The sequence below is a fragment of the Lontra canadensis genome, unplaced genomic scaffold (assembly GCF_010015895.1).
Source record: "Lontra canadensis isolate GAN:19392208 unplaced genomic scaffold, GSC_riverotter_1.0 scaffold17, whole genome shotgun sequence".
NCBI lineage: Eukaryota > Metazoa > Chordata > Mammalia > Carnivora > Mustelidae > Lontra > Lontra canadensis.
This window is the reverse complement of record NW_022631011.1, coordinates 24,268,251-24,412,429: the sequence shown is the minus strand read 5'-3', so window position 1 is coordinate 24,412,429 and position 144,179 is coordinate 24,268,251. Positions and strand designations below refer to the sequence as shown.

Here is a 144,179-nt window from a genome sequence, read left to right as displayed (position 1 = left end):
ACACAGTCTTTTTCATCTGGCTTCTTTTATCCATCATAATGTTTTTGATGTTCATCCATGTTATGACATGGGGCAATAGGGTTTTTTTTTCCTTTTTATGGCCGAGTAGTATTCCATTGTATGCACAGATCACTTTTGTTTATCCACTCACCAGCTGATGGATATCTGGATAATTTTCAGTTTGGGGACTTTACAAATAATGCTGCAATGAACATTCATATACAAGTCCCTGTGTGAATATATATTTTCTCTTGGGTGGATACCTAGGTGAGGAATTGCTGGATCACATAGTGAATGCACATTTAACTGTATTGTATTATCTCCCACATTCTACATTTGACTTTGTTTCTTTACGATTTGTTTAGTGTAACTTATTTCTCTATTCTATTTCTAGGAACTGGAAGACTTAAAGACTTGATTACATTCAGGCTAACATTTTTGTCAAGTGTTAATATGTACATCATATTGGTTGTATCAGGAGGTACATAATGCCTGATTGTGCTGCTATTAGTAATTATAAAATTGATCACTGTGTTGGAGTGGTAAAGGCCAGAAATCATGATTTTTAAGGATTTTTGCCCTTGATCGTTGCCCTTGATATTTGGTTATGCTGAGGTAATTCTATGCCTATTGCACACACACACACACACACACACACTAAGTGGGAGTGAGTGTTTTAGGGAATTTACAAAATATTATAATACAGAGTGATGATTAAAATTAAAAACGTAATATTTTAAGGAATAATATGTATACTTAGCATCTGGAAAGAATTAAGCAATGTAGTTGAGTCTGTATTTGGCCATGAGTTTTCTGGTAACCAAAACAATAAAGCAAAGTTATTTAGTGTGAGGTCTCACTTTCAAATAGAATAAGGCACATAAATTCTTTCATAAAGATGAACTGGACTCTGGCAAGAATTTCTCACAGGGATGCTTATAGAAACACATTGAATAATGTAGTGGATAATTATTCTAATAAGTATGAGACCCTGCACATTTGTATACTTTGAAGAACCAGGCTTCCATATCTGAAAAGAAAGTCTTCTTCCATCAAACATCAACTTTTATAGATACACTCTAAACAGTGAGAAAAGGAACACCTGTAATTCCTGCCAGATCAATTAAAGCACCCTTAGAAATTAGTAAAAAAAAGACAGATTTGCCTAACAGTTTTGTTTGATTACTCTTATAAAGATATTTCTAGGGGAACTATGATTACACACACACACACACACACACTGCTAAGAATGTTATTTTCTGATCATCTCCTATAATACCGTCAAACAACTTAGAGACCCTGGAAAAGCAGATAAACAATTTCCACAAATCTTTTTTCACATGGTTCCTTTCTCCATCTCTCTCTCTCTCTCTCTCTCTCTCTCTCTCTTTGTCTCTATCTCATCAGATGTCACAAGCAAACTTCTGGCAAGTGCTATATTTGCAATAAATTCATAGTGACAAATGACTAGAATGCCAGTCTTATGTGTTGTTGAGTGGAGGAAAATACATATGTTTCAGATCCTAGACATGCAGATGGCATGGTTTAAAGTGTTGGAGAAATGTAGGAACCTGATTTATATTCTTGCCAGAGACAGAGCATCCTACTTTCTCAGAGAAGCTTCCAGGACCACAATATTTTTTCTCAATTAAAAAAAAAAAAAAAAAAAACAGCTTCAGATCTATTTACAAATTCAAAAAAAAGTGTATTGTTGATAAATCTATCATAAAACATGGAAGAAATTGCTTTGTCTTTTAAAGTGCTTTAAGTATGGTCTCCAGAGTCCAGACGATATTTTAATTACAACTCTAATACTTGCTAATTAAGTACCCCTGAGCAAGTAACTACAGCTTCCAAGTCTCTGCTTCCATTTTAGGGATAATACCTATTTCTCAAAGTAGTTTTGTTTTGTTTTGTTTTGTTTTGTTGTTTGTTTGTTTGTTTGTTTGTTTTAAATGATTGTATTTATTTATTTGACAGAGAGAGCATAAGCAGAGGGAGCAGCAGGCAGAGGGAGAGGGAGAAGCAGGCTCCACACGGAGGAAGGAGCTTAATGCGGGGCTCAATACCAGGACCCTGGGAACATGACCTGAGCCAAGGCAGAGGCTTAACCCACTGATCCACCCAGGCACTCCTCAGAGTGTTTTGAGTAAAGAAAATACTGTAAATAAAGTGCTCAGCACTCTGTAAAGATTTCATAGATGGCAGCTGCCTGCTCAAGGTTCAACTCCCTCCCTCCAGCCCCTCCTCCCTCTGGAGCCCCACTCTCCGACCTCCTCCCTCCAGGCTCCTCTGTCTAGCCTCCCTCCAGCTCCCCTTCTCTCCAGACCTCCGAGCTCCAGACACCCCTCCCTCCGGATCCCTTCCCTCCAGCCCCCTTCTCTCCAGCCCCTCCTCCCTCCAGAGCTTCACTCTCCAATCCCCTCCCTCCAGGCTCCTCTGTCTAGCCTCCCACAGCTCCCCCTCTCTCCAGACCTTCCTCTCTCCAGACCCCCTTGGGCCCCCTTCCTGCAGCCTCCCTCCAGCTCCATCCTGCAGGCTGAAGGAGCCAGCACTAGGGGATCGAACACGAAATAAAGACAATGATTCTTTGTTAATAGCTGAGTTTCACAGGAATTCTGCTCGGGACTGGATAAAGGCTCAGGCCTGAGGGTAGAGCCGAGCTTCTGACTGCTTCCCTTCCTTCCTCACTTGTTTCATCTGCAAATCCAAGGGCAGGTGGAACTACTGCCACACCGTCAATGGCCAGACCAAAGCGCATTCCCAGTACCCAGCACACGACAAAACAGTGAGCAAGAGTCTGTGACTTCCAGCTGGCCTAGATCCGCTGCCCCGGGATTCCTGACCTTTTTGCCTGTGGTTAGGGTAGGAACTCCTTCAGCAGGAAGTGAAGAAGGAAGAGTGAGTTTAAGTGTGGTAACCCGTGCACTGGTAAAACCTGCCTCACAACTGAACTAGCCACTCCTCTTCCCAAAGAACACTGGCCGGGAGGAAGAATGTTCCCTACCTGTGAGCGTTCCCTACCTGTGAGCTGCCGTGGAATCCTAGATATGGGAGAAGGGCTCTGTCCTTCTGACCTTTAAGGATCTCTCCTTGCCTCAAAGCCCCTGGGTTTTCAGTACAGCTGTGTCCTAGAAGGTTTATCCAGTGAGTTAGTAGCTGGATGTGTTAACTCTTTGAGATGGGGGTGATTAGTATTGTTCTCCTCAGAGATGGAATTTGTTTTATAAATACCTTGTGACAAAGTTCTTCATTCCTCCGGGAGAGTGCCAGTGCCATTTGGGGACAGACAATATTTGGTTATGCTGAGATCCCATACTTCGCAGAACATTTAGCATCCCTTGTTCCATCACATTAAATATCAGTGGTACCTCCCACTCAGTGTGACAAAAAAGGGGCCCCTGCATAGTTCCAAATGTCCCTTGGAAGGTGCCCCACACCTGACTGAAATCACTGGCTGATGAGCAGATGGTCTTGCGACAATAGTTAATCAACAGTTCTCATTCCTTCTTTTAAGCCATTAGAACCTGTTAAACAGGCCAAATGCTTTCATGATATTTGTCTTTTTACTTGTTATGGTCAGAGAATAAACTCCATTAACGTAATGATTTTACATATTTAAAGCAAAGCACTTAGTACAGTGCCTAGGAAATTGTGAGCACTCAAGAAATAGCTATTTTTTCTTTGTTAGTACCATTATCGCTTTATTTGATTATTAGATATTTGTAAAAAGGAAAGTCAAAAACAGCAATACTTTATACTATTGTGAACTTAAATTTCACCAGAGAGAAATTATTACTCTTTTCCAATTCCTACATTAAGTGCTCCAGTCTCCCCAAAATTCAATTTCTTTACCTCTAAAGAGCGGGTGATGGTATTGACAGTACGGGGTTTTTATGAGGCTTACACGAGACTGTGTCTGTGAAGCATTGGTGAGTGGCAGAAGCTAAACAGATGTTTTTCCTAGGTTATTTTAACACATGAGGGGCAGAAAACAGGGGAGGCAGTAAAAGGAGCCTCAGCTTCTAAAATCTCCGTGTTATCTAATCCCAGACATTAATATGCATACTAATCACCTGAAATCTTGATAAACTGCCGCTTCTCATTCAGCGGGTGAGGGTGGGAGGATGGGCCCTGAGATTCAGCATCGAACAAGTTCCCGGGAAGAACCTTTACAACTGGACAGACCTGGATTTGCATCTGACTCAATAATTCTGTGATAAGTTATCTTTGACACTTAGTTTCCAGACCTGTAAAATGGGTATGCATACCTAATAATAATAATAATAATAAAGTCATATAATAAAATAATAATAATACACACCTTATATAATTGATATGTTAATTATATAATACAGCATATAGAAAGCGATTGCCATATTGTAGGCACTTAGTATAAATTCTGCTTTCCTACCCAGGAAGAAAACTAAGAAAAATTAACTACGAAACTAAGAAAAGAATTATCAAGGTAACAAAATTTCATTTCAGAATGCTTTAGCTTTCTGGAGAGGGAGTTGTGGTATTTGGCATTGTCTGTCCAAGTATTTGCTGCCCCTCACCAGGGGAAGATTGTATCTCCTTATCTCAGGGATGTCAGAGCCAGCCACGTGACTTAAGCAAGCCAAGGTGACAGGAATGGAAATAAATCACTCCGTTTGTATGCCGAAGCTTCAAGAGCCAACATGAGGTCCCAACATCGTTCTTTCCTTCTCTCACTGTCCCAGAAAGGAGCTGCTCCTTCAGCCTCGATCCTAGAGCAAAGATGTGATATAATAAAGAATTTTTGTGGCTGTTTTCCAGGGTTCCTGGCACAGAGCTTCTAAAATGCTTGGAATTTTCTGACTGACAGGAGTGTTTCTGTTATCTGCAGCAGGCACCTAGACAGCTTTCAGGACACCAGAAAGATCAACCATGTGACTAGAGGGTTGTAACTCTGGCTCAGCCTGACAGCGCCGCCCAGTGGAGCTTCCTGGTTGGCGAACAGGGTGAACTGCTCGGAGTAAACTACCCGCTGGTTCCCCAAGGAGAGGGCATAGCAGCTCCGCCTTCCCTCCCAGACCTCACCCTCAGGGGACCCTTTATCATAGAACCGTAATCGTAAGTATAGCACTTTGGGGACACCTGGCTGGTTCAGTCGGAAGAGCATGCAACTCCTGGTTGTGAGTTTGAGCCCCATGTTGGGTGTAGAGATGACTAAAAAAAATAAACAAAATAAATAAAGTAAGTATAGCCCTTTCTTGAGCTCTGCGAGTCGTTCTAGCAAATCATCGAATCTGAGAGAGTTGTGGAAACCCCTGAATGCATAGCCAGTCCGTCAGAAGTCTGGGTGGCCTTGGAAACCCTGAAGTGGGTCCAGTGTCTCAAATAAGGACGGTCTTGTGGAGAACCGAGCCCTTAACTTCTAAGGTATGACCCAATCTCCTACTGGTGCACATCAGACACATGTGGCAATGCACCCAGCTGTGGACAAACCAGAGCGGAAGGAGGCAAGTTACTGAACCTCACCAACATATACCAGGAGGGGGAAATAAATCTTTGATTTTGTGAGCCGCTGTGATCTTGGAGCTGTTTATTTCGGAAAACTATGTCATCTAATCTGACTAGTACAAAGGTAGATAGTACTTAGATTCCATTCTGAAGGATTTTTTTTTTTTTTTTTTTTTTTTTTTTTACTTGACAGAGAGAGAGAGAGAAAGAGAGATCACAAGTAAGCAGAGAGGCAGGCAGAGGGAGGGGGGAAGCAGGCTCCCTGCTGAAGGCAGAGACTTAACCCACTGAGCCACCCAGGCACCCCCATTCTGAAGGAATTATGTCTCATTAACTAAAGTGATTAGTCTGGTGAGGAACGGGGTATACGACGCAGGGCAAGCAGAGTGCTGTGGTGATGATGCTTGCTCTTGGCTGCCCAGCACATGTTTTCCCCATGCCCCTTTGTCAAGTACCTGTACCTGGCTCCAGCCCTTCACCCTGGGGAGGGCATGTTCACCAGCCTGGCCAGCCTTCATACCTGCACACAGTGAAGGGAAGGCACCACATGAGGCAGGTCAGGCTCTTCCCCTGGGGTGGCCAAGATGGGAGTGCAGCTGAGACGTCTAAGGATCCCCTTTCTCAGCCTGTGGACAGAGCCTGTCTGTGGACGGAACCTGGGCGGGGCGACAGAGATGGAAGACACACATCCATGAGGAGAGACCTCATGGGGCTTCATCCCAGTCCCAGGGCCTAAACCCTGGTCCCTGCAGCTCCACCTTCCATCCCAGGAACCAGCCCAGACTCCTTTACAGCTGCATGACCCTTGAAATCATTGCTTTTTCCCTAGGCTGATGTGAGTTGGGTATCTGTCACCATCACTAAAAGAATCCAGATGAATAGAAGCCATCGCTGAAACAATTCTGGCTATAAAAGAGTTCTGATGGTGGATTTTTTTTTATTTTATTTTAATTGATTGGTATGTTTTAGTTGATGGGTGCTGAATTCTAGCGAAAAGGAACCCTGGAATCTACCAAAAACAGAGAGGAAGCCAAAGAAATAGAAGGATGGCAGAGTGAACAGAAAAACTCGGATTTCTACAATTCCTCCTGGCTAGGCCTGGCACGAGTAACCGTCATCTCAATATGTGGGTAGAATTAGCCCTGACGAATAAGCCCTAATCCTCTCACTATGAGCCCACTTTTCTAGAAGAAGTTGTGTGTGTGTGTGTGTTTTAAAGATTTTATTCATTTATGTGACAGATCACAAGTAGGCAGAGAGGCAGGCAGAGAGAGAGAGAGAGAGAGGAGGAAGCAGGCTCCCTACCGAGCAGAGAGCCCGATGCAGGGCTTGATCTCAGGACCCAGAGACCAAGACCTGAGCCAAAGGCAAAGGCTTAACCCACTGAGCTACCCAGGCACCCCAGAAGAAGTTGTTTTTAAAAGGACTAGAACTTAACAAATTGGTTTTTAACCTTCAGTTCCACTTGAGGAATGATTTCACAAGTTTAGGATTTACTTTAACACCGTGACAGTTTTAAGTCAAGAAAATATGAGCAGTTATCTATACTGTCTGGACATATCCTGTCGAATGTGTGTTTGACGTCAGACAGACCTTAGCTAAAATGCCACTTTGCTGCCTATCACCTGTCATGCCTGGGGTAAGTTTCTTCATTCCTCTGAGCTTTACTTAATCTATAAAATAAAATTGGTAACTATACTCTCCATATAAAATACTTAACATATATATTTAGCAGGGCATGTATTTTATGCTTAATAATTGATAGCTCTTATTACCATTATTACCTCAATCATCTAGTCTGCTTCCAGACTATCTAAAATGTGTACTGTATACAAGGGAATCCTCTGTCAAAAACCCTTTCGATGGAAAGTTTCTCATGGGATTGGAAAGATGCCTACTTTTTCTTGACACTTTGTCATCATTATCTTACCATTTGAGTTAAGGATGGTCAGATGCATTCTTGAAAAGCAACCATACAGGGGCCAGAATATATTTTCAAAGAAAAATGATCATTTTTAGTTTTATCACTAACTAAATTTATTTTTAAAAGGTTTTATTTTGGGGCACCTAGGTGGCTCAGTCATTAAGCAACTGCCTTCAGCTCAGGTCATGATCTCAGGGTCCTGGGATCGAGTGCCGCATTGGGCTCTTTCCTCAGTGGGAAGCCTGCTTCTTCCTCTCCCACTCCCACTGCTTGTGTTTTCTCTCTCTCTATCTCTCTCTCTCTCTCTGTGTGTATCAAATAAATACATAAAATCTTTTTTAAAAAAAGGTTTTATTTTGAACTAATCTCTACACCCAATATGAGGCTTGAACCCACAACCTACAGATCAAGAGTCACACACTCTACTGACTGAGCCAGCCAGGTGCCCATCTCTAATTCAATTCAAATTTTAATTTTCAGAGAGCTTGGGTGGTTCAGTCAGTTAAATGTTGGCTCAGGTCATGGTCTCAGGGTCCTGGGATCGAGCCCCTGCTCAGTGGGGAGTCTACTTCTCCCTCTGCTCCCCCAATTCCCTGCTCATGCTCCCATTCTCTCTATCTAAAATAAATAAATAAAAATATTTTAAAATTTTATTTTTCAAATATCTACACCAAACTGAAATAAGAACAACTGACTATTAAAGTGCCATTTTTTTTTTCAAAAGCCAAGCCCTTTAAATCAAAATGAAAATATACGGTGTTAATAGCTTATGACAATAAATTCCCTTGGCCACATGGTTTCCATTTGGAAACCCAGAGAAATGGTCCCTGGAAAAGCAGTCTCTCCACACCAGGCTTCTTGAGGTTGAAGCTTGGAGCACTCCAGTGCCACAGTTTCCTAAAATTATTAAGCGTCTAATGAGGGCTTAGGAGGCTGTCACATTTGTTCCAGAGATCCAAGAGTTTCAAGTACACAGCATATTAAAGCAGGACTAGGCAGAAATTTGGACTAAGAGCAATCACATGTTCTTGGTGTTAACTAAGGTCATCCTAGCCATTCCCCCCCTACCACCACCACTTACTTTCCTACATGAGTGAATAAGGAATAATCTGAAATGTTGGCCATGGAATCTTGTTTGACTTGGTTTGGCGTTCTAAAATTGTTCCTGTGTAAACACACCTTATGAAAGCCTAGGAGGGAGTTTAGAGGTTGGGGTCTTTGCCTTGCTTCCCTTCCTGTCACATTACCCCAAAAAAGGAAGTTAGTCATTAGGATATGAATTTCCACTCACCTTCGAGACTAGGGAAACACACACACACACACACACACACACACACACACCCAACTCATCATTTGCCTGGAGAGCTTGACAGGAAGAATTCTACAGTTGCTTCATTACTATTACAGCCAGAATCAGAGGTGTCCCCGGGACTGGTGGGCAACACTTGTGAAAATGGAGAGGAGAAATGACACAATGAGAAAGACAGAAGCAACCATTATATAATGGGTATAACAGAATTCGGTGAAGATGAGAATCTAGTACAACAGCAGAAATAAAAGGAGAAATTATTTTAAGAAACCAAGTGGCTAGAGATAGCTACTAAAGAGAGTGTCAAAGAACTTCCAGAATTGGTACAGAATTCCTACTTCCATGGATATTCAAGTAAGAATTAATAAGGAAGCATTCGTGGGTAAATTTTTTCGAGCTCCCATGACCTGAGGTAACTGATGTTACTAGGCAGTTTTTGGTGAAGTGTCCCAACAAAACGGGTTCCTATGATGGGGAGAAAATGCAAGGGTTGAAGACATCTTCAGCTGAGTCCTGGAATACAAACTATCCCTTCATACAAGCTGAAACTTAGCAAGAAACAGCTTTCCCTATGTTTTGTAGGCTCTGGACTTGTAATTAGTTTGATTAGCAAAAGATTTCTGGTGGTTTGTCTGTCGTGAAGCAGGTCAGAATGACAGCCATTGGTCATAACAATTCACGGGGAAGGTGTGTATAATGAGGCTGCAGAGAGAGGCTAGAAGCAGGGCGTGCCTAACCCAATGGGCCACATAAAGAATTTTTATCTTACTCTATGCAGCATGGAACCCAATGGAAGATTTTCAAATGTTAAAGACTATTGCCAGCCTGGAAGGTATCTTTGGACAGTTTTTTTAAAAGGGAGCTCTTCTGGCACATAAGTAGAGGCAGAGCAGATTTGAGCACTTTTATTCACCTCTGCTGGTCACCCTCCTATAGCACATGCCCTGTATAAATATTCGTGGTGGCCCTGGACAAGTCATTTGACTTCAAAGGGCTTCTGTTACGGTGGGAGCAGACAGACAATGACCGAGTAAACACAAGATGAGTAGAGAGGATGATATGATCAAGAAAAACTGAAGAAAGACTTCTGTAGATAGGACGGTCAGGGACCGTCAGGAGACTTTCTCTGCAGAGAGAGTAAATGAGCTGAGACATCAAGTATAAGAAGGAGCCAACTGCGAGATAAGCTATGGTTAAGAACGTTGCAGCAAAAGAGGCCAGCATGGACAGTGGCCTTGAGGCAGCGCCAAGTAGGACATACCCAGACCGGAAGAACAGCAAGTAGGTGGGTGTGTCCGGAGCGCCACACAGGAAGCAGAGCAGGAAGCAGTGAGGCTGGAGGTGGTGAGGTTCCTGCCTCTAGGTCTCTGGGCTTGATAAGATACGACTGCAGTCAGCAATAACATAGTGTACATTCAAAATTTTAGTAAGAGGCTAAATCTCATATTAAGGGTTCTTTCCGTAATTAACAAAGACTAAAAAGTTAAGGCTGAGAGACCTGTGGGACGTGGATTTTAGTTACGGGGAGTGACAGTGCACACAGTGACTTCACATGGATCAGCATAGAAGCAGTCATCAAACCCCAGTGTGGGAATGATACGTTTTGAGGAAGGCGAGGGAACTGTGGACAGAGTCTTCAAGCACGGGGGACTTTAAGAGGCTTGAATGAAGGGGTGACTGGGTCGTTCAGTCGGTGAAGAGTCTGTCTTTGGCTCAGGTCATGATCTCCGGGTCCTGGGATCAAGAACCCACACTGGGTTCCTTGCTCAGTGGGGAATCTGCTTCTCCCTCTCCCTCTGCCCCTCCCCCTCTGCCCCTTCCCCCACTCATGCTCACTCTCTCTAATAAAAAGTAAAATCTTAAAAATAAAATAGAGGCCCGATGAAGAAGCAGCACTGTAACATCAGAGGGTAAGAGCTTAGCCTCAGAAGGCAGATGACACTGGGTTTCTGCATGTTATTCGGGAAGTTATTTAACTCTCTGAGTCTTGAGATCCTCATATAAAATGGGAATTAAAAACATCTACCTTATATATAAGGTTGTTCTAAATATTCAAGGAGATAATATATGCAAACTGTTATAGGGCCTGGCACTTAGGAGGGCCTCAATGAATGGCACGCATCTCTCTCTCTCTCTCTTTCTCTCTCTCACACACACACAGCATAAGCCTGAATAGGAAACTAAGAAGGAGTTTCTCAAGAGGAAGGAGCATCTGGGAGAGTGGTGTCACCAAAGCCGGTTGAGGAGAGAGCTAAGAAATGAAGGCAGTCAGAGGTACTAAATGCCACAGAGAGGGCAAGAGGGACCAGAAGACAATCCACTGAATCTGGCTGTAGTCACTCCCGCAGAGCAGTTTCAGTAGCACGGTTGAGTTGGAAACCTTATTACTATCGTCTGAGGAATTATTATAAGATGTGGGACTGGAGATAGAGAAAACACCCTGCTCTGTTAAGAGGGTTGGCTCAGACCAGAAGAGAAAGCTGAAGACAGTAACCAAAGCAGAGAATAAGGTCAAGTTTGATTCTTTGTCTGAAGCTGTTGGTCATCTACGTATGCATAGTGATAGACTCTGGAGGAGAAGCTGGACATACAGAAGACGATGATAGTGGATGTACACGGAGGAGGTCAGTGGTCCTAGGATCCAGGACATGAGTGAGGGCACTTACTTTTGCTGTGAAATGAATGAGTATAAGTGTTGTAGACTTTGGGGGTTGGAAGTCGAGAGTTTAGATTTCTCACAGTGTGCTGGAAGTTAGATTTGAGACCGAGGGCAAGGAGTTGAAGGGCAGGAGTACAGGACTGACCTACAGAATTATTAAAGTAGGTGACTGGTTTGGTACCTGCCTATAATAAATTTTGGATACTATAATTTTTAATCTACAAATTTCTTCATAGAGGAAATGAAATAACCCAAAATATAAAGGAACACATTTTTAAAAGATTTATTTATTTATTTGACACACAGAGAGTGAGAGAGAGAGAGAGAGCACAAGCAGGGGGAAAGGCAGAGGAAGAGGGAGAAACAGGCTCTCCGCAATGTGGGGCTCAATTCCAGGACCCCTGGATCATGACCTGAGCCAAAGGCAGATGCTGAACTGAGCCACCCAGATCCCCCTCCAATACAGTTTTGAAGCCAGCAATTTGGAGGGAAAAACTTAAGCGTTGCTGTTAAAAAAAAAAAAAAAAAAAAAAAAAAAAGGTGAGGTTAAACTTAGAGTATGTGCAATCCGAAACCAGAGGCATGGATCTCATTACTTGAGGGTTCAAGGACACGCATAATGACAGACATATTCCCTCCGATTTCTACTCTCTTATCAGTTTATTGTATCTGTTTCCTGACAACCTTCATGTTAGACACCCTTTCTGCCCATGGGTAGGAAATTCATAATCCAAGTCCATTCCCAGAAACTATTGTCCCAACAACCCTTCTGAATCTATTGATTCTGGTTCTCCATTATTACTCATCAGTCATTTTAAAAATCCTTCAGAGACCAACGAGGCTGTTGTGGCTCATTGCAGAGTGACCCTGACTTCATTTCAACTCAACAGGTATGGTGACATAAACAGCAAACACAGAGCGGTTTTGCAACTCTACTGGGAAACTTGGGAGATGGGCCTGAATACGATGATGGAGTTATTTTCAAGGTCACTGTTTCAATAAAGAAAAATCTAATCGAAGTAAGCAGACTCTGAGTAAGTTTTGGCTCACGTTATTGGCCTTCTTTCTCCAACAGGCTGAGCATGCCATAAATTATTCACGTGTGTTGATGAGTTATTCTGGTCGCTGTGATGAGATTCTGGCCACTGTGCCATGACCAGCTCATCCTCAATTTATCCTAACAAGAGAGCACTCCTACCCGGATAGGGTTCCCTGTCCCTGGAGAGATTTTTCTGTACGTAAATAAAAGTCCATGGAGAAAATGGTGTGGGTCCCTGGGTCTTACGTCTGGCCAGAGCATGCTGACAGCACTATCCATTTCTACCACAAGGTGGCGTCCTCAACCTCCGCAGGCGCTGTGCGCCCGAGTGGCTGAATCCCAGCCTTCACCAGCCAGAAGGAGGGGATGTTAAAGCAGAAAGGGTCACTTAGTGCGGCCTGTCATTTTGCAAATGACAAAACTGAGACCCAAGGAAGGTAAATGACACAGCCCAAACCACACGACTATTTTCACGAGGGCATGATCAAGGTCCATGTCTCCACACTGTCAATCCCAAATTCATTCCACCAAAGGACCATGGTTTTCAAACCAAAACAATCAAGCAAACAACAAAAACACTTTTTTTTCTAAGAAAATTTTACCAAAAAAATATTATTTCTTCTAGCCTTCCACACCCTTCCCTCTTACTTGTCTAGACAAATGACAATGGAGTCGCTCTGACCTCCTCCTCAGAGTGATGTAGGCTGGCGGGGCTCCGAGGACCCAGAGGGGTCCCTGGGGACCAGCAAAGAGGGGGTTCTTGGCTTTGTGCAAGATGGAAATCAAACACATGCAGAGAGGAAATGAGAGTAGACTTTATTGAAGATGGAGAGAGAGAACAGATAAAGCCAGAGCACCTGGAAAACTCAAAGGAAAAGGAGAGAGAGTCTCCGCTTTGCTTGGGGTCTGGGGTTTTTACTGAGGATTGTGGTCCAGTGTGCATGTCCTCTCAGGCATCCAGGAACTGGTGAAAACAAGGACAAGTGCTCAGGTGTCCTCCACAACTCACTTGTGTCCTGGAGCCAGGGGTCCTGGCGTCAAGGTATCTGCAGTCAGTGGTCTTGGATGAACGTACATAACAACCCCCCTAGTGGCTTCTTAGACGTTATCTATTATGCTGGAACACTCCAAAGACATCTTTAACTCCTTACCCCTTATAAGGAGGACACACATTATTTGTGTACGAAGCATGTGTAAAGCATGGGTGCAGGTCCTAGCAGGAAAATGAGCAAAACAAGCAGTTCTCTATGGTGTCCCTTCAGTTTCCTTATCTTAAGAGGAGTTTGAAAATGATTGATGGGGTGGAATAAACTTAGAAGTCCTAAAACGTGCTTTCCTTATAGAATTTCTCTCTCAAACCCTAAGTTCATCCCCTGCCGCATCTCCACCGGCTTCGCAGGCACAAGCAGCCTTCTCTGGAACCTCTGCAGGGTGCAGGCACCGGAAGTCCTTCCTGATCCCAGGTCCCAAAGACCCTCCTGGTTTGGGGGGGTGAACCCCCAACCACAGTCTGGGCGGTGCCTGTGGTTCTTGGCCCCGCCTCCTGCCCCTCCTTTGCTAATGCCCCGCCTTCGCTGCTTCTTGATGCTGAATTCGGCCAAGGAAATCAAATGAAAACTGAACTATTCTGCCACAGGTCATTGGTTTCCAGCTTGGGCTGCGCCTCCATCACTGACCCCACAACTTCCCTTTTCAGCTCAGCTTGGTTTCTTTTCCATTCGCCTGAGAGGCGGGTGGTCATCAAGCCCAACCTTCACCTCCACATCTGTGAATGAATCTGTGTCCTCACTGTGCGCCACGCCCTGTCCGAGGAACGTTCACTACAGTTCTACCCGGCAGGAAATAGTACTTGAAATCCCCATTTTACAGATGAGCAATCTGAGGCACGGAGATCACAAGCCAGGCAGAATTTGAGTGTGTGTTCTCATCACCCCTCGTGTGGTCTCCCCTTAGAAAACAGAAACTCTCAGGGGTGGGTCCCTCCATGCCCTCCCCCCACCTCCCAGCCCATCTCTTCACTAACCTGTATTTCCACCTGTCCTTGAATCCTTCCCTTTCTACCCATAATTTTGATCCCATTTCCCTCGGTGTCCCAGAAGATTGCTCTGCCAATTATTTTTCCTGTATCCCTCTACTGAAAGTATTCCATGAAAGCTTGTGGTAAAACCTTGTTTGCCAAACCCATGGCTGCTCCAGAGTCCTTTCCCTGATAAGCCCCCGGGAAGCCCTTTTTCTCTGTCAGCCAGTCACCTGACCTGGAGCCTTGCCCCCTTTAGTTTAAGTGACACTGCCCTCCCCTGACCTTCTACATCTACAGCAGATGTTCTCATTTGTTTTGTTGTTGTTGTTGTTGTTGTTGTTGTTGTTTGTTTCAGTGCAGATGCTGAACTCCTCCTCAGACCACACAACTCAGAACTCCTGGCTCAGGAGTTCAGGCATTTGTCGTTTCTCAAAGCATCTCAGGCGATTTGGCTCAAAGCCAGGTTAAGAGCCACTGTTCCCAATAAGCCAGACACAACAGGTAAATATGCAATGGTTCCACTTATAAAAGGTACCCAGGTGTCACATTCATGGAGACGAAAAGAAGAACAGGGGTTACCGGGAACTGTTTGTTCCACCTGAAATGTCCCTACCTGCTTTCCTACCTGACTAATTCCTACTCATGCCGTAGGCTCAGCTCAGGGCTTGCGTTGGGCTAAGAGGAAACTCCGCAGTCTTCTCTCCCTTGGAAACATCATTTGTTCTGCAGCTGCAGCTCTTGCCTACATATTATTCATCCCCAAATCTACCTCCAGCCCTGGCAGTGCTCCTGAATTTTGACACAAATTCATGTTTTTCACGGGCTGTCTTCCACAATAATATTTCTTTCCTCAGGCACCTTAAACCCTACATGTCCAAAACTCAAGTTCTCATTTTCCTCCTTTCCACCCTGCTTTTCCTCCTGTGTTTTCTATTTCAAAAACTAGCATCGGGGATGCCTGAGTGGCTCAGTCAGTTAATCATCTGCCTTCGGCTCAGATTGTGATCCCGGGTCCTGGCGTCAAGCCCTATGTCAGGTTCCATGCTCAGCAGTGATTCTGTTTCTCCCTCTGTCCCTCACCCTACTTGTGCTCTCTCATGCTCTCTCTCTCAAATAAATAGATAAAATCTTTAAAAAACAAACAAACTAGCATCAGTATGTACTGTGCACTTCAAATAGTACTGTACTCAGTAGCTATTATTGTATGAACGTTCATAATATAATTATCTATAGAATTATAGGAATAGAATTATGACAAAGACTTTAGAAACATGGTGAAGCTGGTGGTTAAATGCCTGTCACTCTATAGCATTGCCTGTATAAGATAATTTCAACCAAATCAGTCTCTTAATGATCAAGATAGAAAAGAAAAAGTTTAGAAGAAGTTTAATGGCATAACGTGTTTATACTGGAGGCCATGTATGTGGTTAACTATTCCCAGAGCACCATTATTTACAGTGTAGAAAACCTCCTTTGAAAAGTGGAGATTTGGGGCACCTGGCTGGCTCAGCTGGAGGAGCGTGGAACTCTCAATCTTGGGACTGTGAGTTTGAGCCCCACCTGGGGTCGGGCTGGGGCAAGTTACGTTCTGGTCAGTAGAAAGTAGCAGGGTGACATGCCACTTCCAGGCTGGAGCACATCAAAGTCAGTGTAACTCACCTTCTCCTATCCTGGTGACTTTAGCAGGTAAGAAAGTGACAGAATCACAGGAAGAAGGAATTCTGCATCCCCGAAGTCCAACACACTGACAGTCCTGGCCAGCCTGCACTGGACCTTTTGTGAGAAAAAAATTTTCGTTTTTTGAGCCACTGAGATTTGGGGGTCTGTTACCATAGCATAGACCCCTGATACCGGCTATTATAGCAGGACGACTACAGTCGATAAAGCCGGAATCATTATTAGCATCCCTTCTCATTGCAAGGGTTGGTTTTACCTGTGACCACTTTTTTAATTAATTTTTTTTTATTAACATGTAATGTATTATTTGCCCCAGGGGTACAGGTCTGTGAATTGTCAGTCTTACACATTCCTGTGACCAATTTTAAAAAAAATTCCAAAGTAGCCCTGCATGAAATACTATGAAACACTAGAGGGCACAATTGAGTTGTAGAAATTTTTGGTCACTGTGGTAAAGGAAGCAGAGCATGCAATCTTGTTAAACAATGCAACAGAAAAATGAGTGGTGAAAATCATTAGCTTTTGAAACAGTTGTCTTCTTTGTAAACCTGTTAGCTACATTTCACCATTTGAGATCATTTAATTAAAAGTGAATTTGCAATACTTTAATTTTAATACAAAACCAATAAATCCCCAAAACACGTAAAGCATGTACAATTACAAATGTGAATACTGACCTTGAAAAACTAGTGGAAGTGTTCTCAGGGCAAGAGAAGAGTTCGTCTCCCATCTGTATTTTTTTTTTTCTTCAGATATGCCTGCCTACCGGTGATGACCATTAGGCCATGGAATCCATACATTTTCTAACCTGGTCACTTGAGAAAGCTGAAGTTTCTAAGGCCCAGTTATTGTAAGAGGTGACCAGATGTTCCAAACATCAAGCTGTGACAGGAAGCTCCCCACCCACTCCAAATGTCATGCTGAGTTCTGAGCAGACTTCCTTTTCCCGTTTCCTTTTTCCCCTCTCTCTAGTTTTTTTTCTTCAAAGTCTATTCAAAAGCTGCTGCCAAAACTGTCTTCCTCTATTGTTGTTCTGATGACATCATTCCCTTCCCCAACACCCCCTTGTCTTTCGTCTCATGGTCAAAGCTTGCCTTTACTTCCTTGGACTGCCTCTATGCCTGCCTGTACTTCATTCCCCCCTTATTTTTGGCTTCTCTTCATCAGTTGCTACACAGGATTGTCATTTTTGATGTCCCAGTGTTGAGGTGTCTATCCATCTTTACTTCTAACAAAGAAGAGTCTTCCCATTCTTCCATCCCAGACATCCCATTTCTCTTCTAAACCAATTCCATTTATATATTCATTGCTCAAGAACATATTGTACACCTTCTGCCTGCCAAGCATTGTTCTGGGCACTGTAAGAAGAGATATAAACATAGTAGAACTACCAGGAAGCCATTCAAGTTGGGTCTTTGTAAATCCAACTGGAATTCACTCTCCTTTAGACACTAAGGGGACAGAATTGCAGGAGGAAATTATGTAAGGACACCAGTATACCACGAGAGTGGCAGATTTGGGGTAATTCTAATTATCGTATCATCCTGTCAAACTATAAGTTCAGGGGGGCCTGGCTGGCTCAGTCAGTAGAGCATGCGACGCTTAATCTGGGGGGTGCGAGTTCAAGCCCCATGTTGGACATAGAGTTTACTTAAAAAAATAAATAAATAAATAAAAAGGACTATATATATCTTCACTTACAAATTTGAGTCTTAAATTGGTGTTAAGAATATGAATCCCGGGACGCCTAGGTGGCTCAGTCAGTTAAGCCTCTGCCTTTGGCTCAGGTCATGATCCCAGGGTCCTGGGATGGAGCCCAGCATCTGGCTCCCGGCTCAGCAGGGAGCCTGCTTCTGTCTCTGCCTCTGCCTGCCACTCTGCCCGCTTGTGCTCTCTCTCTCTAACAAATAAATAAATAAATCTTAAAAAAAAAAAAGAATATGAAAAATCACAAAAACTATTCTTTCCACTGCAAACCAAGCTCCTATTTAAAAAAATTTCTAATTGAGTTTAAGACCACAGTAAACAGTATCAAATCAACAGGAAAAATATATTACAGTAATGTAGAAAAAGGCAGTTGTGCATAGCCCAAGACTCTCTTACATGAGAAAAGCTAGAGTACATTGTTTTATTTAGTAAACCAAACTACCTTAACAAAGTAGAAAATTAGTTACTGTACTTATAATCTCCTGTTATTGGTGTGATATATAAAAGGTTTATATTGCATTCTTATTAATATACAATTTGAGATTTTTAACATGGGATAAATACTGCCTAATAATCACATGTATTAGAGGAAAATCACTTCCTAATTAAAGATTGTACTGATATTTTATACTTAGGAATTTGGAATTTAGTCTAATGAAGTTTGGTTATTAGAAAGCATACTAAGTTAGTGGGTTCAAGCTCAGTCATTAATTTGATGTGTAATGGTTTGCATACTAATGTTTGGATCTTGTCATTTCTCAGTTTCCTTACCTGTGAAACAGGGATGGTGACTGACATCTACTTACCCACTCTTCGAAATCATTCTGAGAGTCAAATGTGTTCATATGATCAATTAATTTGAAAACTATAAACGGTTATTAAATGTAAAGCATTACTATTACATTTATGCCACTGAGATTTAAAGATGCTGTGATACAAATTATATACTTTACTGATCGAGTCAACTTAAAGTTCCTGTTGTTGCTTAATGGAAACTGTTTTAGACATACAAGTTTCTAAGGCGACATAATTAACAGAGGAAATAGACGAAAGTACCTGCCTTCTGCCATTACAACTTCTCCAAATGTTTCATTTAAAATCACATTAGCATTTGTTAATAAGAAAATACTACTCTCAAACTGTATATTTTTAGAGTTACAGAATTCAAATGCCCCAAATCACATTTTCCCTACATAACAGTATTAACTATTCCTAAAGTTTTTGTCATGTACTTACTATGTATCAGGCATAATACTAGGAATTAAAAATAGAAATATAGATGAATATTATCTGCCAGGGAGAGTATTATTATTCCACTTGAGTGTTTAAAATTAAAAATATAATTGGGCATTTTAAAATAATATTTCTGTGATAGACTCAAAGGAGTAGTAGTGGTATGCCTCATTAAAATTTTTATTAATATCTTTTAATAGTAACTGTCACTTATTCAGTGACTACTATGAGCCATGCACTGTGCTAAGTGCTTTATGCACTTATTTTATTTCATTCTCAAAACAGCTATGTGATTGAGGGAAAATTACTATTCCCAATTTATAGGTAAAGAAACTGACACAACAGAAGTAACTTATGAAGGTCCCACATCTAGTAACTGGAATTTGACCCCAGGCAGAGGTGTTCTTCACCACCATGCTGTACTACTTCAACAAAAGGAACTGCTATAAAATCTACAATCAGAGTTAAATTTATAGACCATGACATACATTTCTTTATTTATTTACTTATTTATTTAATTAACGTATAATGTATTATTTGTTTCAGGGGTACAGATCTATGAATCGTCAGTCTTACACAATTCACAGCACTCACCATAACACATACCCTCCCCAATATCTATCACCCAGCCACTCTATCCCTTCCCCACCACCCCCAACAACCCTCAGTTTGTTTCCTGAGATTAAGAGTCTCTTATGGTTTATCTCCCTCCCCGGTCTCATCTTGTTTCATTTTTCCCTCCCTTCCCCCAGGACTCCCTGCCCTAACCATGACATTTTAATGGAATAGATTTGGGATATTCAACTGATTACATTACTTGTGAATAGGGAAGCTTTGTGATGGTTAATTTTGGGCCATGTAATCCCATATGATCCCAAGATATTTGGTCAAATATTATTCTGGGTGTGTCTGTGTGGGTGCTACTAAATGAGATTAACATTTCAATTGGTAGAGTGAGTAAAACAGATTGTCCTCCCTGGTGTGGGTGGGCCTCATCTAAGCAGTTGAAGGCCTGTCCAGAACAAAATGGCTGGCTGTCCCCTAAGTAAGGAGAATTACTCCTGCCTGGATGACTTCAAACGGGGACTTTTCCCTTCATACTACAACTAAAATATCAGTTTGTCACGGTTCTCAGGCCTTGAGAATCATACTGAAACTATAGCATTGGCTCATCCAAATCTCCAGCTTGCTGACATAACCTGCAGATTTGGGAACTTGTCAGCCTCCATAATTGCATGAGCCAATTCCTCATAATCTCTCTCTTTCCTTCTGTTTCAATACATATACACACATACATTTTCTATTGGTTCTGTTTCTCAGTTTCTCTGGAGAACTTTGACTTGTGTTAGTCAAAATTAGTTAGTTAGTTAGTTAGTTAAGGATCACTCAAGAAAATGTTCAAAAAGCCAAGGAGAATGGAAAAATAATGATTATATAACATTTTACAGATCGTGTCTGAATAGGATAAAAACAAATGGTCTGTTCAAGTCATAACTCTATCACTTTCTAGTTGTTTGACCTTGAGTAATTCACTTAATCTGAGACTCATTTATTCATTCATTCATTCAATCACCAAACACTTTCAGAAGGCACCAAATGTACTGTGTTAAGCACTAAAGATATCGGGGTAGATAAGATAAAGTCCCCACTCTTAAAAAATTCAATAGAAAGAGAGCTGGAGGCATTTGATAGAAAAATTCATGCGCAAGGTCAAAAGTCATAAATATTGAATCATCAGACCCTTTATTTCCTATCTCTTCCCCACACAAACTCTATACGTCTGGCATTGTTTGCACTCTATCTCCACACACATTTTAGGCTCTGAAACTCTGCCTAAGTCATATCCTCCCCTTTGAGAAATGCCTTTATGGAACAGATTTCTCCATTATGTGCCACTGCCTTTTCAAAGTTCTTTTCAACTGCTAGTAAGATCTCCCTCTACTTTAATTTCCCAAAATTTTTATTTTCTATGATCTTCATTAACATATATTAGATATGAGCTATTATCCAACTTTGTGTATAATATTCTAGGTGTTATGCTTCTAAAAGCAGAATATATCCTCGTATTTCTTTGTTTCATTCAGTACAATGAGCATTTCTTGAGTAACACTAATGATTTCTACTATTGACTAGTGAAGAGAAACTGGAGAATCACCTCTTTTCAATGTCCTGATTTTTCATAATTTATACAATGAAGAAAATACTTGATAATGGGAATTTTATGTAAAGTATTTTTTGTTACCAAGAGAGAAAAAGATTAAGTAGGTTACAAATAGAATAATCTGTTCATAATGTCATTATGAACATAAGGAAATTAATCAACTCTATTACTGAGATTAGATATTTTCTATCCAAGACAAATATCCAAAAGTATTCCCTTATGTAAGGATTCTAATCTATATTCAATAGTTAAATTCTAATTATTGAAAAATGCTTAAGCCAGATACAATTAGCAGTTCAAATTTATTGATATGTGGTTAAGGAACTGAGCTCCCTAAGAAAACAGGTAGGGCTGGGAGCTCCTTTTAATTTGTGGAGGAAGTGAAGAAAAGTGATTATGAATCAGACTCAGATTATAATAGTGATGCTACCAGTTATAAGAGTACAAACTTGGACACACTAGCCTTATAAAATCTCACAATGAAAATTCATAAATTAGAATTTTATTCTCTTTTTATTTGGGATAAGAAAAGGATATTCATCACAGAAGAATATTTCTGATTCCCAGGACATTTGAACCTCATCAATACCCAAATTTGTAGGGCTGTTATGAGGGATTAAATGCGCTATGATGATTGAAGTACTGGTAATTTGCCTGGTACTTAGTGATTATGAAATAAATGGTACCTGCTATTAAGAAGAGACAACAATCCAAAATGGAGTAACTTGTGCTATACTTACCTCAGCACACAGAGACTTGATACCCAACCTAATTGCAATTTCAACCTCCCCTAGGAATGTAATCTTGAACTAGGGAATCTGAAATTTCCTGGTCAGCAGTAGTGAGGTAATCTGTCTGATGACCCCCATGGGGTGCCTGGCTGGCTCAGTTGATAGAGCACGTGACTCTTGATCTCAGGGTTGTGAGTTTGAGTCCCACATTGGAGGTAGATGCTACTTAAAAACAAAACCTTTTTAAAAAGATCTTTAAAAATAAAAATAAGTGAAAGTCTCCTATTTTGTTCAGTTCCTCAGAGTATCTCTCTATTTGCTAGATGGGATGCTGCTTAATTCAGGAATTGCTGAATAAATAAATCTTTAAATTTACCCAGTTGAATTTTTTTAAACGTGACTTAGAAAATAAATGGCCAGAAGCCTATATGTGGCTCATCACACTAAGTTCTTCATACTAGTTCTGCATTATTTCCATGTGGCTAAAATTTCTGTTAAATGTGTGGGTTGTTTTTTTTTTTAAGATCTTATTTATTTATTTTTGAGAGAGACAGAGCATGAACATGGGAAGGAATACAGGAAGGGGGAGAAGCAGACTCCCCGCTGATGCCATGCAGGGCTTGATCCTGGGACCCCAGGATCATGACCTGAGCCAAAGGCAGATACTTGACCGACTGAGCCACCCAGGTATCTGTCTGTTAAATGTGGTCTTCCTCTTCCTTAAAGAAGTTCGTAATCTGGTTTTTCCAAAATAGGCTTTATAGGTTAGAAGTTTATCTCTCCATTATGCTTTATATAAATGCTTTTACTTTATATTATTTAATGTTCTTTGTGGGGATCATTATCTCAAGCATTGCACCAAGGGTATGATTATAGAGATTTTGATTAAAAGAAACCCAACCAGGGGTCTCCCTTCCTCTTTAAGTTCTGTGATGAATTTGCAAAACTCCATCTAAGTAGCTGCATTGTTCCTGGTCCATTAGGCATTAGCAGCAGGATTTAAATTTAATAATTCACAGTGAAGCATTAAAAAAGAAATGTGAAAAATGTACATATGATTGTAAATATAAAGGAAATGATTTGAGCTGAACCAAAGGTAAAAAAAAATAATAATGTTTCCTGTAGTTAAACTAAAACTGCTAAATAGACTGGAATAGTAAAATAGATTCCATAGCAGATGGAAGCCAAAGAATGAGAGTATTATATTTATTTCAAATAATTGCAACAACAGAAAACATACTAAATACAGGTATACTGGAGGGGGAAAGAGCAACACTTCAGGGCTGTTAGTGGGAAAAACTACCAGGTGTGGCTCAGAGAATCTGGAGCTTAACTCAAGATGGATCTTTTAATATCAAATTATTATTTTTTTGTTTTTCTTTTAAAGATTTTATTTATTTGACAGATAGAGATCACAAGTAGGCAGAGAGGCAGGCAGAGAGAGAATGGGAAGCAGGCTCCCCACTGAGCAGAGAGCCCGATGTGGGGCTCGATCCCAGGACCCTGGGATCGATCCCAGGACCCTGGGATCATGACCGGAGCTGAAGGCAGAGGCTTTAACCCACTGAGCCACCCAGGCGCCCCAAATAGTTTCCAATTTTTATTGCCAAGAGGCTGGAAGCTCCTTGAGAAGCAGGGACCATGTCAAAATAATGATTATGTTTATTGAATTAGTAGAAGAGTAAGTATGTATGTGTGCCACAGAATATAGTTATCTTCAAAAGGAAAAAAATAGGAAGACAGAATCTAGCATTTGTTGCTGTTGTTTTAATTGCATTGACTTCAGCCATTCATTTAAATTCTGTTTCTCATTTCTCATGCATCTTACTATCATTTGCCTTTTTAATTTTTTTTTAATTTTTTTAATTTTTATTTTTTTTAAAGATTTTATTTATTTGACAGACAGAAATCACAAGTAGGCAGAGACGCAGGCAGAGAAAGGAGGAAGCAGGCTTCCCGCTAAACAGAGAGCCCGATGTGGGGCTCAATCCCAGGACCCTGGGATCATGACCTGAGCCAAAGGCAGAGGCTTTAATCCACTGAGCCACCCAGGTGCCCCTCATTTGCCTTTTTTAGAAGATAATTAGAACAATTCTGAGATGTGGAAAGACACTAGACATTTTTGTGACCAAATTGAACAGAATTAAAGTTGAAGAAATCTTTATATTAATAGAATGAAACAAAGGAATTAAAGTGGGTTTTTTTTTAAGATTTTATTTATTTATTTGACAGAGAGAGAGGGAGAGTACAAGCAGGGGGAGGGGCAGAGGGAGAGGGAGAGGCCAGCTCCCTGCTGAGCAGGGAGCCCAAATCGGGACTTGATCCCAGGACCCTGGGATCATGACCTGAGCTAAAGGCAGTCACTTAACCAACTGAGCCACCAAGGCACCCAAGTGTGTTTTTTCTTAAGGGAAGACTATTTATTGCAAAGAAATCTCTCTCTCTCTTTCTCTTTCTCTCTGTCTCTTTTTAAGTGAAAATTTTCTGCTACTTGGCCAAAACCTTAAGATTTATGGAAGGTTATGGGAAGAGAGTTGATGGTCTGAAATAATATGTTGACTAAACCCTACCTCTTTTTTTTTTAAGATTTTATTTATTTATTTGACAGAGAGAGATCACAAGTAGGCAGAGGCAGGCAGAGAGAGGGGGGAAGCAGGCTCCCCATTGAGCAGAGAGCCCAGCCCGATGCGGGGCTCGATCCCAGGACCCAGAGATCATGACTTGAGCTGAAGGCAGAGGCTTAACTCACTGAGCCACCCAGACGCCCTAATCCCACCTCTTTTAATGCTTTCTCAAATGTGGTTTTGTTAATATTAAGGAAACTTTTTTCTTTTTTTAAAATATTCACCGCCCAAAACATGTAAATTTTATAATATGAGGTGGAGAATGACTATAAGATTATAGATCAATTTAAAACTTTGAAGTCTTTTGCCAGAATTTTTAATAGAATGACATAGTGGTTAAAACTGTTGATTCAAAATTAAACTATTTGGATTTAATTACCAGCTCTACCACTTCCAGCTATTTGTTTTTGTCTTAGTTAGGACCTTCTTTTTCTTTCATTTTCTTTGCCTATAGGACAGGAACTTCTGATATACTGTAAGTGTTCAAAGAATGTTACCTGCAAGTTTTACAAGATCAGGTAGAGATTTTGCTAATACCAAATCAAATAGTGTTAATTGACAGAATTTTATAGAAGGAGAGACATTAAAAATCAGCTAATACAGTGGATTGCAGACTTAATTGTAACACATGGTGAAAAAAATATTTTACATCATGACTCAGAATGTAAACATCTATAAGGGAAACAAGAATTTGGTAAAATAATACTTTTTATATGTGGTTCATGCTCATATTTCTTTGTTTCATTTTCTAAAAGATGTTGGTTGCCATCTACTAAATTGTTTTGCTACTTTCTAAGGAATTATAATACACTGTGTGAAAAAGTTAATCTAATAAAATGCCTTCACTTTACAGTGTAGAAAACTGGAGTCTTAAGAACTTGGGGAAGTCATTTACGATTACATAGCTAGAAAACACGTTTCATCACATTAATGGAATAAAGGTTAAAAATTATATAATCCTCTCAATAGATGCAGAAAAAGCATTTGACAGAACTTCACACCATTTCATGATAAAAGCTTTGAACAAATCAAGAATAGAAGAAACATAAAGGCTCTATGTGACAAGCCCACAGCTAACATCACACTCAGTGATGAAGAGCAGAAAGCTTTTCCTCTAAATTCAGGAATGAGACAAAGTGCCCATTCTCACAACTCCTATTCAACATAATACTGGAAGTCCTAGTCAGAGCAATTAGGCAAAAAAATAAATAAGTGTAATTTCCATTGGAAAGAATAGGATACAGGGACAACTGGCCGTCTATTTGGAAAAAGGGGAAAATTAGGTCACTACTTTCTATTCTGTGTCAATAGCAAACATATTCAAATGCACTGAATATTTTAATGTAAAAGGAAATCACAAAAATACTAGAAAAATATATAAATAAATTAAGGATTAGAAAGGAAATTTTAAGACTGTCAATTTAAAAGAAACCAAAGAGATCAATAAATATTAAAATATTTTTCAATTTTTTCGTATTAAAAAGAAAATCTGCAAATACATTTAAAAGGTACATGAAAACATGGGGGAAATGTTACCATTGTTAATGAAAAATAAGGAATTCAAACATTCAAAATACAAAGAATATTTACAAATCCATAAAGAAAGAACTGTCACATGTAACTGCAAAGTTGGTAAAGGACAATTCATAAAATTAGAAATATGAATGGCCAATAAATGTCCACAAATTCTCTAGGCAAATTTTTCTTTCTTCAGATGGACAGTCAGATATCCCAGTGTCCTATTCTTGGAAATTACTTAGTAGTGTTTTATTTCCTTATATTTATGTACTTTATACTTTTGATCAATTCTAAATTGATTCAATTGTTCAATTCAATTGAATTGTTCAATTCAATTGAATTCTAAATTGATCAATTCTAAATTGCTCAATTTTAAATTCTAGTATAAATGGTGATGAATATGCTAACTGGCCTTAGTGTGGTAATCATTTCATAATAGATATGTGTATCAAATCACCATGTTCTATACCTTAAACTTATATGTGTTATATGTCAATTATATCTCAGTAAAGCTGAGGATGAAGGTTACATAAGTATATAAAAGCATAAATTCTGGGACCAGAATTTCTTTTGAAATATAATTTGCATATCATAAAATTCACCCTTTAAAATGTATAATTCAGTGGTTTTTGGTATAGTCACATAGTTGTCTAATTGTTACCTCTATCCAATTCCAGAATATTTTCATAACCCCCAAAGAAACCCCATACCCACTGGCAGTGGAACCAGAATTAGTATTCACTCCCAGACCAAAGATCTTTCCACTGTCAAAGCTTTATATGAATTTCCAAATTAATTATCTTAAGGTAAGTAAATTTAATAAGGGTTAATATGTCTAAATGACCAAATTTATCAAATACATGCTTGGACTTTACATTAGTCTGTGCCATTCACTATCTTAAGATTTTATATAAATTTCTATATCCTTTTAAAAAAAAAATCTACCATATCCTTAACGGTACATGACAAACACTTGGGAACAGATCCTATGTATTCTAAACAGACTCAGGAAATGTTTTGTTTTTTGGATGTATAGCTCATCATCTCAAAGGAAATGAGACTAGCGACTTCTAGAGAATATGTGAGACTTGGAGCTTTTCCCAAAAGGAGAATTTTTTTTTTTCTATTTCAAGGTTTTCAAATAAAACTCACAACCAGACAATAGGCTCTTTAGCTGTCTAAGAAAATATGTCTACATATTTTCTTGAACAGGAGTTCAAATAAATTTTAAAAGTGCCTCACAGTAATATTAACCAAAATTTTCACTCTGGTCTTTAAAATATCCATCCCTTGGTCTCTGGCTTTGCTTCTATTTTAACTTGTTGGAATTTCACATAAAATGAACATGAGTGCCTATTTTCTATTTTATGCCAAAATTACCAGATCTCTAAAAGAAAAATCTCTGTAACATTTGGATTATTTAAATAGCATTCTCTAAAGTGTGAGTCATTGTATATTTTTTGGTTCTTCAGTGCAGGGTTGTTGATTCTTTAGTAAATACAGTCTCAAGTATTCATAAGGACATACACCCGTGCAAATTAATGATTCAGAACTGAGGGCTCAAAAAAAAAAAAAAAAAAGAACTCAGGCTTCAAAAAATTTGAAATGGTTGTAGATTAGTGCACTAGAAAGAAATGAAAATAATGATAATGACAATAAAGCCAAAAAATAATTTTAAAAATATAGCAGCTAGTTCTTTTAAACAAAATTAAAAAATTAATCAAATTAGGTATAAACTATAAAAACTGATCTTTAGTCTCTAATGAAAACTTTCAAAAGAAAACTATGTATTTTATGTCAAATTTGGTAGGATATTAATTCCCTTTTCTCCAAAAAAAAAACCCACTAAAAGTTTTGAAAATCTATTAATATTTATATCCCTTGAATTTCAACATAAAGGAAATATCCTACCATTAATTTCAAGTTCTCCAAGTCCTAAGACCTTTTAAATACAGTATAAACTAAAATATACAGAATGCATCAGGAAATATTGTATAGATGCTTTATGAATGAATGAATAAGTTGATTTTAAAATATTAAACAACCTTTCCTAGTGTTGGGTTATTAACTGTGTACTGACTCTAATCACTGAGTTATCATTACTAGGGAAGGCTTAACTACAATTACCAAGCCATGGCCGATTAAAATGTAAACCTTAACATTGACTTAGCCTAGATGTTTTGTATTGGCAAAGTGATTATGTTGTACATGTAGCCATTTCTCAGACATTTGGCTCTCTGTCCAAAGACCATGGTTTGGGGGAGGTATCATTGGAAGACTGACAACAGAGGCCAAATGCTAATCTCCAGAAAGTTATACTTAACACATGTTGTTTTTCTGAATTGAACTCATTCTTTTTAGGTGAGTCTCATACGTCTTTTTCAGTTGCCCCCCAAACTTTTCTTAGAGATACAAGATGATAAAATAATTTCCTACAAATCTGTAGAATTCCACATTTCTTATTTATAGACTCCAATATATACAAACAATTTACCAATTTTAATTATTCCAGAATTTGGAGGAATAAATGCTGTTTTCACGGCCATTGAAAAAACATTTGAAAATAATTTTCTTTTTGTAATCACAAAAACTTTCAGTGGAATAGGTTTGGAAACTTTCCTCTTATTAGCAGTGTGCTGCTTAACCTCTCCAAGCTGGAGGAATCCAATCTGTAATTGGGAATAATTCTATCAGCCTCCAGGGTGATTATGAGGATTTAGTGAATGATGTAGGTAAAGCATTTGTCATACATACAGTGAGGGCTTAATAAAAGATAGCCATTGTTGTCCTTGTTATCAGTTCTGGTGTCTGTATTGCCAGTCTCACTGATTCATTCACATGACCTAAAACATTTCACCAAAGCATAGATCTTATTTGTTGCCTGTGTTATTCCCTTAGAAAGAAGAAAAATTAAGTAGCTATTTTAAGTACTCAAAAGCCCTATTTATATACAAATCAAAAGGATTTGTAAATACACTTTACTAAAGGATTAAATACATTATGGCTTACATAACATTATAAATCTGGTCAGATTTTAATTTGCTCAGATTTAATTTACTATTCACAAATGTGAAAAATAATTATCTATACCACCGAATATGCAGAAAGATTTAGTTTAAAAAGGATATTAAAGGTTTTCAAAAAGCATAGATTTATTTTCAACGTATTTTTTTAAAAAGCCAACCACAGTGTTAGCTTGTAAAATATCTAACTATAGGTTCCCTATTACTAACCCTGTATGTATGTTTCATAATCTGATGTCAGTTAACTTAAGAGATAAGAGCATGCCTGACTTATAGTTTCTTTTCCAAACCTTTGATGTAGGTAAACATTCAAACTTTAACTTCTTGCCTTCAAGCAAAGTTATGTTCTACTTTTCGTAACCCATTTGTAAAGATTTCCAGGAAGTAGCAATCTGGTAGCAATTTTAGTCGTGCTTAAACTCAATGTCAGAGACACTGGCATATTATGACCACACACCAGCTTAATGTACCAGAAAAGTAAGGGCCAAATACTTGGTAATAGCTATGGGAATTACAAATATAGATCTTGGGAGGACATTACAAGCCTGTAGGGCAGAGATAGCAAATGAGTTTCAACATCTAACACCAATTTCAGGTGTTAGCTGCCTGAATTGTGTTGAGGATTTTGAGGATGGGAGTTCGTGCTCTGGGAGAAAAGGTTTGTACTATGTTGTGATCTAATGTCAATAACTGCCCTGGGCAGGCAGGATCTGCCAGCTGTGTTCTAGGTTTGGGGTGTTCCATATGGCTCAAGGCAATTAGAGTTAGCCTTGGGGTCCTACAATACATTACGCCTGTTTTTCACTGTACAGCTACGTCATCTTCTCTGAAAACCAGTTCCCCCATCCCAGGCCCACCCCCTCTATGTGCATGAGACAGGAGATGCTTCCCTTACAGCATTTGAGTTTCCTGTCAGTAGTACAAATAAGTAGCAGAGACTAAGTAGTGCTTTTTATTTGCAAAGAAGAGAGGTCCATACTTAATTTAAGCAGAAAGAGAATTTTCTTTTGGAAGTTCGGAGAAGGAACAGGAAGACTGGTGGAGCACACTCAGGCAGGAGCCAAGGAAGCAGCACAGAGTTCAGGTTCTGCCATAGGGATGGTCTGCTTAGGATATAGGCACCTTCAGCACTGGACTCTTGCCTACAGCCACTGGCCTCCCTTACCCCTAGACTTCAGTCTTCTGCCACTGGATTCTCAATACCACAGCCACCATGAATAATCACTGAGTCACCTTTGCGTCACTCCTTCAAAATTCAAAATTCCAAGCCGAAGCCTGGGAATAGTGGTATTCAGATCACAGCTTAGAAATTGCTGACACAGAACTAAGTTGAGAGTGTGAAAGTTTAAAGTTACAGGTAAGGCTGCCTAGGAATAAGCAGAGTGGGTACCAGGAGGAGCTAGAGCAGAAACTAGGGATTTTGCTAGATATAATAGTCCTGGGACCAAATTGTGGGAGAACTAGAAAGAACATGAGTTAGAGAAACTAACTAAGAGATGACCCCAAAGTAGATTCCAACCCGAAGACCAGACTTCCAAAAAAGTAGTCCTGGAACTGGGGAGGCACACGGGGCACACCTGCCACCGTGGAATTCTATTTTAGACCAGGGAGCCAAGTTTAGAAGCTGGAGAGAACAACAAAACAGAGCAAAAACATGGGCTGGATTTGCGGAAGCTTATATAAGATTGACATTTATTGCGTCTATTCATTGTAGGATGTATCCTTACACATCCAATGAATTGGTTCCCTTAGGCCTTGCCCAGTTGAGGGGAAGTAAAATATAATACACTAGCACCAGTCCTTGGGGCAATGAAGGCATCAGGAGCATTCAAAAATTGATGGGTATTTGCACCTCTCCCTAAGCTTGGCAAAATTAGCCTAACATTGAAGGATGAATACTTCCCATTTGCCTGATTTTCTAGCTCTTTGTTTAGAGGGGTCGTCATATTCTTCCTAATTGGGTCTGGGAGCAGTTTGGGCCAGGTAGAGGAGGCAAGGTTAATGTGCTAGAGGTAACTTCAGACATAGAGTGGACATAAGGAGACCCAGGCTTTGAGTAGTTAGAACAAGTCTAGCAGAAGGCATTTTGAGGATGGTTGTAATGGGATGATAATTAGAGAGCAGAGACCAGTGCATGCATCCCGTGTAGGACTTTCTAGTTATCAGGAAAAGAAAATCATCACCACAGCCTCAGTGATGGAAGCAGCAGCAGCAGGTAGCTTTATCTGAAACAGAAACATTTCTTGGCAAAATCACATGTTCTAGGGTGAGATCGAATGTGCCCTAGCTAAACTCTGAATCTTTTAAACTTTCAGTCAAAGCATTCAGCAAGCATTAATAAACTTGAATAAATGATACATTTCACTTCTGTGGGGGACTTAATATATTTCATTAGTTTTGTTTCACGCATTCCCCTAGCTTCCTCACCCAGCAGACTCTCTCAGGGATTCCAAGACTTACCATTACTTAACACATACATACCAGACCTCTGTGCTGTGTGGGAGGGATACAGAGCTGCGTTTCATTTGTCTTTCTGAAGGAACAGATCTTTCTTTTATTTATTTATTTATTTATTTATTAAGATTTTATTTGACAGAGAGAGAGAGAGAGATCACAAGTAGGCAGAGAGGCAGGGAGAGAGGGGAAAGCAGGCTCCCTGCTGAGCAGAAAGCCAGATGTGAGGCTCCATCCCGGGACCCTGAGATCATGACCTGAGCCAAAGGCAGAGGCTTAACCCACCGAGGCACCCAGGCACCCACAGATCTTTCATTTAAAAGCAATTTGTGAGGTTCCTGGGTGGCTCAGTGGGTTAAAGCCTCTGCCTTTGGCTTCAGGCTCTGGTCATGATCCCAGGGTCCTGGGACTTAGCCCTGCATCAGGCTCTCTGCTCAGCAGGGAGCCTGCTTCCTCCTCTCTGCCTGCTTCTCTGCCTACTTGTGATCTCTGCCTGTCAAATAAATAAAAAAAAATCTTTAAAAAAATAAAAAATAAAAGCAATTTGTATTATATCAAACTCAGCGAGACTTTAGAGATTCTCTATGTCACTTTTTTTGCTTTTGATGGTGTTAGTGTTGGCTTTTGTTTGGTGTTTTGTTGGTTTTGGTTTGTTGTTGTTTTAAATATCCTTGGAAATAAGTGAGCCATTTGAGTCTAAAATTGAAGTCTCCAGGTTATTACAGAGTAAAACTTGACACTATAGATGAATATTCCAAAAGACAAAACAGGGAATGAGGTAACAAAAAGAATCAAAATGAGGGTAAATAGTAGAAAACTCAGTAAGTTAACAGAACATGTAGGAGATTTCAACACCACTTCCCACCTTTAAAACTCCATATAGAACATTTTCAAAGCCACCTCATTCCTTAAACTGGGGTAAACTAGGATTTTATTTTATTATTTTATTTTATTTATTTTTTTAAAGATTTTATTTATTTGACAGTAGAGATCACAAGTAGGCAGAGAGGCAGGCAGAGACAGGAAAGGAAGCAGGCTCCCCGCGGAGCAGAGAGCCCAATGCGGGGCTCGTTCCCAGGACTCTGGGATCATAACCTGAGCCGAAGGCAGAGGCTTAACCCACTGAGCCACCCAGGCGCCCCTTATTTTATTTAAGAATTTTATTTATTTATTTGACAGAGAGGCAGGCAGAGAGAGAGGGAGAAGTAGGCTCCCTGTTGAGCAGAAAGCCGAATGTGGGTCTCCATCCAAGGACCCTGAGACCATGACCTGAGCCAAAGGCAGAGACTTAACCCATTGAACCAGCCAGCCACTCCTATACTAGGAGTTTAGAATTCATTTTTTGAGGCTGCGGGTTTAGAACAACAAAAATATCTCTATTTTATCTAGTTTAGGAAAGTAACAACTAAAGCCTTATTTTCCAGTTAAAAAAGAAAAAGCTGAACATAAATCTGCATGAAATGTTTAATCCCCTGTACGGCTAAGGGCAAATGAAATTTTAGTAGCTAAGTCAAATTAAAGCACCATCCCATATTGTACCTTTTTGTTAAGGTGAATGTCTATACCTTTTGGTTCATTTAGCGAGCTGAAAAAAATAATTCAAACCCTTATATGCATTTCCTAAGTTCCTAGAATGCCAGCCTACTGACATATGATTGTACTATTTCTTATTTGTCAGAGATGATTCTGAATTTCACTGAAAACCACAAAGGAAACCGACAGACCCACATTAATAGTTCTGATAACCCCACCAAGGAGGAAATACAGAGAGGAAGTTAATCTACAAGTCTGATAGGGCAGAAGTGATTTTAGCAGAAGAGCCTCAATATTCAGCCTGTTCCGACACTGACTAATTCTCATCTTTATCCCTGTTCTTCTGGATCCTCTCCCTTCTCCTTCAGGGACTGGTTACTGGGTAGGCAGGAAAGGTGCTTGGATTGGGATTAGCAGAATTCTAGTTCTGGCTGCTGCATTTTCAGGGTCGCAGCCTCAGTTTCCACAGTTGTCAAACAGGATTATTAATACCTGTCCCTCTCTGGGAACTTGCCGGGACCATACAAGACTACATTGTCTCCAGATGAGCCAAGGCCACCATTACTGGGAGAGTAGCCAAGGGAACTCAGCTTCGGTTCTCTCTCTCCGCAAGGCTAGTTCAACCAACAGTCAACAGGAAGCTCCAGGGGTTGGGACAGGATCACCCGCTCAGAAGGAGGCCAGACGCGAGCGTTTTTAGACGGCGATCAGGCAGGTGATGAGAGCGTTAGGAACGCCCCCCTGGCTCAGGCGGCTGGGCTGAGATTTTACTATCAGCGACAAAGGGTGCGGAAGCATAGTACTAAAAAGCAAACAGTCAACCAAAATAACTCAACCCTGTCCTCCTCCACAAAAACAAACAAAGCCCCAAAGCCCTCGGCACTAGAGAACAGGGCAAAGGGAATGGAGAAAGGCAGAGGGGACGAAAGCTACGCCCCTCACTCCATCTACAGGGGCAAGCAAGTCCGCGGCCTCAGGGTCCGCGGAAGGGGAGGGGGCGCTGTGGATCCGCTCTCCTTGTGCAAGAAGCACCACCTCCTCACGCCCCCTCAGCCTGCGCCGCCTCGGGAATCCGCCCCGGACCCTGCCGCCATGTTGGGTCCGGATAAGTGATTCGGACCAGTAGCCGACGGGGACAGAGAGGGGACCGCCCGCAGCTCGCGGAGCGCGCCGGCGCCGGAAGGCGGGGGGCGCTCGAGCCCGCGCGGGCGCGGCGCGAGTTCCGGTGAGCAGGCCGGCCGCGCGCGCAGGTAGCCGCAGCCCCCGCCCTCGCCCCCGCCCCGCCCCCGCCGAGGAGGGGCGGAGTCGGGAGTGAGGGCGGGCGCCGCGCGCAGTGGAGGTGGAGAGTGAGGCCGAGGGGTGGGGGAGCCCGGGAATTCCCTCCTCCTGAAGTAACGAGTGCGGGGCGGCTGTGCCGTCGTCGCTGCAGCGGGGCGCTCGGGACGAGGAGGTGGAGGAGGGAGAGGGCCCCGCGGGCCTCGCCTCCGCCCGCCGCCCCCTCCTCGCCAGCCCGAGCCGCGGTAGCGGCGACTCATGAGAGCGCGGCTGGAGGGCAGGTAAGTACCCGGCAGGGCACCGCGGACGGAGGCGGCCGACCCCGGCTCGGGCAGTGCTAGGCCCCGGCGCCGGCCCGCGCTGAAAGGCGCCGGCGCTCCCCGCCCCCGCAGGCTCCGAGTCGGGAAGTTGGGGAGAAACTTCTCCCCTCCCCCGTCCCGGCTCTCCTGGCGGGCGTGTCTCCTTCCCGGCGCTACCTGCTTGCCCCCTGACTCGTCTCCGCCCCGTCCAGTCCTTCCCGGTCCCGCCCAAGTCCGACTTAAGGTCCTTGGAGCGGTACGCTACCTCCCATCCGTGCCTGGGGGCGAGGTTAATTTTGGCTCAATCGGCGGGACTGAGGGCCGACACCGGCGGCCCTTTTCTGTCCCGGAGCTTGAGGGTCTTCGTGTTAGCTGACGCCGGGTGGCAACTGTGCTGGGAGAGCGGACGTGGGTGTGTGTGGGGGCGAGTGGGTGAGCCTCTCGCTTTACTTGGTTTGATTGAAAACCGCAACATGTTAAAGTTTTCCTTTGTTTTGGGTTGGGGGTTGGGAAGTATGCCATTCAGCATCCACTTTTACAGTATTATGCCACTCAGCCTCCCATTTGGTTCTGTTCTCTGTCCACATGTTACAGAAAATTTTGTTTTTAAAGTGCGTTTTTCTTCTTGATAATTGCTTCCAGTTTTTGCTTTATTGGGCATGGGACAGCGTCGTTTTAAGGAGCTCTTCGAAAACCAACTCCGATGTAGGGATCGCTTTAATTTTTATTTTGTGAGTGGAAAATAAATCCAATGCAGGGATCGCTTTAGTTTTTGTTTTGTAGTGAGTGGGACACAACCTAGTTCTCATTTGGTTAAATTGTTTTCTGCGTAATTATTGAAACAGGCATGGAATAATACACGTTCTAACAATTTATAAATTATTAAAGAAGTGAGACATCTAATGGAACCGCAGTTTTATGTTCATACCATTACGTATGTGTGTCTCATGGTGTGCTTTCACATACAAGATTACACATATGCATTTGATTGTAGTACATTTGTGTCCTTGTAACTGTAGGCTTACAGTGCCAAAAGTATCTCCATAATTCTGAGTATATTTAAACCATCTTGTTAAATCTCTAAAGTTAAGTTACATACTAAGGAAAATATTACCAAATGTGCACATGTAACTGCATTTAAGGCATAGTACCTGGTAAATCTAATAATGAGGGCGGTGGCATACAGTGGACAGAAAACATTTGGAATGGGCAGGTTATGAAGGAGTGTCTTTAGGAGAAAGAGGATCTTGTGTGCATCAAACATGATTCTCATATATTCTGTAAGAAAGCTGTATCTCACTAAGCCATACATAATGTTTTACTAATATGTGAGACTCCTGTCATAATTGACATTTCAGAAAAGGAAGTTTAATTATTTTAAATTTGGGGACATTACCTAAACCTCAGTAGAGATTTTGAAAGCTGGTTGACAATTCATAGGGTCCTAAATTTGAAAAAACAAAATGAAACAGTTGCCTTTGATCTGAATCTAAATACAAGACAGTTCACATCCATGTTTCCAGAATAAAAGATAAAAAGGCTCTTAGAATATATACTCTGGTGTAACCACCATAATGTTATAATAGCTTTTAATTTTGCAGTATGTTTTTGCTGACTTCATAAACCACAAAATTGACTCCTTTCTATTCATCCGAAAGTGAAATTATGGCTTTGACCAGTCTTCCTGGGATAGGTGGAATTTGTCTTATGGCTGAAGTATAATATTAATACATGGCTTAAGTTTTTTTTTTTTTTAAATCAGGAAAATCTCAAGCTGAAAAATCAATGTCCATGCAAATAAATCTCCTTCCTCATACATGATGTTAAAAGAATAAATGTTCTAAGCTAATAGCAACAAGCCAGCGTTACCAGCACATGGTATAAGATTTATTAGTCCAAAGTCCAAATTTCTATCTTTTTAGGCAGTGAATAATTTGTTAACATGAGTAATTTTTCTTAATGAACATGTGTAACTCTCAATCTAGTGTTTAATATAGACATCATTTATTAGTTCCTATTAGGATTATATTTAAAAAAGGTACAAACCCAGTTATTAAATAAGTCGTGGGAATGTAAAGGACAACATAGGGAATATGGTCAATAATATTGTAATACCTTTATATGGTGATAAATGGTAACTAGTCTTATGGGGGGGTGTGTTTCATGATGTATAAAAATTTCAAGTCCCTATGATATATAATAGAAACAGGCAGGGTATTGTATGTCATTTATACTTCAATTAAAAGAAGTGCCTAATATAAAAGAATTTAAAAGCAATACTAAGCTCTGGTGTCTGGGAATGCAAACTTGGGAAATAAAACTGTATTTTTAAAAGAGCTGCAAGGAAGTGATTTCTATAAAAGTAAAGATTTGGGAGATGGGAGAAAGTTGTGACTGGGACCCAGCTTCTGCAGGGGTGACAAGAGTTTTAACCTGGTGGTGGTTGCAAGGGTGTTCCTTGGTATATTCACCAGGCCACACATAAGTTCTGTGTGCTTTTCTGTATCTGTTTTAGTTGGATAAAGAACTTAACATTTAGTGACTACCTTTAAGAACACTGCCTGGGCAGTCCTTTGCAAACAGGATTAGACTTATTAAATCATCATTGTCATATTCTAGCTAGTGTTTGTCACTAATTTGACATATAAGTAACTTGTTAATTATGTTAATATTTTGAGGGAGAACACCAGATTTTACTACCTTTAAATCCTCTTAGCTTATATATTGTAAATGGTAAATAGTAGATAGTCAAAATGTTTATTAAACTAATGGATGCTATTCTGTCATCAAATATAAAATGCAGTTTATTTTTCATAAAATTATGTAAATGACAAAGCTATCATATCAAGGTAATAAGTCTTAACCATTTTGTTTTCCTTTTTCAAAGATTTTATTTGCAAAGGAGTGTGTGTGTGTACACACACACACACACACACACACCACACACACGAGGGCAGAGGGAGAGGGAGAAGCAGACTCCCCACTGAGCAGGGAGTCTGAGGCAGGGCTTGGATGCTAGGACCCTGAGATCATGACTCGAGCCAAAGGCAGATGCTTAATTGACATAGCTACCCAGGTGCCCCCAGTCTCTGTGTTCTGTAACAGTAATTCCTTGGATCAGTAATTTTGGCCTTAGTTTTCATATTCTTAAGGATGTCATGAAATTCTCAGCATAAGAAGTTTTCATTTACTTAAGCTTTATGAAGATGTGCCATATGGCACCTAACACAAGAGTATGTTTTGTTTCAAGAAAGCAAATGACAGTATGGTGTTGGAGTTTCAAAAATGCTGAGAATCATTGTATTATGCTACTTGCTTTATGTAATGGCTTGCTGTTTGAGTTGTTGATTTTGTTGCTTTGCATTGTTGCAATATAGAGTTAAAGAAGAGATCGCATCTGTGCCAGATTCTTATATCACAGGAACTTTCAGTCATGTTATAAAGGTGATGTTTGTGGCACTGGCTTTGTTACGTGAATATTTACAGGAAGTTTTAGTTAAGATCTTCCATTGTTCAGTGCTCTACATGGCTTAGGTCACCTTCAGTTCACATTTTAAACAGGTCTGTAACACAAATCCAGAGTTCTTCCAGAGAAGTACAACTGCTTTTCCTTAAAGGTAATAATCTGTTCCTATTAAAGTATCTTGGTATCTTATTGGTAGAGTGTACAGCAGTTTGTGTGTGGCGATGGTGGGGTTTGTATTATCGCTTTTCTTCCTCTCAGCTGCTCCAGTGCCACAATTAGGCTGAGTATTGCTCAGCTGCAGCTGCTGGGTGATTATGAACCATCCAGCTCCTGTCTAAACTCAGAGGCAGATTTAGCAAAAGGAGCTATAGTAACAGCAGAGGGTGAAAGAGAAGAGCCAGTGAGGCTGCCAATATCATTATAACATATCTCTCTGCCAAGGAATTGTTGGCTACAGCAGCACTACTGTTGTCTTGGAACTAGCAGACTTGATGGCAACATATCCTGGTCTGGATCGAGTTTACCTGATGTTACTCTTTAAAATCTTGAAGCTCACTCCAGGAAAGAGAGAGAATTGTGTAATTTCAAAGTACAGGATAATACTGATGGACCGAGTTACAAGCCTCAGTGCCCAGGATAGCAGTGCCCTTCAGTTTCTCCTGCTTGAGTGTATATATGTGACTGCAGGCTCCCTGAAGTTTATACCATATACTCCATGCTGCTCTAAGCTGGGTCACTTAGAAGTGCTGCTCCTGTTACTGTTTGTGCAGTGGCAGGAGAGCTTTTATGCAGGTTCTTTGGATATACTGCTTTTTCCCAGGAAATGGAGGACCCTCAAGAGGAATAATTTCTAGAGCTACTTGCATATGGTATATCCCATGTCTGCCTGAATTTTGCAGGTAGGAACCCTAGATTCTCTTCTGTTGTTCTTTATTCCTGGGGTATGAGAAGATGGACATCAACAAACACAGACACATTATCAGCAAAAATGGCAAGCCCCAGACCAGAGGATGCCACAGGCAAATTGGGGGCTTCTGAAATGTTTCTCATTTTATAAACTTGCTAAGCAAAGAGCAGCAGCATCTCGTCTTCTCTTTTACTATGACTGTCAGAAAATCTACAGAGACAATTCCTTTTGCTAATTCTGGCTTTGAAACTTTGTTTGGGGTTGGCTAATTTGGGATGGGTAATGGGGAGCATTGGGAGAATCAGTGCTCCAGCTTGTATAACCGGAAGGAAGGAGGAGGTATGGAAGACTGTACCTGAATGTTAACAAGTACACATTGTCGTTGTGGCACATACTTCGCAAAACACTGGTATATTGATTGGCTCCCATCTTTGTGCTCCCACAAAACTCCTCTGGTAAGAAAGCACATTTTCCTTACATCATAATTATTTCTTTCCATTACAGTAATACATGTGGCAAGGAACTGTTTTGTATGAATCTTTAAGAACAGTCTCTCGTAGAATAAATGCTTAATAAATTTTGAGTTGTATACAAAGATGTGGTTGTGTATTTTATGACTATGATATACAGACTCGTGCTACACATGTTTTAAAGATCTATGTCTACTAAAATTTTATAAAACTTAGTGCTTTTTCATGGCGCCTGGGTGGCTCAGCCATTAAGTGTCTGCCTTCAGCTCAGGTCATGATCCCAGGGTCCGGAGATTGAGCCCCAGGTCAGGCTCCCTGCTCAGTGGGAAGCCTGCTTTTCCCTCTCACACTCTCCGTGCTTGCATTCCCTCTCTGTCTCTCTCTCTGTCAAATAAACAAATAAATCTTAAAAAAAAAAAAATCTGTAAAACTTAGTGATTTTTCATAAGCTGATGTTAAATTCTTTAGATTTTTAACCTTAAAGTTTTGCTTTAGAAAATGATTTTATAAAAGAATTTGTAAACACTTGCAAATGTGAATTTAAAGGTCATTTTGGTATTTCTAATAAACTGGAAACTCTTTGTAGAGAAATTAAACTAGTCTTTAATATGATTTATTTTAAAGAAATATTTTTTACTGTTTTAATGAATATAGAAAGCCCAAGCTATCCACAGGGGGAAAAAAAAGAAAAAGAAAACCTGGAGTTTTCTAAAATACATTTGTCATCCTATCATGTTACTAGCGACAATCATGGCTTATGTTCATATCTTCCAAGGACAAAAAGAAAGTCCTGATTTTCTTGATGTAATTCGTGTAAAAGAATGTAATTTTACAGGCTATGTCTGCTCTTACTGGGGGTGTGGGTGAAGACAGGAAGTACTGGGAGGAAAGGACTGACCACTGAAACTTAAAGATTGTCTGGTTTCAGCCTATATTCCTAGCAGTATGTAAACTCTAGATTTTCTTAAACTAATTGTGGAGGTTAGTTACTTCTCTAGTTTTTAAATGTAACTTATAGTTTGTTAGCATTACATGGAAATGGGAGTGGAGTAGAGAAAGTTGGTGGCTTTTGCTGCATAACTTAATACTTAAAATTGTTCTTTAGCAAGTTTATTTCTTACCTTCGTTCTCTTGCAATTAGCATTTTACAGATAATAGCACTTTTAGAATAATAGCTGTCAGGCATTTGAAAAGGAGCAGAGAAGGCAACATGGTATAATAAGGAAAGTACTAAAAGGTAGAAGGCCATCTGGATTTTAATGCCACTTTGGACAGTGAAGAGCTATGTGGCGTTGGTCAGTTCAGTAAATGCCCTATGCCTCAGTTTCACCATTTGAAACAGGACATAGTTGATATCCTTTCAGCCTTATATAAATGTGTGGTTCTGTTACAGTTGAAGTTTTTATATTGATAATATTTTAAGGAAACTTTTCAGAATCTAGAATTTGAAATAAAATAAAGTAACAGTAAAGGTTAAGTAAAGGTTGTAGTAAAAAACTGACCCATAGACTTGGCACTGGGCTTTACTCCAGCAAACATAGTATCCACTTATTTCATTAAGTGGTTATTTATTAAACCTGTGGTGTAACAAATACTGTGCTAGTTTTGATGTTACAAAAATGTTTGCAGCGTGACTGCTGTCTTTTAGGAATTCACAGTTGGGTGGCACTAGCTAGGATTAGGAGACTGTTGTAAACTTTGTAGACTGGTAGATCTTTTTAGTGTGATAATCTAGTACAACACTTCTCTGGTTTTTTATTGTATTAGTGTGTGATACCTCTGAAACTTTAATGGCTCCCTTTGCACTAGATACTTGTAGCCTCAAGCAAACTGATTCAATTCTCTAGGCAGGAAGGCTTGATTTGATTTTCTAGACAGTTTGTTATAGATACATGTGATACATATGGACATTCCATAACACTTACCTAGAAGTTTTACTGTAAGAAACACATTTGAAAATAAGGCCTTTAAAAACATGTCAGATTTATTTAGCAGTAAAGTTAAAAATATAAGGGCTTTATTCATTGAAGCAAATAGATGTGATGTCAATTAACAGATAATCATGACTATTTGGATGATAGCTTTGCCACATTATATTAGGAAAATAACCACTAACATTAAGACATTTATTTTTTTTTAATTGATAAAAACACAGAGTAATTATTCTGGATTTCTTTCTTTAACACGTTTAGTTACTAGTTTGAATGAAATAAGCATAGACATTAGAAAATGGTAGCTTTTTAAGGTTTGCAAACAAGATTTTGTAAAAAAGAAGAAAATGAAAAAGCCACTAAAATTATAGGTAGTTTGTGTTCCCAAAGTTTGTCAGTTGGGTCTTTGAAAATCAAAATCTTTTCCTAGAAGAAGTCTTTTTTGGAAGGTTAGCCTTTTTGGTTAGATTTCTAGGCAGATCGTTAAAGTTTATAAAAATTTAACAAAGTTATAGTAGTGTTTCATTGGTAAATGTGTTCTGATTGATTTTCAAGTTTTGTTTTTGTTGTTGTTGTTGTTTTTTTTTAATCTGAGCTCTTGGAACATACGAAATATTTGATCAGCTAAATGCTCTGATTATACAGGGAATGATCTCATTCCCTTGCCAGTTACTCTATCTCCTTACCTTTCTAGCTCTTCACCATTTAAAAATCACTCTGTTATGAGTTTCATATTAGGATGCCAGGACCCTCCCGGTGACACCTTGCTGTTAAGCTGAATTTAAGTACAGGAGGGTCCCTAGCTTCTCCACCTGCTTGTTCCACTTAACCCTACTTCCTACTTTTTCCCTGTAGGACAGAATGAGGAATGGGAAAGCTTCAAAAGATTGGAAATGAGAAAGAAAAATGAGTAAAGTAGAAAAGGGCTTAGGAAAATGAGGAATGAAGGTAATGTGGAAGTTTATAATTTCCTCCTTGGTGCCTTTTTTTTTTTTTTTCCTGTTTCCCACCCATTTACTGTCATAGGCATTGGGCATGAAGGAAGAAAACCCGTTTTATGGCAGGTGGTGTGCTTGCTACATGTGTAGTTCATATGCATTATTGCAGTTAAATATTTGAAATACTTTTCAAAATAAAAAACATGTGGATTATATTACATGTAAAGAAACTGAGTATCAGAAAGTATATGTAATTTGCTAAGGTCATATGTCTAGTGATGACTAGTAGAACTGAATTTATCTCTGACAGGAAGCCTGTTCCCTATAAGATAACTTCCTTAGGGATAAAGAGCAGTGATGGAGGGGAGGGTTTCTTTTCCTTCTCCCTTAAACTGTACATTTTTTTAAAAAGATTTTATTTGCCAGAGAGAGAGAGAGAGTACACACAAGCAGGCAGAGAGGCAGGCAGAGGCAGTAAGAGAAGCAGGCTCCCTGCCAAGCAAGGAGCCCGATTCGGAACTCGATCCCAGGACCCTGGGATCATGACCTGAGCCGAAGGGAGCGGCCCAACCAACTGAGCCACTCAGGCGTCCCTAAACTGTACATTTTTATTGGGGCTGAGAATTCCCAACCACTTACATTTTTCTTTTTAATTGAAGTAGCTTTGCAGTACATATTTCATAATGGGAATCAAGGTCAGATATATGAACTTTAAAAGATGGGTTATTACACTAAACTCCAGCAAATGCTTTCCTTTTGTAGGTTTGGCTTTGTAATGATAATTGATACACTAATTGATACACTAATTCCAAAGCATTCTTTATCTTTTAATAACAAGATGTTCAGCCCAGATTTACAAGGATACAATGTTTGAATGTTTTTCCAATCAAGTTTCTTCTTTTTTTTTAATCTAAAGTTAATTCAACAGAAGAACAAAGCAGACAAAAGATGGGTATTACACTAACTAAACTGTAGCAAGTGGTGTCCATTTGTAAGTTTGGGTTTGTAAAGTGTATATGGAGTCTATGTGTATATAGTCACCTTCTCTCTCTTTCCCTGTCATTCCTCCTCCCCTGAATTGAGTTTATGCTCAAATATGAACCTTCTGAGTCAAAAGCTGGCTCAGACTTCTGTTGTGCAACATTGCTTTTATTTCCACTAATTAAACCATTTTTCCCTTTATGAGTTGATAGAAATAGTTGGAAGGTCTGCATTGTCTGAATGGTCCTACATCACATTTTGGATATGCTGCAGAAAGAGAGCATACTTTTTAATTTGCCTTGTCAATAAGATGGCAGTTTCCTACACCTTGGTACAGACTCATCAGCAATTCAAAGCTTTCCTTCCTTCTGGAAGAAAACAGTAGGTTTCTTCCATCCTGCCTTGTTCCTATGAGTCTACTGTTATATGCATTCCTTACTCTCTGGATGAAAAGTCTCATCTAAAGCTCCAAATGGAAATTTTGTTTGCTGCTCATTTACCATTGTCAAATTCTGTTGACAAAGATTTTCTTAGCCACCTTAGAAGCCTTTTCTTCTTTGGCTTCCTTTTATTTCTTCAGTTGTATCTAAGAATGTACCCTTTGTCCTATTTAATAAGCTGGAGCATTGTTTTCTAATGGGAATGCTAGGTTGATTTTGTAGCATTATTATCCCGCGTAGAATGTAATTCCTTCATACATCACTCCAGCAGTTCCATCGTTGCCCATGTTTATTAAGTCTACATAAGTGTTGGCAGATAGGTTTTAAACTGTTGTGCCAAGTCTAAATGATGGGAGTGGCTGCTGCTAGAATGTAAGCTTCATGAAGGTTGGGGGCGATCTTTGTTTTGGTTACAGTAGTTAACTCAAGTATCTGGAGCAGTAGCACAATGTAGACACTTAATAAATGCTGTACAATCAATGAGAGTGTAACAGTCTGCTGGCAGTATTTGCTTCTCCTGGGCATGGGAGAAAGAAATGTCAACAAATAGCTAACTCTTCATTAGAAGCCCATGCTGTAACCACAGATGCTTTTCACTCCAGGCTCCTTGGAGTAGCAGGCCTAGGGCTAAACTAGTGGCATCAGTGCTCAGGGTGAATTCAAATGAACATTGTACTTGAGCCTGATGGAGAAACTGAGGTTTGACTTTGCAGTGACTTGTGTTAAAGACCAGTAAAAAAAAGTATGTGCAATAGGGAATTTCTTTTCTTTATATCTTATTCTTTATATCTCTAGCAGCTGTGCTTCTTAAAAACTCTGGCACACACCAGTTCCCCTTACATTATGTTGATATAAATGAATTATATGCACATATCTGGTTGCAGGTAGCAGACTAAGAAAAATAGCCTGTGGTAAGGCTACCTTACAGTGACAACCTTAGAAGGGGAGAATGAATTTTTGGTGTAAAGAGGAGTTGTCTTTGCCCCAGAAGGTGAGAGAAAGTAACCTATGTTAAAAATGTTAGACATCTTGGGGCGCCTGGGTGGCTCAGTGGGTTAAGCCTCTGCCTTCAGCCCAGGTCATGATCTCAGGGTCCTGGGATCGAGCCCCGCATCGGGCTGTCTGCTCAGCAAGGGAGCCTGCTTCTCCCTCTCTCTCTGCCTGCCTCTCTGTCTGCTTGTGATCTCTCTCTGTCAAATAAATAAATAAAATCTTTAAAAATGTTAGACATCTTAAAAAAAAAAAAGTTAGACATCTATATATAGAAATATGCTATTTGATTATAGAAACATGGTTAGAGTATTTGAAAATTGTGGACAAAGATGATATCTTTTTTTTTTTTTTTAAAGTAAACCCTATGCCGAATGCCCTTATGACCCCAAGATCAAGAGTTGCATGCTCTACTGACTGAACCAGCCAGCTAGGTGCCCCAAGATGGTATTTTCTTGATTTAAGACAACGTATTAGTTATTAGTACAGAGGCAAACTAATTATGATGGAAAAAGTCAAATATCCCAGCACCTTCTGGAAGTTTGCTTTTTAGAAGCAGAGCATCTGGAAAAATATTACTTCATGTTTAGGTGGTAAAGGAAGCTGTAAAGGTATTTGCTGTTTTGAACTTAATTAGGACGAGTAGAAAAAACTGATATGCAAAGTAGAGGAAGAACTTTTGGAGATAGGGACCAGGTTTTCCTGGGTTTATATTCAAAGTAACAGGAAAAGTAATTTTGAACTTTAAGAAGATGTATGCTCTAGACTTTAGGAAACATATTTGAAAACCAGTAAAGGTCTGTGATTTCAGCTTCTGATGGGCAGTATACCACCTAAAGGAATGAAAAGTCTAAAAATGCCCCAGACTTATTGTATGAAGAGCTTAGAAGGCACTCTGATATGGGAGGGGGTCAGAGAAGAATTGTGGATTATCTCTGCATTTATGTAGTCCTTTTAGTGATTGAGAAAAGATAGTAATTAGCCATATCAAAGAATTGGTGGGGATAGTAGCAAGTGGGAATCATGATGGAGTACAAGCCCTACCTTACTCCCTCCTCCTAACCTCATTACTTCTCACCCCCTTAGCCACTCCTTCTGGGGCTTAGTTCTTGTTTTTATTTTTAATTTTAATTTTTTAATTAATAGAACTTAAGTCAGAAGGAGGAACTCATAATAAAGGCCAGGTAGAAGAGAGGGTCAAGAACCTCTTAGGATATTGTCAGAAGGTAAATAGGGTTTTTAGAATGGGATCCCTGGAAGAAAAAAAACTAATGACAATTTGGATGATTCTTAGAGATAAATTCAAAGCTGGAAGTAAGAAGGAAGCCACAGATCTACAACTTAGGGAAGGTGACATAATAGATAGTGGGAAATGCCTACCATGTCTTCTTTTTATCTCCTGGCTTCTATAACATGTTCTTTAAGTTAGAAAAGATAGAAAAGAGAGTAAGAAAGTAGATAATAGATAGTTAAGAGGGCATCTAGCTTCAGTTGATTTCAAGCTTCTAGATCCAGAAGAATTCTGTTTGAATGTTCTGAAAGACATTTCTCATATTCCTAGGGACTCGGTAATAGAGAAATCAATGGAGACAGGTAGACGTTTAAAAAAAAAACCGTTTGATAAAATGATACTTTAAATGAGGTTTGTTTACTCTCAGGCCTATTTTTGGGCTTTCATTCTTTTCCAGATATTCTTTATTCCTGTGCCAGTACCACATAGCCTAATGATTAGGACCATGATAACAATAGCAAGAAGAGCAGTTAATGTTGAGTACTACTTATGTGCCAGTCATGGTGAAAAATACTTTATTTCAACTAATTCATTTCTAACAAAACTCTGTGAGTTAATATTTTTCTTTAGAAAATTTGGCTTAAATATTCTGAAATTTAGCCATTTTATTTCATGAAAGGATTTTCTTTTTAAAAAAATATGGAATGCTGCACAAATTTGTGTTTTATCCTTGTCCACAGGCTGTGCTAATCTTTGTTATCTTTACAGTTTTAGTATATGTGTTGCCAGAGTGAACACTGAGTCAGTATTCTTTTTAAGTAGGTTCCACACGCAGCGTGAAGCCCAGTGTGGGGCTTGAACTCATGACCCTGAGCTCAAGACTGAGCTGAGATCAAGAGGCAATCACTTAACCGACTGAGCCACCCAGGCACCCCAAGAAGTTACATTTATTCATGTATGAGCTAGGACTGCAACCAACTTGCTAACTTCAGAGCCCATTCTCTGAACTATGAGGTTGTGATTACTAGTAGGACAAATCTCATTTTTCTTTTTCAAAAATTTCCCAGCTATTATTATGCATTTATTTACTTATCCTTAAGAGGTTCATTGTGATTTTGGTTTAGATAATGTTAATTATTAAGATTTATTTAGGAAGAATGGACATCTTTTAATGGCTCTTACCATCTAAAAAGTTACAGGTTTCCATTTATTGAGCTTCTTTATATCACATGGTTTTATTTTTATAATACAGACTCTAAACATTTTTCCTCAAACTTATTTGTAGGTATTATTTCATGTGTGGTTTGAAAAAACCTTGTTACTTAGAAATAATTTCAAAGTTACAGAAGAGTTGCAAGAACAGTACAAAGAACTTCTGGATCTCCCTTACCCAGATTTACCAATTGTTAACATTTTGCTACATTTGATTTTATTATTCCTGCATTATTTATATGTGTATGGGTATTCCCACTCTTTCCACCTCCACCCCCAACCATTTGAAGATTCTTTGCAAATATCATGTCTTAATACCCTTAAGTACTTCAGCCTGTATTTCCTAAAAAAAAGAAACATTTTCGGGGCGCCTGGGTGGCTCAGCGGGTTAAAGCCTCTGCCTTCGGCTCGGGTCATGATCTCGGGGTCCTGGGATCGAGCCCCGCGTCGGGCTCTCTGCTCAGCGGGGAGCCTGCTTCCCCTTCTCTCTCTGCCTACTTGTGATCTTTCTCTCTCTGTCAAATAAGTAAATAAAATCTTTAAAAAAAAATTATACAACCACAGTACGATTATTAAATTTAGAAATCTTAACAACTCTATTATAGAGTTATCCAATATATAGTTGTAGGTTGAAGTGTGTTTTCCCAAAAGATCGTTTTAATCCTAACCCGCAGTACCTGTGACTATGACTTTATTTAGAAATAGGGTAGTTGTGGATATAATCAAGTTAAGATGAATTCATACCAGATTCTGGTGGGCCCTAATCCAATGTGACCAGTGTCCTTCTAAGAGGAGGAAAATGCCATTTGACAACAAAGGCAGAGATTGGAGTGATCCAGCCCAAGCCAAGGAACCTCAAGGATTGCCAGCAACAATCAGAAGCTAAGAGGAGGCAAGAAACTATTCTTTCCAGAGTTTCAAAGGGAATGTGGCCCTGCTAACACCTTTGAATTTGAAATTCTAGTCTGAGAGCATAAATTTCTGTTGTTCTAAGCCTTTTTTTTTTTTTAACAGCAGCCCTAAGAATTAATGCAGCAATCCATAACCAGTATTTTCCCAGTTGTCCTCATAATTCCTTATAACAATAATCCAGGATCTGATTCATTGCATTTAGTTATCCCATCTTTTTAGTCTCCTTTAGTTGGAACAGTTGTTCAGCTCTATCAGATGCTGGTTTTTGAAAAGTCAGATTACATGTTTTGTAATTAGGATTTGTTGGGTGTTTCTCATGATTGGATTCAGATTATGAATTCAGGGCAGCAATGCTATGTAAGAGGGATCATGTCATTCCTAGTATAGGCCACGACAAGGCACTTCATGTTAGTCTGTCGCATTTGGCAGTATTAACTCAGGTAAAGTGAAACCTGTCAGACTTCTTCACTGTGAAGTTGGTATTTTTCTCTTTGAATAAGTAGTAGGTGAGGAAGTACTTTTAGCTCATTTATCAGCGATTGGCTGAATTAATTATTGTAACGTTGGTTGCAAAATGATACTTTTCTAATTCTATAATTCCTTCTACATTCGTGAGTTGAGATTCTGTAAGAGAAAACCTTTCCATATTCCTCGTTTATTATCAGAATGATTCAAAGACCTTTTTTTAGTCAACGGGTTATAATCCATTAATATCTTTATTCATTTTTTTTAAAAAGAGTTTGTTTATTTGAGAGAGAGCATGCATGAGTCAGGGGTGAGGGAGAAGCAGACACTCTTCTGATCAGGGGCGCCCGATGTAGGGCTTTATCCCAGGACCCTGAGATGATGACCTGAGCCAAAATCAGACCCTTAACCAACTGAGCCACCCAGGTGCCCCTGTCCTTATTCATTTTGATGCTCAAATTTGTTCTGTTGTTGGCCAGCAAGATCTTCAAGATGGCTCCTGTGTACTTTTTTTTTTTTTTAAGATTTTATTTATTTATTTGAGAGAGACAGTGAGAGAGAGCATGATAGGGGAGAAGGTCAGAGCGTAGAGCTGGGAGCCCGATATGGGACTCGATCCCGGGACTCCGGGATCATGACCTGAGCTGAAGGCAGTTGCTTAACCAACTAAGCCACCCAGGCACCCTCCTGTGTACTTCTGATATATTCCCATCATTTTCTGAGTACTACTTTATTTATTTATTTTTTTTGGGGTGTGAGATGTACCAGGCTACCTTGCTCTAGCCACTAATCAAAAGAGCATTGATTCCTTTTAGCAGGTATGTGTGGTTTTGAATGGTTTGTTTTTAAAGTATATTTTTATAATTGACTATTTTTTGTATACAAAAAACCTATTTCTGTATATATTTTGTAATTGCTCTATACACATCTCTTGTTTCTGATGGGTTTTCATGTCTTTTAGGTTTTCTGTATAAATAATCATTATGCATAAATAATGATTCTAACCCTAACTTCTTTCTTTTTTTTTTTTTTTTAAGATTTTTTTAAATTTATTTGACAGACGGAGATCACAAGTAGGCAGAGAGGCAGGCAGAGAGAGAGAGAGAGGAGGAAGCAGGCTCTCCACCAAGTAGAGAGCCTGATGCGGGACTCGATCCCAGGACCCTGAGATAATGACCTGAGCCGAAGGCAGAGGCTTTAACCCACTGAGCCACCCAGGCATCCCATAACTCATTTCTAATATTTATGCATCTTATTTGGTTCTCTTATCTAATTGCATTGGTTAGTACTTTGAGAACAGACCAAAATGTTATTATAAATTTAGTAAGACTGTTTTCTAGGGTTTGCCGTTAAGTCATGATACCAGAGTTTATTTGAGCTTTAGCTCTAGATACATAATAGAAGGATTTCTATTTCTGTGTTGTGAAAGGGTTTTATCCTGTCAAGTAAGGGTGGATGCTGACTTAAGTTTTTTCTTGAGTTTTTTTTTTTTTAATAAATGGCTTTTCTTATTTTTTAATAGGTTGAATTAATATTATGAGTAGACATCCTAATATAAAAAACTATCCTTAGATCTGAGAATAAACTATAAATTTTTTTTTAGTAGAGAAGCATACAACAGTGATTATGAGCACTGTCAAGCATAGTAGTGAACGGGAAAAAAAAAAGCTAAAGGAAAACTCTGTTTCCTCTGTACAGTACCCACAGAATACTCTGGTGAACAGACATGTAGGGTTTTTCCATACCAGCTAATTTTCCAACACCAGCTGAGTGTTCTTCAGTTCAATTCTGACACCGTTTACATGGAGTTAGCCTTAGATCTCACAGATTAAGGGCTCAGTTTTTCAAGACTGTTCTCTCACCCCCAACCTCAGGTGCCAGTTGCAAATAGTGGATTCTCAGGTTACACACAGCTTCTGTCCAACAAGGTTATAAATTGGGAGTTCCTGCAACTCCGCCCTTAAGTTTGATAATCTGCTAGAATGGTTAACAGAAACTCAGGAAAACAGTTCACTTACTAGATTGATGGTTTACTATAAAAGAGTACAACTCAGGAACCACCAGGTGGAAAAGATGCATAATGCAAAATATGTGGGAAAGGGCATAAACTTCCAGATAAGCCACCCTCCTAGCACCTCCTTGTGTTCACCAACCTGGAAGGTCTCTGAACCCTTTCAGTTAGGATTTTTATGGAGGCTCCTTTACATAGAAATAACTGGTTAAGTCATTGACTGTTGGTTCTTAGTTTAATCTCCAGCTTCTTTTCCCTTCCCTGAGATGGGAGTGTGTGGTGGGGCTGAAAGTCCCAACCAACTAATAACATAAGTTGGTACCCTGGTGACCAGCCATCTACTCTTAGGACTTTCTAAAAATCACCACATTAACATAAACTCAGATGTAGTTGAAAGAGACATATGAATAACAAAAGGTGTTCCTTTCACCTTTATTGCTCTTACCACTTAGGAAATTCCAAGGGGTTTTAGTTCTGTGCCAGAGCTCCTTGGCTCTGGCATTTTTCTGGCACCTTTTATTCCGTTATGAGTGGTTGGGAAGCAGGTATTTTGATAGCCAAGAATGTCTGTTGAAACAATACTATAACCATGAAAATTGGCAATCTCTAAAGGACAAATGGCCTGGACTTCTCTCTGAGGCTAAATCTTTATATCAAAAGGTTAGAAAAATAGAAGGATAAATTAGGTATGTTTTAAGATTAGAAAATAGAAAAACATATATTTGCACTGCATTTTCAGGACTGTTCTAGACTCTAGATCTGAAAAAAAATATTATATTCAGTGATCAAATATGGCAGGAGAAGAGAGAATACTGCTGCTCATCCTTGGTGTTATAGAATATTAGGGATTTTCAATGCAGTTACTTCTCCAGGACAACTGATTAGCTAGTGACTAAGTAATGCTTATATTTGCTAGTAATTCAAGAGAAGATTTGTGAGGATGGGAAGAAAGAGATTTATCTCACTCAGAGCCTCTTCACTAGATCTTGCCCTTGTTCCCCCAACTTTCTGTCTCTGTCAGGATTGGGCTATTAGCAAAAAAATAAGAAGGAAGCTTTTTACTGAATGCTTTGGAAGAGATTAAAGAGCATAAGATTAATTTATTCATGTAAGTGTCAGAAAATTTAATTTACCCATGAAATATGTGCTTTTTTGGATGGATTTTTGAAAAAGGTTTAAAGTATTTTCATGCTTATTGATTTCTTAGGTATCCTATCTTTAACTGAACTGATTTTATTACTTTCTGTTTGCCTGGATAGTCATCCCTTTCATCTAGTTAAAAAACTTTTTTAAAAATTTTAAAAAGATTTTATTTATTTGTCAGAGAGAGAGAGAGAGTGAGTGTGCATGTGCACAGGTAGGGGGAGTGGCAGGCAGAAGCAGGCTCCCTACTGAGCAGGGAGCCTGATGTGGAACCCTGGGATCATGACTTGAGCAGAAAGCAGATGCTTAAATGACTGAGCCACCTAGGTGTCCCTCATCTAGTTAAAATTTTTTGAGCAGGGTGTTATGTAGAGTTTTTTTTATAGTCTTTTCAAACCCTTAGTGGCTCTAGGACTCTTCCTGTACCTAATACTGTTTTTTGTTCTATTTTTTGATTAAGATTAAATCTAACAACTTATTTCACTGATTTTTATTTGTAAACCATATTGGATTTTTTTTTTAAATAGTGAAAGAACAGAAAATTAAGAGAAAAGTTAATGAGTTAGAAACAACAGAAAAAGAAATCTCAGTATGATTTACAAATAAAAATCTTCTTTTGGGTTTTTTTTTGTTTTTATTTTTTCCTTGTTTATTTCCTTTTTGGTAATAAGTGTGTAAGGCTATGAATTTTGCTCTGAATATAGCCTTTGCTGCAGCTCACTGATGTGGTAAAAAGTTGTTACTCTTTTTATTTTATAATTTAGTCTGTTTCCTCTTTGACACAAGAGTATTGGATCATGAAAAACTTTATGTATTTATCTTATTTAGGAAAACATGAAAATAAATTTTTTTAAAGTAAACTTTACACTTGATATAGGGCTGGAACTCATGACCCTGAGAGATGGAGTCATGTGCTCTATGGGCAGAGCCAATCAGGTGCTCCAAACAACATTCTTTTGATGCTGTTACCTCAGATCTTATAGCATATATTCTGTTGTCTACTCAATAAATGATAAAAAAAAATCAGAAAATTGATTCCAGTCAGATGTAAGGTATTCATGTATATGGAATTTTAAATATCTGTTCCCCAAACCAGAAATATAAAATGTAGACCATAATAACATGACAAATGTTGATGTAATTCAGTTCAGCAAACTTATTTACACACTTGACGCGAGCAAGGAAATACTGCTAATATTGCTGTTAAGATTTTGGTAATAGCACAAGATAGTATTGGGAAGTAAAGAAATTCTTGTTGAATTCTAACAGTTTTCCATAGTTGGAAACTTCCACTCCTATATATGAGAAACCTTAAAAATCAAACATGTTCTTTTTTTTAAAGAAGATTTTAGAGAATGTTTTACACATAGTTACCATATACATGTTTTAAAAAATGATATCAGGATTGAAATAGTAGAGCACAAAAGTAAGAAATAGTTCAGAAATATTGTACCAGTGTTCTGGCTTTAATTCTTAAGTCATGCTAAGGAACTCGAGACTGAGAATAAGTGATCATTCTTAGCTCAGGGGAAAAAGCTCATCATACAATGTGAAGATAGAAGGAAAGAAAATATCAACTGTTCTTTAATTAGAAACTTGATCTTTTTTTTTTTTTTAAGATTTTATTTATTTGACAGAGAGATCACAAGCAGGCAGAGAGGCAGGCAGAAAGAGAGGGGGAGGAAGCAGGCTCCCTGCTGAGCAGAGAGCCCGATGCGGGGCTCGATCCCAGGACTCCGAGATCATGACCTGAGCCGAAGGCAGCGGCTTAACCCACTGAGCCACCCAGGCGCCCCGAAACTTGATCTCCTTTTAATGCAGCAACTTCATCAAACTAGAACCAAAACCATTCACACTATTTCCACATTAATTTTTTACTTCAAAAAGTAACAGCAGGCAACTTCATATTCTTTGGAGATTCAAATTGTAGATGGAATGAAGTTCTTAACATATGTCCTGCAGATCTGTTTGATTTTACAATACAGATATGGTCCATGGAACTCAATTATATAAAAGTTTGATATGTCCAGATACTTTTTTCCCATAAGAGTCAATTTTTTCAAGTATCTGTAGTATTTCTACATGGACATAGTAGCTGTTGCTATATAACAAGCAGTGCAGAAAACTAATGTTATGAATTACTGTTGTCACCGTGAATTGATAAGATGATGTCAGAGGTTTCTGGAAATGGTCACCATGCATTTTGCCTTTCTAATATAACTGTTATTTTCTGGTCACCCACTTTATACTGATATTTTGAGGCTAGAGCAGTTATTGAAGTCATAACATTATCAAGTCTTTACAGCTTACATGGGATATAGGTAACTAGTGAATTAATCTGATATATGTTAATTTACTGTGGGTTGAATTTTTTTTTTTATTCTATGTACTGTTTTTTTTTAAATCTACACTCCCTTCAGTTAAAGAGGCCAGATTCAAACATTAATTTGTTGGCTAATATTTACGTTTTGGGTCCAGTCATAAACATTGATTGGGAAAGGATTCATTTCAACAAACTTACTTTATTTATCTATTTTAGAGATTTTTTTTTTTTTTTTTTTTTTTTTTTGACAGAGAGAGCACAAGCCACGGGAGCCGTAAGCAGAGGGAAAAGGAGAATCGGGCTCCCCAACTGAGCAAGGAGCCCAAGGTGGGGCTCCATCCCAGGACCTTAGCTGAGTGCAGATGCCTAACCGACTGAACTACCTACGCCCCCCTCATTTCAACAAACTTTAATATCTTATTTATTTATTTATTTGAGAGAGCGAGAGAACGAGAGGGGAGAAGTCAGAGGGAAAAGCAGACTCCCTGCTGAGCAGGGAGCCCAGTGCAGGACTCTATCTGAGGACTCCGGGATTGTGACCTGAACTGAAGGCAGTTGCTTAACCAACTGAGCCACTCAGGTATCCTAACAAACTTTAAAAGAAAAAAAAAATATGTCTGTTTCAGGCAAGGCATCATGTTAATTAAGCCTTTTAGGAGATGAAAAGGAAACTCTGTTTATTAGTTTCCTGTTTATTAACTATACTACTACTGTAGACCTCCAAGAAGTTTTGTATTTGAGGTTTAAAGTTCAATGGCAAATCAAGAGAAGAGAAACACATTCAGGGATGGCATGGTGGGGTAGGATTTGAGTATGTTTTGACGGATAAATAAAATGGACATTGCAGAGGGAGCAAATAACATGAAAACAAAGACACAAGATGGCAAAGGCAAGATGCTTTCTGGTTATAGGGCGCGTCTAGCACAGAAATATATGTGCTTCTAGCATAGGAATAGGAGTCAGTCATATACTAGAAGTGGTGGGTTTCAGACTTACTGTTGCTTTTCTTCACCTGGGTTGTCTGTTGAAATGCAGGCTCCTAAATTCTACCTCTAGAAATTATAATTTAGTAAACCTGGACTGAGAGCTAGGAATCTTCATTTTTAATAAATACCTGAGGCTGTGGTAGGGACATGTTTGTACAACTTGAAGCTTTAAATATGTTCATTTTGACACTGGTAAACCACTGGGACTCTGGAGTCTTATTGCCTCACTTGGTGTATGACCTTGGACAAGTTATTTAACCCTCTGTGTATTAGGTTCTGTATCTGTAAATAAGAAAAGTAATAATAATTGTTTTTTAGGATGTTTTGAGGCTTAAATGAGATAAACCATTTTAAGTACTAAGCAGGCTATAATGCAGTAATTGCTCACTAAGTGTCCTCTGTTGTTTTGTAGCTATTATGTCATCTAATTAAGAGAAATGTATTTTTTTTCTAGATTATATTCAGTTCATTAGTTATTCTACCCTACATGCTTCATCAGACTACTTCTTGCTGCATTACCTTGTGTTCAGTTACTTCCTTTACTCATTCATCAAAACCCTTTGATATGTAGTGAATATAATATCCACATTATTAAATATACATATAAAATATGAAGGTCATAACTACTTGTTCTTAATTTGCTCACATTGATTTTTGTTTTATTTATTTTTTAGGATTTTGTTTATTTGAGAAAGAGAGAGCATGTGAGTTGGGGGAGGAGCAGAGGGAAAGGGACAAGCAGACTCTACACCGAGCTTGGAGCCCAATGTGGGGCTCCATCTCAGGACTCTGAGATCATGATCTGAACCGAAATCAGGAGTTGGGCATTCAACCAGCTGAGCCACCCAGATGCCCCTGATTTGTTTTAGTAATTGGCGATAAGTTATATGCTTAGCAAATTCAGTACTTTTTCTATTTGAGGCAAAACAATATAATGTAACAATTCATTTGAATGAATTTTAATTCATTTAAAAATGCAAAGATAGTATGGATATTGTTAGAGGTTTTAATCCATTTAAAGATGTAATTTAAAAGTAGAACATGGGGCTCCTGCGTGGCTCAGTTGGTTAAGCAATTGCCTTTGGCTCAGGTCGTGGTCCTGGAGTCCCACAATCAAGTCCCACATTGGGCTCCAACTCCACAGGGAGTCTGCTTCTCCCTCTAATCTTCTCCCCTCTCATTCTCTCTCTCACTGTCTCTCTCTCAAATAAATAAACAAAATCTTAAAAAATTAAAAAATAAAAATAGAACAAACAAGATGCTATGCCTTTAATTTTTTTTAATTTTATTTATTTTTAAAGATTTTATTTATTTATTTGTCAGAGAGAGCACGCTCAGACAGGGGTAGCAGTAGGCAGAGGGAGAAGCAGGTTTCCCACTGAGCAAGGAGCCCAATGCAGGACTCTATCCTAGGACCCTGCCGATCATGACCTGAACTGAAGGCAGACACTTCACTGACTGAGCCACCCAGGCACCCCAAGAAGCTGTATTTTTATTTATTTATTTATTTAAAGATTTTATTTATTTATTTGTCAGAGATCACAAGTAGGCAGAGAGGCAGGCAGAGAGAGAGAGAGGAGGAAGCAGGCTCCCCACCAAGCAGATAGCCCAATCCAGGGCTGGATCCCAGGACCCTGGGATCATGACCTGAGCTGAAGGCAGAGGCTTTAACCCACTGTACCGCCCAGGCGCCCCAAGAAGCTATATTTTTAAAAAAACATTTTAAAAGTATGGTATTTTAGATTTAAAAAATTTTTTTTGTTATTAGAGGGATATTTTTTAGAAGGAAATTCAGCAGTATGTATCACAACTTTAGAAAAGCATAACTTTTGACTCTTAGAAATCTTTTCTATCAAAATACTCATGTATAGTCAATTTCATTATTTTTAGTAGTTATGTTTTAGAAAGTCACTGTGAACACCGAATTAGTGAATACTGAGTCATTGCTCCTAGAGGAATTACAAGGTTAGGTTCCACGTTTCTGTCAACTGATCAATTCATAATCTTTTTCCATGTGTGCTTCTGTTCCATGTGTGATAGCTTATTTAATGTGTAATGTTGATTCATTAACATTGAACTCACAAATAGCACTGTAACTGATGTCCAAGTGAAGCTTGTATTACGTATTGTCTGTCAGGCACACCTCAGCCTTTTTGGTTTCAGAACCCTAGACAGCACTTCAGTGCTTAAACAGTGACATCACCGGCATAACACATACACACACACACACACACACCCCCAAGTGACACTAAATAGACTGCAGAAGGGACACTTGTTTACAGTATGAAAGCCTTGTTTGATCTGAGCTAGGGACATGTGGTTCTGGCAACTTAAATTTTCACAGCTCTGCACATATCTGCAAATGACCATAAAAACGCCAGGAGCATTGAGTTAGGGGTTTATAGATAAATCTTTCTAGGGTAGGCTAATTCACAAATAACTCCCTCAAATGAAGTTCACTTGTATCAATCACCCCTTCCTCTCCAGGGAGGGGAAAAAAGGAAAATCCTTCCATGTTTGGTATAACAAAGAAGGAAGTCATCCATGTATTTAAAGTCTCCCATCTTTAAATCCCTAGTAGTTTTGGTCATTGCTGAGCCCATTTTCCTGTTGAATTCTCATTAGGATTCACTTGAAGAACGTTGGGTCCAGTGTCATCCAAACAAGTTTATGGGTTTATGCCAACCACAGGCCTGTTACCAGGATTCAGGCCATTTACAGTGCTTGTGTCCTTCCAGCCACTTAGAACGAGGCCAAGTTTACTTGTTTCTTTCTCCCCCCAAGGCTAGTGCTTCAGAGGTTTGATACGGGAAGAGGAAGATGGTATCTCTCACTGGCTTATTCCCTCTAAGACCTGGTTAGATGAGGAAGTTCACTTAATTGACTTCGTTTTACTTTGAGAGCTAAATAAATTAAGCCATGCTCCTAATTTAGAAAAGTTACATTCCTTAGTACCTAATTAACATATACATTTTGAGCCCAAACATGCTCACTATCTAAACCATAACAAATCAGTATGATTTTGGTAGCATGTTTATTACACCGAATTAATGAATACTAATTCTGTTTATTACAGATTATGGGCACTGTGATAGGCAGAATTATGGCTTCCCCTGAAAATCCATATCCTAACTCCCAGGACCTGTGAATGTATTAGGTTACATAGCTGAGGGGAATTACAGTTGTAGATGGAATTAAGGTGGCTAATTTGTGATTTTAAAGTAGGACAAGCAGCCTGGATATATCCAGGTGGGTCCAGTTTAGTAACAAGGGGGTTTTTGTTTGTTTGTTTGTTTTTTAAGATTTTATTTATTTATTTGACAGACAGAGATCACAAGTAGGCAGAGAGGCAGACAGAGAGAGAGGAGGAAGCAGGCTCCCCGCTAAGCAGAGAGCCCGATGTGGGGTTTTAAGAGTGGAAGAGAAAGGCAGAAGAGTCAAAATTTAGAAACTTGCTCTTAATCCAAGAAGAAATTAGAAATTGTGCTTAATAAATGTCCTATAGACACTTAAAATTGCAAGAAAAGTTTTGGCCGTATTTGTGACAAAATGTGTCTCGACATAGGTATTTTTGCCAATAAGAAATTTGGGAAGACTCAGTTAATTTAGCATTCCTGTTTTCTTTAGTGTAAATAGCTTCTGTTTATTTTGTTTATTATCAAAGGAAACAGCGAAAAAATTTTGTTAATTGTATATTACAAATATTAATATCAGGTGAAAAATTAACCAGTAAATGATACTACATGAAGAAGCTTAGAAAAATCTGTGTAGAGTCAGGGAAGTAGATATGTTAACTCACTCTATTTTATGCTGATTTTTCCAATTGAATAAGTTGAGCTCTCAGATTTAGTTTTGTTATAATGTTGGATCTATACTTATTGCTAGAGAACTTAAAAAGTTATGTGATGATTCTTCCCAAATTTTTTATAAAATGCATTTATAAAATGCTTTATATAAGGTTTTCTGTTCAGTTTGGAACAAGATAGGAGAAAGGCATTTAGAGTGTGCTAATTCACATTTTAAAGGGTGTTTTTTTTTTTTTTTTTTTTTTTAAGATTTTATTTATTTATTTGACAGACAGAGATCACAAGTAGGCAGAGAGGCAGGCAGAGAGAGAGGAGGAACCAGACTCTCCGTGGAGCAGAGAGCCTGATTCAGGGCTCGATCCCAGGACTTTGGGATCATGACCTGAGCCAAAGGCAGAGGCTTTAACCCACTGAGCCACCCAGGTGCCCCTTAAAGGGTGTTTTTTGAGATCTGTTCCCAACTCTCATTGGATCTCTAGCTAGAAGTATTCTATGTAATTTGAAACTTTATTAGAATATCCTTAAGTTTTTCCATATATACACACATATGTATGTATATATACACACACATACACATAGTATACATGTAGTATGTATACTATATGTATGTATCGTATATGTTTGTATGTATACATATATACATATAGTATGTATATACATATAGTATGTATGTATGTATACATATGTATGTGTGTGTGTATATATAGTATACATACCTTTATAGTCTTTTTTTTTTTTTAAGATTTATTTATTTCAGAGAGCACTAGAGCAAGTGGGGGGAGGGGTACAGGGAGAGAATCTTCAAGCAGACCCCTGGTGAGCATGGAGCCCAGTGTGGGGCTCAGTCTCATGACGCTGAGATCATGACCTGAGCAGAAACAGTTAAATGCTTAACAGACTGAGCCACCTGGTGTCCCTTTAATCTGTCTTGTATCATTAGCTGTTTAGATCAGAAGTTCAGGGAGTTAGAAATAAAGAGAATAATCCTTTTTACATGTTTCATGTTAATATCACATTTCCCGTTCATATAGAACTTAAATCAGAGAAGTATAACTTAAAATTTGACTGACTATTAATATATTCTTATCATAGCTAATTCACTGAAGTAAAATAATTCTTGTGAAACATTAATAGCATTTACTTAATGGATGGAGTAGTAAGCCCAGAGTGTTTTAATTGCCTAGACTCCCTCATTTTCTAAGACTTTCTTCATCTGCCATGTTTCAGTGGTGATCCCATTGGCTTGAGGGGTCTGGGCTAGAGTCCTTTAGGAATGTGGAGTTCATACTTAGAATCCCTCATCTAGCTCTAAAATGCAGATCTATAACTCTGGAACTATTGGCAGCCATGTTCTACCCTGTAAAGTTGAAAAAGCCATTTTGCCATAGGAGGAAGAATGACACAGATGAACCACAGTACCAGAAGTGAAAGTTGGAGAGAGGGAAACAAACACATGTGAAGGGAAAGGAGGAGAGAGATCAATAAATAGGAGAGGAGGAGATGAGGAAGAAAAGGTTGGAAGTGGGGCACACAGAAGGACCAGAAAAAAGAAAACAAATGTACTTTATATTATTTAAGTTCCTGGTTCTAGTTTTTCCCTATGACTTTGAATTCCACAAGAAAGTCCTATAGGCTTTATAAAAGTTCCCCTTTTTGCTTTAGCTACCTTTAGTCAGATTCTGTCTTTGTAGCCAGAAGAGTCTTAACCAGTGCAAACACTTGCCTTTGTTCGAGTATGTGTTAGCTGTTCTCTCTATGTCAGTTAATTGTCACAACCTTGCAAGACAGGTATTATCAATCATTAAAAAAAAGAAAAAGAACTTAAGGTTTAGGAGCAATTTAAGTAATCTGATAGAGGATCACAGTAGCTCAAAAGTGAAAAAACCAGGATGGAAATGTAGGTCTAACTCCAAAGTTAGTTCTTAACTCATTCACTCTAAAAATACTGGATATCAGCTGTGGGCTAGACAATAGGCCAACCTACAAAAGAGATAAAAAATTTGCTGTCCCAGAGTTTACAGTTCAGAGGAGGATAGAGACAAACAGGCAGTGACAACTCAGGGTAGTGAATAGGTGGGGGAGGGAATAAAATGTGCTTTAAGAGCACTTGAGAGGTCAGGGAAGATTCCTCGAATGTTTAAGGCCTGAAGGTTGGGTAGTCATAAGTCAAGCATAAGGGAAGGTAGGTTTTGCCAAACATTTGTGAAAAGAACATGGTGCGTTTGAAGATCTAAAAAATTCAGTATATAGGGAGCATAGAATGTAGGAGATGAATGGAAAGAGATGAGTCTGGAGAGGTAAATAAATTATTCAGGGCCTTCTCTTTCATATTAAGTTATTTGTTCTTTATTTTGGGAGCAAGAGGAGGTTAGGGCCATCGAAGGCACCTGTTAACCTTTAAAACTGTCAGTTATTTTGAACAGGAAAATGGGTGTATTCGTATTTAGCAGAGCATTCCAATTTGGGACACCAGGGACAAGTCGAGATCAAAGGAGAAGAACCTTACTTTGTAGAGAAAAGGAGAAAGTTGGAAGTTGAACAAAAGTCTTTTATAGGAAATTGAGAAGTCAGTGGTGATGGTTTCTCATAGGCTGAGTTGTGGTATTTTTATTGTCTGAGTTTGTTGCTGTGCCAAGGAGAAATTCTTCCCTTCTCCTATTGAAGCAATAAAGTAAGCTTCTTCCTATTGGGAATGTGAGGTATGTCTCTTCTTGGGACCCACAATCTCAAGCCCTAGGGCAGAGAATTCCCCCTCTGGCCTCCCAACTCCATTCAGTTTCACACTCCTTATCACATTTTCTTTGTAGAAAACGCATCTTCACATTGCAACCATAAAAGACTAGAGAAACTTTAACACTAGGGATATGGAAGTCAGTTAAGGAAGTTTTGCAATAGTACAGACAGTAAATGATTAGTAGCCAAGTGAAGTAGTAATTAGTTGGAAAAAGTGGAAGAATTTTGGAGATTACAGAGTAGTATGGTCAGGTCCTGGTGACTCATTGGATATATGAGGTATGAGTTAAGAATGACTCTGAGGAGTCTGATTAAGGCAGTATGTACTTACCATTCACTGAAACACGGGTGACAGAGAAGGAGGATGGGTTTTGATGGGGAAAATGGCAGGTCCCACTTTGGAGATGGTAAATTTGAGATTCCTGGAAGGTGTTCCAATGGCTGCCCAGCTAAAAGAGCCTCCTATAATGAGGACAGGCAAAACTAGAACTAATCTTTCTTCTTCACCCTTCATTTCTGGAAGAGAATGCCTGCAGGTACATATGTAATAAGTTTATTTTAGAAAATCTGGGAGACTTTTCCTGCTAATTTAAAAAGTAAAACCATGTTCTCTTGCAACAAATTGCTAGAAAGTCATTGCTTGTCTTTGCCATTCTACTGTATAATTACCATTATTCTGTAGACTGCAGAAGAAAAAAGAGAGCTGTATAAAGCAGAATTGGTATTTAATATATCCATTACCTGGTATATCTACAGGCAATTGTATTGGCATTGATTTTGAGAGACAGGCTAAGAAAATTAAACAATATACAAAACCATACTTTTTTATTTGTTGAGGACAGGATAGAATTTTCTTTTTTTTTTTTAAAGATTTTATTTAGAGATCACAAGTAGGCAGAGAAGCAGGCAGAGAGAGAGGAGGAACCAGGCTCTCCGTGGAGCAGAAAGCCCGATGCGGGGCTGGATCTCAGCACCCTGGGATCATGACCTGAGCTGAAGGCAGAGGCTTTAACCCACTGAGCCACCCAGGTGCCCCAGGATAGAATTTTCTTAATGAAAGTTAAAAATTAAAAAATCTTCTAACATTTGGTAATTAAAATTTTGAAGCATTTAATTTGTATCAAATTAAGCATGATCTGCTTGAGAAAGGATATTATGTAGGAAAATAAGCTAAAAAGGACAGTGTTTTAAAAGAACATGTTTAGGGGTGCCTGGGTGGCTCAGTCGGTTGAGCATCTCTCTTTGGCTCAGGTTGTGATCCCAGGACCTTGGGATCAAGTCCCTCATCTGGCTCCTTGCCCAGTGGTGAGTCTGCTTCTCCCTCTGCCCCACCCCTGCTCGTGCTTTCTCTCTCTCTCTCAAATGAATAAAATCTTTAAAAAAAATTTTTTTGTGTGTTCTCTTTGGCAGCACATACATTAAAAGTGTGTTTATAACTTCTGTACATCTAAAATTCAAAACAAAGTTTTTTGTAACTGGAAAAAAGTGGTTTTAGATATATATAATATGCACAAATTAAATTCTTGGATATCAAAATTTACTTTTTTTTAAAAAACATCTTTCTTACTCCTATTACTAGGAATATTAGCTTGAGTATGAGAGGCATACATATAGCTTCTGCTGATTCCTGAGAAAAGATTAGTAGTTGAACAGAATACAAGACCTGTACCAAAAGGTGTCAAAGATCAGGAAGGTTCCTAGCTTTTGAGAACTATAACAGATTGAATTGATTACTTCTTGCCTTACTTCCCAGCTCATCTCCAGCTATGCTTCTCTTCATGTGATTCATGTGACTTCTTTTGGTTTTTGAAGCACATCTGATTATTCCTTGCTTGTTAACTTCTAATGCTGAAAGCTTCCTCTCCCCAAATTGTCTGTATTAATTTCATATGTACAGTTGTATATTCAATTTATATACCAATTAAGCTTCTAAGTTTTAAATGTATCGGCCAAAACATACATTGAAACTCAGGGTATTGTTACAGCAAAAGCGTGGTGGAAAGAAATTAAATGTGGGAATTTGGGGGAAAATTAAAAGACTTTCAGGTCAATTTTGTAAACTTTCTAAAAATATATATCTAATTTCTCCTGCTCTTTAGTCTTAAGTAATATCAAATTATTTACTATAATTTGAAGGTATAAAATTTTGGTAAAGGACAGTAGTAGATAAAGTGAAAATCTGAAAGAATAAAAATTTTTAGAGGGGGTGCCTGGGTGGCTCAGTGGGTTAGCGTCTGCCTCAACTCAGGTCGTGATCTGAATCCTGGGATGGAGCTCCACAAGGGGGATGGGGAGGGTGAGTCTCTGCTCAGCAGGGAGTCTGCTTCTCTGTGCTCTCCCTCTCTCAAATAAATAAAATCTTTTTATGATAGGTATAAAATCAGCTTTTTTTCCCCCCAAAAGTTGACTGAATTTATAGAGGGAATGATGGCTCATAAATATTTACATGTGCCTTTCTACCGACAAACTGTTTTTAATAATTGCCTAAAGTGGCCAAAGGTAATTAACATTTACCTGGGATCTTCATAATTCAGATCTGTTCCATGTTGAATATAGAAATTTTTTAAAAATCTTGGGACTTTACATTAAGTTGTAAGTGATTTTTATTACTATAGCTCCTAATATATTTTAAGTATTCTTTACAATTTTTTTTTTAAAGATTTTATTTATTTATTTGATAGAGACTCACAAGCAGGGTGAGTGGTGGGCAGAGTAAGAGGGAGAAGCAGGCTCCCTGCTTAGCAGGGAGCCCAACTTGGGTTTTGATGCCAGGACCCTGAGATCATGACCTGAACCAAAGGCAAATGCTTAACTGACTGAGCCACCCAGGTGCCCCTTCTTCACAATTCTTTACATATTTTTTACATCAGATCCTTGTTATGGCTGATCTATGCCAGATTTCATTAAAGTAACTGTAGAGAACCACTAAGAATTTAGAATGAGCAGACTTACTTTTTCTTTAAAGTCAGTTGTTAGTGTATCTAAAATAAAACAAAACAAAACAAAACAAAAGATAGAAAATTGCTATCAGTGAGCACTGTAAGCTCAGTTTTCCATTGCTCACATTTTCTGTTCTCCTTTGACTTGGAAAATTAAGTTCTTTGTTTGTTTTTACAAGACAAAGTGCACGCCCTTTAGTAGTCTGCTGTTTCCTCCTTTCCATCCATGTTTTCTATTCTTTCCTAGTCCTGCCTGCCCTTTGTGCTTTATGCTAAAGGGAGGAGATTTAAAAGTGAAAGTTAAAGAAAAATCATCCCTCATGTTTATGGTCTGTAGAGCACTGTGACCTATGTAGAACTGATCATTTCATATCTTACGATTAATTCTATAATTATTTATTATCTAATTTATTTCTTTGGGATTTCTTACAGATTTAAAACTTAGTTGTAAACTGGAGCCATCTGGGCAAAATGCCAAACTATTATCCCCCTCCCCCCACCCATCACTGGATACAGCATATGATGTAATAATTGCCTAGCTTCCTAAAATTAGTGTATAGATACAATGTACATTTAATTTTTTTAACAGTTCAAAAGTATGTTAAATTGTCTGAGAAATATTAATCACTGTTACTAATAAAGCAACATGGTCATGGTGCGGAGGGGTGGGGTACTGTTTTCTTTAGCTTGTATTGTAGGTGGGACAGTGAAGCTGAATGCCAATAGTGTTATTATGTTTGTAACATTTTCTAAAGGGATAATATTTAATAATTTATCAAAGAACAGAAAATGGTATACACAAGGCTTCCCTAGAGGCTCTGTGTGGGTATTGGAAAGAAGGTAACCTAGAACTCAGAAGACTCAGCCTCATCTCTGTGAGCAAGTCAGCCTCCCCAGGCTTCAGGTTCCTTATATGATGTAGAGATTATCCTTACTTTTTTGCTGGTAACATATTAGGACTATTATGGGATCAGATTAAGTGATAAAGTACTTTGGAAACAAGGCATTGTCAAAGTTTAAAATATTATTAAAATGAAATACCTTAACACATGCTGCATTGTGCTACCTGCTAATGACTGAGCCAGATGCATTAAGAGATGTATCAAATATGTTCCAGCTCTGTTAGTCACACTGTTACACAGTAAGTTCAATAGGGTAATTCTGATACATGACCATCTGTATATATTATAAAGATGAAATACATTTTTATCTGACTTATGGAATTGATAAGTTAGGAAATGGTTGGAAAACCTTCAAGTATTTGTAGAACTCTTTCTATGCTTGGTCCTTTTAGGGAAAACAATTCGTTGGGTTTTTGGGTAGAATTATTCAGAACCAAGTAATTTCTTTCAACAAAAATGAAATGAATATCCTTATATCTAAAGTAGTTTGTGTTAATTAGGAGGAGATATAATATCTTTGTGATGGGGTGCCTGCGTGGCTCCATCATTTAAGCGCATGACTCTTGATTTCAGCTCAGGTTATGATCTTGGGGTTGTGAGAGCAAGCCCTGTGTCAGGCTTCATGTCAGCACAACTCTTCTTGAGGTTCTCTTCATCTTTCTCCCTCTGCCCCTCCCCCCACCTGTGTGCGCACTAGAGCTCTCTTAGTAAAATAAAGTCTTTTGAAAAAAGATCCTTGTAGGGCGTCTGGGTGGCTCAATGGGTTAAGCCTCTGCCCTTGGCTCAGGTCATGATCTCTAAGTCCTGGGATTGAGTCCCACACTGGGCTCTCTGCTCAGCAGGGAGCCTGCTTCCCGCCCCCCCCCCCCCCCGTCTCTCTGCCTACTTTTGATTTCTCTCTCTGTCAAATAAATAAATAAAATCTTAAAAAAAAAATCCTTGTGACATAGGCTCTGTTCCTGTTGCTGTTTATTCTGGCCTCCTCTTTCCTCTCATTCTTCTTTGTTGTATTTCAGCACTGAACTACTTATGGTTTCAAAATCCACTTTATTCTGCTATTTCTGCCTAAAACACAGTATCTGATTTCTGTAGTTAACTTTTAATTTATTTTTATTTTATTTTATTTTTTATCTTCCCCAGCCGTTAAGCCTGTGTTTTGGAAGTTTAATATTGATGGGGAAAGCAGGTTAGGAAAGTAAATTGGGGAGGTTAACCTGAAATACTTTAATAGATCTTTATAAAGTCTTTATAAATCTTTACTTTGTAAAGATTATTAGTCAACATGTTAGAACCTCTTTCAGTAGAATTAGAGGTTGAGAATCACCATAAATTGCAGATTATGAAGCAGAGTTGTAGAAATGGAGGTGATCTGAAGACAAAATAAGCATTCATTCATATGTTCTTAGCTTTGTACTAGGGGGATAGAGGAGTGAAGGGGATAAAAATTTTACTCCTCTGATATTTAGAAAATATAGAGAATGCCTATATATCATAAGAAAAAGATAACCCTATAGAAAAGTGAACAAATGTCTTGAACAGGCATCTGACAAAGGAGAATGGCCAATAACCATTTAAAGGCACTTGCTTCATTAGTAATTGTCACATCTACCAGATAGATTGAAAATGCCAAGCACTAGTGAAGATGTGAAGCGGTGGTCACTCTCATACTCTGCTGTTGGAGGTATAAACTGGTACAGCCACCATGGAAAACAGCAGTGTATACTCTGTTCAGCAGTGTTCAGCTGTGTGTACTCTGACCCAGCAGTCTACTGTAAGGTGTATTTCCAGTAGACTGGTTGTTAGCAGTACGTTTCTTGATCTTAGTGTTGAGTTACATTGGTATTCAGTTTCTGCTAATTCATTGAGGTGTACATTTGTTATGTTTACTTTTCTGTGCATGTGTTATACTTTAATTTTTTTTTCAGTTTTTTTTTTCTTATATTCTGGAGAGGGAAGCCATCATTATCATCAAAATCATCACCATGATAGCAGACATTAACATATGCCAGGTATTGTTTTAGGTGCATTACAAATAACTCATTTAACCCTCAACAACTCTTGGAGGCTTAGTTTTGTTATCTCCATTTTGTAGCTGAGGAAACTGAGGCACAGTAAGGTTGAGTAACTTGCCAAAGCTTACACAGCTAAGTGGCAGACTCAGACTTTGAACCCAGATATTCTGTCTCTAAAGTCTGTGCTCTTAACTACTGTGCTGTACATCCAGTAAACAAATAAAACAGTCTGTGTGCTTAACCTTCGTGTTTTATATGGTGATAAATGACATCAAGAAAAATAAACCAGGTTAAAGGAGAATAGGCAGTATTCTGGGGAGTGTGTTGAATTGCTGCTTCATATAGGTTGGTCAGAGATGGTGTCACGGAGAAGGTGACAGTAGCACAAAGACTTAAAGAAGCTGAGGGATAAGCTGTGTAAGTATCTGGTAGTAGAGCTTTTTAGGCAGGAAGAAGAAAGTGCACTGATCTGAGATGGCCCATCTTCTGAAGGATAGGAAGAAGTCTCTGTGGCAGCCCTGGACCAAGTTAGAAGGAGATGAGGTTAGAGAAGTAACTGGGGCTACATAGTAGGGGGAGGACTAGGGGTGTGTGTCCTAGAAAATCAGGTAGAAAAAGCATTTTTAGGAAAAGAGATGATCCCTGTGTCTGGTGTGGCTGACAGCTCAAGTAAGATGAGGACTGAAAATTGACTATCAGATTAGCAATGTGGAGTTAATTGGGGACCTTAACGGGCAGTTTTAATGTAGTGGAAACAGCAAGCATAGTCAGAAATCAACATTTTAAGCAAGTATGCAAAATATAGGGGAGTTGGAATAAATTTTGCTAAAATAATTTGGGGGGTATATGGAAAGAAGAGAAGTGGGAAAGTTGAAATAGGATTATCGAAGTCTAGTGGTTTGAAGAAAGAGAATGCCTGAGTGAAAAATCTGGTAGCATTTCTTGTTGTCACTACTTTAATCCTTTATTTCCTACAGGAATTTGAGACAAAAGACAAATGTAATGGCCCTGGTTTTCAAGTACAATAATTTACATTCTTTTGGGGGATGACAGGACAGCCATATGAGAAACAGTAAAGGGACCATTTTACTTCTTTGCTCCTGAGAATTTCCCTCATCAGAAAAACTCAGTATTTTTAGTTTCACACTTTTTCTTGCCCAATTATCCAGGGAAGACGAGAAAGTAGTTGAGGCGTGATGAGGAATCAGGGTAAAACTTTGCATATACATTTGCCTCTTGAACAACTTAGGGTGTGGGGGTGCTGAGCCCCAACACAGTAAAAAATTCATGTATAAATTTAACTCCCCCAAAACTTAATGACTAATAGTCTACAGTTGACCAGGAGCTTTAAAATAACATAAACAATCAAGTAACACATATTTTGTATGTTACGTGTATTAAACACTGTATTCTTACGGTAAAAAAAAAAAAAATGAAAAATGTTAGGAAAATCATAAGGAAGAGAAAGTACTTACAGAACTGTAAAAAAAAAATCTGTGTATAAGTAGACTTACACAACCAAACCTGTGTTTTTCAAGAGTCAACTGTATTAACATTCTAACACAGAAATTTATTTCAATTTGAAAGGTTTTCACTTTAAGTATATTTTACTAAAATGGGCATCTGTATAGCTAAAAGCAAGAACTTATGCTAAGCTGAGCAGACAGGATGGTACCTTCTAGACTCACAGTCTCTTAAGGAGAACCATGAGGTGGGCACCTGGTGGCCAAACCATAACTGGTCCTCAAGTTAGGGCTTTTGCTTTTACTCTCCTTCATATCAGTGCACACTCAGAAATAGGCACCTCAAGCAGTGGCTGTGGGAAATTGTGGGAAAGTGGAATAGATCACAACTGAATCAAAATTATAAGTAGAAGATATGAGGTAGGGAATAGCTATCCCAGCAGAGCAAATAGTTGGTTAAAGCATTAGGAATACTGAAATAGCGATGCTGAATCTACATATGATAGGGAAGTAATAAACTCCTAGCAATAAAGTAATGATAACCTGCTGTCAAGATGTACATTCAGAGTGCAACACCAGCCTTTTGGGATTAATCTGTATGATCAGATTGTTCTATAGTTTCTGACTTTATGAGATTTTTAACTTCTCCCCATTACCATTTTTATCTTTAGAAAAAACCCCTTCTTGAGTTCAAAACAGCCTGCTGAGCCTTAAACTGAGTATAAATTTTAGATTTACCATGTGGGCACATAAGGAAAATGATACTTTAAAAATTATTTTTCTTGGGGCACCTGGGTGGCTCAGTGGGTTAAAGCCTCTGCCTTCGGCTCAGGTCATGGTCCCAGTGTCCTGGGATCGAGCCCCACATCGGGCTCTCTGCTCAGCAGGGAACCTGCCTCCTCCTCTCTCTCTCTGCCTGCCTCTCTGCCTACTTGTGATCTCTATCTGTCAAGTAAATAAATAAAATCTTAAAAAAAAAAAAATAAAATAAAAATTATTTTTCTTTCTTAAAATTAAAAGGAAAATCCCAGAGTATTTTAACCAATTACAGTAAAGTATTTAAAATGTTCATTTGTTTAAAGTGATCATTATTAAAGAATAAATCTGTTATATAAACTGAAGTACAAATTTATTTGGAAATTAATACTTTCTGCACTTTAATGATATTAGAACCAGGGAATGAAATGTTTTTTTCTAGGAATTTTTAAGAACATTTTAAGTGGCTATGATGGATTTGCCAGCTCTCTCCCCCCCAAAAAACCCTAAAAACTGAAAATCTGAACAAAATATATGAAACAACTGTTTTCAGATATTGGATAACAGCAGTGCAGGACTGTGATTCCTGAAATAAAGGAAACAAACAAGTGAGCCATATGGTCACCTAATCACCCCAACTTCCTGCCTAGAGGCACAGTCTGAATAACAGAGCAGGGAGAGGAATCTTGGGCAAAGGACAGTGGTCTCAAAAAGTTGAGACAGAGACCAGAATTCATGGAGGCTGAGGCAACTGAAATTTGCAGGGCAAAATTCCAAAAGAAGGACACTATGTAGGAAAATAATTCTAAAAGCTTCAATAGGAGTCTCTCTGACTTTTAATTTTTCTCTGTATTCTGGAATGTGTGTGTAGAATGAAACTATACAGGCAGGCAAAGAGTTGATCAGGTTGATATGAGCTAATAGCCCTTTTAAGGTCATAGCAGGTGGGGAAGCATTTGAGTTTTTTATAGCTAGAGGGTCAAGTCCTTGTTGACCATTGAGAACTTTTAATAGAAATCCCTAAGGGCTATAATACTAAAGTACATTAATAAATGTTATGAATAACTTTATGCTAATATAAACTTAACAATTTGGATAATTAGACAAATCTCAAAAACTAAGTTACAAAGTGTTACAAAAATTGAGAATGTGAGTAGCTGTGTATGTTATAGATATTGAATTGGTAATTTATTTCACTTAGCGTAATACCTTCTAGGTACATCCATGTTGTTGCAGATGTCAAAATCTCATTCTTTTTTTGTGTCTGAGTAATATTCCATTGTATATTTTGTCACATCTTTATCCATTTATCTATTTAAAGAAATTTTTTTAAGTAGGCTCCACACCCAGCATGAATCGCAGCAATGGGTCTTGAGATCAAGACCCGAGATCAAGAGTCAGATGCTCAACCAACTGAGCCACCCAGGCACCCCTATCCATTTATCTTTTTTTTTTTTTTTAAGATTTTACTTATTCATTTGACAGACAGAGATCACAATTAGGCAGAGAGGCAGGTAGAAAGAGGGAGGCAGGCTCCCCACTGAGCAGAGAGCCTGATGCAGGGCTCGATCCCAGGACCCTGAGATCATACCTGAGCCGAAGACAGAGGCTTAACCCACTGAGCCAACCAAGTACCCCCATTTATCTATTAATGGACACTTAGGTTGCTTCCATATCCTGGCTGTTATAAAAAATGTTGCAGTAAACATAGGGGTGCATAAAGCTTTCTGAATTAGTGTTTGTTTTCTTTGGATACATACCCCATGGTGAAAAAAGTCGATCACATTGTAGTTGTATTTTTAAGTTTTAGAGGGACCTCCGTACTGTTTTCTACAGTGGCTGCACCAGTTTTCATTACCACCAACAGTGCATAAAGGTTTCTTTTGTCTACATCTTCACCAACACTTTTTATTTCTTTCTGATACTGATCATTCTGACTGCTGGGAGGTTATATCTCATTGTGGTTTTGATGTGGCTTTCCCTGATGACTAGCGATGTTGAACATCTTTTAATGTGTCTTTTGTCTTTTCATGTGTTTATCTTCTTTGAGAAAATGTCTATTCTATTCGGCCCGTTTGTCAACCACCATTATTTGTTACTTTGGTGTTGAGTTATATAAGTTCTTTATATATTTTGGATAATAACCCCTTACCAGATATATAACTTGCAAATATCCTCTTTCATTCACTGGGTTGCCTTTTTGTTTTGTTGATGGTTTCCTTTGCTGTGCAAAAAGCTTTTTGTTTTGGTGTAGTCCCAGTAGTTTATGTTTGCTTTTGTTTCCCTTGCAGAAGACCTATCTAAAAATATGTTGCTAAAGCTAATGTCAAAGAGATTGCCACTTATGTTGTTTTTCTTTTAAGAATTTTATAATTTCAGTCTCGCATTTAGGTTTTTAATCCATTTTGAGGGATTTTTTTCATTTTGAGTTTATTTTTATGTATTGTATAAGTGGGCCGGTTTTATTCTTTCACATGGAGCTGTCCAGTTTTCCCCAAACCATTTATTAAAAAGACTCTTCTTTCCCCATTGTATATTCTTTCCTCTTTTGTCATCGATCAATAGACCTTATAAGCATGGGTTTATTTTTGGGCTCTCTATTCTACTCCATTGACCTGTGTGTCTGTTTTTGTGCCAGTACATATTATTTTGAGTACTGTAATAACTCTTTGGTAATCAATCTTGAAATCTGGAATTATGATACCTCAGCTTTGTTGTTCTTTCTCAAGATTGCTTTGGCTATTCTGGTCTTTCGTAGTTCCATCCAACAAATATCAGGAAAATGCTATTGGTATTTTGATAGGGATTGCATTGAATTTGTAGATTGCTTTGGGTATTACAGACATTTTATCAATATTAATTCTTCTAATCCATGAGAATGGTATACCTTTCCATTTGTTTGCATTGCCTTCAGTTCCTTTCATCAGTGTTTTATAGTTTACAGCGTACAGGTCTTTTACCTCTTTGGGCCAATTTATTCCTAGTTATTTTTGTTTCTTAGTGTAATTGTAAATGGGATTGTTTTATTAATTTCTTTATGCTACTTCATTATTAGTGTGTAGAAATGCAACAGATTTCTGTATATTAAATTTGTATCCTGCAGCTTTATTGAATTCATTTATTAGTTCTAATAGTTTTTTGATGGAGTCTTTAGAGCTTTCTATATATTGTATCATGTCATCTGCAAATAGTGATAGTTTCACTTCTTCCTTACCAATTTGGATGCCCTTTATTTCTTGTCTGATCACTGCAGTATAGCTACATTTTAAATGTTGCATAGTCAAGGTTGTAAATGTTCAGTCTTTGAGAATTTATGAAGCAGTTGTCTTACCACTCCTTTACTTCCTTTTGAATGCCACATAAAAAAAGAAAAGCTGTAAAATGAGAATGATCTTTAAAAGTAATTGAATTAATGAAAATTTGTGCTCTCACAGGAAGTGAATATAATGCAGATTTTGTAATAATGGTATTATATGAGTATTTTGTAATAATGGTATTATATGAGTCACACGGTAAGTTGGACAGTGTGTAAGAGATGAGTAACTCCTGATTTTTAAGAACTATAGTGCCAGGGGCACCTGGATGGCTCAGTGGGTTAAAAACCTCTGCCTTCGGCTCAGGTCATGATCCCAGGGTCCTGGGATCGAGCCCCGCATCTGGCTCTCTGCTCAGCAGGGATCCTGCTCCCCCCCCTACCTTCCCCCCCTCCTCCCGCCCCGCCTGCCTCTCTGCCTACTTGTGATCTCTGTCTGTCAAATAAACAAAATCTTTAAAAAAAAAAAAAAAAAAAAGAACTATAGTGCCAGTAATTTGGGGATAGGGTAGGAATTAGGCCAGTAAGCAAAAAACAAGATACCAAACAGAATAAGGTGAGAGAGTCCCATATAAAAATCTCCCCAAAAGTACATTGGAGGTTTTAAGGAAAGCGATATTTTGCCAATTATGGGGAAAAGCTTGAATGGAAAAGTAGCATTTGTAATGATCTTCAGTGATTGGATAGAACTTTAATAGGTAGAAAGTTTTAGGTGTAAAATCCTCACAAACTTGGGAAAGCACAGGTCATATATATTAGGGAAACAGGAAAGTGTGTGTATGTAGATAAGTGTGAGGAAATAATAGGAGATACAGTTGGAAAGATAGATTGGGATCAAATTTGATAAGCAGTGGGAGTGTGACTGTAGATAAGGAAAAGTTACAGAGCTACCCGCTCCTTTATATGGTAGCTGCTAGCCACATATGGATATTGAGTATTTGAAATGTACCTGATCCAAATTGAGATGTACTCTAAGTTTAAATATGCAATAGATTTCTGAGGCTTAGTACAAGAAAACTCATTAAATTTTTTTATATTGATGACATGTTAAAATAATTGTATTTTAGATGTACTAGGTTAAATAAAATATATTATTAAAATCGATTTAATCTATTTTTATTTTTTTAATGTAGCTGCTAGAACACTGAGAATTACATATGTGACTCAGATTATATTTCTATTCAGAGGGCTAGTATAGAATACAGCTGATACTTGCTGGTACTTACTACATACCACATATTGTCTAGAACTTGTGATAAGTTTAAGTTAATACTAATAGAAAACTTTATGAAGTAGATGTTATTATTATCCCTCTTTTTTCAAGTAGCTGGGGTGCAGAGAGGTCAAGCAACATATCCGAAATCACTCCACTACTGAGTAAGAAGCCAGGATTCAAATGAAGGCCTCTCTGGCGTCAGACCCAGTGGCTTTCCCAGCACACTGTGGCATGTTGTCATTGGACCATTAAAGGTGTTTGAGCTGGAGAATGACATGATTGGAATGATACTTCAGCAGAATTGTAATAAAGATAAATGAGGAGAAGAAACTTCATTTTTAGCTGTCTAGTTTTTTGTTTGCTTTATTTTATTAATGTTCCTTTTTTGCAGGAGAAAAATTCCTTGTTTAAAGTGAAGTTTTCAATTGTGTTTTTTTGAAGTGTACTTTATATTAACCAGTTCTCAAAATATTTGCCTATCTCCTTGTAGATTTGATAATGGGCTGCATTAAAAGTAAAGAGAACAAAAGTCCAACCATTAAATATAGAACCGAAAACACTCCAGAACCTGTCAGTAGCAGTGTCAGCCATTATGGAGCAGAACACACTGCAGTGGCACCATCATCTTCAACAAAGGGAGCATCTGTTAATTTTAGCAGTCTTTCCATGACACCATTTGGAGGATCCTCAGGGGTGACACCTTTTGGAGGAGCATCTTCTTCATTCTCAGTGGTGCCAAGTTCATATCCTGCTGGTTTAACAGGTGAGATCTAAGTGGACAGTTCTGTTGTCAGCTTGAGAACATGACCTTAGGCAGGCAGTGCATACAGTTTTTGCCTGCTGTGAGAAAAATAACTTACTTGGGGACTTAAAAGTTTATGTGAAATTTAAAGCTTCTAACGTAAAAATTACAGTCTTAAATTATACATCATATTGTTCTGAAAGTTTGGTGATAATCTGGTGATTATCTACTGGTTATACCATTAGTTATTTCATTAATTGATTTTTTTCAAGTAGTGAGTGGTTACTATGTGGCAGGCAGTGGGGATATAAAAATTAGAAACATCTACCCCTCCCTCAAGAATGTTAATGTTACAACTTACCAATGTTTTCATGTTTATAAAGTACTATCCAATATTAATATATTATAGTAGTTACTTAATTAAATGGCAATGTTGTGATGATAATACAGTTTTTCTATCAGACACTGATTTAAAAAATGAAAGTCCTGAAGCTCAGAGTTAAGCTTTTTTTTCAGAGTCACAGATAAGAAGCAGGGGAGCCCAGGTTTAATGTCCTGTGCCAGAACTCCATTTATCACATTATGGTCGCCTTTCAGAGAACAAGAAGTGACAGCTGACAACTTTTCATGGAGCCAGAAATGCTCTAAAAAAGTAGTTAGAAACTTTAGAAAGAGTTCTTTTGTGGGGTTTCCAGATCAGGATACTTTTTCCTTGAGTAACAAAGCATAACTGGCTTTAAAAAGGTAGGGTGAGCTCTAGGATTCCTTGATACAGCAGTAGTTTCCTGATGTCATCAAGGACTTCAGTCCTTGATCTCTTTTTGGTAGCCTTTAGAGTATCAGCTTTAATCTTAGGCTTGGCAAAACAGCTGCAAGCATCAAACTGAGCAACACATGTCCTTACTATCAACCGGAGGGGGGAAAAAGGAATCTGTTCTATAGGCTTGAGCTGTAAATTTGTCCTTTCAGTTTGCTTACCTCCAGACCAGTAATAGTGCTAGCGGAATGCCATAAGTGAATTCTGTGAGACTGTTCATTTGAGGAGTTGTGGACATCAAAAGGCCAATTACAGTCTTAATTCTAACCTCTTAACTCTGACTATCTCAGTAATAGATGGCCACGATAGTGTCCTCAGTGATCAGCCAAGTTTTAAGTTATTTTCAGGATTATATGTTTGGGAAAGACAGTAATCCAAAATGAGCCAAGTAAACTTTGATACTTGAGGACATACTTACTTACCTAAACAGTTTATTTATGTGAAACGTCACTTCATGGTATATGTCTGTTAACACATATGGAGTCTCTGTGTGCTGCTTATAGAGAATTGTAAGCAAGAGAAACAAGGTTTTTGTCTTAATGGAATTTACGTTATAACAAAAGGTGGACAATAATTAGTGAATAAACAATTAAACAGGATGATTAATGGTTCTTAACTGCTCTGAAGGAATTGACCAGAGTGATTGGTGAAAGCCCTTTAGAAGATCAAGGAAAGCTGTCTTGAAGAGAAATCATTTAAAGCTGAAGTTTGATTGATGAGACTGACCTAAATCTGGGCAGACCTGGGAAGAAAGCTTTCTGGGGAGAGAGAACAACAAATGCAGAGTTTAGGAGGTACAGATGAACCTGGTGGTTTTGAGGATTAGTGAGGACACCAGAGGGTAGAAATGTATAATATGAGATTAAAGAGTCAGGATTACTCAGGACCTCATATACTCTGGTAAGAAGTTTGGGTTTTATTCAATCAAAGACAAGAAGAAGCAATTGAAGAGGGTTTTTTTGTTGTTGTTTTTTCATTTTAAAGATTACATTTATTTATTTGACAGAGAGACAGAGCAAGAGAGGGAACACAAGTAGGGGGAGTGGGGTGGGGGAGTGGGTTTCTTGCGGAGCAGGAAGCCTGATGTGAGGCTCCATCCCAGGATCCTGGGACCATGACCTGAGTCAAAAGCAGACGCTTAACTTAAAACTGACCCACCCAGGTGCCCCAATTGAAGAGTTTTTAATAAAGGATTTGCATAATTGAATTTCCTTTTTTTAAAAACCTTACTCTGGCAGCTAGCTCTGTGGAGAATGGATATAGGGAAGCAGGTACAGAAGTAGGTTAGGAGACTACTTCTCAGCAGACTCAGTCAGGGGTAACAAGGATTTGGATTAAGGTGGCAACCGTGGAAATGGAAAAGAAAGTAGATAAAGAGGTATTTTAGAGATAGAATAACAGTGCTAGTAAAGGGACTTGGCTTGAGTACCTAAGTAGATAGTAGTGCCATTTGCTTAGACATTCAAGTAGCAATGTTAAATAGGCAGTTAATACATGACTGAAACTCAGGGAAGAATAGTAAATAATCCATTCTATTCCTTTGTTTGCAGGTAATAGTTTAGTTGTTTGGTGTCCTGATCTGTTAAGCATCTGTGTATAATTCTATGTATGATAATTATTTTTGGAACTTATGATTCATATCAACCATATCATTTAATTTTTAAGAAAAATAAGCCATTTTTGAGTATTTTTTATAATAACTAATCTAGCTAAATCCCTAGATACTGCTACAGATCAGTTTTAAGGATGGAAATGTTCACCCATTGTTTATAAGTAATTGAGATGATTAGTGCCAGTTTGTAGTACTTGTTAATACTTTTTCTGCCAAAGAATTGAATTGAACTTGAACTGTGATTCCAAGTCAGAGATACTGCTACTATGAATCAAATTTAAATTTGCTTCTGAGGGTATATAGAATTTTAGAATTTGTAGCATGCAGCAGTTTCATGGAAGGTCTTCAGAGAGCTTCTTATTAGCTTAAACTCCAGCTGCCCAAGTCTCCATTCAGAAGTAGATTTTGGAGACTAGAAAGAAAATTATGCTTAAGCTCTTTTGCTGACATTTTTTCCCCCTCTGTTAATATATATAATTTACCTTATGTTTTTTTTTTTCTCCAATAGGTGGTGTTACTATATTTGTGGCCTTATATGATTATGAAGCTAGAACTACAGAAGACCTTTCATTCAAGAAAGGTGAACGGTTTCAAATAATTAACAACACGTAAGTGTTGGGAATATTTTGAGGGAGAAATACTGACAGAAACCTAGTCTTCATGCTGAAACCATTTAGCTGGTTGATATTAAAGATGAGAGTGGTGAAGCATGGTCTCTGCCCACTGGGTTGGATGATGCATTTGGTTTCCTTAGATACATGGCATAATAACTCCTTTTATAACCAGAATTATGACTTCTACAAATTGTGCTGTAGTGTGTGGTTCTTCCAAAAACGGTAGATTTAAAAGTGAAGATTGAGGGGCACCCGGGTGGATCAGTTGGTTAAGCGGCTGCCTTCAGCTCGGGTCATGATTCCAGGGTCCTGGGATCGAGCCCCGCATCGGGCTCCCTGCTCAGCAGAGAGCCTGCTTCTCTCTCTCCCCCTCTCCCTGCCGCTCTGCTTACTTGTCCTCTCTCTCTAGCTCTCTGTCAAATAAATAAAATATTAAAAAAAAAAAAAGTGAAGATTGAGGGAATATATGCAAGTAGGTACATCACTTAAAAAAAAATCTTTTTAAAGAGATTCTTTGTTCCTATTTGAATATAAGATAACTTAAGGATCTTCATTCTTTCTCTTAACAAAAAAGGGAAAAGGCCAAGTAAGGAGCCCCTGCAGTCCCAATCTGACCACACTAAGTTGCTTTTTCCTTAGGTGACTCTTAGAGTTTTTGTCTAAGACTTTTTTTTTTTTTAAGATTTTATTTATTTATTTATTTGACAGGCAGAGACCAGAAGTGGGCAGAGAGGCAGGCAGGGAGAGAGAGGGGGAAGCAGGCTCTCTGGGAGCAGACAGCCTGATGCAGGGCTCAATCCCAGGACCCTGAGATCATGAAGAGGCTTCAACCCACTGAGCCACCCAGGCACCCCTTGTCTAAGACTTTTAGTTTGAGATGACTCTTAGGCTTTTAGTGGACCACTCAGTAATAAAAGCCATTTAGTGGCCCACTACAAATTCAGTGTTTGAATTGAAAATTCAGTACTTGTTAGAGAAAATAGATCCTGTATGTTATGGTCTTTTTACTTCCAGTCATATTTCCTAACATTCTTGCTCCCATTTGCTATCCATTATTGTTCCAGAATATAAAATATGATCATGTCTCTCTGCTTTAAAAGCCTTTTTCAGTAGCTACCAGTTGCTGTCAAGATAAAAGAAAAGCGATAACAATGGTAGACATCAGTCATCCAGCTGCTTCCCCTTCCTCATTTAACTGCCCAGCCATACTGAGTTGCTTGTAATTTTATGAATACACTGGGGTTTCTCACCTTCCCATGACTTGACACGTACAGTGTCTTTTTTCTGGAACATGACTTCCTGTCTCAGCTTTTTTTTTTTTTTTCTTTAATCTGGCCAATCCTGTTCATCCTTCAAAATGTATATTCCTATGTTATTTCTCTAGGAGCCCTTTCTTGACATTCTTCCTCTCCTTCCTGGTCACACCCCTTCTCCCACTGGATTAGGTGTCTGTCTTACATGTTGATGTAGCACCCCGTGCAAACCTCAATCATAGCTGCCATCACTACTTCTAATTATAATTTATTGTGTGCTTGTCATTCCTTTAGACCAGTGGTTCTCAACCAAGGGAAAGATGCCCAGAAGACATTTAGCAATGTCTGGAGGCAGGGTGCCTCCACTGCTTTCTAGTGGGTGGAGGACAGGGATATTGCTGAACCTCCTATAGTGCACAGGACAGCCCCCAACAACAGTCATCTAGCCCAAAGAATCAGTAAGGGTGAGGCTGAGAAATTGCTCTATGCTGTTTCTTGAGGTTACAGACTGTCTTTTTACCTCTGTTTCTATTTCTAGCGCACTGTCTCATAAAGTCTGTTACTTAAAGGGTTGTCAATAAATGTTTGAATGAATCATGAATGGTTAGCACAAATGCAGTTTTCAGTTTGTATATCTGAAAGTGCTTAATGTATACTAGGAATCTACAAACCCAAGTGTATGAGTAGAAATATTTGAATTGCCAAAGGATTTTTCATCTCATTTTCTAGAGAACAAATTCCCCTCGATCATTTATAAAATGTCAATTTAGATAAGATACTCTCAGTACTTTTCTCTGGCAAAGCAAAACATGCATTTAATTTTTAATGGCAGAACCCATATATATCTTCCTCATTAGATACTGATAATATTTGCTTCTTTCACATTAATTTTGGAAAAGTCAAGACTTACGTATTGCAAACTATACATAATTTTCATGTTCTGAACTGATTTTAGTCTTATTTGAATATTTATGGATAACATTTTTGTAAATATACTTTATTCTAGGAGTTAAATTTTTTATTCCTGTCTGTTGAAAATATTTTGCTACAGGAGTTCTAGGGCATCCTGATACTTTTCCTAAAATGGCTAAAAAGGAGCATTATCATTTTATATATGGTTAAAAGCATTTGACAGTAAAAAAGAATGAACTACTGATAACGTACTGCAGCATAGGTGAACTATGAAAAAATTATGCTAAGTGAAAGAAACCTTCCAAAAGATCACACCAGATTACTGTCTGATTCCATTTATATGAAATGCCCACAATAGTCATATCCATAGGAACAGAAAGCTGATGTGGTGTTAGGCAATGTCAGGGGGAGGTGGGTGGAGTAGTGGAGAGTGACTGTTAATGGGTATAGGGTTTCTTGGTTGGGGGATGATGAAATGTTCTAAAATTGATTGTGCTAATGGTTGTACAACTGTATGAATATATTAAAACCCATTAAATTGTACATCTTAAAGTGGGAATTTTATGATATGCAAATTATGTCAGTAAAACTTTTAAAAAAGAAAACATCCAGTTGAAACTGAGTAATTTGAAAGATTTACCTCCCAAATTGTTCTAGTTAGTATAGTTTATTGTTTGAGGTTGAAGAAGATAGGTATGTAAAAGAGCAATCTTGTAACTAAAATTAAACCTTTTTGTTTGTTTGTTTAGAGCAGAAATATGTATGCTTTTGTGCTTTTGCTTAGCCTTATTCCCTAATTCAACTAACCTATTTTTAAATATTACTCTTTTGAGTTTGATTTTTGATCAAATGAATGCATTAAAAAAATGGAAGTTAAACCTCTTTTCTACATAGATACAAGGCAACACTGCCATAAATTGTGTTTCAAGCAGTTGTCTACTTTGTGGTAATTGTTGTTTTATGTGTTGCAGGGAAGGAGACTGGTGGGAAGCAAGATCTATTGCTACAGGAAAGAATGGCTATATCCCTAGCAATTATGTAGCCCCTGCAGATTCCATTCAGGCAGAAGAGTATGGCACTACTTCATATTTTATTAATTACTTTGGTTTTAAAAATGTTTTAATGCACATTCTACTTAGCCACAATTTTACACACATACAATTAACATACCAGTCTTAATACAGCTAATATATCATATTAATAGGAGATAGTACCTGAAAATTAATAATTAATGCCATAGTATTTGCTTACAGTAGGATCATAAATGAATGTGCAATAATAATACTGTTTTGCCTGGTCTGTATCCTTTATATTTTCACTTTAAAAAATTACATTAACCCTTCTTATATTCTGCAGACTCATTTCAAAAATTTACCTTCAGTTGATAGTATTGTATCAGTGTTGATCTCTTGATTTAGGTGCTTGCTCTTTGGTTATGTAGGAGAGGATCCTTGTCTTTAGGAAACACACTGAAGTATTTAGGGATAATATTTCAAAATGTTTGCAACTTACTTTCAATCAGTTCGGAAAAAAAAATATGCACACAGGAAAAGAATATAATGAAGTAAAATTTTAACAGTTAAGAAATCTGTGTGGAAGGTATATAAGAGTTCTGTGTGCTATTCTCACAACTTCTAAAAAATTAAAATTCACCTTCAGTGATATATTTTTTAGGTCAAACCAAGGCTATCTGGGATTCATAAATATTACTTTGTCTTCATATCACAATATTTAAGAGTGCCTTGCACACAGTAGATGCTCTATCAATGCTTGTTGCTTTTATGTTAAGTAATTTGTCTCCATAACTCTGTTCTGCTTGACACTTACTACTTCCTGTTTTATACTGTGAGCTTCTCCATAGCAGATACTCATTTTTATTCACAAATCTGTATTAAATCAAAGCCATGCTAATGCAGAGTTGCTAATAATATGAATATAGATCACTTGCACCTTACCAAATACAGATGATCACACTGTTACCAGAGACCCACTTCTGTTCTTCCTGCTACAGTTTTAATATCTCCATCTGTCAGTGACTGGGAGCTTCTCTGTTACTATTGCCTTTCCTTCTCCATGTACTGATCATGTAACTTGCAGGTGGAATTGAAGAGACTGGTTGAGTAGTCAATACATGGAAATATTAGCACAGTATATTCTGACAATAATATTTGTAATAATTCTATTTAATAAAGACCCTTTATTGTGTTTTGCTGTGTTTTTAAGCTGTGTAGCTCTTTGTTGTCATCCTGCCACTCCATTCCTACTGATCCTTATTTATTTATAACCTTTCTGAACCTTCCACATTTCTAACTCAGAGCACTATTTTTTCCAGATGGTATTTTGGCAAAATGGGCAGAAAAGACGCCGAAAGATTACTTCTGAATCCTGGGAATCAACGAGGTATTTTCTTAGTAAGAGAGAGTGAAACTACTAAAGGTAATTATAATGTAATAGAAGTACAAAAATTTTCTTGGACAGTATTTTGAGAAAGATACAAAAAAGTATTTATTTCCCCCACTAGGTGCTTATTCTCTCTCTATCCGTGATTGGGATGAGGTAAGAGGTGACAATGTGAAACACTATAAAATTAGGAAACTTGACAACGGTGGATACTATATCACAACCAGAGCACAATTTGATACTCTGCAGAAGTTGGTAAAACACTACACAGGTATGTGAATATTTCACAGGTGAAAATTATTTCTTGATATGTTTTATGAGGACAGAATCTCTGTCTTCATGTCTCTTTAAGGTTTAGTGTGGTACTTTTCCCACAAGAGTGTGCTCAATAGAATCTGTTGTATTCTAGGTTTAAAAGGAGGAGCAGGTAGTACTTATTACCTGAGTTAGGTTCTTAGACATGCTAAAATCTGACTACCATTATTTGATTCCTTATATCTTACTGACATAGTGTTTACATTGGAGTTTCATAGTGGCTAAGTATCAAGATAGATTTTGACAATAATAAAAAAGCACAAAAGCACGTATTTTTTTAGGGACATTTATTAAGTGGGTAAAACTAAATACTTAATGTAAAAAGCTCTATCAGATGTCCTTTTGGGTTACCTTCTTCTGCATGGAATGGACCACATAAAACTTCCTAGAGTATAAATCCAATGAAATTTAATCTAAAGGTGCATTGTTCTTTTCCTGAAAAATTAACCCATTGCAACTGTAGACATTCTTCTAGTCTTTCAAGGAAGGACCTTTGAAAGGTATTCAGTATTAGATTCTTCTGTCTCAAAATTTTGCATTGCCAATTTGATACATGAATGCATCCAAAAAGTTTTAAAATTATTATTATTATTACTTTTAAACATTGGGTTTTTTTTTTTGTTTTTTAAAGATTTTATTTATTTATTTGACAGAGATCACAAGTAGGCAGAGAGGTAGGCAGAGAGGCAGGCAGAGAGAGAGGGGGAAGCAGGCTTCCTGCTGAGCAGAGAGCCCATTGTGGGGCTCGATCCCAGGACCCTGGGATCATGACCTGAGCCGAAGGCAGAGGCTTTAACCCTCTGAGCCACGCAGGCACCCCGAAAGTTTTTAAATTATTAATACTAGGGGAGGGGATTGCAATGGCAGTCTCTTCTTCAGTGACAGGTACAGTCTATCAAGTCAACCACTAGTCTTGACATTTATCAAACATGTTACCAAGCAGTGGCATCAGTTGTAATTGTACTTTTTAGAATTTGATTTGTGGGGAAAAAAAAAAAAAAAAAAAGAATTTGATTTGTGTGGTTACTTGTTGAACATGGGAGGGAACATGTCTTATTTATAATAAGAAAGAGTGTGAGGATTCACAAGTCAAGCCTTTGTGAATTTGGGATTTCCTGTTTTTGTGTCTCCCTTATTTGAAAACCAGTCTCTTAAATGAAGTTTTCTCCTTAATTTTTGATATGCTTCTTACATTAATGGTTATTAGGAGTAACAGTTAATGCTAGCATTCTCTTTGGGAAGAAATAAAACCCAGTGATCAAAAAGAGAACTTTGGGGGCAGCCAGAACTATGGTTTGAATCCCATCTCCGTCACTTACTTACTGGGTGACATTAAGAAAGTCACTTAAGTTTTTCAAGACTTACTTATACGAGATATTTGTAAAGTACTGAATTAGCACAATAGCTGAGACATAAGTGTTCAGTAAATTATAACTTCAAAAATGTATTTAACAAAGAATGTTTCACCTCTTGTATGTTTTGCTTCTTACATGCATACAGCTCCCTTTTTGGTATTTGTGCTTTTGGAGTAAAACAGACATCATGTTTTTGTTTTTGTTTTCTTCAATTTAAACTTTTAAAAATATTAATATACTGTATGTACCTTAATTTTTGTAATTAATTTGTTTTATAGTATAGTTTTTTTATTTATCTAGAACATGCTGATGGTTTATGCCATAAGTTAACAACCGTGTGTCCTACTGTGAAACCCCAGACTCAAGGTCTAGCAAAAGATGCTTGGGAAATTCCTCGAGAATCTTTGCGACTAGAGGTTAAATTAGGACAAGGATGTTTTGGTGAAGTATGGATGGGTAAGAATCCTGAACTGTTTTTTTGTCATTTCTTTAGCCATAGATTAAAACACCATAACTTATGTTGAAATATTTAAGGTAACTGCTGCTCATTAAGGTTTGGCTTAAAAAAATCTCTTAATATTATAGATTAAAATAGTGGTCTGTGTTTTTCTAGGGACGTGGAATGGAACCACAAAAGTAGCAATCAAAACACTAAAGCCAGGTACAATGATGCCAGAAGCTTTTCTTCAAGAGGCTCAGATAATGAAAAAATTAAGACATGATAAACTTGTTCCACTATATGCTGTTGTTTCCGAAGAGCCAATTTACATTGTCACTGAGTTCATGTCAAAAGGTACGTGTCTATTAGTTTCTTTTAGGGTATTCATGTTGATAAATTTTTTTAAGTCTTCATTTCTATTTTTATGCATACAAATTTTTTATTGTGTAGTGTTCCCTAACTTAAGATTTTTATGTAGTTGTTGAGAAGAGAAAATCTGACATTTTGTGTAATGCAATAGTGATTAGTCCAGTTCTTCCAGAGGATAGTTCAAAGTTTAAAAGGAAAATTAGGCCAGCTCAATTTATGTTGAAAGTAAGTGGGTTTTTATTCCATTTGACTAAAGGAAATGAAATAGCTAGGAAAGTGAAAAAGTATTTCTACAAATTAAAATAACACAATTAGAAAGAAGCTTACATCTTTATTCCTAAAAGAAATCAGGTCAAGTTAAGGAAATCTTATTTTATTTTAACACAATCTTCATAGTCAGAGTTCCTAGAAACTTTTTTCCACTATCTTTCACTAAAATTTCTCCCTTCTCTCAAACTCCAGACCCTAAGGTGAGACCTTGAGTAACAGAATTGGTTAGGGCCAGGACAGGTGATACATTAGAAGAGGAACCAGTAAGCACTAAGTATGTTGATAGTCCTACTTTTGCCCTCTTGAATTTTATCTCTCCCACCAAATTCTTTTTCTTTTTATTTATTTATCTTAAAATTTGATTTATTTGACAGAGAGACACAGTGAGAGAGGGAACACAGCAGGGGGAGTGGGTGAGGGAGAAGCAGGCTTCCCCTCGAGCAGGGAGCCCCGCAGAGCATGTCGCCCCGCAGAGCAGAGCAGGGACCATGACCAGAACCAAAGGTAGATGCCTAACACTGAGCCACCCAGGCGTCCCTCTACCCCCAACTCTTGTTTTTTTTTTTTTTTTTTAAAGATTTTATTTATTTATTTGACGGAGAGAAACACAGAGAGGGAACACAAGCAGTGGGAGTGGGAGAGGGAGAGGGAGAGGGAGAAGCAGGCTGAGCAGGGAGCCCTATGTGGAGCTCGATCGATCCCAGGACCCTGGGATCATGACCTGAGCCAGAGGCAGATGCTCAACAACTGAGCCACCCAGGTGCCCCTACCCCAACACTTAATGAGTCACTCCATAATTAAAGCTACTGATTATGTCATCCCTCTCCAGTAGTCCCATTTTGGCCAACAATGTAGTTCCATCTAGTGGTGACAGGGCCAACTACAAGCTACATATTTGCTATAGGAAACCTCCCAAAGGAATAGAAAAGCCAAAAAATAAGAATTGAGGTAGCCCGGGCACCTGGGTGGCTCAGTCATTAAGCAGCTGCCTTTAGCTCAGGTCATGATCCCGGAGTCCTGGGATCAAGCCCCACGTTGGACTTCCTGCTCCGTGGAGAGCCTGCCTCTCCCTTTCCCTCTGCCTGCCACTCTGCCTGCTTGTGCTCTCTATCTCTCTGTCAAATAAATGAATAAAATCTTAAAAAAAAAAAGAATTGAGGTAGCCTGTTAATTGGTGGCCAAAACATATCTAAAGCCCCAAGGTACATGCCACTTTTTGGAAGGACTCTTCACTGTAAACAACTGCAAAATAATCCCTTCCAGAGTGCGCTGGTTGAACTATATAAGGAGGGGAAGAAAGGGACAAGGAGGAAGTTTAAATCAAGATATTAATAGCATAAGAATATAATGGAGGTAAAAGCTAATGGTCCATTTAGCTTTGTATATTGATTTCAAGAATTATTTAATTTGGGGAACATAATAGATATGTTGTCAGATTGCTGGGTTAGGGTTATTTCTAGTTGGGAGATTAAGAATGCAAGATCATAAATGACCCTTCTGGTTTTAAAACTCCATAATTTCCCATTTTATTTCAGGTACTTAGCAGTTGATCCTCAGTAACCCATTCAAACTCACTGTGTCATGTGCTCCCAGATAAACCTACTTTCCTTGCTATATAGGTCTTCTTCCTTCTTCTGGTTTGCATGAATCTGTTCAGATTCCTTCATCTGGAATTTGATTTCCCTGTCTCTCAACCAGGCCATCAATCATATTCCCTTCATATTATACTTAAGTATTTGAAGCCATTCATTAATATCCATATCTGTCATGATCATTATATCCTATGAAATGTTTATAAACAGACTATTCTATAAATTATTAAGAACCAAAATGTATTGAATACTTCTAATTTATCGGACACACTCCTACTTATTATAAGGTATCAAAGAACTAAAGCACCGAAAAAACTTATATTGAATTTGCAGAGAAAAGACCTAACTTTCTGATGAGTTAATTTTCAGTATCAAAGTAAATAATAGCTCACTATAAACAAATAAGCTATAGGCCCAAGCATAATGAATTTCCAGGTGTTTAACACATTCATTAAGAAAAGGGATGAGGAAGAGATCACATAGGCTGGAATAAATTGAGAAAAATTAGTCAAGTCTTAAACTGATCTTTAAGGTTATAAAGTCTATGAATGGGTAAAGGGAAAGGTATGGGTATTTCTGCAGAGTAAGAAGATATGAAGAAATGGGGAACAAAACCATGAGAAGTAGAAAGTTTAGAAGGCAGCTGGTTGGATATAAGGCTGGAGAGGTATGTGAGAAATTTAAGACTCCTCTGAATTGATTTCACTATTACTTATTGAGTACCTATCCTCTGACAGGGTCATGAATGAGCTTCAAAGGGTCCATGAACTTCCCTGAAGTTCTGTGTCAAATTTTTGCTTTTTTATATGTGTTTCCTGGAAAGAGTATAAAGCACATGGCGGGGGGGGTAGGATTTGTTGTCATTGGTTAAAGATCAGAGAAAAGGAATTGTCGGAATGACAGTAACAAGTCTTAGATTTCTGTGCATTGCAGTTCTCTACTATTTTAGCAATTATCAGTTGTTACACTGAAAAATGTTCTTTTACTTAATGTATCGTTCATGCCACCTTATTTAAATTCTTTATCCTAAAACAAAAGAACTGTATCATCTGTTTATTTCTATATACTCTGCATTGCAATGTGGAGTATTTATGTAATGTCAATTTATCTTGCAGGAAAGGAAGTGAAGAAAAGAAGTGCCTCTTCCTCTGTTTAAAGACAGTTTCTTGTGTTTTTAATCCTTTCTTACATCTAAAAAGAAAACCCTTCTTAGATCTCAATATCTGCTTCTCTCACCTACTGTTCTGCTTTTTTGCTTCTGTTCACAGCCAAGATTTTTTAAAGAATACTCTCTGTCTTCACTTCCTAACCAGCCATTTACTCTTTTTAAAAACTACTTAAGTTTATTTAATGTCAACACTTTTCATAGATTTTTTTTAAAAATTGTGGAATATTTCAGACATACAGAGAATACCATAACAACCATGTCCTTACCATCCAAATTTAACTTATGTTTACACTTTGCCATATTTGCTTCAGTTCTCTCGACTAAGAAAGCAAAACATAACAGATCTAATTCCATCTTTGTTTTTACCCCTCCTTGAGCCCATTCTCATTAGAGCTTTCCCTTCACGTTCTTTTGGGCCCATTTCCCTTCTAGAAGTAACCTTAATTTTGAAGTTGATGCTTACCTTTTCCATCTGTGTTTTCCATATTGATTACTTGTATTGATATATATTTGTCTATTAACAGTATTTGTATGTTTTTAACTTATGTAAATCTAACTAGCTTTATTTTCATTCAACATTATGTTCTTGAGATTTATTCATATGGATAAAGATCTAATTTGTCTCTTTGTAACTGTTGGATGAGATTCTGTATGAATATACCATTGTTATTCATTCCTTTCCCAGTGAACATTTAGGTTGCCTCTAGTTTGTCACTGTAACAGATAGTGCTGCAGTGAATGTCCTTGTGCTTGCCTCTTCTTGCCTGTGTGCAAGAGTCTCTAGTGCATTGGATGGCAGCAACATTAACATCACCTGCAAACTCACAGATGCCAACTATGGTGAGAGGGCCCACCAGTCTTCACTTCCCCACCACCTTGTGTGACAACGGTCCATTCAGTGCCATTGATCCCATTTATCACATCTCTCTGGAAGATACCACCTTTTCTCCTTTCCCACTGTCATTGCTAGATTTTAACATAATAGTCTTGTCTTTCCTAGACTATTCTAGGAACTTTTAAACTTAATCTTTTTATGCAGTTTTGGCCCAATTTCATTTTCCACATTACTGTTGGAATGATTGCTTTTTAAACATAAACCTGATCGTATTGCTTTTCAGTATAAAACTTCATGTAAAGTCCATTTAGGCTTGCTTTCTGTGTTCTCTTTCCCTCTGTAGCCTCTTCCTCTTCAGTTCCCATCTTTGTCCCCTGTGTTCTTGCACACGAAGGACTGTTTTCACTTCCCTGAACTGTGATGTCACATGCAGTACTGCCTTTTTACTTGTTAATCTTTCATCCTAGAATTCCCTGTCTGCCCCCATTCTTCTTAGAAACCGATTTCCTCCGTAAAGCCTTTTCTGACTTCTTCATAGAATTAACCATATCCATTGTGTCTGTATAATTATAGGTTTTACAATACATTTTATCACACCTACTATACAGTATTTGTTTTCGTATATTACTTATATACTTTCTAGATCTTTGTATTATACTTTCTTACTATATCAAGGTCTCTTCAAGGTCAGGGACCATGACATATTTATCTTTGTATTTTGTATCTTTTATAGTACCTTACATGGAGTAGATCCTCAGCACATATTCAAATGGACAGATAAAGGCAAAGACACAATACCATGTTCCATCTGCAGTAGATGGACCAGAAGAAATACAGATATTCTCTGACTTTGAATCTCTGTAAAGGAAGAGACTACATCATAGCTCTCCTTTGCTTCACAGTCCGGTCATGGAAAGGGCTCTCTTTGTCTTGTCTTGTTTTGTTTTATTTTGAAATACTTTTAAACTTCAGAAAAGTTGTAAAAATAATACACCGAATTCTCATACATATTTCAGCCGATTTGTCAATTGTTAACTATATATGTATCTTTCAGTACATAAAAATATAAGGATTTTTCCCTGAAACCGAGGAGCACATGCAAACACATTTGCTTTACTGCTAAATACTTCAATGTTTGTCTCCTAAAGACAAAATTGGATATAATTCCATTATCTGATACCAGTCCATTTTTCACATTCATCGGTTGTCCCAGTGATGTCCTTAATTAACCACACTTTTCCCTCCATCCAGGATTTAATCAGTTCTTTTAGTTGTCAATTTTCTTTGGTGTCCTTTAATCTGGAGCAGTCCCTCTCTTAGCTTTTCTTGTCTTTGATGACATTGTTACTTCTGACAAGAACATTATGTTTGTTTTGAAAATGTACCTTAATTTCAGTTTATTTTTTCCTTGATTAACTTCAGGTACATGGGAAGTTTTTAACAAGTATTACAAGAATAGCAACTAGAATTCTAGCCTTTCTGTTGGCCATTATTCATAGTAGTTTGCTGTTTCATGGTATCTTCTGTTAAAATTGAGAGGAGTTAATTCGACTGACACTCCCATGTCAGCTCAGCCACCTAGGTCCATTTTTAAGTACCCCAATGTATTCCCAGTTGTCTGCACCCTTGATTCGTATTGACTTAAAAATACACAGGTATCTGATACTGCCTTTTGGATCAAAATTGGGATTGCTGATCTTGATCAAAGCAAAGAAGGAATGCTTACAATCTAGAGAGATTATTCAGTTTTCCATTATGTTATTAGAGAAGTTTTTAAAATTTCAGTTGAGAGACCTCTTCTAGAATATTAAATTAATTGTTCAGAAATTCCAAAGCTGCAATAAATATTAAAGAATAACAAGTTTTAAGTTTTGTATTGTGATGCAGTGATTTGTTTGGAGGTGGGGGAATGTTCATTTCAATCCTAATTTAAGATTTGCTTATTTTCTGGGGCGCCTTGGTGGCTCAGTGGGTTAAGCCTCTGCCTTCGGCCTAGGTCATGGTCCCAGGGTCCTGGGATCAAGCCCCACATCAGGCTCTCTGCTCAGCGGGAAGTCTGTTTCTCCCCCTTTCTCTGCCTGCCTCTCTGCCTACTTGTGATTTTTCTCTTTCTCTGTCAAATAAATAAAATCTTTAAAAAAAAGATTTGCTTATTTTCTGTGAACATTTTTCTCTCCTATAGGGAGTTTATTGGATTTCCTGAAGGAGGGAGATGGAAAGTATTTGAAGCTCCCACAACTGGTTGATATGGCTGCTCAGGTATTTGTGTACTGCACATGCTTCCATTTGCATTGATAGTGTACATAAAATGTAAAATAATCATAGTAGAACTGTTGTTTATATAGTGAAATCATGGAATTTTAGAGTGGAAGGAACATTAGAGATAATCCAGTCTGATTTCCTTATGTTATAGATAACATAGTGTCTGAAGACCTGCAGTATCTAACAGATTCATATAATTTACTAGTCTTAGAACCAAGCATGTAATTCCCAGTATGGTGCTGTCATGCATCATGTGACCTTTTAGAAACCTGAGTTAACAAATATGAAATCTATGTGTATTTCTGTTTTAGTAGATAAATTTTAAGATAATGAATGATTGCTATTTCAAAGAAAATTTTGGAAATCTAAAGAATGTGCTGAACTTTTTATTTAATATAGTTGAAAACAAGAATGAAGATGGCAATATACACTGAAAAATGGGATATTTTTATTCTTCTAAATTTGTGTTCTTATTTTTGAATTTTAAATTACCATGTACGATCAATTTTATATATTAAAAAAATTTTTATTTAAGTATAGTTGATACAATGTTATGTTAATTTTAGGTATATAGCATAGTGATTCAACAAGTCTATACTTTATACTGTGTTTGCAAATGTTGCTACCATCTGTCACCACACGATGTTATTATAACATCATTGACTGTATTCTCTGTGCTGTGCCTTTTATTCCCCTGAGTCTTAGTTTTTAAATGTGAGTAAAAACTATTAACAGTTTCTGTTCAGAAATGTGGGAGGTGTTCGAGGGGCCTTTGATTGGCTTTAGTTGACATGTCAGTTCTAAGACTGCTTTCTTGGTGAGCATCCAGATGTCCACAGACTCTCAGTTTAGAGAAGCTTTATACCAAGAAACTGCCCATCTGAGGATTTGGCATATGCCAAGCCTAGTCCATGGTCCTGTGTTCAAGCCTCTTAAACACAATAGTAGAGTTCAGCAAACCATTTTTGTGAAGGGCCATATAAATGTTTTAGGCTTTGTGGGCCATATGCATCTCTTGTTTCTTCTCCTGTTCTCCCTTTTCTGATTCCCTCCTCCCTCCTTCCCTTTGTATCATATGTGTTTGTTTGTTTTCCTTTTCAAGATTGCTGATGGTATGGCGTATATTGAAAGAATGAATTATATTCACCGAGATCTTCGGGCTGCTAATATTCTTGTAGGAGAAAATCTTGTTTGCAAAATAGCAGATTTTGGTTTAGCAAGGTTAATTGAAGACAATGAATATACAGCAAGACAAGGTAAGATTACTTTTTTTTTTTTTTAAGATTTTATTTATTTATTTGACAGACAGAGATCACAAGTAGACAGAGAGGCAGGCAGGGAGGCAGGAGGAAGCAGGCTCCCCGCTGAGCAGAGAGCTCTATCCCAGAACCCTGAGACCGTATGACCCGAGCCAAAGCTAGAGGCTTAACCCACTGAGCCACCCAGGCGCCCCTATTTAAAGAACTATTTTATATTGTTGTGTATGTACATAAGTATATAAGACACCTGTAATCTTATTTCCACTCTAAATGTCTCAGGTTCACAAAGGCTATGTTTTTATGTCTCCCATAATGATTAGCAAATGCCTTGTGCATAAGAAACATACACTAAATATTTGAGTAAATATAGGCTTTTAAAATTAGAATTCAACAGAATGGGCCATCATCAACGAATAGTTAAGTATAGCCAATAGGTGCTAGACTTCCTTAAAGTTACAGATCCTATAATCATGTTTTTAGTTGCTTATCAGAGTTCCTGCCTTTGTGGGTTTTTTTGTTTTTTGTTTTGTTTTTGTCTTTTAAGTAGACCTCATGCCCAGCATGGAGCTTGGTATGGGTCCTAAACTGATGACCCTAAGATCAAGACCTGAGCTGAGATCAAGAGTCAGATGCTTAACTGACTGAGTCACCCAGGCCCCCTTCTACCTCTATTTTCTTGAACAATTTTCTGTCCCGACCAACATTTCTTTTTCTTTCTTTTTTTTTTTTAATATTTTATTTATTTATTTGACAGACAGAGATCATAAGTAGGCAGAGAGGCAGGTAGAGAGAGAGGAAGGGAAGCAGGCTCCCTGCGGAGCAGAGAGCCTGATGCGGGGCTCGATCCCAGGACCCTGGGATCGTGACTTGAGCCGAAGGCAGAGGCTTTAACCCACCGAAGTGCCCCAACATTTCTTTTTCTTATGTCACTGGTTTATGAGAAAGAAATGTGATTTATTGTAGTATGAATTCAAATTTTAAAGAATTTTTCCCATGTATCTTGTACTTTTGAAGAATCTGACATTGATGACACATACAATAAAGATACTGACTAAAGATTAATCCTGCTCATACCATATTTATAAAAATATATATATTTTTTAAGATTTTATTTATTTATTTGAGAGAGGGAGAGAGAGGGAACACAAGCCAAGGTAGGCAGAAAGAGAAGGAGGACAGAGAAGGAGGAGCCGGGAGCCCAAGGTGGGATTCAATCCCAGGATCCTGGGATCATGACCTGAACCAAAGACAAACGCTTAACTGACTGAACCGCCCACGTGCCCCCAAAATAGATTTTAATGAACAATTTACTTAAGCAAGATTGTCATTATTTTAGGTGCAAAGTTTCCAATCAAATGGACAGCTCCCGAGGCTGCACTATATGGTCGATTTACAATAAAGTCTGATGTATGGTCATTTGGTATTCTACAGACAGAGCTGGTAACAAAGGGCAGAGTGCCATATCCAGGTAAGCTGACATTTCATTTTAGCTCTTTGTTATCCCAAGACCCTTAACTAGAGTTTATTAGGAGCAAAAACTGTAAGGGGAAGAAAAACTTTTGTTCTCTTTTTTCCCTTCCCTCCCTTTCTTCCTCTCATTATTTTAGCATCGGATAGACTGCAGCCTTTGAGAATCATGATTCTTGAGATAGGACAAACACACGAGGTGTGACCCATATTCACCTCAGCTTTCTCAAGATATTTTCCAAATGGGCCTTTTATTTCTACTATTCTCTCAGATAATAAGCATATCTTAAATATCCTGGGTCATCTCCCCAGCAACCTCCTTCCCTCCCCAATAATTGAGGGTCTGCTTAGCCTATCATAACACAGGGTGAGCTACTAATGGAGACAGGATTACAAAGAAATACAAGAAAGAAATTGTATATAATAACTTGAAGAAAGGCAAACAGGTGATACTAGATAAGGAAACTTTCAGGGAAGTGCATTGATATAGTTTCATAGTTAATATATTTGGCAAAACCAGGACCAGAACTTTCTTCTGAATTTGTTTGGAAGTTCTTTCAGACATTATCTTGCCACTGTCCCTCGTTAACCCAAATTTGGTCCTTGTGAACTGTTAATATCAGAAAGTATCAGTACTTCAAAGTAGTACTCTAAATTCTCATTAATCAAATGGGGTTGGGTTTTGAAGGCATTAGGGTTAAAATTAAGGTTTTAGGTGGAACGAAAAAAAACTAGACATGTTGAAACAGATTAGCATTTTCTAAGCATTTGATATACTTGACATTTAGAATTTTTTTGTTGTTGTTGAAAATATCCTTTCACTTGATAAACTTACTATACCTTGAATCAGTTAGTGACTAGGGGATTTGTTCTGTCTTGCTAGTGGTGTTAGGGATCACTTTTTCTGATGTTTGAATCTTGTGTGTTAGGTATGGTCAACCGTGAAGTGCTCGAACAGGTGGAGCGAGGATACAGGATGCCTTGCCCTCAGGGCTGCCCAGAATCCCTACACGAATTGATGAACCTTTGTTGGAAGAAGGACCCTGATGAAAGGCCAACATTTGAGTATATTCAGTCCTTCTTGGAAGACTACTTCACTGCTACAGAGCCACAGTACCAACCGGGAGAAAATTTATAATCCAAGTAGCCTTTTATATGCACAAATCTGCCAAAATGTAAAGAACTTGTGTAGACTTCCTTACTTTACATACAGGAATCAAAAGAAGAAAGTCTTCTTCACTCTGCATGTTTTTAATGGTAAACTGGAATTCCAGATACGGTTGCACAAACCGCTTTTTTTTTTTTCCAAGTGTTAAACTCTAAAATACCAATGATGAATTTTCCAACTTATTTCAGGGTCCAAAGAAGGTATAGTTATGATGTTGATGACCATGTGAGTGATAGCATGACCATGAAGAGCAACAAGGCTGCTTCTTTATAAATCACTTCCTTTCTTTTATTCCCCAAACTCAGAGTTGTTAAGAGGAAAGTGTGTATCATTATAGACAAAATTTGGGAGATAAAAACAGGTATACCATAATAAAATCTAAAGTCAAGGACCAAACAATTCCATTCCAGTTTTTAAAGCTGTCTTCCATTCATTGTTCTCACAAGCTTTTTCGAAGTTGAACAGTTAGTATACAATCTTACTAATATCTACTTTCTTTTTCATGGAAATGCACCAGGTTTTTAGAAGCAAAAAGGAATATAAACAGCATCTAAAACTTGATTAATGTTAGACGACAGTAGTGACCTTTGAAAGTATAATGCACTATGTTAATACTCATACTCATGGAACTGGAAAGTAGAAATTTTTCACTTTGATTAATCATTTTCTGAATAGCTCAGTTTAGAATAATGAAGGTAACTAGAAAGTGAGTTAATCTTTTATAAGGTTGTATTGATTTTCTTTAAGGCATTATATAATTGAAGTTGTACTGTCCAATCCCAAGGGAAAATCTTTTAATATTTAGATAACATGAAAAAATAAGACCCGATATTTAAACAGTCCTTTTGAAAAAGTAGACTGGTACTGTGAGATATTTCTAGTATGTACTTACGGTGATGGGTGCCACAAATATGAAATATCACTAGATCAGGGACTTGAATGCACTTTTGCTCTTCCTGAATATAGACTGACAGAGAGGAAAATATTTAAAAGAAATATGAAAAAAGAAAATGTGAAAATTTTACAGGTAGAGGGATGGAATGTTATGCTTAATGTTCATGTTGAGGAGTGACAAATGGCTTTGCTGGCACTCACAGCTCCTCACTCACCTGTTCTGAGATTTTAAGAGTTACAAGGTATGTCTAAAACTAATCTTTCTTAACGTAAACACTAAATGAGCATTCAGCCTCAAATAGCTAAGTTAAGGCTTCCCACTAATTCCAGTGATAGAGCTTTTATGTGAAACATTTTTAGAACTCCAGTTTTCAAATCTGTGTTTAAATCTATATTAACTTTTTAAATATACTTAATGGTGATCATTTTTTCCCTTTTTAGAATTTAGTTGATTTGGGGAGGAAAACTTATTGAGAATAATAGCAGCGGTGGAAAGGGAGGGACAGGTTTTTTGCCCAAAGTATAGAAGTGAAACTCAAAAAGAAATTCCAAAATAGGAATTTAAATAGCATCATTACTGGTTTAAGTGTAGCAAAGGAACTGAATCCTACAAATGAAAGTATTTATGTTTTAAAATATTCTCCTTTATAGTCACACTTTTAAAGCAATACATCAGGTTCCCATATTTTAGAATTATAATTCTTTTTTTTTTCTGATCAACATTTATTCAAGAAAAATGGTTGAATCTTAGATCAGTGAGCTTTGTCGTGTACTTGCTCTATTCACAACCCTTAACCCCAATTCCACTGTAACCTTGAAAACCAACAGCCCCTGTAATTATAATTTTTAACTACCATCACTTACCTGATTTCATCATTAAGTTTAAAGTTCTGTGCCATGGTAACTGTATTGAAATTCAGACAATTTTAAAGCATGACAAATGAGCTTCATTTAGGTTGGTAATAGCTCTGGTACTAAAAGTTGTGGAGGTTTCTAATGTTTACGTAACCTGTTTTAGTATTCAATCTCTCTTCCAAGAGACTCTTCCTAAGACTCCTGTCATCATTTACCCAGAACATCTACAACCTGGGACATCAGATTTTTAAAGGGCTTTATGTGAACTATGGTATTATAATTTTTCTAAGCATTTAAAAAAGGATAACAAAATTATGTAATAATTGTGTTCAGAAAAATAAGTCAGGAAAAGTTGATGGTATTCATTAGGTTTTAACTAAATGGAGCAGTTCCTTATATCACTTGTATAGTAAGGAAATAAAACACTAACTTAATGTGTATTCAGTTTAAATGGTTCTGTATTTTTAAATCGCCAAGAGAAATAAAGAACTTTGTACATTTGAAGATCTTTTTTTTCCAGCAGCTTTTCATCTTCAGTGTCTTAATGTGGAATTCAACCCTCACCAGAAAAGGAAGTTGACAAAAACAACCTTTATAGCACAAACACTTTTTTAAATGAATAATGGTAGTCTAAAATGTAATATTTTTATAAGGTATTATAATATTGTTTTGTGGATAATTGAAATAAAAATTCTCATTGAATGCACCCATTGATCTTTCCAGCCACTATTCATATTTTCTCATCAGTTTTTTTAAAAATTGGTATTTATAGCATATTCTGAATTTGTTCTTCCATTAGGAAAAAAGTATTCAGTTATAACTCTTGAGCAGAGTTGAATCAATTCTTTATTAAATTCAGATCATTATTAAACTCATTCTGTGTGTTTAATCCCATGTCAGGTGAGTGACATTTTTATAAGTTTTTTTGTCTTTTTTTTTTTAATTATACCAGCAACTACAGTTAAATGTATTGTACAACAAAACCTAGGTAATTTGAGTGTAGCTATTCTTAGTGAATATGTGTGAAGGATATAAAATAAAATGACCACTTTTGACCATAATGGACTTAATTTTCTAAAAATGAAAAATATGTGAGCCTTACTTCTGTGTGTGTTTTACTCTTCTATTATAGGTATAATGAAAATAAAATTATACTAAATTATGAATGGCCAATCTAAAGCATTTATTTCCAATAAGGTAATATCATTTTCTTTTACTATTATCTAAAATAATCAGCTTTGTTTTTCCCTGATGATTTCAGAACAGTACATTTAACCAAGAAAAACATCATTTAGTAAACATTTGTTTAGTATTTTTATACAGTGTAGTAATAGTTCCTCAGTTTAAGAATGTTTTTCTAGTTTGCTGTTTGCCTTTTAATTATACATGTAATTTTTTCTCAATTAAGTTGTACATTTGTATGTTATAAAATCTCCTTTATTATACTTAAAAAGTCTTTTGCATCCCAAGATTAAATAATCATCTTCTCTGTTATATTTTATGCTTTCCTTTTTTACATTTCTCTTTAAGTTATCTTTATCTTTTAAGTTATCTAGGTATAAAACGTGATTTAAGGGTCTAGCGTAATTTTGTCCCATATAGTTAATTTTCCCAGCACCATTTATTGGTTAATCCGTTCCCATCCCATTAGTTTGGGTTCTTTACTTTTATTATGCACATACCTACACATACCAGCTTTGTTCAATTAACTTGCTATTCTTCCATCAGAATAACACTTTGAATTGCCAATCACCTGATAATGCATTTTAATAATTGAACAAGTTGTCTTTGGTATTCCTTTTTTGAGGCAAATTCTTGATGAAGTTGAGACCTTATTTTTCATATTACCCCAAAATTCAAGTGATGTTTAGGTTTACATTATGCTTATAACTTGGTAAGAATTAACATCTTTAAAATCCATCTTCCTAGCCCATTTATGCAAATCTTCATTTACATCTCTTAGTAGAGTTCTTCTCTAAGACTTTTCTCTGTGGAACTGAAAGCTGAGTTTCATCTCGTCTCATTATACTGCTCTAAAGATGTCACCCCAGTCACTGCTGAAGACCTCTGGGGTCTCCACTGGGGAGACCCACTTTGTTACAAAAGAAACCAACTTGTAGACATGAGGAAAATTGTGCCCCAGTAGCATTTGTTTCCCTAAAATCAGCTCTTCTCCAGCCCTTCCTCCAGTTTTTCCTTTTTTTTGTTGTTGTTGTTTAAATGGCATCAAGTTGCATTTCTGTCACCAGCAACCACAGTCCTGATTAACGTTCAAATTGTCAATACAGAAAGGAATACTTATTAAAGTAAGCCGCTCATATATCGCTTCATCTGTTGGCCCCTCCACATTCACTCTGCTGACTGGATTCCCTCATTTTGGAGTCCTTTTGGGGTACACAAGAGAGGAGCTCTAGCAGAAAATGGGAGGAAACTGACAAGGTCAAAGTATTTCCCTATTTCCTCCTTTCGAGGTTGGATTGCCTATGTCCTTCAACCAAAGGTTCCTTTCAGTATACCTCTTTTTTCTTTTGGGGGAGTGATAACAGCTCTCATCCCTTTTCTGTTTAGGGGTAGGGTGCTTATAATTTTGGTTACTGCATTAATCCTGTGATTCCCCTATCCCGCCTGCCCTTTTGTAAATATCTTTGATTCTTCTTAATTTGTGCTGTTTCCAGCTGGGACTCTGACTGATATTCCTCGTGCTACTAATAACTATCAGTAGAAAATAACAAACTTACATTATTGCATCAAAGTGACAATTTATACAAAATAGTAACATTATTGGTAACAGCAACTTAACAATATTAAGTGTAAAATTACTGTAAGACCTTATTAACCAGAGAGACCTCTTTAATTGAGGTACAGTTAACAGACAACATGTTTCAGATGTACAGTATAATGATTTAGTATTTGTATATTTTGTTAAATCATAGTAAGTCTAATGACATCTGTCAACATATGTAGTTACAGAATATTTTTTCTTCTGATCATAACTTTGAAGATCTCTTAACAACTCTCAAATATGCAATGTGGTATTAACTATTGTTGCCAAGCTGAACATTACATCCTGATGACTTATTTTATAACTGGAAGTTTGTATCTTTTGACTTTCCTCACCCATTTCTATTCCCCACCTCTGGCAACCACCTGTCTGTTCTCTGTATCTGAGCTTGGTTTATTTATTTGCTTTTTTTGGTTCCACCTATAAGTAAGATCACATAGTATTTCTCTTTGTCTGACTTATTTCACTTAACATAATACCCTCAAGGCCCATCCATGTTGTCTTGACTGGAAAAATGTCTTTCATTCCTTTGAGAGAATAACATTCCATTATATATACACACATTTTATTTATCCATTCATCCATCAATTGACACAAGTTGTTTCCGTATCTTGGTTATTCTAAATGCTGCAATGAATATAGGAATGCATATACTTTTTTTGTGTGTTAATGCTTTTATTTTCTTCAGATAAATACCCAGAAGTGTAATTGCTGGGTCATATGGTAGTTCTGGGGTTTTTTTTTGTTTTTTTGTTTTTTTAAGATTTTATTTATTTATGACAGAGAGAGATAGTGAGAAAGGGAACACAAGCACAAGGGAGCTGGAGAGGAAGAAGCAGGCTCCCCGCTGAGCAGAGAGTCCTGATGTGGGGCTCGATCCCAGGACCCTGGGATCATGACCTAAGCCCAAGGCAGATGCCCAACGACTGAGCCATCCAGGTGCCCCGGTAGTTCTGTTTTTAATTTTTTGAGGCACCTCAAATTTTGAGGCACCAAAAAATCCCATAGTGGCTGCACCAACTTACATTCCCACAAACAGTGTATAAGGGTTCCCTTTTCTCCACATCCTTGCCAACACTTGTTACTTTTTGTCTTATTGTTAGTAGCTATTTTATCAGGTGTGAGGTGATGTCTCGTGCTTTCATTTGCCATTTCTCTGATGATTAGTGATGTAAAGCATCTTTTCATGTGCTTAATGGCTATCTCTCTCTCGCTCGCTCTCTCTATATATATCTTCTTTGGAAAAAATGACTATTCAGAATTACCCTTTTTAATTAAATTATTTGTGGGGTTTTTTTTGTTTTGTTATTAAGTTGTAAGATTTCTTGGGGCGCCTGGGTGGCTCAGCTGCTAAGCGTCTGCCTTAGGCTCAGATCATGATCCCAGGGTCCTGGAATAGAGCCCCGCGTTGGGCTCCCTGCTCGGGAAGCCTGCTTCTCCCTGTCACACTCCCCTTGCTTGTGTTCCCTCTCTTGCTCTCTCTCTCTCTCTGTGTCAAATAAAAAATAAAATCTTTTAAAAAGGGATGCCTGGGTGGTTCAGTCGGTTAAGCATCTGCCTTCAGCTCAAGTCATGATCTCAGGGTCCTGGGATTGAGTCCCACATCGGGCTCCCTGCTCGGTGAGGGGAGCGTGCTTCTTCCTCTCCTCCCCACTTATGCTCTCTCACTATCTCTGTCTCTGTCTCTCTCAAATAAATAACATTTTGGGGAAAAAAAAGTAGGATTTCTTTATGTTTTGGATATTAATCTCTTATTGGATATATGACTTACAAGTAATTTCTTCCATTCCGTAGGTTCCCTTTTCATTTTGTTGATTATTGCTTCTTGAATGAGCTTTGGTGTTTGTTCATAATCTTCCCTTATTATCCTTCTAATGTTTATATGATCTGTATGGATACCTCCAGTTTTATTCCTGATTTTGATAATTTGTGTCTTCCCCTTTTTTCTCATTAGTATAGCTTGTGGTTTATCAGTTTTAGTGACTTTTCTCAAAGAAGCAGCATTGTATTTCATTGATTTGTTCCACTTTGTATGAATGCACATGAGTGTGTTATACTTCATTGATTTCTGATCTTTACTAATCCATTCTTTTGGGTTTTATTTGCTTTATTATTTTTGTGGTATAGTTCCCGTTCTTTTTCTAGTTTTTTTAAGATGGAAGCTTAGGTCATTGATTGGACATTTTTCATCTTTTCTGATCTGAGCATTTAATGCAATACATTTTCCTTTAAATATTGCTTTAACTCCCTCCCATATATTTTGATATGTTGTGTTTTTATCATAATTCAGTTCAAAATATTTCCTAATTTCCAAGTTCTTTTTTGACCCATGTGGTATTTGTATGTATGTTTAATTGTTAAGTATTTGGGGATTTTCCGGATCTTTTTCTTTTTCTTTTTTTTTTTCTTTTCAAGATTTTACTTATTTATTTGACAGAAGTAGCAAGAGAGTATAAGCAGGGGGAGCAGCAGGCAGAGGGAGAGGGAGAAGCAGGTTCCCTGCTGAGCAAAGAGCCCTATGCAGGGCTCAATCCCACGACCCTGGGATCATGACCTGAGCCGAAGGCAGATGCTTAACTGACTGAGGCACCCAGGTGCCCTCAGATATTTTTCTTTTATTAATTATAGTTTATTTCTGTTTTGGTCAAAGAACATTCTTTTTATAATTTTAGCCTTCTTAAGTGTATTAATTATATTAAAATTCTGTTTTGTTGCTCAGAATATTCACCTTGATGAATGTTCCACGAGTACTTGAAAATATTACGCATCTTGCTTTTGTTAGCTGGAGTTTTCAGAAAAAGGGTCAGTTTGGTCAGGTCAATTGTGTTGCTTAATCTTTTGTATTCATATTGCTTTTCTGCCTATTCTGTCTATCAATTACTGAGAGGAATGTTAGAATCCTCAACTGTACTGGTAGATTTTTCTACTTTTCCTTTTAGTTCAGGCTGTTTATGTATTATGAAGCCCTTATTAGGTCCATTTCCACTTAGGATTGTTGTGCTCATGATAAATTGACCATTTTATTGTCATTAAATGTCTCTCTTTATCCCTGGTAATATTCTTTAGCTAAAACTGAATTTCCATCTAGTATCATTTCCCTTCTCCTTAAGAGCTCCTTTTAATATTTCTAGGTGCACAGATCTGGTAGCACTGCATTTAAAAGTTTTGACTTCTTTTTTGAAATATGTTTTAGCTCAGTTAAGAATTCTTGACTGACAGTTTTCTGTAGTACTTTACAGAAGTTTCTTCACTGTCTTCTAACTTGGATTATTTCTGTCAAAAAGTCTGTTGTTCTCAACTTCATTCTTCTATATGTAAAGGGTTTTTTCTCCCCCTCTGCATTTTAAAAATATAGTCTCTTTATTCTTAGTTTTCAACAGTTTATGATATGCCTTTGCACAACTTTCTTAAAGATTATTCTACTTAGGGTTCTTTGAGATTCCTAATTCAGTGGGTTTACAGTTTTATCAAAGTTGGAAAATTTGGGCCTATTATTTCTCAACTTTTTTTTTTTAAAGATTTTATTTTATTTATTTGACAAACAGATCACAAGTAGGTGGAGGGGCAGGCAGAGAGAGAGAGGAGGAAGCAGGCTCCCTGCTGAGTAGAGATCCCAATTAGGGGCTCTATCCCAGGACCCTGGGATCATGACCCGAGCTGAAGGCAGAGGCTTTTACCCACTGAGCCACCCAGGCGCCCCACAACTTGTTTTTTTATTCACTTCTGGGAGTTCAGTTAAATGTATATCAGGCCATTTAATATTGTCTCATAGGTCACGGTTGCTTTATTCTTTTTTTTTTTTTTTCTGTTTAATCTTTGTGCTTCATTCTGGATAGTTTCTTTTGCTTTGTCTTCATATTCACTAATCTTTTCTTTGTAATGTCTATTCTTTCAATCCCATGCAGTATATGTTTTTTATCTCAGAAATTCTAGCTTTAATTTTTTTTTTTTATGTCTTTCATATCTCTCTTCATTATGCTTACATTTCCCTCTACCATCTTGAAGGTTTTTTTATCTGGATGTTAGGACTATTGGGTCGGTTTTTATTATTTTATTAAACTTTCTCCTGTATGGACTATGTGTTTCTATTTTTATATATGCCTGGTGATTTTGATTTTGTGCTAAACACTGTACATTACAGTTTTGGGTTGCTGAAATTTTTTAAAAATTATTTTAAATAATGTTGAAGGTTGATTTCCTGCTCATTTTCTGATCTGGCTGGTGGGGTCAGGAATTATTCTAAGCCCTGTTCAACCTCTAGGGATTGTTTTGTCTATTCCTTACTTGGAATCAATTGACTCCTTTCCAGATTTACATTAAAGGTCTGTTAGGTGCAAAGCAATCTTTAATCTTAGAAGACTTTATCTCTACCTTGCTGAGGATTCTACCTAATGTTCCATGTATTGTTGCCAAGAATAGACAATTAGGAACATGTAACTATTTCTAACCCTGTGCAACTGCCAATATTTTTTTTTTTTAAGATTTTATTTGAGAGAGAGCATGTGAGATAGCATGAGCAGGGGAAGGGGAGAGAGAGAAGCAGACTCCCTGTTGAGCCTGATGTGATAAGGTGCTCAATCCTAGGATCCTGAGATCATGACCTGAGCCAAAGGCAGATGCTTAACTGACTTGAGTTACCCAGGTGCCCCCGGCCAAGGTTTTCTTGCCTGTTCCTTTCTAGTGGCTCTTCTCAAATTTGAGTAGTTTTCTCTTATTCATGTGTCTATCAGTGCTCAACCAAATATTTGAAGGGGTCTTTCTGTTCTCTGCCTTTCAGATTATAGCCACATTGGCCTCTGCTAATACAAATAAACACTCATTTTTGTCTCCTCAACTCAATAACACTGCAGGGCTCTGTTTGGCTCTCCCCCCACCCGTGCCCCTTGCACTGTAACCTGTAGATAGTGAGTTGGTACAATTGCTCTCTCCAAGATCAATCTTGGTCCATGTCTGAAGTCCTTTCAAATATTTGAGTTAGTTTTCTGGCTAAGATGGTAGTATAAATCCTGTCCTTGTTACTTTATTTTTCCTAGAAGTAACAGAGCTATTAATTGTAGTGATTTTTTTTTTTTTTTTTTTTTAGCGTCATTAATTAGAGGGTAACATTTGGAATGGCTGGGTAGGCCTGCCCTGGTGTAATAAGCTGATAACAGTACTAACAGTTTTCCAAACAAAGTTCACAGTTTGCTTTGGGAGAGTCCTAGATGGAATCTGGGGGCTGGTGAGGAAAGGAAGCAGATCCTAAAGTAAACCCTGATCACCACAAGGGCAACAGAAAATGGAGTCGTTTATTCTGAAATGTACTCCTGGGATCCAGCCCTGAACATGATTTTGAAAGGTCAGAAGGGACACAAGCCGCCTCACCTAGAAGAAAAGTTACACACATGTGGGGCCATTTGTCCCTCTCTTCCACAACCACCAAATACAGGGCGTCAAGTCCTAGCTTCCCAGAAAGACAGAATGTGATGCTCAACAATAAATATTAATGGGCATATGAACACTAATGTGAAGAAAACCACCATAAAGGAAAGAAATCAACAACCAAAAACTAACACCTAAGGAACCAACCTTAATGGAGGCAACTAATGAAAACTTTGTTTTGAGATGTTTCAGCCACTTTTTTCAAAAGGTATGAAGGTACACTAGTCTCCTCATCTGTGGTTTTGCTTTCCCTGATTTCAGTCGCCTGTGGTCAGCCTGCTGACCAGAAAGAGATGGTCTTCCTGATGAATCCTCAGAAGTTCAGTAGCCTAACACTGAGAATTTGCCTAGTCATTCACCTCATGTCATCATGTAGACATTTTTTCTCACAGCATCACAAGGAGGGTGAGTACAGTACAAAAAGATTTTTTTTTTAAGATTTTATTTATTCAATTGACAGCATAGGTAGGCAGAGAGGGAAAAGCAGGCTCCTCGCCAAGCAGAGAGCCGGATGTGGGTCTCAGTCCCAGGACCCTGAGACCAGGACCAGAGCCAAAGGCAGAGGCTTAACCCACTGAGCCACCCAAGCACCCCTACAAAAAGATTTTTTGAGAAACCAGTCACTTAACTTTTATTTAGTATATTGATATAATTGTTTTGTTATTGTTCATCTCTTACTGTGCCTAATTTATAAATTAAACTATCATAGGTATGTATGTATAAAAAAAAGCAGTGTATCTTAAGATTTGGTACTAAGTGCAGTTTCAGTCATCCACAGAGGGGTGGGAGTGGTCGTGGAATGTGACCCCTGCTGATAAGAGAGGACAACTGTATTATGAAAAGAAAATTTGGAAGTTTAAAATGGAATGAAAAAAACCCTCAACACCAAAGGAAAAAAATTGGGGTAAGTAGAAGAACATAGTTGGAGATCAAATCTGAGTTGGAATAATAAGCCAAAAATATACCCAGAATTCAGTACAAAAGAACACAGTAAAAAAAATTTTTTTTAAGCGTGGATAATAGATCGAGAAGTTCAGTATCAATCCAGTTAAGTTCCAGATGGGGGGCGGGGAAAAAAACCCAAAAGAATGAAGGAGAACTAATGAAAGAAATAGAGAAAAAATTTCCAGAAAAATATATTGCTTCTGGTTGAAAGGATCCCTCAATTGTAGAACAGAATTAATTTTTTAATTAATCATAAACACAAATAGTGATATTTTAAAGCCATAAATAGAACATCCAACCTTTATCTAGAGGGGGTTGAAACCCCAGCTTATTCTTTAAAGAATGGAACTCGGGTGCCTGGGTGGCTCAGTAGGGTAAGCATTTGACTCTGGATTTCAGCTCAGGTCATGATCTCAGGGCTGTGAGATGGAGCCCCATGTCCGGCTCCACACCCAAGGTGGAGCCTGCTTAAGCTTCTCTCCCTCTCCCTTTGCCCTTCCCACACTCCTCTATTCCTTTGCGGGCAGTGGGGGTGCGGGGGGGGGGACTTAACCTTAAGTATTAATTTGAACTAAGACTTGTATATAATAAAACCAGCATTCAAATCCAGAAGAAAAAGACATCTTCAGAATACAAAGTACTCAGAATTTATTAACCAGGCCACAGACCCATTCTGAAAAAGTAAATTGAGCATATATTCCAGACACAAACACACACACACACACACACACACACACACACACACACACACTGGGTAGAAGAGCAGGACAGGGAAAGAGAAAGTCTCTTTCATATTAACATTTGAATTTCAGACTTCCCTTGGAAAATGAGAACATAAGCAATCCAGGGCTTTGATTCCCACTGGACTACTATAAGCTGGAGTTAACTGGCTACTGCTTTCAAAGAGTTAAGGTCCTTAGCTGCTGTCTTAGTGCCCTATTCACTCCCTATTTGCTGTTGGTGCCCACCCAACCTCAACAGACAGGCATTTGAGTTGACCTTCTAAGCCATAAACCTAAGGAATTCATCCAGCAGGGTTACATGCATCCTTGAGGAGCAGAGGTGATGTGGGCATCCCTGAAAATATCCCTGCCATACCCACAGAAACATATTGATAGAACAACATCTATAGCAGTGCTTCCCAAACATTTATTTTTCAAAGCTTTCCCCAAAAGTAGGAACTGAAAGGGGATGTGCTGTCCTTCAAAGCCAAGGATCGATGTGCCTTCTAATCCATAGCTTCCACCAAGTTCCCCCTTAAACAGTCCTTGTAGTCCAGAAGACGCAGCCCAGGATTTGCAGCCGGAACACTCCGCCACTTAATTAACTTGCTGTGTGGCCTCAAACAAGTCACTTGATCTCTCTGAATCTCATTTCTACCAATAAAATGAAAATGACCTTGCAGAGCTGGACGTTTAAGAGTTAATGTATTTAAACCACTCTGCCTCGGAAGGGGTGTAATAAATGGTGACTTGCTTAATTTATCAGGTGACAAACGGGCTGAGGTCATTTAAAGGCACCTAGGATTTTCTAGCTTCCCCTCCGGGCTGCGCCGGCTTTAACTCCGATCAGTAGTGGAGCCCGTGGCCCAACTGTGCTATGGGGCGATAGAATTTTGTTCAGATCCCGCTCCTTCCTCTTGGACGCGGCTCCCGGGAAGGTTCCTTTCTCGAGTTTCCAGTCCCGGCGGGGGAGGGTCCCGACAAAACGCCCATGCAGCGCGGAACACCTCCCACCCCCAATCTCGGGTCCACCGCGACCCGCAGCGAATCCGCGCCAGGGCCGTGCGGGGCAGCACGGGGTTGCAGACGCCGCGGGAACCGCCCGTACGACTAGGGGAGCCCTCCTGTGGAGCCCGGAGCCCGGCCTGCCCCTCGAGTCCCGTCGAGTCCTCGTGCACGGCGGCGGCCAATCAGCGCCCGCCGGGCCGGGCTCTGCCCCTCCCGCCGCGCACAGGGTACTGAGCCGAGCGGGCGGCGTGGGCAGCTCGAGCTGTGCGGCAACATGGTGCGTGGCCGCATCTCCAGGCTCTCGGTGCGCGACGTGCGCTTCCCCACGTCGCTGGAGGGCCACGGCTCCGACGCCATGGTAAGCGCTGAGCGACTGCCCGGTGCCTCTTGCCGCGGACGTCCAGGCCCACGTAGGCGCAGGGAGTCCAGCGGGTCGCGGAGTTTACCCACTTTTGCCGAGGAGGAGGCTGGGAAGGGGACGGGAAGTAAAAGTAACTCGAAATTATCCACAACTCCTGGGCCTCCCCCCCCCCGCCCCGCTTTGTTGACGTTTTGCGCTTCCTGTTGTTACATTTATGATTCGTATTTTGCTGGAAATGGTAGATGCGTAATGTGCAACACCAGCGAAATGCTCTTGTTGGATCCCCACCGATGAAAGCCTAGAACACCTGCTGGCTTCTGCTGCACCGAAACCTTGGTGGGGTTTGTGGTGGTGGGCCTGGCTGTTCTGGGTGAGGATCCTGCCTCCCTGACAACTTGCTGTGTGACCTAGAGAAGACGCTAACCTCTCTGGGCATCTTGGGCCTGTCTTTGAAATGGGAGTCGCACTCTGGCTGGGAAACCAGACAAGCCCGTAGTAATTCTGAGGCACGTGAGGGGACTCTCATGAAACTACCTGAAAACGTTGTTAGAAAGGGTTTGTCACTGTAGAGAGTTATGCAAGTACCCGTCTTTGGAGAAGTTGTAAAACCACAGCCTTCTATCTAAATACTGAAGGGCATGTTTGCTTATTGACAGTGTTTGGAGGGAAACCCTCCATCCCTACCAGGGTCCCTGCAGTGGTTCTCAAATATAGGAAGGAGCTCTATACTGAGTCTCCTCGAGGGCGGTCGTCCACTGGATCCTCATTGCCCTCACTCAGTCCACCGAGGAGAAAAAATTGCATGGGTCTGTAAGGAATGTGTGCACACATGGGGGGAGGTGAGAAACATCTATGTAAGGATGATACTTAACCTCTTACCTGTGTAGAGGGAGGGGAATGAGTACCAGAGGACTCTAGTATACCCTCTAATGTTGTGCTTCCTACGTGGGAAGGTGATTACATTACATTCATTACCCGTGCTCTTTGGGTACTTGAAATATTTTTTTTTTTAAAGATAGGTCTCTCGTGGAAAATGCTGACTAAACAAATTATTATGTTTAAAAGTATGTCCTTTATTCTGAGATGAAGTTATTCCCGCTTTTTAAAATCTTTGTGTTCCTTCTTATGTTAAATGACTTTAAAAACACCCAGTTGGCAGTCCTTTGTGGATCTCCAAATGTTTGAAATTTCACTGGCTTGTAAAAAATCAAACAATTGCTCTAATGCAACCACTTTGGCTCTCTGAAGTGTAGCAGCTGTGGGTTAAACAACTCACTCTCTTAAGCCTTGGTTTTCCTTTTTCTTCCATTTTTAAAATTTAAATTCAATTAATTAACATATAATGTATTATTGGTTTCAGAGGTCAGTGATTCATCAGTCTTATATAACACCCAGTGCTCATTATATCATGTGCCCTCCTTAATGTCCATCACCCAGTTACCCCTTCCCCCAGCTCCCTCCCCTCCAGCAATCCTCAGGTAGTTTACTGTGATTGAGAGTCTCTTATGGTTTGTCTCCCTCTCTGGTTTTATTTTTTTCCTCTCTTCCCCTATGATCCTTTGTTTTGTTTCTTAAATTACACATATCAGTGAGATCATATGATAATTGTCTTTCTCTGATTGACTTATTTCACTCAGCATAATACCCTCTAGTTCCACCCATGTCCTTGCGAGTGACATTTTAATTTTTTATAATTTTTTATAACTTTTTATAATTTTTTATAAATTTTTTATAATTTTTTAATTTTTTATAGCTGAGTAGTATTCCATTGTGTATATATGCCTACTATAACCATTCATCTGCCGATGGACATCAGGCTCTTTCCAAGGCCTCAGTTTTCTTATCGGTAACATGGGTATAATAATATCTGCTTTATGTAATAAACGAGATGCTCGTAAGGTGCCTGATACAGAGAAAGCCATCAGAAAGTATTGTCTGTAATTACTGTTTACATATGAGGAAACTGAAGTAGAAGGGGCTGTGGCCTAGATTTTTCGCTGCTTTGAATTTGTGAAGTGTTGAAGTAGCCTGGTTTTAAGTAGAGTAATTTAAGAACTGGAATTTGTCTTGGGTCTAAATTGTTTATGACCTCTGGATCAAGAGAGATTCTCTGATACCTGTGTTACAAACTCATAAATACTTAAGTATTTATCTTCCAGAGATATGGGGTGTGTTTTGTGCTGATTCTCATGTGCCTTCTTATTAGAATGTGCTGCTTTGCAGTTCCTGGGTTATTGCTTTCGAGTCCTCACGGCATGCTGAACTCAGCAATTCAGCTCTGTTCAGCACTTACAAACAGAGGAGACTTCCTGATCAGAAGAAGCAGGATATTTTCATGAAGGAGCCCTGAAACTGTCCCCCAGCCTGTTAAAAGTAAAGGATTCCAGCTGTGATTTTTTTTTTTTAATTGGCCTTTTAGGAAATGTGGAGCACTCAGGCCTGCATTATAAGTTGCTTGCTTGTCGAGACACTCATTAAGGTTCCAGAGAGTTCCAGGGCTGTGGGCTCATAGCCCAGCTCCAGCTGACACGTGCCACAACCACCACCACTTCCCAGCCCATACTTTTCTTCTTTCCCCATTGTCTGCTGAGCTCCTGGGAGTGGCTATGCACCCAGACCACTCTCCCCCTCCTCCAGCTCCCAGTCCCACACCCCCCCAGCACTTGGAAAACTGCCCACTACATCATGGAGAAGACTGAAAACAAATGCACCCTGCGCCCCGTCTCCACCCGTCAGTCTCCAAACTAACCCCCATGTTTCCCTTTATACTGTGAGTCCCGTCCTTCTCCCAAAATAATCCATTCTGCTGTGTCCCCATCCCCACCCTTCTTGACTGCAGAGGCCCCATTCTCATCCCCTCTATCTCCAGTATTTTCTTCCTCAGTTTCTTTTCCCAGTGGTTCCTTTTCTATCACATATAGACAGGGATTTGCACTTTGGAATCACCTTCTCTTGACCCTGACACCTCTCTTCTGCCTTCTGTGTCTGCTTCCCCACCAAACACTAAATCACTGGTTCATCCCTGTTGCCTCCAAAATTTACACTTCCTTCCTTCCTTTACAGTACTTCCTTCCTCCTTCATCTGAAATGAACTTCTGTCTCTGTCTTTCTTTGGGACGGACTGTTATTTCTGCTTCCAGTGTCCTTTCTCAGGGTCTGTGTGTCATGTTGTTGGCTGCCTCCTCTTCCAGCCATTGCTCTACACCCTGGCTGGCTGCTGCTGCTTCCTTTACTGACCCTGCTTCTTCCCTCTGCAAGGCTCAGGCCCCAAGGGCCCTACTGTCTCGTGCTTTGCTCCCAGTAAGATCCTCTCTGTGTGTACAGCTTCAGTGCCCACTTGTATGCCAGTGATTCCAGATCTCTTTCTGAATCTTGCCTCTTAGGAGCCCAGGGGTCGAACCAGGCTGTCACCAAACCTTAAATACATTCCAGTCTTTCCCTTTTCTGTGTCTTCACTGTCACTGTCACCAAAGGTGATTCTTCCGTCCCAGTCCTTCATGCCCTCTCCCACTACTGAACAGCTCCCCATCCTGGACCAACCACCTCAGATTCTAATTTCATCATAAAGCCTCCTCCAGCTTCAAATCCATGCCACTAATAGTACTCCCTGCCTGGTTTCCATAGTTTTTATTTCTCCCAGAGACTTACCACATCCTGCCTCTTATTATTAGAGCTTCTGTAACCATGGCTTTTAAACTGTAATATTCTTTTTTTTTTTTTTTTGAGATTTTATTTACTTATTTGAGAGAGAGAGCATGAACAAATGGAAGGGCAGAGGGAGAGGGATAAGCAGGTTCCCACTGAGCAGGGAGCCTGACAGGGGGCTCAGTCCCAGGACTCTTGAGATCATGACCTGAGCTAAAGGCAGACACCCAGGCGACTAAGCCATCCAGGCGCCCCGGAAACTGAGTTTAAAGAGACAATTTAAATCCCTATACCCAGGGAAAGGGAAGAGGCAAACATGGTAGGCAGGCGGCCTTTGTCTGGCATCAGAGCCTCGTGGAGGGCATTCAGTGTGAAGGGTTCCTGGGTATCGGCTATGTATCAGAAGTTGTGCAAGTTGCTGGGGAAGCACAAATACATTTTCCCTTAAGAAAGTTGTAGTTTAGGGGCAACTGAGTGGCTCATTGGGCTGGGTGTCTGCCTTCAGCTCAAGTCATGATCTCAGGGTCCTGGGATTGAGCCCCCCGAGAGTCTGCTGCTCTCCTACTGCCCTTCCCCACCCCCAGCTCATGCTCTCTTTCTCTCTCTCTTACCTGTTCTCTCTCAAATAAATAAAATCTTAAAAAAAAAAAAAAACAAAACTCAGTTTTCTTATCTGTCAGGTAGGGATAATTAGCACCTACTTTGTGATATTGTTGTGAGGGTTAAATTAAATCAAGTAGCTTTTAAAATAGTGTGCCAGAGCAACAAATGTTGTATAGTAATAGTAATAATAATAATAATAAAAACCGTAATAAATTTTCACCGCCCTATGCAAAATCCGTCACTACCTGCATCCTACTTTCCTTATAGATGCATGCAGGTCTTCTGCCTGGCTTTTGGGGTCTCCATTATCTGCCCCCACACCACCTCTCCAGTCTTGTCTCCATTCACTTGCCACCCCAGGGGCATTTCCCTTCTGTCTAACAAGGCTCAGGGTTTCCTATTTCTCTCTCTTGCCCCGTGCCGTCCCTTGTCCATCCCCATGTCTCTGTCCCCGGCTTCCTCTTTGCTTGCTCCCTTACTCTTCAGGGTCCTTCTCACTGACCACACAGTAGTCCTCACCTGCTTCTTGTGTGTTGGCTTCTTCTCCCCACTGTAGGAGAAATTTCTAGACACAGACTGGTTTTTTCATTTCTGTCTCCCCCCATCAACAGGTAGTGTTGAGTTTCATCATAGTCAGTCAGTAAACACTTACCAAAATACCATTTGATAGTAGCAAGTTTAAAAAAAGAACAAAACAAAAGATGGGCTAATTTGTCCTGAGGTTTTAATTCCTTGCGTTCCCCCAGTGATCTCCTCCTAACCAGGCGCCATTGTCTTTTGAGCCCTGCTACAGGCTGCAGCAAAGAAAAGTCCAGTTTTCTGTGAGGCGCTCTGAAGACTTGGCTGCTTCCATTTGAGGCTGCTTGTGAATGCAGCTCTGTTCAGAGAGCTGGCAGAGGTAGCTTGGGCAAAAACTCCTAGATTACAATCTGAGCTTATCATCAGAGGAGGCATAATTGCAAATTGGCACTAAAAATGTATACATTGCCCTCGTTGAAATGATATGAATCTGTCAGGAGGACTTTCCCTTTGTCCATTCAGAACTCCTCCATTTTGGGGGGGGGTGCCCCAAGGCTTGCAGCAGACTGGAGCTCTTCACGCACATCCCCTGTTGTGTTTTCTCTTCATATGTGATGCTCTGAGGTGTATCTTTGGGTTTCTCATGTTTGCATTGTGGGGTGGGGTGCATATTTCCCACAGCACACAGACCCTGACTACTCGGCTGCCTATGTCATCTTAGAGACGGATGCGGAAGACGGGCTCAAGGGGTATGGGCTTACCTTCACTCTGGGAAAAGGCACAGAAGTTGGTGAGTGGAATGTTCTTATAAGGTTCTAGAATGCTTCATTTTCACTTAGATTCCAATTGTGACCTTACTTTTCTCTGCATTTACACTGCTCAGGGTGAGTAAAAAGAGTGTTTTGTGGTTTGTTTCATGGGGAGAAATGAAATGGTGGCAGGACTTGGCCCTTCTCCTCGCAGGGGTCGATGGACTGTGGGCTTATCCGTGAATCTTGGCCTATTTCTCTGACTGAGAAAGGCAGGTGGCCAGGGATATGACATAGACAGATGGGCAGTGGTCCTCATGGCGGAAGGGCCTCTGGCTGCCCAGGTTCAGAGCTGTCATCTGGGCAAAGCAGGTTTGCATTGAGCTATGAGTGCAGTTCTTCTCTCAGAATTGGGGAGAGCTCAATGGGGGTCTTGAGGCCCCTCATTTTCTTGATAAGGAGACTGAGGCCCAGATAGCTGCTTAGCTAGCCCCTCCCTGAAGTGCTTTCTTTCCACATTTTTTAAAAAAGTTTTTTTTTATTTATTTGAAAGAGAGAGAGAGCACAGAGGGAGAAGCAGACTCCCCACTGACCAAGGAGCCTGATGCGGGGCTCCATCCCAGGACTCCAAGGTCATGACCCGAGCCGAAGGCAGCCGCTTAACTGACTGAGCCACCCAGGTGCCCCTCTTTCCTCAACGTTTAAATACAAATGATCTCTTTGATTTTTGTTTTGAAATACTTAATCCATGTACAAGATACAAAATTCAAAAAGTACAAAAGGTGACCTTTGCCAGATCAGTTTCTATGGATCATGAGGGTTTGAAGCCAAATGATGACAGTTGAGGTGTGAGGATCTAAGAAGGAAGGAAACGGATTCTCTAAATTTGGTGGTGATGCAATACCTTTCCCTGTCAGCTATTTGCACTGTCAGCTCTCCCTTAGATGTAAAGTAGAAGTCTTCGGTCCACTGAAAGATTTTAGTATTGTCAAGCAGACGAAAGGTGTGTGTGCACACATACACACGTGCCTGTATATGTGTGTGTGTAAGGACAAGGGAACTTTTCTTGTATTTAAGTGGATGCAAGGTGGCTACTGTCCCACTTTTCACGGGCTGGCTTTCCATCATGCCTTCAGCCAGTTCTGTAACAGACTTCCTTTGAGGTTCTCCCATGGGTCAGGCACTGGAGAGAGATTTTAGTGAGACAGACAAAGGAGACAGAATCTCGAGTATATGGAGAAAGAATGCACGGACGTCTCAGGGACATACAGCCATAAAAGAAAGGATCATGCAGCATGAGAAGGATAGATTTTTCAAAGCTGGCACAGGTTACACAGAGAGAAGTTTAGTTCATTGTCCAGGAGGGTCTTGGGCAGCTTCAGAACAGAGGTGAGCCTTTGAGATTAATCTTAAAGATTATTCCTTGAAGCTAGGCATTTGTCAGGTAACAGGAGGAGACTCGGCAATGATTCCGTCTCCTTCTCCGTTAAGTCAACCATTTGCTGTTAATGTTTTCCATAAGGCAGTGACCGCTGACCACACTAGGTTTGTGAGCTGTGTGTCAGCTTCTCCGGCACCCGTAATTGTGTCTGGTCTAAGCCAAGTTTATGAAGCTGCCTTCTCTCTATTGTAGACAATATAGGGTGGCCCCCAAAGGTTGCGTAAAACTCAGCAAACTTACAAGATATGTTATGGAACAGGCCTCTGGAACCACTCTGTTAATAGCCTAGACTTTGAACTTTGCTAAGTCAGGTGCACAGTGGAGGGACCCCATGTGCTCACTGAGACATGAGATAGGAGACAGGAGGCTCCTCTCCCTGGTTGCTGAGCTCTGTGCTTTGGGGCCTTCACTGACCTCTCTTCCTCCTCCACTCCCAACCCCTCCCAGCTGTCCTGATGGGCATCTCAGCCAGGGATAAATCAATTTCCATCCTCTATGCCTTTAATAAATGGCTCTTTGGTGGTGATATAGTCGGCTTCCGCCTTTTGCCGACCACAACACGAGAGAACCCATTTTAACTTTAACCTTCCTCCATATTTCAGGCAATTTACCAGTCTCACTGAATGTGTTACATGGCATTTGCATTAAAGTTGAAAAAAATTCCATTAGTCCATCAGAGTTCTTTTGTGCCTTTGTCAGCCTACTTACTTGTTCATTCTTTTATGATCCAAAAAAAAAAAAAAGTAAAAAATAGTGGTTTCCTCATTACTGTGAAGGCAGTGCTAGTATAGTGTGTGAGAAAGAGAGGGAGGGTTCTAGTTATTGTTTTATGGGTAGAATAAAAAAATAACAGCTTTTAACAGGGAAAAAATATGAAGAAAGAAAAATTTCTAAAGAGACAAAAAACGGCTGTAAGGGTTCACAGCAGCCCTAAGGTGCAGGAACCCATGGTCATTCATAGGCTTTATTGACTTGTCCTTCCTGGGCTGGACAATCCCAGGGAGTCAGTCAGCAAGGTACTGCCTTCAATGGCCAGTTTTTTCCAGATCAAATTTCTCACCCATGGCAGCAAAGCACACCTGAAGTAGATTGTCCCATACAATGGATGACCACCAGTACCCGAATTTCTGTCAAGTGCACTAAATTTTATTTTATTTTAAAGATTTTATGTGTGTATGTATGTATGTATGTATGTATGTATTTACTTAATTGACAGAGAGAGGGAGACAGTGAGAGAGGGAATGTAAGCAGGGGGTGTGGGAGAGGGAGAAGCAGGCCTTTCCACTGAGCAGGGAGCCCGATGGGGGGCCTGATCCCAGGATGCTGGGATCATGACCTGAGCCGAAGATAGACATTTAACAGCTGAGCCACGGAGGTGCCCCCTTTTCATCTGTAATAGTGTGTTATATTGTGAATTCAAGATATTTTCTGTGCTTGATATTAATTAGAAGTTACTTCTCTCTCTTTCTCTTTTTTGTTTTTTTTTTCCCTTTGATGGTAAGTAAGACCCTTCTTATTTTTTAGGAACAATGAATTAGCAAGGTTTGGTTTTGAAACTGCCTGTATAGACACTTTCCCAAGTGAACAAGAAAATAGATTTGAATATGATATAAACTTTCGTATCTGTGGCTCTGTTTTTCACATGGCAACCATTCAAACTGTGTTTGCTCTACTCAGACGGACCTATGGATTAACAGCTATTCCACATGGATTATATTACTTACGAAAAACACAGAAGACATATTCTGGGCAGTTTTTAAAAACAAGTATCTTCTGTATATGAAGTTTCTTTCATAAAACGCCCACATTAGTTTGTAGTGTTTTCATGTCTTAATTTATTGAGTTCATACCAAAACATACTTAAGAATTGATTCCTTACTTAATAGTGGTCTGTGCTGTGAATGCCCTCGCCCACCATGTGCTTAACAAGGACCTCAGGGACATCGTCGGTGACTTCAGAGGTTTCTACAGGCAGCTTACAAGTGACGGGCAGCTCAGATGGGTAAGGGCCACTTTTAAAGAATGCTTCTATAAGTAGTGTTATTAAGGTCTAAGATGTCCTTTGATGGCAACAAATACGAAAACAGGCTTATAATTCTAAGGTCAAACGTTGTATTGAGATAAATTAGGGCTTGAACCATTTAGACCGTCAGTGTTTGGAAGTAATTGATTCCTTTCTATAAGACTTGAATCTGTACATATTTGGATCTTGAGAGCCATATGGACCTCATCTCTACTCCCACTCCTTGAATGGAGAAGTGTTCTAGACCCCCTAGAAGATTAAGTACTGAATAGGCAGCCTTTCTGGAGGAGAGATAGCGTGGGTCGTATTGGAATTAAGAGAGGAAGTTATTAAAGCCAGAAATGTGAATCTTACATTTCTTAACCAAAGTTAAGAAGATAGAGACCAGAGTACTTTCATGTGTAAAGCTCTGTATTTTGAACCCTAAGTTCAAGGCATGAAAAGAGTGAGGTTCTAGAGAAAGGAGTCTATCCCTGTAAGGTCAGTCCAATAACTGGGTCCTTGCCCTTGTCTCCTGACATCAGCTCTGTCTTTTGCTACCTCTGCTCCAGGTCTTGTCCATGCATGGAGAAAGGCACAAGGGAAGGCACTTGCCGTCTTGCCTTGGATTTCATTTTGAACTTTCTGCAAAGCAAGTTGAATTTGTTTTTCAGGGCATTCCCTTGAAGAAGCTCCTACTGGCCAAATCTGGGACAATTGAAGGATCAAAATAAATATATTAGTAATGGCTTGTAACTCATGGAATAACATAAGAATCCATGAGTCCATTTAGGTAGTGAACAAGCAACCAGGAAAAGCTTGTCATTATAGTAGAATACAAACTTAATGTAAAAAGAATGGTAATGTTAGACAATCACTGTATTGCAAATGTTTTAGCCATAACTGATTGAGGCAAGAATCTTCAATGCATGCCCAAATTTGGGGATAATATTAATCTCCCTACTTAGAGAAAATAGTAACCTCACAGTGCAACAACCCAGTGCACCCTGACTTACCTAAGTGCTGAAAGATCATATCCCTAATAAACAACCAAAGTGACATTACTGTCTACTTAAAATTTGTGCCAAAAAAGTATGACCTGAATCCCAGTGATGAAGGAACTCCAGACCAACCCAAATAGAGGGACACTGTTACAAGTCAGCCGTCTTGTGCACTTTAAAAATGTCAACAGCAGCTTGAGAATAATAAGAGAAATTATTCCAGATAAAAAGAGACTAAAGAGGCAAGACAACCAAATGCAATATGTTAATAAAATATTGAGACAATTGGCAGAATGTGATTATGGACTGTCTTTTAGACAGTAGTATTCTATCAATGTTCTGTTCCCTGAATTTGACCGTTATACTACTACAGTTATGTGAGAGAAGGTTCTTGTTTTTAGGTCCTACATGCAGAAGTATTTAGGGTTCGAGAAGCATGGTATCTGCAACTTAAATGGTTCAGTAAAATCAATATTATATTATATATGTTTTATTTGTATATGTATATGTGTGTATATATGGGGGGGAACGTACAAGAGTTTTTTGTGCTGTTCTTGCAACTTTTCTATAGGTTAGAAACTATTAAAAAAAAAAAAAGTTTAACCCCTACATCAGCCTTTATTGATGCCTTTTAAGTCTTGAAATGTGTCCCTGGCTAGGAGACCTAAATACCTCTCATTTCTAAGAAATACTGATGTGTTTTGCTTCCTAACCAGATCGGTCCTGAGAAAGGGGTTGTGCATCTGGCTACCGCAGCCGTTCTCAACGCTGTCTGGGACCTGTGGGCCAAGCAGGAGGGAAAGGTAACTCATCAAAGGAGCACTTGCTCTGTGGAAAATCCGACATGTGGCAGAGAGATGAACACTTACTCTATGAGCAACCTTCTGAAGGCAAAAGACCTGCACAGCAGGCCTCCAAAAGAAATATAAAGAATTGTTTGATTCTTTATCTCCCTGGCAGTAGTTAGGAAACTATAGGAGTAGGTTTAAAGGGCAGAGAAAGAAATAGGAGGGCAGCAAAGCTAAGGAGTCAGGAGGCAACATTAGAGACCCCAAGACCTGGACACGCAGGTGGGCCAGAGGGCAGGTGTTTGAGAGTGGGAATTTTCCTTTTCTTTTAGGGAAAAAAGGCTACTTTACACATGTTTTACAATTCTTTTCTCTTTCTTTCTCTCTCTCTCCCTTTCTCTCTCTCTTTCTTTCTTTTTTCTCCAAGCCTCTGTGGAAGTTACTTGTTGACATGGTAAGTATAATGTTGTTATAATGTTAAAGAATTATAATAACGTTGTAATGTAAATGAGATGGATTTCACAGATTACTTGCTTTTGATAATCAGTAAATATATTCACTATTGTCTTTGGGTCACTGTAGTGATAACAAAGTAAAAGCTCACTAGATCCTAGTATTTCTTTTCTGATATTTGAAGTAACAGCTCGCTGTGCTCGCATAGGCAGAGTGGTGCAAGGGAAACACTGAGTTTAGGTCCTGCCTCCCCCACTATGGAGTTTTCACATGTAATGCAAATTCCCTGAGCCTCTGTTTCCTAACTATGAAAAGGGGATTGTCGTCACTTCTCTGAGAACCTCATAGAACTTGTTTAAAGACCAAATAAAGTGCTTCCTAAAGAACAAGAGGTTATTAAGATATTATTATTATCTTAATAATATATATGATATATTATTAAGATATTGTCTGGTCACTTTGAATTTAAAAGGAAGTGACAAATCAAACTGTGGTGGTCTCCAACTGTCTGATTCCGGCAGGGAAGGAGCCAAGCGCTGAAGATAAGGCACCTCAATGTTTCCTTTTTTCTTGACATGTTTGTGGTAGAGCTGAACACCTGGCGGCTGAGGAGGAAAAAAAGTCTGGACAAGTTAAGGGGCATGAGCTTCACACTCAGGCAGACCTGGCTTTTTATCTGGGCTCTATCACTTCCTGGTGGGTTGACCTTGGACAAGTCACTAACCTCTTTGAGCATCAGCTGCCTCACGGTGATGATGTCTTGCATGGTTGCTGAAACTCTGGCAGTCAGCAAATGAAGGCCCTCTTATTATTTGGCATCACAATTAAGGAAACACAAAGAACACCATGGCCTTGAAGACTGTAGGTGGGCAGACATTGCCTCTTCTCTGGGAGAAAGTAAAACAAGAAGCTATCACACCATCTCTCTGATGTGGTTGCAGGTGGCATGGGGGCTCCATCCAAAGAGGAAGGACATGAGCTGCCTTTAGGTGCAAGGTCAGACTTTCAGAGGGGTGTAAAAGGCGGCTTCCCAAATGAAATGATTTGAGGGCCACTAGAGAAGATGCCTGTGACTTCATTCTTTTGGATCCTATTTCCTGTTTCAGTAGCGGCCAGTAGTCTAGAAAGAGGCAGAATCTCAGCACTGAAAGAGCAAAAGCTCTTTCTTTCTTTCTTTCTTTTTAAGATTTTTATTTATTTATTTGACGAGAGAGACAGTGCGAGAGAGGGAACACAAAAAGCAGAGGGAGTGGTAGAGGGAGAAGCAGGCCTCCTGCTGAGCAGGAAGCCCAGTGTGGGGCTCGATCCCTGGATCCTGGGATCATGACCTGAGCTGAAGGCAGACACTTAATGACTGAGTCGCCCAGCACCCCACTTTTTTTTAAGATTTTGTTTATTTTTGAGAGAGAGCACACATGAGCACGAGCGGGGGTGGGAGGCAGGCAGAGGGAGAAGGAGACTCCCTGCTGAGCTGAGCAGGGAGTCGGTTGTAGAACTCAATCCCAGTACCCTGGGATCATGACCAGAGCCGAAGGCAAATGCTTCACCAATTGAGCCAGCCAGGTTCCCAGCTTTTACACTTTTTCACAGACCAGTGGAGTATTGTTGGTCACAGTAAAACCTGAGTGGGGGCAAAGCTACTGGTTGCTTCCCAGCTGTTAGATTGAGATGAGGAAGGGTCTCAGCCAGAGGCCCAGATGAGGATGTTGGCCTTGCCAGCGTGGCGTGAGCAGTGAATGAGGGGCAGGAAGAGGTGGGTAGAGAACAGCCAGTGATGGTCCAGGGCCAGGCAGTGTGCTGGGTCGTTCATGGTGAATCCCTTCTGTCCTGTCGGTGAAGTGAGTTGTCCCAATTTGACAAGAGAGGAAATGGCCCACGGTCAGGCTGCTAATAAATGGTGGGCACAGGGTTGACCCTGGAGGGCCTGGTTCTGAGACCAGCCTTCTTTCATCTCCTGCTGAGCTGCTCCAGGATCACCGTAAGCCGTGAAGTGTGGAGCAATGACATAAATATAGAGGGACCCCAGGTGCTCATCTCTCCACTTAACCCATGCTGAGCGCTTGCTTGCCTCCTGCCAGATCCTCCTTCCAGGAGCCATGTTAGTTGGGATGGTGGAGCCTAGATGTCTGGGGAAGGAAAGGATGGGGAGGGAGTAAGGGGTTGCAGCACGAGGGCCTGAAGATGTCTTGGGGAGGTGGCACTGACCCTCCGAAGAGCTCTGTACCAAGGAATGACAGAACCAAACAATTTAACACAAATCCCGAATGCCCTTTCCCAGAAAGGGTAAGTCTATCCTTAGAAACCTAAGCTGCTCATGAATTGATCTGGGCCTTTCCCCTCTCCTGTCACGCTGCCAGGACCCCAGGACGCTGTTATCCTGCATTGATTTCAGGTACATCACAGACGTCCTGACTGAGGAGGAAGCCTATGGTGAGTCATACTCAAGTGACGGAACTGAAAGTTTTCTGGTACCTGCTGATATCTAAATAATGTAGTAGCTTGCTTTGTTGTCTGAAAAAGTGATGACGCTTCTCATTTTTTTCCAGAAATACTGCAAAAAGGTCAAGTTGGTAAAAAAGAGAGAGGTGGGTGGTGAGGAAATTTCCTTCATTATTTTTGTTGTCATTGTCCTTTTGAGGGTCCCTGTCCACTTGGGGTTCACATCATCTTTCCAAAATGCCCGTGGCCCGTGGCCAGGCCCTCTGACAAAGGGTTGCATCTGGAAGATGCGGTGTCCTGGGCGTGACAAATAGGAAGACCTGGGCTAGTTTGAGACCCTTGGTATTTGCAGGATTATGAATGTGACCAGAGGCTGGGCTTGGGGCTGGGTGTACTTGAAAGTCAGGGTCAGAAGGAGAACAGGCTGGATTCTCTGGGGACAGCAGCTTAGCTAAAGGCAACTGTGCAGCCAGGGTGGCTTGATTGGTTGGGCATTCACCTTTGGCTCAGGTCATGGTCCTGGGGTCCTGGGCTCAAGTTCCATGTCGGGCTCCCCGCTCAGTGGGGAGCCGGCTTCTCCCTCTCCCTCTGCCACTTCCCCTGCTTCTGCGCGTTTTCTCTCTCTCTTGTCAAAAAATCTTAAAAAAAATAATAATAAAGGCAATTGTAATTTTGAAGGTCCCTGGAAAGCACAAAATGTTGACCGGCATTGTGTTTCCACAGAAGGACAGATGCTGATGCAAGGCTACCCTGCCTACACCACGTCGTGCGCCTGGCTGGGCTACTCAGACGACAAGCTGAGGCAGGTGGGCACTCGGACCTGGTGTTGTGGACAGGTTTTATATTCCTGGCTTTCTGGAGTTTTCTTGTTAGCCTTTCTAAATCGTTTTGGACCCAAGGCCTCATTCTGGAGCAAAGTAAAGCCATTCACATCGTGGGCGCGGGACCCCGTGACCTAGCGTGTCCCACCTTGGGGACACTAGGACACTGTCCTAGCAGTGTCCCACTGAGCCTCGATTTCCTCACTGTGAAATGGGGAAATGATACGTATCTTGTGGGTGGTTTGGGGGGATTCAGAATCCTGTGTGAGCTACGTAAGGCCCTCAGCCTGGCGCTGGCGCCCAGCATGCAGTCAGAATGTGGTTGGTTTATAACTTTGCCATCACACTGTCCTCGCCGCCGAGAGGAAGACTAGCTTCTGTTTGTTTCCCTTACGTCCACGTGTTCAGGGGACTGCAGAATACCCTCCCTTTAAGAAGGGGGATAGATAGAAATGCTCCCATTTCCCTCCTAGGAATGTTGTGAACAATTCAAGAAATTGTTCCCCTAGAGATGAGGAAAGAATGTCATCCTACAAGTATGAAGAGTTATGCTCTGTTGGTGAAGCCACTCCTGCTTTTACATCACCAACACGTGGTGGTTCCTCTGGTTCCTGAGGCAGCCATAGTGGTTGTGAAAGGAGACCAGAGACAACTGGGGTACTCGTTAGACAAAAAAGAGTTTTGGGGTGTGTGATGGTAACTGCGCTCCTTTCCCGACAGCTCTGCACGGAGGCACTGAAGGACGGCTGGACCAGGTAACCTGTTTGTGTGAAAATTGGCTTTACTCTCCCTGTCACGACAGGCTGGGCAGTGGAGACGAGCCAGGAGCAAAAGGCCCCAAGGATGCCAGGGTTCGTCCAGGAACAGTCTGACATGTAGGGATGCGTGGGACAAGTTTCAACATAGGCCAGGCTCTTTCTGCAAAGACGAGATGTGATGGGGCCCCTGCGTGGCTCAGTTGGTTAAGCAGCTGCCTTCAGCTCAGGTCATGATTCCAGGGTCCTGGGATCAAGCCCTGCATCGGGCTCCCTGCTCAGTGGGAAGCCGGCTTCTCCCTCTCCCTGTTGCTCCCCCTGCTTGTGTTCTGCTCTAGCTGTCTCTCTGTCAAATAAATAAAATCTTAAAAAAAAAAAAAAAAAAGATCTGACAGCTCTCCTAGTTCCCTAACTTGGGGTCAGCAGGTGAGGTGGCCTTATTGCCCTGAGGTCATTTTCCAGTGACTTGTCTGAGACCTAGGGGGACAGGGCAGGAGGCTACTAGAAGTCACCTGTGAATTATCAGCGGAGGCAGCCACTTCTGCAGAGAACCTGTGTGTCTTCGCCCCGCCAGGGGATAGGTCCCAGTTACCAAGCCACATCTCTTTTACAGGTTTAAAGTGAAAGTGGGTGCTGATCTCCAGGATGACATCCGTAGGTGCCGCCTCATCCGGAATATGATTGGACCCGAGAAGACGCTGGTAAATGTCCTCCCCTTCCACTGAGAAAGAGCAGCCTTGCATGAAGCCTGTGCCCTGGGCCAAAATACAACTCACTTCAGGCAAGGATTAAAGAACGACGAGAACGTTAAAGCTGAATGTGATAGGAAACACAGCTTTGTGGTCTTGCAGTGAGCGAACTCTTTAAAAAAAAAAAAAAAACAACTATGGTGGGAGCTGATAGTTTTAAATGATTCTCTTCTGCAGAACCTTAAGTAAGAGCTGGATTAGGGATTGTTCCTTCTTGCTAGTAGCGACGCACCTGAGCAGACAGGTTCCCCACTGGTGCCCTCATGTGTCAGTATCTAGTTTCCCTGAACAAACCTGTCCCTCCTGGTTCAGCAGATAGGCCAGTCTTGGGGAGCCAAGGTGGAAGAAATGCCTAACTTTTGCTGAGATACATGTAAGGATCAGTGATTCCTGTCTTCATATTTTTATAAGATGTTTCTTATTACATGTAAAATATTTTTATAAAGTCACGGTAAGATGTTTTTATGGTTTTTGGAGGCATGTTTCATAAGTTAACAGAAATGGAAGTTGAGTCCTTGACCTGGGATCCGAAGTGCCACTACCTATATACAAGTTAACATGACTTCTGTCTTATGGGGCCGTCCTTACCCAAATAACTTATGCTACAAAGTGATTCTACATGTCCTGTCCTCTGGTCGTCATAGTGGCTCCTGAGGGGACTCATACCACTTAGCACTTCCTACTAGACAGATCCATCCCCATGTCTGTCTTCTCTGGTGTGATAATGTCAGGGATGGGGAGGCCCTTTCATCCTCTCTGCCCACCCGCACCTGGCCTCCAGAGAGCTAGGGCCTGGGAGTTAGAGGCCTGGACCTGAACTTTCCATTCACATGACTTCCTGTTCTGGGCAACTTCCTTAACGGCTCTGCATGCCAGCTTTCTTTTCTGTAAACTGAGTGAATGTGAACTGCTTCATAGAGTTGTTCTAAATATCAAATGGGACAAAATCCACAAAATGCCCGGTTGAGTAGGTGCTTCATCAATGGGAGAGTCTGGGTTATTGATTATTGGGCCAGACTCGTAGTTGCCAAGAGTCAAAATGACTAGTGAACAAATTCAGAATAGATGAGCATGATTGGGAAGGTGCTAAAATAGTTTCCAGAACAATGGACAGTGCAAGACAGACATGGTTGGGTGGCACCTAGGTGCAGATTGGGCCAGAACTCCAGGGCCCACGAGCACTTCTCCTGGGCCCAGCCCAGGGCACCTGCAGACATCACAGTGGTCCTGTGACTGGCTTGCACCTCCTTCAGAAGACGCATCTGGAGCCCCAGTTCCAGTCGTCGTGGCTGCGCTTTGGCTGCCTTCATGCTGGCTGTGTGCTGGTCCTCCACAGGGGAAATGTCAGGCTCCCTCCCAGAGTCTTGCTCAACCATCGGGGGCACTGAGTGGCAGCATTTCCTCCCTTAGAGCCAGGGCCCCATCACAGGTCAGCACCAGGCAGACCTCATGGCAGAGGGTCCCTCTCTCTCCTTGCAGATGATGGATGCCAACCAGCGCTGGGATGTGCCCGAGGCAGTGGAGTGGATGGCAAAGCTGGCTGAGTTCAAGCCACTGTGGATTGAGGAGCCCACCTCCCCTGATGACATTCTGGGACACGCCACCATTGCCAAGGTAGAAAAACTACACCTGCCCCTGCCACTCCTGCCATATATTTGTTTGTTTGTTGGGTTTCTGGACTGGCTGTGATGGATCCTAAAACTCCTTTGCTTATTTCCTTGTAGGTTTCTCTTTATTTTAGAGACAGTAAATTGCTAAACATTGAAAGGCTGCCAGCAATCCTAAGATTAATAGACACGACTTCATACTTCGTAAATACAGAAATCTGATACTAAAATATTTTATTCACCCCGAATGAAACAAAATTGTAGATTCCTCTGGCTGACCCAAAAGAAAAGGTTTGCTAGCTGACCCCAAGAGAAGGCTGCCTAGAGTCCCCGCACCAGGGCACTTCCCTCACAGATCTATTGGCCTTCCCACCTCTTGGGTTTAGGGAGACCCTGGTACGTCAGAACGTCTAAGGAACATGCTTTCTCAGGAAGCGGCTCCCTTTAGCCAGTGTCCAGCACTGATAAATAGAAAGCCAGAATGCCGGGTCACTTATGAGGAGAACTCCCAACTTCTGGGAACACTAGATGTTTGTATCCTCTGACCCGAGCAAGCTCCACGAGGAGCCACATTAAACCAAAGGCTGTTGGATGAGTGAGAAATCAGGGCAGGAACGGGTTGTGTGATTTGAATACATTGGTGTCCGTCCAAAAGGGCCCCACGCATCTATCCACAGAACATGGCTGTTCCTGCTCCTGGCATGAGGCACGTTGAGTCTTTTTTTTTTAAGATTTTATTTACTTATTTATTTGTCAGGAAGAGAGAGAGCACAAGCAGGCAGAGTGGCAGGCAGAGGCAGAGAGAAGCAGGCTTCCTGCTGAGCAAGGAGCCCAATGCGAGACTCAATCCCAGGGTCCTGGAACCACCATCTGAGCCGAAGGCAGCGGCTTAACCTACTGAGCCACCCAGGCATCCCGGCATGTTGAGTCTTAAGTTCCCCCTCCTCAACCAGCACTCACCCCTAACTCCCCTTTTATGTTTTCCTCTGATGCCCCTTTCCCCCCAACACTCTGCTGTCAGGATGTAGGTTTGCTGGCCTTATGTCCCTTCCTGCCTGCCTGAGCAGGTTTCCCCCTGAGGTGGTTCTGCATTGCTATACTTTCCCCTGATCTAAAAAGGTTCACTCTGAGGATGGGCAGTTTCACATTCTGGGAGGAACACCTCCCAGAGGTAGGACACCTCAGTGTGTCCTACGGGCAGTTGTGGGTCCTACAGGGGACTTTTTGCCCCATTTCTCTCAGGACACGAACGTATGAGCCCCTGCTGTCAGGCCCTCCACAGAAGCCTGTGTTTGAGGGATGCCCTCCATTCTCCCCACGTCACAACTGAGCCACAGAGAAACAAAGATACGTGAACCTGAGAGAGCTGGCATGGCTGGGGGAGGGGTGCAAAGTGCTGAGGACGGTAGGAGCAAGGTCACTGCAGGGAGACACAGGGGTGGGCTATTGCGGTGGAGCTGCTTGGGGAGGTAAAAGACAAGAGCGGACCCTGAGCAAAGCTGCATGGCAGGTTGGGGCGGAGGGGCTGGAGCTACAGGGTGACCGTGTCAGTTTAAAGAGACCTGAAAGCTTCTGAGGAGTCGTGAGAATCGGGTCAGAGGCCATGGTTTGACAAAGATTTTCACCTTGGGGTTCTTTGGGGGCAGCCAGGCTCTCGTGCTGCCCACCAGCTCACACAAGGACCTGCACCCCGCCCCCCAACACACACCCCTACCCGGAGATTTTCATTAGAAGCTCTTCAGGGCTTCAGCCCTCTGAAGTTTTGTTTTTATGAGGGAGGCCATCCCCTCAGGAAGTATTCCATGACGTGGGCACAGACAACCCAAGGCAGGGGGCAGCTGCAGAGACAGCCGGCCCTGGTGGGGCCATGGAGATGCCCAGCGGAGTGCAGATGCACATCGGGGAAAGACAGGTCCCTGGGACCGGGTGATGGGTCCATCTGAGCAGAAGTGAGCCACCATAGTGTCTTGAAGGGGAGAATGGGATCAAAGAGGATTTGACTGGAAAAAACATGTAGGATGGCTTGAGATGTGGTACAATGTTGTGTGAAACAGGCAGAAAGAAACTAGAGGCAAAGAGCAGAAGTAGGAGGCTTTCACAGTAATCAAGGAGGATGGGCAGTGAAAGGACAGGGCAGCTAGACTAGAGCAGGCTCAGGAAATATTTAAAAGGAAGAAATAGAAGTTGGTACCTATTTAGTGTCAGAAACATATACTTTAAAATGGTAGAGTGAGTAAGCCAAATGGCTTTCCTACCCCTCTGTTTTTCCCCACTCTGGTTTTTGGTTTTGTTTTGAGATAAAGAACTGCACTCATATAGAGGTCTCTGGAAGCATAAACCAGGAAAGTAGAAGGTGCCCCACTGACCACCCACTCTAACTCCTCACCTGGGGACAAGGAGGCAAGGCTTGGGTGGTCAATGACTCCCCATCCACACATAGAGGCAGGACAGGTAGCAGGATCGGGAGCCACTGACTCCTAAATTAAGGGTTTTTTCTGCAGGGAAGTTTTCCTATCTAGTGGTTAATAAGCTTCCACTGGCTTTGGAGCTGGCCTGGAGTCTAGGCCTTGGTTCTACCCTTTCCAGCCTGTGATCTGGGGGCGGTTACTAGCCCTGCGTCTGTTTCTCATCTGTGAAATGGGGACGGGATGATGGTGGCTCCTGTCCCAACGGGCTGTAGATGAGGACCCATTTCAGTCAGGTTTTCACACAGCACCAGACAGGTAGCAGGACAAAGACATGTTAGCTATTGGTTCCCTTGCTGTATTCCCTAAACAATGGGAAGATAAGCTGAGGAGAAACCAAAGGCACCTGAGGAAATTGCCTGTGGCAGCCCCAGTGGGGACGTTTGGGGAGCAGCCGGAGCCTGGGTGGAGGGGGTGAGGTAGCTTCAGAGGGGAGCACAGAGAGAGCAGTGCTGTGTTAAGAAGACTCCAGCATTCGCCCAGTGAGGAGTTCACCAGGTAAGGAACAAGCTCTGCCTGACCTGTAAAGTGGATCTAAGGCCACTGGCTAAGCTTGAAGGGAGAGGGTTCTAGAACACCCACTGAAGGGGCGGCAGGGAGAATCTGCAGAGCTGTAGCAGGAAGGGAGCTAATGGCAGCATTTCAGCGAGCCCCTCCTGTGTGCACACATAGTCTGCTTGCCGACCTTTTGCCCTTCCTAAAACTTTACACAGCCCCCGCAGGGACATCTCCTTCTTCAGCTCTGAGTGGTGAAACCACTCTAAATTTTTTTAAAATTAGGATTTTCAGTTCAGAATCTTTGGGAAATAACATCAGGTTGCCTTCTATTTTATAGGCGCTGGTCCCATTAGGAATTGGCGTTGCCACTGGAGAACAGGTAAGTGACATCTCCTTGGGGTCAGTACACACAGGCCACCCACTGGGGACACTGGCGTATGTTAGGCTCCACCACCTGTGTTATTTTGAGGGGGGAAGTTTTCATAATCTCAGAACCTAGGATGCTTTACAGCACATCGGTAGAGTCTGCAGTCAGAGAGAGTCAAAATTTGTCTCTTTTCCGACAATTCATATGAAGTAAAGCCGAGTATCTTTCCCAAAGTATCGAATCAACGTTTACAAGGTAGCAGTTTGAAGTTGCTCCTGCCAGGGCGTAAGATGCACAGTATGGTTTTAAGAAAGCCGGCTTCCACACTGAATAAACATCGATACGTTCACTCTCCATGCTTACAAACGGAGCACAAATGCTTGCCAAGACCCGCAGCCGTCCACCCACGCGTGCAGCCGCGTGGAGGAACAGATCCTCGGTTTGCCCAGCGAAAGGAGTAGTGCTGGCTGGCCTTGGGGTTTCCGTCGGCCTAGCCACCTGCTCGTTGCCATCACCACATGCCCTCCTGATGCTTCGCTTTGCCTCCCCCTTGCCAGCCGCTCTGACCGTCATTCCCTGATAGATGTCCAGCCAGCGGGACTTTTGCGTGCCTCACACGCTTCCGCGAGCAGATTTTGAAGCAGTGAGCAGTCAGGACCCCCACCTGCATTGTCAGGGCTCGCTTCGTGCCAGATGAGAGCGAAGAATACAGCCCGGACTTCCTGAAGGCCCAGGTTAACTCTTCTGCTGGTTTCATTTTAATTCTATTTCCAGTGCCACAACAGAGTGATATTTAAGCAACTCCTTCAGGCGAAAGCCCTGCAGTTTCTCCAGATTGACAGCTGCAGGCTGGGAAGTGTCAATGAAAACCTTTCAGTGTTGCTGATGGCCAAAAAGTTTGAAAGTAAGGGTGCCCGGGAACCACATACCAACCCTCCATTTCCCCACCCTCCGCATACCAGCGGGTCCCTCTGAAGAGACTGTCTTTTCAGCCGAATCAGGGAATCTTTGACGATTTTCATCCTGCAATTTCCTCCCTAAATAATAATGAAAGATGTAATCACCTGCGGGCAATGAGAAAAACCTCAGGTGTTCTCTCCTCTGCCCACCCTCACCCCACTTGGCATTAAGTAGAGATCTGTCCTTATTGTAGTTCCGGTTTGCCCCCATGCTGGCGGAGTTGGCCTCTGTGAATTGGTTCAGCATCTGATTATATTTGACTTCATATCCGTTTCTGCAAGCCTCAAGAACAGGTAATGTCAGGATAAAATTCGGCTCTGGAGAGCAGAGGCACTAAGAACTCTCTTCTTTGCCACATTCTATAACTCAAAGGCCAAGTTGGCTTTGCTTCCACTTTTTCCCATGGGGCCATTTCCCTAGAGTCCCAGCAGTGAATAGATCTCTTTTTGTTTTAGATGGTGGGTTCATGGTAGCTGCCTTTGTTTTCTAAGCACATGATGGGCAGGTGGGGTGGAACCTGGGGAAACCAGAACTCCTTTTTTTTAAAGTAGGCTCCACACCTAGTATGAAGTCCCCAGAGCTTGAACTCAACGACCCTGAGATTAAGACCTGAGGTGAGATCAAGAGTTAGGCACTTAACCTACTGAGCCACCCGGGTGCCCCCAGAATTTCTTCCTTTCTAAATCTACATAGCTTTCATCACATTTATATTCTCTGCTTCTTCTGGTCCCAGCGCTGGAGTCTTTCATAGTCTGGCCATATCTAGTTCCACCTTATGTCTCAAGATGTCCCAGGTGAACTTTAAGACAGTCTTCCAGTAATCTGCACACATATGGATTTATTTTGATTTATTTTTTTAAAAGATTTTATTTATTTGCCAAAGAGAGAGCGAGCGAGCGCGTGCGCACAAGCAGGGGGAGTGGCAGGCAGCGGGTGAAGCAGGCTCCTCCCTGAGCAAGGAGCCAGATGCAGGACTCGATCCCAGGACACTAGGATCATGACCGGAGCCGAAGGCAGATGCTCAACAACTGAGCCACCCAGGCTCCCCTATTTTTATTTTTCTAAAGATGTATTTATTTCAGAGAGTGAGTGAGAGGGTGGAGGGGCAGAGGGAGAGAATGCTGTAGCTAAAACCTCTTGCTGAATGCAGAGTAGGACATGAGGCTCAGTCCCGGGACCCTGAGATCATGACCTGAGCCAGAATCAAGAGCCGGCTGCTTAACTGACTGAGCCTCTCAGGCTCCCCATGTGACTTTATTATGCATTTCTTTCCTCCTGGAATTAAATGTGGTATTGCAGAAAGATCCCTGGCCATAATTTTATATGGTGGCAACATAAAAATGTGCATGATAATGGTAAACACCAAACGCCAGGCAGTGGGTAAGAAATGGGACCTGTGAGGGTTGATAGGGGGCCTCAGTGATAAAGTAATGGTTTCTCTCTCTAGGTAGGGGGGTGAGTACATAGGTGTGCCTTTTATGTCTGAAATATTTTGTACGATAAAAAGTGAACATTCCTAGGTTACTCTGCTTTTGCCCTCTCTCATTTCAGTCCTGCAGGTGGGACCAAGGGGAGGTTCAGACCAACCTTGAAAGGTCCTGCCAGTCTTGCGGGCTGAGAAAAGGGCCCTCACTGAGGGTGGTACACTGTGAGCATGCGTGAGTAGGTGCGAGTGCATCAGGCTGCTCTGGGGCTAGGGAATATCCTTGTGTGGGTGGGGCAGCCGCCAGGCACCACTGGGCACCCCTGCTTTGTGACCACATGGAGTGCCCATTCCCTGCTCATTCAAGGCCAGAACATCCTCTCCCATGCGGCTGGTTCTTCACCTGTAGTCTGTTCTTATAGATGACACATAGCACATATTCTAGGTGGTAACCTGGTATCATGTCCACTGAAACCATGCAGCCATGTCTTGCCAGTTCCTTGGTGAGTGCCCAGCCCCAGGCACCTGGGCTGCCTTTCCTAGCTGTTCATTAACCAATGATCAAAGTAAGGCAGCAGAGTTAGGTCACTTGCCCCAAGTCATAAAACTAGAAGGTGGTTGACTCCACAAATTTGAAGATTGGTTTGATAGTAAAACCTGTGCTCTTTTTTCTAAATCGTGTGTAGCTGGATGGGATCTCACTGGGTGATTTTAATCTATTCATCTAACCTCTTGCTAAAGGTACCCAAATAATCCCAGATACTTATGGAGTCTAAATGGGTATCTTCAGGGGGTCCCGAAACCTTTACAGATCTTCCTTGGCTTGAGATAGCTTAACATTCCAATAAACCCTCCCTCAAATATTGAAATAGTAATATATTTATCAATATTGATAAATATTAATATATTGAAGATGTGTTTAATACGCCTAACCTACTGAACATCATAGCTTAGCCTAGGCTACCTCAAACATGCTCAGAACACCTGTTTTGGTCTCTACTTGAGCACAGTCATCTGGCATGAAGCTTGTTTTACAATAAACTGTTGAACAGCTCTTGTAGTTTATTGAATACATTACTGAAAGTGTAAAACAGAACGGTTGTATGAGTGCAACAGTTGTTAGTGTATTGGTTGTGGACCTTCATGATGGCATGGTTGCCTGGGGGCTGCTGCCGCCATAGCCCAGCATCACGAGAGAGGATCGTATCACACATCACGAGCTGGGAAAAGATTCAAATTCAAAATCTGAAGTAAAATTCTACTGAATGCATATGGCTTTTGCTTCATCGGGGAGTCGAAAAATCTTAAGTCAAACCATTGTAAATTGGGGACCATCTGTAGAGTTACAACAGACTTTTTTACCCACCCACGTGAGACTTCACCCTCATATTACTTTATTTTACAGAAAGAACCTGAGGCAGTGAAGGATTTGCGTAGACGTGCACCCGATTGAGTCTACCCTTTCTTGAGTGGTGCTCATGCCTTTGCTTTAACAGTTAGTACCACATGAATCATCTAACATAAGACCGTAATTACTGCCCTAATCTGATTTCTTCCTCCTAGGATGTGTGAATATGTCGACCACCTGCACGAACATTTCAGGTATCCAGTGGTAATCAAAAAGGCTTCCTACATGCCTCCTCAGGTGAGCAAGGAGCTGCCAGCCCCTGGTATTCTTGTTCTTGTAGGTTAGACCCTAGAGTGCAAAACGGTCTCCTTGGAGCTTATTTTCAGTATCTAGAAATTACAAATGTCTCTTGAGTTAGCAATATCAAATTCCTAAGGCCTAAAGGTCAGGAGTTAAAGTGAAATTGCCCCAACAAGGCTTCTCTAATGCCAGCCTTTCTTCCCAACACCAGCTGAGACCTTAAAATGAACACCTCTGTGCAAACCCCTCCCCACCCCCTGCCACAAACAAAACAAAACAAAAAATAAAACTTGGCACCACCTAGCAAGTTAGTGAACTGAAACGTTTAGATTGCAGTTGTGTTATCTGGACCACTTATCTTCATCATGTCCAAGACACTGGGGCTCATTTTCACCAGTGGAGGCTGAGTTGTCAAGGAAGTGATTAGTTTAATCCTGAGATGTAGCCAATAAAAAGCATATCCTTCCCCATTTCAAATAATCTGAAAACAGCGTTTCTTTGAGCAGCAGAGTTTTGTTCCAGGTGGTTATTAACACTATTCTATTCTTTGTCTTTGATAGGATGCTGGTTATTCAACAGAAATGAAGGAAGAATCTGTAAAGAAACACCAGTATCCAGATGGTGAAGTCTGGAAGAAACTCCTTGCTGCTTAAGGGAATTAAATGTTCAGCCCTAACACCCTTTCCTAAGTGAAAAGTCTTACATACACTTTTTGGGTGTGGTTTTACAAAAACAGGAGAAATAAATCATCCTAGAATTCAAAACAATTTCAGCCAAAGTCCTATTAACCCCAGGAATCAGCTGTCATAATTACTTGATTCTTTTACAAATAAACACATTCTCCTAATTAATCCTTAAACAAATTTAGATTTAACTCCAAGTTCAGATAGATGTTCTTAGAAAAATTTCTATCAAGTGCTGTACTTTGAAAATAAGCAGCAGGTTGCATAACTGTTGGAACACTGTTTTATTCTAACACTTGTTAAAAATTAGCAGAGTAAAAATAGTTCTGCAGGACTATGATGTAGCTGGTGCATGACCAAAGGTAAAAGGATTTCAGGCATTATCCCTGGAGTGGGTTAGCCTTGCTTTTCTTGCCTAAGGGTATTAGCAGAGGATTCACACCATACTGAAACCATGACAGTGATAATTGGCAGGAAAATGGCATTTCATACATTATTTTTCCACAGTCCTTAAAACTTTATCCTAAATAATTATATGCTAATGATAAATGCAACCAGAATTAGATGAACTGCAGAAAAATAGGGCAAAATACAGTTTAATCTCCATTTCTAAAATATACTAAACCTCTAAACTGTATCCAAATGAGAATAGAGCATGTTTGTTTAGGAGGGTTCACTTAAATCTTTTAGGCAGGAAGTGAGCAGAATGGCAATACAGAATTAAAAAATTTTTTTAAAAAAGAGGAATGCAGAACACATCTTTATTATAGCAATATATAAAGCAAATAACTTTAAATGTTCATAACCACAACTGTACATTATTAATGAATGCGGGTGTTATTCAGCTTGCTCAGATTTGGGGGAAGAGCTGATGTATAATTCCTGAAATTCATGGACCTTCATAAAAATGGGGGGTTGAAATGCATGTACATGTTTTTAGAGTATTCCAGTTTTTATTCTCCTCTTAGTCCCCGTCTTGGCATTTTCACATGTCCTCCGTGAGTTAACCAAATTCAAGGCATTTTGTTGCTAAGAGATCTGGCAAGGTTATGTTTGTCAGTGGCAACATTCTTACAAGTTAATAACTGCTAGTCACCAAGAGATTTTTGACCTAGTTCCCTCTTCCTCTAGGGCAAATGAGCTTTCACCTGGGTACTCAGTCCAAACCTTACAGACTGAATAGCCTTTAAATACCTCCTTTATAAGCACTTTAAACAGCCATTTCCATTTTAATAGTCGGGTGAGGACTGTAACCCTCAATCTGAAAGTCTTCAGCCTTGAAGTCATCGATGGTCTCAACTTTTCGAAGGATTTTGAGCTTTGGGAAAGGCCTTGGTTGTCGCTGAAGCTAGAAACAATAGGAGATGATTATTTTGCCATTATCTGTACAACCTGCTTTAATTCTGCTCCATGTGAAACAAGTGCACAGTATTATCAGTGAGGTATTATTTCACAGGAGTGTAATAGTGCAGATATCTGCCCCGGCTTATGCAACACTCCTGGGTTATAACTGGCGGATTCTCTCCCACACATGGAGACCGAAGGATCTTCGGGGCCATCACACAGCATCAGGAGCCTTGTGGCCCATCTTAAAATTGACTGCTCTTGGCAAATTTATTAAGGATGGGACACTTTTCCACTTCTGTATCTGTAACTCCTGGTAGGCACCCAAGTATGGTTATTTGAGTCCCATAATTCCTATCTCAACTGTCCCTGGCAAAGAGGGTGAGGTAAGATGACATCTGTTGACAACAGAGAGGGATGGAAGCTGGGGTTCCTGGAGTGAACAGAGGGTAGCAATGGGGACATGAACACAGGCTCTAACCTCATCGCTCTGTCCAGCACAACTGGAGCAGATGGCCACAGAAGCCACTGGACAAACCCCGAAGGTACCCTCTACACAAAAGCAGCCAAGGTCCCACAAAGGAGGAACTTCCAAAACCTGGATCTCATCTGGAGGGGGCTAAAAGGATCTGGTTAAATTTTTTTTCCTTGGGGCTCATTAAGCATCAGACACTCTTATTTTTAATTGCCATTTCAATGCCTTGTCCCTGCCTACCACTTGTCCCTGCAGCTGGAGCAGGGCATCTTATCTCTGCCCCAGCACAGAGCAGGTCTGTTACATGAGGGATGTTCTAGAAGGAAACGTCTTATCAAGAGAAGGTACCAAAATTCAAAGTGTGACAGATATCACTCTTACCTGCATTTTCAGCGGCTCAATATGATTCAGGTAAATATGTGCATCTCCCAAAGTATGTACGAAGTCACCTGGCTAAATCCCATGGGAGCAAGCAAAATGGCAAATGTTTTAGTTTCAATTCCTTTCAGACACATCATTTAAAAGCACATTATGTAGACTATGCAAACATCCCAACACTTTTCAGAAAGCAATTTCACCTGCGTAGCTTTTGAGAAAAGTTGATGTTCACAAAAGTTGTCTTATCTCATAAATAACCCACACCAACCTGTGTGCTTATACAGACCGCAGAAACAGGAAGCCTCCCTGGAAGGCCGCCAGGTGAGCAGCTGTTTCTCACACAGATCACATTTTAAAACTAACCAGACACTGGCCTCCCTGCAAGAGTTTTTCCACGGTAAATAACCTATGAGCTCAGGCTTCAGGCGGGTAGCCCCCCTTCCCTTCAGGGCACAGCCCACCTTTAGGCCTGTGATGTGTGCGATCATGTAGGTGAGCAGGGCATAGCTGGCGATGTTGAATGGCACGCCCAGGCCCATGTCCCCTGACCTCTGGTACAGCTGGCAGGACAGCTCATCATTCACCACGTAGAACTGGCAGAGGGCATGGCACGGAGGGAGGGCCATCAGAGGAAGATCTGAGGAGCCAGCACAAAGGAAAATGAGGTGCCGTCAGTCTTAATGCAGCTACACACAAAACAGGAGAGAAACAGAAGCCAGCTCCTATGGGGGAGCTGAGAACAGGCCACTGGGCCAGTGACCTCATGACCTACACCACCACCTAGGTCAAAAGCAGACCATTCCAATTCTGCGGATGGTACCATGCCTACAGTGACCCATCCAACAACACAAGACGTCTGCGTATGTACGCTCATAATTGAAGCCACAGTCATCCAGCCAAAATTACTTGTGCTGCCTTCGTGGTACCAAACTACAAGCAGGAAGAATTCATTCATTCCCAGGGGCCACAGGAAACTGTCATCCCATGCACAAAGCCTGTATTCAAATTCTCTTTTGGAAAAGCAAATATCCCACTCTGGTAATATATATTACACCTTGGTAGAGTTTAATTTTACTCTAACTGTTAAAATGTTAACAGCCAGGTGGAGGGAATATGAAACTTCATCCACCCCAATTTAAACTGTTAAAATCCAAGGTGTATTTTTATAGGTAATTTAAAACCCTCTTTGGAGTAAAAGAACTATCAATACACATATTAAGATCATCTTCATCCAACCCCATCATCTGCAGGTAGAAGTGTGGCCAAGAGTGACTTGCCCAGGGTCACACCAGCCATGTGGCTGGGGGTGGTTCCCAGGGTCCAGCCTTCTATCGGCAGCCTCCATGCGAAGCCACAGGGCTTCCCTTTGTGCTAGTGGACAGTCTGGACACAGGAGAATAACTGGGATGCTTCCAACCTTTTGGATTCCAGCCACACAGGATGATTCTTCTGTCGTTGGGGTTGGTTTTGATCGTGTCAATGACCTTTTGCAATTGGTCTACTCCTTGACCTGAATAATCTGTGGAATTGTCAAGAGAAGACACACCACATGTTGATCACTGCATCTCATGAGATGACCTTAGAGGCCATCCATCACCTTACCAAGGCCCCCTGAGGTCATGCTACAAGATATCCAAGGCACTCTACAAATTCCTCTGCTCTCTTGGGTTGATGATGCGTTCAGGGCTTTGATATCTATCCTCTGGAGCCATAACAAAGGTTTTTTCTTTCCTACAAAAGAATCCTTTAAATATCTGTCATGGTGCCACCCCTCCCTACCAGCCCCCCTCCCCATTGCTAATTTTCTCCAATCCCAGCTATCAGTTTCTTCCATGGTCCTCATGGGGCTGTCTCTATACCCATCAACCATTCCATCACACTCTGCTGCCACGGAAAGTACTGGATCTTAAATAGAAGACCCCACTCCACACATGCTCCAACAGAGGACAGTGGTCTCAATGCTCTTCTCCCAATGCTTCCACCTAAAATTACAATTTAGCAACCAAACACCTAGTAATTTATAAATATCAAGAAACCTCTGTAACTCTCACACCACCCTGTACTTATCTCCCATTTCTGGTCTCTGGACTTTAATTCCTTGCCTTCCTTCTGAAATAGAACTGGGAGCTGCGAAGTCTGAGAAGTGTGGAGCTTCATATCCCCTCCGGTTAAACCTGCGCTTATTGGGGTCAGACTGTATTCTAGTCCAGTTGTTCTTAATTTCAGGGGGAAGAATGTCCTGTTATGATCATAGCTTCAGAAAAAGGAATAGCAAAGGAATTTGCTATTTTGTGATCCCCCAAAATAGCAAAGAAATAGAAAATTTCTTTTCTTAAGAAAAAGATGCACTGTGATAGTACAGTTCTGTATTTTGGTTGTGGTGCTTATATAAATGTACAGGTGCTAAAATTATCAATGGTTTCTGTCCAGCCAGCAAGCTAGCACTTCCTACAAATGTGTGTACACACACAAACACTCACATGCACACATACTGAGGAGGTAGGCATTTGCTTTTGCAACACCTGACCTATGGGCAGGCAGGAGAGGAAGGGTCAAAGGATGGGGGCAAATGGTGCCACCATGAGACTAAGGTGGATGTCCCGCAGAAGATGATTCATCTTCTTCCACCCAAGAAGGGCAGGGAGAAAAGGGTAACCCAAGAACTACTATCACATGAGCACCACCTAAAGTGTGCAGGGTGGCTCAGCCTTCAAACGGGTGATCAAGCCACTACAAGGCAATCCTGAGGCTTCTTCCTACATTATTTCCCCAACACAGCAACCAACAAACCCACCATGTAGCTATCTGCTAATGAAACACAGTATGGAAAGTACCAAGTACCCAATAAATGCTAACAACCAAGAGTTTGATCTGACCTCTACCTGAATCTGAAACAGCTTCTCACAAGGTCAAAGTTATACATCAGCTCCGCAGACAGCAGCATCTCTGTAGACACCGGCCCCCAGTTTCACTTGAAACAATGGGGCCAACTCATACTATGTTGGGTGCTCAGGAAATGTGAGGCGCTGTTTTCTCACCTGAATCCTTATCTATGTATTCTGCCCCAAAATGCCTCCACTGAAAGCCATAAACTGGGCCTAAATCCCCTTCTTCTCTGTTGGAGAATCCCAGGCTGTCCAAGAAGTCTCGAGACCCATTGGCATCCCAGATTTTCACTCCCTTGGAAGACAGTTCCTTAGCGTTTGTAGATCCCTGCAAGAGACAGGAGAGCAGAGCAGGCATCCAAGTGAAGAAGCTGACACCCCAAGAGCCTCCCACAAACTGCTCCTCTGGCCTGTGCTAACACAGCAAAGACAGCCACTCAGCATGTCCCACATGGTGCGTCCTGTTCTTAAGGGCCAGTCCCAGCCCAGACTTTCTGAGGGCCCCTAGGACAGTCTCATAGAATCGCTTCCAGGACAAGGGATTCTTCCTCTCAACTGAATGCTCTAGATTAAACACCTCCAAGTCCTTTCATTATTCCCACCTCACCTAAAGGTTTTGTGTTTTTTAACAAATGTGTTTTGTGTAAGTGTGATCCCCCAAAATGCATTTAATGTCTCACCTTTAATCTGTTCAATGGATCTTAGACCTGGTATGTAGGTCACTAACTGGCCTAATCAGTATTAGCTTTTCTTACAGATTGATTGATTGGTCACATTACCTCATATGTGCACTATAAAGTTCTGTTTACCCCAACCTGTATTTGTAGTTAAAGTGGGGCTTTGTTTTTCCCAAGTACAAGCCAATGTTTATCACTTAATTTGGCCCATATCATCCCAACATGTGTCCTGATCGTGCATTCAGGTCAAAGACAGACCTCGGTGGCCTCCTGGTATGATGCACTGTCATGGTGACAAGCACAGCTACGGTGCCACACACACCAGGCCTGCCCTCCAGCACTCTTCTCCTCTGACAGCTCTCTGACCCCTAGCCTCGCCGTCCCCACCCAGGGAAGACCACAGCCGCACCCCCACACGTCTACTGTGAGGGTTAGAGAACACAAGAAAGTGCTCAGTGCTCAACAGAGCCTACCCTCAGCACAGTCTCCATCTTGCCTACAGATGCTAGCTGCAGTGTGGGTTTGTCCTGACTCCTGTGTTTCATCCATCACCCAGGGAGCAACTCTATCAGAGAGTCTGGCACATTCCTGGTAAAGAGTACTTGGAATCCTGAACTCAAAGTAAATTAAGATAAAACCAGAGAATTCATTTTATTTCTGAGCATCTTGTTTCCTCCCTTCTGTTTTTGAGTTTGTACTATTTTTTTCACCTCCAATAAGTCATTTTTCAATCTTTCCCATGTAATTTTTTAAAAAAAGATTTATTTATTTATTTTTTTGACAGACAGAGATCACAAGTAGGCAGAGGCGGCAGAGAGAGGAGGAAGCAGGCTCCCTGCTGAGCAGAGAGCCAGATGTGGGGCTCAATCCCAGGAACCTGGGACCACGACCTGAGCTGAAGGCAGAGGCTTTAACCCACTGAGCCCCTCTTTTTTTTTTTAGGTAGGCACCATGAGGGCACCTGGATGGCTCAGCCGGTTAAGTATCTGCCTTTGGCTCAGGTCATGATCTCGGGGACTTGTGATCAAACCGTGCATCGGGCTCCCCGCGCATCGGGGGGTGTCTGCTTGTTCCTCTCCCACTGCCCCCACTCCGCTCATGTTCTTTTTCTTTCTCCTTTCTCTCAAATAAATAAACAAAATCTTGCAAGGCTCCATGCCCAGGTGGAGCTCAGTGCCAGTCTTGAACTCACAACCCTGAGATCAAGACCTGAGTTGAGATCATTTGTCAGATGCTTAACCCATTGAGCCACCCAGATGCTCCCTCCCATATTTCTTCTAAATCCTCCCTTTTCTTCCATTTGACAGGGTTCTAGCTGGTTTACAAAGGGGCTCTTCTGAGATTTCTGATGATGTACCTGGAACTAGACGCTCACTGCCAGCTGAGATAAGACAACACAGAAGAAAACACTTCAAGAATACAGAAGTAAGGGAAGACTGGATTGGATCCAAATCTAAATAAACTCTTTCTAAAATGTAGTAAGAAGTCTTGGGTCTCATTTGGCCTAAGATCAGACACACCACACTGCGTGCTCTGCAGAAGGGATCCCAGCTTCTACATGGCCCAGAACTGAGCCCATCTCCTCAGGTACCCTCTGAATAGCACTGGCCAGAATATCAGTGGTCTGAACCAGGAGATGGAACGAGAGGAAGCACTTTGGCCTCTGCCAGAGGTACCTACTTGACTCTTTGGAAGAGGGATAGCTTATTACTCAAGAGATTCTTCTTGCTTATACAAATATGAGAACATGGCTGGGATTTATATTCAATGATCAATCCATGTTGAGTACCTACTCTATGGCAGGCTGTGTTCTAGGCTCAGGGGATACAAACATGAATAGGAAAAAACAAATCCTCTGCTTTCATGGAACTTCTAACAGTTTACTTGTTTATTTTTTGTCTACCTTCCCCCCTTATATAGGGAAAAGGAGAGGGCAGACATGATGTATCAGCTGATAATGTTTATCTATGCAGAAAACAAAGGAGGGTGGGAGGGATGTGTGTGTGTAAGTAGGGGTAATCACAGTCTTAGATCGGGAAGTTAGAGAAGGCTCATTCAGTAGGGACTTGAAGGAGGTGAGGGAGTGAGTGATGCTACATGTAGAGGAAGAAGGTTCAGCACTGGCAAGCACCAGAGCCCTAGGTGGGAATGTCCTGATGTCCTCAAAGATCAGCAAGGAGGACAGGTGGGTGGAGCAGGGTGAGTGGCTCGCTGAAGCTAGAGCTGGGACAGGACGCCCCATGAGTGGGGTCTTACTGACCTTACTGAGTAAAATGGGATCCACTAGAGCTGCAGGTGAAAGTGACATGATCAGACTTTTAAAAAGGACCACTGGTGCTGGGTTGAGAACACACTGTTTTCCAATACCAGCTTCCTTACCTTGATAAACCACAGCAACTCCTCCAAAACACCTTTCCAGAATATGCGTTTGGTTGTCAGCAGAGGAAATTCATCTGAAAAACAGGTAATTTCAAGATGGGAAACTAGAACATATCATCCAGCTTTCTCTGTGGAGGAGGATTGCCCCCTGGGATATAAGACCCTTGAGTGAGCACAGGACCAACTAGAAAACTATGACTGCAATCGCATAGGTGCCCCAGAATTGGGTGGAGCTCCCAGACTACTGCCTAAGTCAGTGACACGATTCAGGCTGAGACTGCCCTCCTCAATCCCTTGACTACCACAGGAATTCTATGCGGTGAGATGCGGCACGAGCCAGGCAGGGATGCCCATGTGGACAGGAAAAGAGCTACCATCTACTTCCCAGTTAGTGAGATTCCTTCACAGAGGTGTGAGGACAACACACAAAATGTGCCCTAAAACAAAGGCTGAAGGCTCCCAGGGCTCTTCCTTGATTATCCTGCCAGGGAAAATTTGCTCAGGTCTAGGAGACAGTAGATACCACACTAACCAGAGCTAAAGCATAGTTTTTAATTATTTGCAAAGCAAATTAACCTCTATTATTTAGTGTACCAAAAATGGTAACCGTTTAAATACTTGTATGCATGACCTTATCCAAGCCTCCAAACAACCTTCCTTGAAGCATCCTTAAGATCTCCTTTTTACAGGCACCAGGAGGGAATATACTAGTTTGCATCAAGCAGCAGAGAGATCAAAATGTAAAAGCTTATCTCTAAATTCACTACCTATTCAGTTCAACTTATCACCTAACAAGGAGAGATTTTTTTTCAAGCACCTACTTTTATCAGTACTGCCTACTGAGCATTATTTTCTCTATTTTAAGCACACGGGAAGCCAAAGACCAGAGAGGTAACTTGACCACGGTCTAAACGGATGGGCTGGAGTAAAAAACGAGATCTGTGGCTCACTGGACGCCACTGTGTGGAGCTGCAGGAAGCTGCCCTAAGGCACATCCCTGTCCAACCCGCAGCCTGGGTATCTTCCAGTCTCTGAAATGGGTGTGGGGTTGAGGGTCCTCCCCCTGTTCACCACAGTGAATTAGCTTTACTAACAGGGCGTCTCTCCCTACTCAAAACCACCCCTATACCTGCGTCCAGAATATTAGTCTTGCGCACCCCGCCCCCCAACCTCGTCTTTGTCCCCTGAAAGCGTGACTCTAATAACAGCCAAGAGAAACTTCTCGGGAGCCATTCTGTTTTAATGGAAAAGACGAGTAAGAACTTCTACTCGTCCTCTAGCGTTCCTGTTTCAAGATTTAAGAGGAAAGCTGGTTCGTGCGGACCAGACGGGAAAACTGTCTGGAACCACAAGTTCCCGCCCAGCCGCTCGGTTCGCGCTCTCTTTCAGCGGCCGTTGGCCCGCCCTTATTCCTTCACTCTAATTTTTAAAAACTTTGCCAAACCGAAGGGCCAGACCGGGCAGAGAAGAGGAAGAACCAAAAAGGGGAACCTCTAGACAAGTCCGAGCTCAAGCCCCGGCAGACCCTCTCCCACTCTGTAGTATGCGGCAAACACTACCAGACCGTGTCCACTCTGGGGCAGACACGACCAGAGTAAGCATAGGACTCGGAGCCAAAGGACCTGGTTTCACCTCCCACTTCTGTCACTCCTGACGTTAAGCAAATCATTCCTCTAACCCAAGTCTCTGTTTTGGGGGTCTGCAAAGCGGGGCTAAGGAGCTCCCAGGATCGAGTTAGGAACAAAGGTTGATGGCAAAGCCCAGCCATTTCCAGGCGCGCCTCCCCGCCCTCTGAGCGGCCGCTCAGAGCCCACCCGGGCGCAAGCCCCCTCGCCCGGGACGCGCGGGGGTCACCTCTCAGGCTGTAGCGCGCCTGCATTCCGAACACTGACAGCGTGCCGGTGCCGGTGCGGTCATCCTTCCGGACTCCGCAGCGCAGGATATGCTCGATCTGCCCCAGGTACTGCAGCTCCCCGTGGGGTGCCGGCTGCGGCTCCGCGGCCGGTTTCTGCGCGGCCGGCGGCGGCGGTGACGGCGGGCGCTGCAGCTCGGAGCCCGGGGCGGGCATGGCGCTCACGCGGCTGCGGGCCCGGGACGCAGGCGGCGGGTGATGGCTGGGTCGGGGGTGAGTGTCTTTCTGCGCGCCTTTCTGCGCGCCTCTTTTCCCGCCAACGCGGCGGTGGCTCCGCCCCTTCCTGTCCGCTGACGTCGGCCCGCGCGCGACCCCCTGGCTTCCCAGGAGCGCGCGGAGTCCCAAGTTGGACTGGGCACGTGCTCCGGGGTTGTGGGGTTTATAATCCCGTTGTAAAAGCTAAAAACCTAAATCCGGTATTTTGGTGTGTCGGCTGAGAAAGGCCGCTCTGGCTAGA

The 144,179-nt window shown here is 40.3% G+C and overlaps 3 protein-coding genes and 1 non-coding gene across 7 annotated transcripts; 2 read left to right on the top strand and 2 right to left on the bottom strand.

The window, feature by feature from the left end:
* The first annotated feature begins 34,396 nt into the window (after positions 1 to 34,396).
* On the top strand, positions 34,397 to 95,453 carry YES1 (YES proto-oncogene 1, Src family tyrosine kinase). 2 transcript variants are annotated; one of them, XM_032859808.1, is made up of 12 exons: positions 34,398 to 34,655; positions 74,710 to 74,982; positions 77,899 to 77,998; positions 81,141 to 81,239; positions 82,502 to 82,605; positions 82,691 to 82,840; positions 84,540 to 84,695; positions 84,853 to 85,032; positions 91,095 to 91,171; positions 92,277 to 92,430; positions 93,770 to 93,901; positions 94,830 to 95,453. In XM_032859808.1, exons 2-12 carry the CDS (start codon positions 74,718 to 74,720, stop codon positions 95,036 to 95,038), a joined length of 1,626 nt encoding a protein of 541 aa, XP_032715699.1. In that variant the 5' UTR covers positions 34,398 to 34,655; positions 74,710 to 74,717; the 3' UTR covers positions 95,039 to 95,453. The 2 variants fall into 2 exon arrangements, with proteins under 2 accessions (XP_032715700.1, XP_032715699.1); XM_032859809.1 differs by lacking the exon at positions 81,141 to 81,239 and having other exon boundaries at positions 34,397 to 34,655.
* LOC116869013 lies at positions 46,721 to 46,825 on the bottom strand. Its single transcript, XR_004382946.1, has one exon. It is a non-coding gene; the product is annotated as a U6 spliceosomal RNA (small nuclear RNA).
* A 12,482-nt stretch (positions 95,454 to 107,935) lies between the features above and the next one.
* Positions 107,936 to 133,697, top strand: ENOSF1 (enolase superfamily member 1). Of its 3 annotated transcripts, XM_032859804.1 has the most exons (16): positions 107,936 to 108,053; positions 113,505 to 113,613; positions 116,900 to 117,015; positions 118,733 to 118,819; positions 119,232 to 119,258; positions 121,615 to 121,687; positions 121,804 to 121,842; positions 122,420 to 122,502; positions 123,238 to 123,272; positions 123,886 to 123,973; positions 125,501 to 125,635; positions 128,929 to 128,970; positions 129,733 to 129,862; positions 130,112 to 130,211; positions 132,905 to 132,986; positions 133,550 to 133,697. In XM_032859804.1, the coding sequence occupies exons 1-16, from the start codon at positions 107,970 to 107,972 to the stop codon at positions 133,640 to 133,642; spliced, it is 1,323 nt and encodes a 440-aa protein (XP_032715695.1). In that variant the 5' UTR covers positions 107,936 to 107,969; the 3' UTR covers positions 133,643 to 133,697. The 3 variants fall into 3 exon arrangements, with proteins under 3 accessions (XP_032715695.1, XP_032715696.1, XP_032715697.1); XM_032859805.1 differs by lacking the exon at positions 113,505 to 113,613; XM_032859806.1 differs by lacking the exons at positions 107,936 to 108,053; positions 116,900 to 117,015 and having other exon boundaries at positions 113,551 to 113,613.
* Positions 133,698 to 134,416: 719 nt separating this feature from the next.
* TYMS (thymidylate synthetase) lies at positions 134,417 to 143,914 on the bottom strand. Its single transcript, XM_032859807.1, has 7 exons — positions 143,665 to 143,914; positions 141,811 to 141,884; positions 138,908 to 139,082; positions 137,287 to 137,388; positions 136,331 to 136,506; positions 135,873 to 135,944; positions 134,417 to 135,020 (listed from the first exon to the last, which is right to left on the bottom strand). The coding sequence occupies exons 1-7, from the start codon at positions 143,876 to 143,878 to the stop codon at positions 134,883 to 134,885; spliced, it is 951 nt and encodes a 316-aa protein (XP_032715698.1). The 5' UTR covers positions 143,879 to 143,914; the 3' UTR covers positions 134,417 to 134,882.
* Positions 143,915 to 144,179: the final 265 nt, after the last annotated feature.

Coding starts and splice junctions, on each gene's coding strand:
- ENOSF1 (XM_032859804.1), top strand. CDS start 107,970: ATGGTGCGTGGCCGCATCTCCAGGCTCTCGGTGCGCGACGTGCGCTTC. Junction 108,054..113,504: donor GCCACGGCTCCGACGCCATG/GTAAGCGCTGAG, acceptor TATTTCCCACAG/CACACAGACCCTGACTACTC. Junction 118,820..119,231: donor GGGCCAAGCAGGAGGGAAAG/GTAACTCATCAA, acceptor TTTTTCTCCAAG/CCTCTGTGGAAGTTACTTGT.
- YES1 (XM_032859808.1), top strand. CDS start 74,718: ATGGGCTGCATTAAAAGTAAAGAGAACAAAAGTCCAACCATTAAATAT. Junction 82,841..84,539: donor GTTGGTAAAACACTACACAG/GTATGTGAATAT, acceptor TTATTTATCTAG/AACATGCTGATGGTTTATGC. Junction 85,033..91,094: donor CACTGAGTTCATGTCAAAAG/GTACGTGTCTAT, acceptor TCTCTCCTATAG/GGAGTTTATTGGATTTCCTG.
- TYMS (XM_032859807.1), bottom strand. CDS start 143,878: ATGCCCGCCCCGGGCTCCGAGCTGCAGCGCCCGCCGTCACCGCCGCCG. Junction 141,885..143,664: donor GGCGCGCTACAGCCTGAGAG/GTGACCCCCGCG, acceptor CCTGTTTTTCAG/ATGAATTTCCTCTGCTGACA. Junction 137,389..138,907: donor ATACATAGATAAGGATTCAG/GTGAGAAAACAG, acceptor ACAATTCCACAG/ATTATTCAGGTCAAGGAGTA.